General features: G+C 47.0%; 2 protein-coding genes and 1 long non-coding RNA gene across 7 annotated transcripts; 1 reads left to right on the top strand and 2 right to left on the bottom strand.

Moving 5' to 3' along the window:
- Positions 1 to 13,985: 13,985 nt before the first annotated feature.
- Tmprss13 (transmembrane serine protease 13) lies at positions 13,986 to 50,753 on the bottom strand. Of its 4 annotated transcripts, none has more exons than XM_074066645.1 (14): positions 50,609 to 50,753; positions 38,728 to 38,962; positions 37,723 to 37,827; positions 34,990 to 35,028; positions 34,772 to 34,894; positions 33,433 to 33,562; positions 31,560 to 31,652; positions 30,577 to 30,620; positions 29,173 to 29,335; positions 28,161 to 28,333; positions 23,975 to 24,073; positions 22,672 to 22,814; positions 22,405 to 22,557; positions 13,986 to 19,191 (listed from the first exon to the last, which is right to left on the bottom strand). In XM_074066645.1, exons 1-14 carry the CDS (start codon positions 50,627 to 50,629, stop codon positions 19,024 to 19,026), a joined length of 1,689 nt encoding a protein of 562 aa, XP_073922746.1. In that variant the 5' UTR covers positions 50,630 to 50,753; the 3' UTR covers positions 13,986 to 19,023. The 4 variants fall into 4 exon arrangements, with proteins under 4 accessions (XP_073922746.1, XP_073922747.1, XP_073922748.1 ...); XM_074066647.1 differs by lacking the exon at positions 13,986 to 19,191 and adding an exon at positions 20,224 to 21,799; XM_074066646.1 differs by lacking the exon at positions 34,990 to 35,028 and having other exon boundaries at positions 13,989 to 19,191.
- Positions 50,754 to 56,741: 5,988 nt separating this feature from the next.
- LOC141420893 (uncharacterized) lies at positions 56,742 to 93,145 on the bottom strand. 2 transcript variants are annotated; one of them, XR_012445607.1, is made up of 5 exons: positions 93,009 to 93,145; positions 74,656 to 74,825; positions 74,010 to 74,482; positions 58,008 to 58,105; positions 56,742 to 57,045 (listed from the first exon to the last, which is right to left on the bottom strand). It is a non-coding gene; the product is annotated as an uncharacterized lncRNA (long non-coding RNA). The 2 variants fall into 2 exon arrangements; XR_012445606.1 differs by lacking the exons at positions 56,742 to 57,045; positions 58,008 to 58,105 and having other exon boundaries at positions 70,124 to 74,482.
- A 9,205-nt stretch (positions 93,146 to 102,350) lies between these two features.
- Positions 102,351 to 119,499, top strand: Il10ra (interleukin 10 receptor subunit alpha). Its single transcript, XM_020176466.2, has 7 exons — positions 102,351 to 102,509; positions 104,370 to 104,490; positions 104,977 to 105,158; positions 106,004 to 106,173; positions 106,816 to 106,966; positions 108,724 to 108,845; positions 112,064 to 119,499. The coding sequence occupies exons 1-7, from the start codon at positions 102,443 to 102,445 to the stop codon at positions 112,988 to 112,990; spliced, it is 1,740 nt and encodes a 579-aa protein (XP_020032055.2). The 5' UTR covers positions 102,351 to 102,442; the 3' UTR covers positions 112,991 to 119,499.
- The last annotated feature ends 4,321 nt before the right edge of the window (positions 119,500 to 123,820 follow it).

Here is a 123,820-nt window from a genome sequence, read left to right as displayed (position 1 = left end):
GGTTTCAAAACCCCACGGCAGGAAATACACATGAATTTGAAAGGCTTTGGAGCCAAGAGAGAAACCATGAATGGCTAAGAAAGAACTGCTGTAGCCCCTCAGGGAGACTCTGGAAAAGACAAACTTGACCTCTGGAGCAAGGAACAGATGTTGCTATGGCCCTGTCCCAAAGTCCCTTGAGTTCCTGTGACAGCTAAAGATATTTTAGCAAAGCCTGGCTTCACTCCTGTTGCCCCATGGGACTTAAACAGCCCACCTCACCCTTCTGTTCCTAACTTTGCCTCTGTAAACTGAGGACTTTGTTACAACTGTCCTTTTCCCTTTTCATTTGCTCTAGATGGGAGAGGTAAAACCGTATTCATTTCTAGGCCATGCACTTGGGCAAGGAGATTCATCTCCCCTCCCCCAATGCCCTTGAAGCTTGTTGTTTGGCCACCTCTCTGCTACTTTTGGAGCAGCTACTGGTGAGGACACATCAAGCACGGGCTTTGCAAGTCTGTTTGTGAGAGGAAGGGACAGTGGGTCAGAACTCCAAAGCCCAGCTACCTATTGGTTCAGCTCCTTCTCTGCCAGAGGATTCCGTGGTATTAGGTCAAGTTACTTCCCAGACCCCTGGCTGACTGTGCTGGCAGCCCCAGCTGCACAGAGATGACAGAAGTAAATCTGTGTGAGGAATGATCACGTCTTGACTCTCAATAGTGCATCTGCATGTTCATCCAGGGGACTGCTGGAGGAATTTGGGGTGTTACAGTTGCAAAGCCACACACAGGCTTGCTGCAGGGGGCGTCACATCACCCTTCTAGGGGGAGAAGAAACACAACCTCCTTCTGTGATAACTTTGGCCAGGGTTACAAGTCACCAACTGCTCTACTCTTCTGACACATTTACGATATGAGAAACTATGGGGAAAGGAAAGGGATGGTCCCTTACAACTAATAGGTGACACATATTTATCAAACGGTCTCATGCATAAGATTGCAATTAAAACACACTTCAGAGCCCTGAGGATGTAGCATTTGAGAGGCAAGTTGAAGAATCAGAGGGTGTTAAGGAAATGAGGTGAAAGAGGGAGGAATTGAGGTGTCAGGCAGGGCTGGGAAATGATTCTAACACTGGAATAGAAGGAATGTGTGCAAAGGCCCTGAGGCAGGAGGAGCATAGTGTGAAAGTTCCCCCAATGTGATCAGCAAGCAAAAGAGAAGACAGAAGACTGTAACAGTTGCCAGACCAGGTAGCCAGGCAGCTCCTGAGTGATTCCAGCTTTCCTCCTTGGGATCTAGGGAGCCAGTTTTCATTAAGAAAACTGTTGCCAGCAAGAATTGAGCAGAGAGGGCTGGGGTGTGACTCAGTGGTAAAATACTTGTCTAGCATTCTTGAGGCCCTGGATATAGGGGGGGGGGGGTCCCTGTAGTCAGGGTTCAGGGAGCTGTGAAAAGAGGACTGAGGAGTGGATCTGGATCCCAGCAGAAGAATCTACTTCTCCCACCAGATGCCTGTGGCTCTCCCCTGTAATCCTAGCTACTCAGGAGGCAGAGATCAGGAGATCAGGAGGATCACAGTTCGAAGCCAGCCAGGGCACCTAGTTCGTGAGACCTTATCTCGAAAAGAAAATCATCACAAAACATAGCTGATGGAATAGCTCAAGGTGTAGGCCCTGAGTTCAAACCCCAGTAACGCAAAAAAAAAAAAAAAAGAATCTGCTTTTCCAGAAGCCCACAGAGCAGAGTGTGGAGCAAGACTGATGTGGAAGTAAGATAAGAAAGAACGGAGACCATTCCTAAATCACTCTATAGCTGCCCCCGCCACACACCATTGGAGCCTCGGGAAGACAGAGCTAAGCTCCGCAAGACAAGCACGATTATTGAGTGTATAAGAAGTGCTTCATGCCGGAAAGCTTGCCAAGAGCTGGGCTGGTGGCTCACACCTGTAATCCTAGCTACTCAGGAGACAGAGATCAGGAGGATCACTATTGGAAGCCAGCCTGGACAAACAGTTCCACGAGACTCTTATCTCGAAAAGCCCTTTACAAAAATAGGGCTAGTGAGGTGGTTCAAGGTGAAGGCCCTGAGTTCAAGCCCCAGTACCACAAAATAAAAGCTCACGCAGAGCTATTCAACTTACAGCCAAGCAGTCAAACCCCTGTCTGAATAGCAGCTGCCTGGTGCCTGTGCAGTCAGGGCCCTATCACTCAGCCTCAGGAACAAGAGGGCCTGGAGGGGGAACTTAAAGAAAACTACCAGGAGCCTCAGGAGAGACTCTTGTCATTCTTAGCTATCTTAGCAGGTAGCTCTCCAAGGTAGACACGGGAAGCTGTAGGGCACAGACTGCAGAAGGGGAACAGACCCTGTCCGTGTATCCATTCGCCCTGGCTTGACTGTGCAGACACAATCCCAGCACAGAACAGTTCCCTGATTCCCTGGCTCCCAGAGCTCTGCTCACTTCCAAACCACTCCTTAATCCTTCCTGCCCTTCTCCAATCTCTTTCTCAGACTCTTCCAGCTTCCCCTTCAAGGAGCTGTGTTGGGCCCTTTGTCCCTTTCTGTAGTTAACTGGATAATCTAGTCCACAACCACAGTTTTGCACTCAGTTAGGCTTGATGTCCCCCAATATCTAGCTTGGTCCTCCCCTCAGTCCTCCAGCCACCCAGACAAGTAATCCCAGCAAATCAGCACTGCTCATTCCATGTGTTACAGAGTTTTCTGTGACTATGACACATGCCAAGAAAGATCAACTTAAAGAGAGCAAAAGGTTATTCTGGTTCACGGTTTTAGAGGTTTCAGTATATGATAGATTGGCCCCATTGCTTTAGGGCCTGTGGTGAGGCAACATAACAGAGTAGGAAGCACATGTTGGAACAAAGTGCTTAGCTCTGGGCAACTAGGAAGCAAAAGAGGAAAAGGCTGGGTTCCCACTATCCCCTTAAAGGACCCACTCACTAATGACCGTCTCTTACAAGTTCTACCACGTGCCATGGGTAGGGGACTGAGCCTTTAACACATGGGCCTTTGGGGAACATTTCAGATCCAGGTCATACACCATGCCTCCAAGTGCTCCTGTCCCATGACTTCCTCGACTTTGTAAATAGCTCTGCCCCAACCCAGTTCCTCATCCAGGAAATTTCAGGGCATCCCTCCCTTTCCTCTTCACTGTTTGCTCTTCCCCTCTCCTCCACTGCTCCTATTCTAGGTCAAGCCTCCATAGTACCAACTCCCCACTGGTGGATCTGCCTCAGTCTTCCCAACTATCAACTCCTGTTTGATAGACCTTTTTCCCACAACACAAATATGGCTCAACTCTTCCATGATTCCCTATTTCATGCAAGTTTAAAGTCCAAATTCTTAACATGAACTTTAGTTGTTATAACCCAATATCCACCTGTCTTTTCTGCTTCATCTTCTGATCTGTTTTATGCCCTACTTCCCCCTCCATTACCCTTGTCACCCAATCCTTATAAATGCTGTGCCCAGCACAAGAGGGCCTCACATAATTATCCAAATACATGCCTACTTTCTTCCCCTCGAATATTTGCTCATATAGTTTTTTTTGCTTGCAATATTCTCTCCCTCCTTCTCTACTTACAAGAATCCCACCTGCCTTGCAAAACTAAATTCAAATATTACCTTAGTGAAATTGAAATTATTGTATCCTTGCTGTCATGAGCAGCACTGTGTCTCTGCAAATGTAGTTGTATATATAATGGACTGAATTCTACCATGTTCAGTGGCATGTCTGCTGCCCTAATAAAATGGGAATGTCTTGGTCAGACCTGGCATTTTAGTCCACTTATAGGCCCCACTGTCTTGCAGGGTGACCCATTTACTACTCTTTGAATGTAAGTGAATTGTATCTGCCGTTGGCATTTTCCCGAACCAAGTGCTCCACATTCGATGTGAACACCTTCTTCCTTGTTGTTTTTCCAGCCAGTAACCACCCAGCTTAGCCAAAGGACTTTGCCAAAGGTTAACAAGGGTCTTTGTGAGGCAGGATAGATTAGGAAAAATGGCACATGGGAGTTAAAAGCCAAGAACTAAATATTGATGAATAACTTGATCAGAAGCACAGGTGCCTTTCTCTTTGGTCTCACCGTCTCTCCCCGAGCTGTAGCATACAATAGAAAAACAGCATCTCCTCTGACCTTACCCAGGTGCTTACTGTCCCCTGAGAACCAGAGAAGGGTATCTTAAAGAACAACACTTATCTTGAGAGAAAAATTTGGTAAAATGACTCCTTTGGTTATAGAAATGTTTACAAAAACACAAACACAAAACAGACATTTCTACCATGATGACCCAGATTTTTAAAAATAAAACTGGCTAAGACTGAATGTCTTTGGGCCAAGCTGATAATGTTAGAACATTGTAACAGCAAGAATGAGGAATGTAACAGGTGCCTGAAACAAAGGGGACTGTTATCTAAAAGAATGATAGGCTAAACCCCTGGCCCTATTTTACTTGAATACATAAATCCCTGATGTTAAAAGCCTCATTGTGTCTCTTTAATATGCCCACACTTTGCCTATGAGGTGTGTGTTCTGTTCTTTTGATTTGCTGAATGATCTCTTCTAGTCTCTTACCCTGACTGTGTCTCAGCCTGAAATTCTTTTCCGTGTCAGAGAACCAGCAGTGCTAAGAGTTGAGATTCCCTCCCTCCTGAGGACCTTCTCAGACCCCCATCAGCCCCTGGTGACATTTGGAGCTGGCTCTCTGAGCACTGATGTCTTGAGCAATGTGCTGTGCAATGTGCTAGCCTTGTTTTCTCTTCCCAAGATGAAGGAGTGAGATGGTGGATTCTATTGAGGCCACAAGCCAAGGAAAGGTGGGTAGTGAGCCTCCCAAAGCTCTGATCATCCCCAAAAGAAGGCCTTCTCCTAGCTGGTGAGTCCTGGGGACCGCCTAGGCCTGAAGCCTACGGAGGAAAACATGCAACTGTGACACCAACACTAGGGGAGAATCAGAATTCTCTAACTACATGTGGAGTTATAAGGACTTGGGGTCACTCAGTGCTGGTTCTCTGGCCAGGTCCTTTCTCTTCTTTTCCCTTCCTATCAGAACTTTTTCTAACTGAGCAGCAAGATCCTCAGTTTAAACTACTCCCTTAAACAGACTCCTTTGCAGTTAGGGAAATATGTCTCAGTTCTGGACAAGAAGATGGGAGAAGAAATGTACTGGATAAGAATCCCAAAAAAGACGCAGTGGTATATGACTTTTGCCCATGCTCTTCATTTTCTGTTCCTCCCACTTCTTCCTCTCCTCTTCCTACTTTTTTTTTTTTTCATCAGAATCATGCCGCTATTTTGCAAATATGAAAAAAAGAAGCCACTCGCTAAGGTTAGCAGGCCAGGACACTAGAATGAACCAAACCATAGAGAACATGTGAATGGCTTTTTCTAGACTTCCTGTTATGTGAGCAAATTCAGCTCCTGTTTCGTAAAGCTACTGACACTGGTTTTCTGTTCCATGCAGCCAATGCAATCCTAACGTATCAGTGGGGTGGAACAGCTGGAGAGGACAGCATTTCATCATAAGAAATCAGAAAGCCAGCATCAGTCATGCTCCCCAGAGGACCTGTGCCTATTACTGAAAAGCCCATTAGCACACACTGATGCATGCTAATACCCAGGGAGCATAAACAAACACTAGTACCTGCCTTCTTGGGATGGGTCCTGTATAGTTCCTTTCTTTAGCTACCTTTATACCAGGATCTAAGTTATGGGAAAAGGAGAAAGCCAAAGTATAACAGGTACTTAACAAAATGCTTTGCTCAAAAGCACTGCTGACTCCTTACTCAAAACCATGAATTAACTAAAAACAGGAGAAAAAACTTGGTATCTCTGTCTCCATTTTTATACCTGTCTTTGCACTGAGCCACTCACCTTACAACGACCTTGGAATCCAGGAAGGACAGGACTGACGGATACCATCTTTACAACAAGGGACAAAGGAACAGACAACCCTCCCAAGGACAGATTACCTGACAGGTGACAGTGACTTGCTTATCTTGACCAGACCAGTGATGACAGTGATAACAACTTCTCCAAAATCCGCTTGAGAACAATCACCCACGCCACACTTTCACTGAACTGGTTAATAACTATAACTATATATGCCTCTTGTCCCCATGTCCAAATTCTTTCTCCATTTAAACCAAAATTCATGTCTGTACCCAGAAGACGGCCGAATGCTTACTTTACCTCTACCCATGGTGAGTTCATGCCCTGTACTAAATCTTTCTCTGCCATTCATCGTTACTCATCTCTTTATTTGGCACATGGGATGAGTGTCCAGACCAGACGTGAGAAACCTGGGCCTGGGGTCTAAAACTCTCGTTTCAAAAAGCAGCCAGAGTGAGAGAAGTATCAAATAAAGTCTTGCCTTTCTCACGGGAAAACTAAGCACGTAAGAAAACAGCATTATTCAAGACATCCCAAAGCACAGATTAGATTTGTTGCTAAGTGAAAAACCCATCCTGATGCCATTGTCTAAAGAACCAGTTGCTGCCTGACTAACTTGAACTTCCTTCTAAGTGTGAAGTGTCACCTGGAGGTGATACTTCTAATCATGAGTGGCTCCAGCTGGTTATCCAGGTGAAAGCACATGACTGCTCCCCCCACCGCCCCAGGCAAATAGGCACCCATTCGTCTTTTCCTAGTGAAGGGAAATGGGAGGAACTTGGAGAAATGTTGCCCTTTGGAGCTAATAATTTTGGGGATTCAAGACATAATGGCTCCCTAGGCAAGGCCAGAATAGCTTCCTGTTTTTGCTCTCTCTGTGCACAGAGAAGCTGACGGCCTTTTAGCACACACAGGCGCCTGAATTCCCCACCTTGCCCTGAGTGTCTGAAGCCAGCATTTGTGAGGAGAGACACCTGTTTATCATCAGACATTCTTCCAACCCACTAGGCTCAGAGGAGAAGCTGAGGCTGAGTTCTTGAGCCAGGAGGAACAGTAGGAACCCAACAGACACCTCCATTCAGTCTGCAGAAGTGCTTTGGAGCAAGACCATAGCCACCTGCCCAGTCAGGTTTGCTGGGCAAGGAAGACTGATTTAAATCCACCTGTTCTCTCTTGCATCTCCCGCTCCCACCCCCACACCAAAGTCTGAGCTGCAGTTTAGGAAAACAAATAAAAATGATTTGGGGCTGGCAGGTGGTTGAAATTCTTTATAAGCAAGTCTCATGAGATTAACTGCCGGGAAAGCAGAGAGGACCTATTCTCTAGGGTGGTCCCAGGGCCTGTAGGCAAACCTGCATTTCTCCCCAGGATGGTACAGCAGTGGCCAGAGGCCTCTATCCTGGTGGTGTGCCTGGCCTGTCAGGGGAAAGGAGGTCACCTCTGATGACACCGGACATGCAAGAGGGATGCTAGGTGGGTCAGCAGAATACTGTGGCTGTAGGGGCACCCTGTCTTGTGCCTTGAGTAAGGACTCAGGGCTCAGAGACATCTCCACCCTCCCAGTCCTCCTGGAATTCAGTTATCTCTTTCATGATGCTCTTGCATAATTGCTTCTCAGAGGTCTGTCTTGATGTCTACCATTTAAAGCTTTATCTCTACTGATTTTCATTTTTTAGGCTTTGTAAGGACCTTAGATATGGCTTGGGGGAGGTGATGAGCGTACAACACTCACATCCTGGCCGTTCACCCCATTAAACATTCACACAGCCCTTGGAACACTTCTTCCCTGCACACTGTCAAAAAGAGGGTCCATGGTTACCTTCCTAGGTTTAACTTGGAATGGGGGACGGCAGTGGGGGAAGGGACGCAATGACTCAGCCCAGCTCGGAAGTTGACAAAATTGTTTGCTCCTGGATGTGGAGCAACTTGACAGGAAGGGCATCTTGCTTATGTTTTCATTAGCATATATTAATCGTACAAAGGGACTTCATTGTGAGATGTTTGCACATGTGTATAATGTGTTTGGATCAAATCCACCCCTCTATTACTTTCTTATCCCCCTTCCTTTCTTTTTCTTCTTTTTTTAAATACAATTTTAATGTGTTTCATTATTCTGTTTTCTTTTACTGGGACTGGGGTTTGAACTCAGGGCTTCACGCTTGCAAAGCAGGCGCTCTACCACTTGAACCATACCTCCAGTCCATTGCGCTCTTGTTATTTTGGAGATGAGGTCTCTACAACTATTTGGCCGGGCTGGCCTTAAAATGAAATCCTCCCAATCTCAGCCTCCTACATAGCTAGAATTGCAGGTGTGAGCCACAGGCACCTGGCTCATTATTTTATTTTCTATATGCAAATAATGTACTTTGATCACATTTACTCCCTGTCACCCTCTCTTTTCAATACCTCCCCAACACTCCTACCCCCATCTCATTGGTTCCACCTTCTTCCCCAGCCCCAAATAAGCCCCTTTTACATTCGTGTCACTTTTTTTTTTTTTTAGGTCTAGATTCTCCATATGAGAGAAAGCATGTCTTTCTGAGTCTGGCTTATTTCACTTAACATGCTGATCTCCAGTTCCATCCATTTTCCTTCAAATGACATAATTTCAGTCTTTATAGCTGAATAGTATTCCATTGTGTTTATGTTTTTAACCATTTCTCTCCTCTCCCCCTTTGCCAATACCATTGGTGTACAATGATTACTTGCTGAATGCAAATACTCAAATGATATTGACAGAGGAACATGATACATGGGTCACTAGCCCCTCCACGACCATGGTGAGGCAGTCAGTCCCATGCTACACCCTGATTTGCAGGAAGGAGAAAGGGAGAGATGGAAAGCAGGGCTCTGGGATGTGGCTTACAGACCTTGAGCACATCAGGCATGTTGGGAGCATGTTTTTAAAATTGCAATAAACTGGATGTCCAAAGCTGTTCCCAGCAGCACCTCCAGTCCCACCTGCCCATCTGCAATGATGCTTTGCCACTCCTCCCTCTGACAGGTGGTGTCTGCCTCTCCCTTTGGGCTGGCTCTGTGACTTATTTTGAGCAATAAAAAGAGGTCGACCTGTTGCTGTGTAACTTTCTAGCATAGGCCTTGGGGAATGTGACTTCTGAAGAAATGACTTCCACCGTCCATGTTTGAAATGCTGCCTCGGGTAAACCAGTTGCCTCATAAGAAGTCAGATGAAGATAATCCTGCTGGAGAGAGAGGCCTGAAGTCATGTCAGATGTTCCCATGCCAGCCTGGCTCCCATCAGGTCTGTGAATGACCTTGACCAGGAATCACTCAGGGGGCCTTGCTCAAATTCCTAATGCACAGATCATGAACAAATAAAACAACTACTGCTCTCAATGTAACATTTGGGTCATTTTGTTTTGGGGCAGCAGATAACTGACAGGTGATAGGGCGCAGCCCCAGCCTGTGAATGCAATTCTCCAGGGAAAGGAACTTTACAGTCCTTCCTGGGCCTGAACATGAGGCTCTCACTCACTTCTCCTTTGGGTTGTCCCGTGCATGACTGGCAGGTGACATGGTGAGTCTAAAGTCTTGGAACTCACAGTGACCAGAGCTGCAGTAGCTGGCCAGGGACATGTGTGGTAAGAGAGATCACACAGCCCCAGAAAGCTTGCCTTAGAAGTAATAGGGCATGAGACAGGACGTGGAGAATCAAAGGAAACAGGACCATGGAATATCTGATCTGGATCTGACCTTAAAACACATTTTATAATTGGGAGTTCAAGGCCCAGAGTGGGCAAGCAACTTGCTTTGAGCCATACTGTTGCAGGAGGTTGCTAGCCGAGCTAGGGGACTCTTGGGGCAATTAGCAGGAAGCAACATTTTATTGTGCTGGCACAGACTCAGCGGACTCATGTCCAAAGGCTGAGCCCCGAGAACAAAGGGGTCTCACCTTATACATCTTTGCAAGCAGATTACCGAAGCAAAAAGCAAGGCCTAATCCATATATGGTTATGTTTAATTTTTTTGGCTACTTTACCCTAGTGCTACATGACTTTCCCCTCCCTGGTCCTACATGACCTTCCTCATGTTCAGATTTCTCAGGTTTTATCTCTCTGCTATGCCATCCCTACCCCCCTGCTACTTTCTCAGGACTCAGGCCTAGACTATTTTCTTCTGATCATCCTCCCTGCTACAATACAGCTTGTTAGTGGCTGAGTTGGGACCCGAGTGAAGTCTCCTAAGTACGGATCCAGTTCTCTTTCTTTTCCCCAGCCACCTTTTGGGATTTCTGTAGAGTGAGGAAATACATAGTTTTCCTAAATGCATGAAATATATTTGAAAATTTCAAGAAGCTATGCACTTGAAAGTACTATTATTATTACGATCCCAATTAAGGTGAATCTACCCAAAAAATCAAGGTAACAGAAGTACTAGAATAGGGTGTGGAACTAATCAGGGCCATTTTCCTCGAAGAGTCGACACTGGAAGGAGGAGAAGGGTTTTGGGGTAAGGGTGGAGCAAGCTAAGGCATAGAGGCAGGAACAAACTGCTAGGACCAGCAGGTTGATTGTTTGGCACTTCCTGTTGGGAATAAACGGGGCTTTGTAAGTCTCTATCTGAGTCCCTTTGTCCTACCTGCTTCCTCCACTAGGGGAGGGGAAGGGACAGGCTGCCACCCAAGTGGGAGGGCCTTGGGCAGACTTCCCAAGCCCACCCCAGCCTACTGTTTTGTTAAGAATGCTGCCCAGAGCCTGGAAAAGGACCAGCCCTGGGAACAAAATCAACAGCCAAGGGCTACTGAGCCTGGTGTCAGGATGCTGAGCTTTACTTCTCCCTTCAAAGTCCAGTCCTCCCTTTATTATCAGAGGAGGCCTCAGAGACACCACCCGTTGTCCACGGTCCTATGACCCAAGGACACCTTCTCCCAGCAACCAGCCCTCCAAGCCCCTGGCCCCTATGGAGCTGAGGTTCTGGCACCCACCCTCTCCTTTTTGTGTCTCTCCACACACCCAGAGCCACTAGCTGAGGATAAACAAAACTGTGTCCTTTGTCCCTGCCATCTGTTAGGGAGTGGTGGGGAGGTGTTTTCCTCTTGGTATAGGCCATTTTTCTTGCTCTCCTGGAGCAGGGTAAAGCTGTTGCTTCCTGCACTGTTAGATTAGATTTCTGTGATAAAAGGAGGCACCTTTTATCTCTAGGGACTGGTAGAGAAGAGCGGCTTGACTGGCTAGAGATATATCTGCCACCATCACAGCATCATCATTTCCTATTTGCCAAGTGCTCCAAGCTGCCCTAGATTAGGAGTCAAGTGAGATGGAGTGGGCTTCCTGACACACAGAAACCTACATGCAAATCTCCACCTGCGAGTCAAATACCTCCAAGCCTTGCCCACACAGGTGCACTGGACAAACATCCTCCTATTACAGGTGGGTGGTCTTGGAAGACCTTGGTGGAGAAGATCTCAGACCCTTGGCATCCCAAAGAATTGGATGAAGACACACAGATTGCAAAGCAGCAGCAGAGTTTTATTGAGAGTAGAGAGAATGAGTGAAAGCAGGAAAGTACACTCTCCAAGGAAGGGGGAAATGGACTCTGAGCAAGGTGGCTTAAAGTCAGTGCCTGTAACTCAAGAGCACCAGTGCCTTGGGGGGTTGGGGAGGGCATTTGGGCGGTGCTTAGGAGTGGTTTTTGGTGATTGACAGATTAATTGACTCTGCATATGAATTAAATGAGAAGCAGTCCTCATTCATAATTAGGGGCCCTTGTGCACATGCCCCTGTTTGACTCTATTTCAAAAGGGACGTTTTGGGGACGTTCTGGGTGGAGCTTGATCACCTGTTCCTCTGATCTGCGAAGAGGACACTTGTTCCTCTTGACCCAATTTGGGTACTTTCCCTGAATTTCCTGCCTCACTCCAGGCCAGGGTTCTCACACTTGAGTGTGCACCACCATCACCAAGAGGGCTTGTTAAAGCCCAGATTGCTGGGTCTGCCTTGAGGAACACTGATGTTTGGTCAGAGGACCACATTTTGAGAGCCAGTGCACTGAGACACCTGCCAACAGTACTTAGATATTCAAACTCAAGTCTATGAGGTCTCTGCCCACGTCTGCCCACAAGCTTTCCCTGGCTCTTTGGGCTCCAACCTCTCCAGCACTCTTTGCAACTTAGAGCATAGCTGCCTGTCTCTGAAGAAAAAAGATGGGAGACCAACAGACAGCAGAAAGCCAGCACCACAATGGGTGGGGATGGCAGTTGAGTTCCTGAGTTGAGTTCGCTGAAGGTGGGGCAGGAGATGAGCCTGTCTCTCTGTTCAGACCAGGACTCTCCTACTTGTTGTCTAATAAATACTCCTGCAAGTTCAGCTTTTAGCTCTACTGTCCCCTTTTCAAGGAAGCCTTATCTGACCTCTGCCACCCCAACCATCACCAGACCAGGGCAGGTCCTTGTTATGAGTTGATCTGAACTTCGTCTAATTTTTCTTGAAATACTAATGGCATTTTGGGTTTTTTGAAATGTACGTTTGTTTGATTCCATGAGAGCTGGGATCATATTGAGTTTCTCACACACAGTTGCCTCCTTAGCTGATTGCCTCATGACAGATGCTCAAATATATTTGTTAAATATTTGCTAAAAATTGGAACCTGCCCTACTCAGGTGTTGACATATAAATTAAGTAAGCTGATACATCCATGGAATAGGGTATTCTGAAACCATTAAAAAATGACAATACCTAATCCTTTGGGGAGGCTGTGCATATCAGATTAAGAAGAAGAAATCAAGATACAAAATCACCTGTATAACATGATGCTTGCTCCTGATATGAAATTGTGGACCTCTATTTATAGATGTGTAGAAAGTTCCAGAAAGATTTTGCCAAAATGCTAACAGTATTTACCTCTGGATGGTAGAGTTTTAAATCATCTCTATTTTCTTCCTAAATAGTACCTGCTTCATAATGTTAAGAGGTTAAACGAGATAAAGCATGTGACAGGATTGGAGCACTCACCTGGGATGCACGAAGCCCAGGAAGCAAGGAGACAGTCATTATTAAACCAGGTTCAATCAACAGCCCCCTTCAGCAAGACCTGGCTTCACAGTGCCAAGTGGCCCAGGCTTTGACCTCTTCAGGTTGTAGATTGTTCACTTTTCCCCAAGAGTGGGAAGTGAGGGTGAGGTACAGAGATGCCCTCGAATTTCCAGATGTTCCTATGTAAACCAGTGTCTGCAGAATCCCTTCTGTGTGGTTTAATACTGCAGTCTGCAAAGCATGGTCTGAGAACACCAGAGACATTTTCAGAGGGTCATTAGGATCAAAACTCCTCTATTGATGTTTGCACGAATGACTCCAAAGCAATGATGAGAAAACTGAAGCCAGGCAGTGGCACCAAACTGCCCTTGCGTCTTCACCGCACATGCTGACCAGTCTCATGGAAGAACGTCCTTCACGAACCAGTCAAATCACTAACGTCGTCAAATCTCAACACCGGGCCTGTGACATGGGGGAGAACGCAGTCACACCAAGGTTATAGGTCATCTCCAGGATAAGCGCCAGCACTACCTTGAGCTGCCTGCTAGACTGGCCGATTTTTTCTTGAAACATTGTTTTTTGCTTAAATGAAAAACTTGGTAATTGGGAATCATTTTTTCAGCAATGAACAAAATAAGCTTTTCACCTCAAGGAAAGCAGCTGATAATATTTGTTCCTAATAATAAAAGCTAATCTTTTAATTGAAAATTAGAATTTTAGAGAAAACACAACCTTCACCATGAGCTCGACAGTTTTCTGATTTTTAAATTTTTCTTTCTTTATTTCTTGGTGGTACTGGTGTTTGAACTCAGGGCCTCCCACTTGGTAGGCAAGTGCTCAACCACTGGAGCCACTCCCCAGCTTCTTTTGCTGTTTAGTTTTTCCTCTTCCTCTTCCTCTACCTTCTCTTCCTCTCCTTCCTCTTCCCCTTCTTCTCTTCCTTCCTTCCTTCTCCTTCTCCTTCCTGCTCCTTTTATCCAGCTATGGTGTCAAGCTCTTTGCCTGATCCAGAACCAGACCTTGCTCTTCCTACCTACACTTCCCAAGTAGCAGGGATTGCAGAAGTGAACCATCATGCTCAACTTGTTTTGTTTTTGCTGTACTGGAGTTTGAACTCAGGGCTTACACCGTCAGCCACTCCACCAGCCCTATTTTTTTGTGAAGAGTTTTTTGAGATAGGGTCTCATGAACTATTTGTCCGGGCTGGCTTCAAGCCACAATCCTCCTGATCTCTGCCTCCTGAGTAGCTGGGATTGCAGGCGTGAGCCACCAGTGCAGCTCCAACTTGTTTGTTGAGACAAGATCTCCTCCACTTTTGTCTGGGACTGGCCTGGAACCACAGTCTTGACAGTAGGTGAGATTATAAGTGTGGACCACCATGCCCAACCCTAATTTTCCAATTTTTAAAGACTTTTCTGATAAGATCAGTGGTGATAGTAATACAGGTGAAGTTTGATATTGTATCATAAATGGGTCAACATTGAAAGACATTCAGAACTCAAATAACTTATTTTTCAAATGGCCAAATAATGATATAAAATTAGGCATAGGTAAAAAAAAAACATTCAGAATGTAGCATAGATTAGAGAATTTAATTGAACTCACTAGAAAAGTTCATTGACAGAGCTTCAGACTCTACATTGTCAAATCTGAGTATAGCACCAAAGAAAAGTTCCCATAACTGAAAAAGCTGTTACATATTCCTCCACTTTCAAATTCTTTATCTTTGTGAGATCAGATTTTCTTTGTATATTTCAACCATACAACATATCACAACAGATTGAATATAAAAACAAGTGTTATAATCAGTTACCTTTTATTCAGTCATGCATTAAAGAGATTTATAAAAATGTTGAATAATGCTCTTACTACTTTTTGAAAAATTTAGTTATTTTAGTAAAAATGTCATGCTGACACATAAATACTTAACTATAAGTCTAACAAGGTAGATACAGGATTTGTGTGCTTAAAAGTACAGAATCTGTAGTGATTTATTTGACCATTTTTATGGATTAGAAAATTCAATATCACTAACAGTTTAAATTCTCTTCAAATTCATTTACAGATTTAACAAAATCCCAATAAAAATTTGAACAGTATTCTTTATAAATATAAACAAGCTGGTTCTAAAACTTACTAGAACCAAATCAGGCAAAACAATTTTGAAAAAGAATAAATATTCAGGATTCACTCCATCCAATTTTAAGTCATATAATAATGAACACAGATGGCATTGGGTATAGACGTGAAGAATTTAGGGGTGTAGCTCAGTGGTGCAGTGTTTTCCTAGCATGTTTGAGGCTGTAGGTTGGATTCCCAGTGCTGAAAAGAAAATGTGCATCAATGAAGCTAAACAGAGAGCCTAGAAATACACTCCCACTAACATGTTCAATTGATTTTTGACAAAATGTAAAGGCAATTGGAAGTAAAAAAGTCTCAACTTGTTAATGAATAGTGATGGAACACTGCACACCCATTTGCAAACAAACAAAAATGTATATCTCAACACCATCAAAAAATCTACTCAAAATGGATTCTTGTCTATACAAAATAAAACAATAAAATTCGTAACAGAAAATCTTCATGAACATGAATTTGGCAAAGAGCTCTAACACCAAAATCACACTTTCAGAAAGATTAATAAATTGTCACTCCAAAATTTAAACATTTTGTTCTGCTAAGGATACAATGTGAAAGAACGAAAACGCTAGCCACAGAAGGAGAAAGTATTAGCAAAGCACATTTCCAACAAAGACTGGTATCACAAATATTTTAAAAGCTCTCAAAACTCAAAATCAGAAGCAAACACTCCAACAAAGAATGGCAAAAATATTTAACCAGACATTTCACCAAAGAAAGTATATAGATGGCAAATAAACACATGAAAAGATTTTCGTTATCACTAGTCACCAGGGAAATGCAAATTAAAAACACAACGACATACCACTTGATACCTATTAGAAGAGCTACAATAAAAAATACTGTCAATACCAAGAGCTGACTAGGATACAGAGCAAGTGGAACTCTTACATGACAGCAAGGAATGAGAAGTGGTACAGCTAGGGATCCCATGACAGTGATTTATCTAGAGGAATGAAAATTCATGTTCTCAATTAATGAAACTCATTTTCATCTTGATTTCTGTTAGTATCTTATCAGGAAGGAATGGTTTTGACACCAGGAGAATTTTTTTTTTTTTTGGTAGGACTGGAGTTTGAATTCAGGGCTTTGAGCTTGCAAAGCAGATATTCTACTACTTGTACCACACCTTCAGCCCATTTTATTATGGTTATTTTAGAGACAGTGGTCACTCAAACTATTTGCCCTGGCTGGCCTCAAGCCTTCATCCTCCCTATTGCAGCTTCCCAAGTAGCTAGGATTATAGACATGAGCCTCCAATGCCTGATTTATGCAAGGTTCTTAAGAGAGACAGGCCTGAACTGCCTGCTAGGAGAAGGAGGCTTGGAAGTTGAAGAGAGGGGAGATGCCTGAGTCTCACCCTGGGAAAGTGGGATTTCTGAGAGTGGGGTGCAGAGAGCTACAGGTTTGGAGGCTTCTCCCTGTACCTGAGCATTCTTCTGAGTGGTGCCCATGAAAGCACCAGGCCTGGAGAGTTCTCAGGGGATGAATATTGAAAAGGGATATTGTTTGGCCAGGCTGTAGCAGTTCAAAGTCAGATTAATGTGATTTTATAAAAATGACATTTATTGCACCTTAGTGATAAGAAGCAAATTCCTGCTGGCTCCACAGAGATTAGTTGGAAATCCAGGAAATTCATGTGATAGCCCAAGTTTACCATGTGCCACGGAAGAGCAGAGAGCCTAGGGTGGTCTCCTGGCAACACTGTCACACAGAGGGCCACAAGGGGGCCTGGAAGAGGTCATGGAAGTCAGGGGAATTTCATGAAAGGGAAGAGAGACGCAATAGTAATGGCTGTGGAAAGTTCCAGAATGGAGATTCCCAAGTGTTTATCAGATATGGCCATATGGGTGTTCACCGGTGCGATGATGCAGGGGCCAGATGGCTGTGGGTTGAGGTGGGGAAGGATGTGTGCCCCTCACAGCTCTGGCTGCCCAACTCCATTGGCTGAGCAGGGCAGGACATTAACTTCCCCTAGAGGAGCATTCTTTCAGGGACAGGCTACCCTGGCCCCATGGGTGAAAAGAGAGAGCAGAAGAGTGAGCTTAACTCAGTGGAGTCACCCCCTCAAAGATCAACCCATTGCTGAGAAACTAAGAGGAAAGTTTGTGCAGGGGAGAACTTGAAGATTTATCTGTATTTTCCTTTCTTAGATCATTTGTTTGATGAAGGGATGTGGTGGCGAGGAACTGGTCTGTTTGCTGCAAACTCAACAGTGTTTTCAGAGGGCACAATGTGCCAATTATTTTTCTCTCTGTGTTTATATTCATCATCCCATTTGATTTTGCAAATGTAGGATAGATACACCCAACTGACAAATGAGGAAACAGATAGGTTGACTTGCCCAAGATCACATTCTAAATAAATGGTAGCCCAAGATGCATAACTAAGTAAGTGCCAGGGCTGGAATTTGGACCTCCAGGCACTTCGATTCCAACTCCAGCACCTTCTCCACTACAGTGGTGTAATTGGGAGGAATTATTCAAAGCAGAGTAGTGAAGACCTCTTCCGAGATTCATGGTTTGGACAGAGAAGCATCCTGTGGTGTCTACAGTCTCATGTCCTGCTGGAAGGAGCTGAGCTGGGGAGGACCAAGGCCAGGTCATGCCCTCATCTTTCTCCTGCTTGGGTAGTCCAGAGATGGGCCTTCCCGTTCTCTGGCAAACCCATTGTGAGACCCCATCGTGCTTACTTCCTGGGATGGCAACAGATTCCACAAGGGACAGGAAGCCTGGACCAGTGCAGAAGAGGTAGGGAATGAATAGCTTGTGCCTGTCAGAGCCACCCACCTCACATGGAGGAGACAGTGAGGTGTTCTGGGTGTCAGGGCTCAGAAGGACCTCCCAGAAAGTGGGGGTGAAGGAGAGGCCTCTTCCCACTAATGACACCCTTCTCCAAGGTTCTGGAAACTGCCTAGTCTTAGCCTCTAGTCATGTGACACTCAGAAGGGTGTGCACAGACTTCTCTGGGGAGTTGTTCCTCTTCCTGTTTTGGAAAGATACACAGAGCCAGATGGCAGGGCCCTGTGAGGTCACAGCTAGGAGGACTTCACCTGGCTTTAGAAAGCAGCATTGTGCAGAGTGCAGGAAGACAGTTTTTAAAATCACAGAGTGCATTCAAAGTCCAACTCTGCCGCTGGGTGGTTGTGCGGTTTTGGAAGGCTTTTTGCACTTGGCCTTTGTCTTCTCATTGGTGAAACAGGGCTTAATAGCAATGCCTACTTCAAGCATCACTGTGCCCACAGGAGATAATACACGTCAGGTGTTCCGTGCAGCACCTGGCGCAGAGCAAGCGCTCAGTGAGTGTCGGCTGTTATCATTACACTCACCATTGTCATTGCAAGCTCCCCACCCCTCCCCAAGTCCTCCCAGTTGCATCAGGACAATGGCCAAAGCAATTATGGGAAACAATGCCCTTGGGAATCTAACCAAATCCCACAGGCAGCCAGATCACCAGCTAGGCTATAAGTGACTGCTTCTCCAAAGAGCCATCGCCTGCCTTTCCTCCTGCAAGCTCACTTGGCTGTCTTCTCCTACCCCATAGAAACTCCGTGGCAATTCAGCAGTCGATAGAATTGGCAAAGTCAGAGTTTGGTCCGTGGAGATACCTGGGGTTTGGAAACATAGGACAATTTCCCCATATCCCACCCTCCCATAACTCACTAGACATTGTGGACTGGTTTTAGAAGCTCCATCATCTCCCTCCTCTTCCTTGAATTGTATAACCTTTATAGATGTTCTGGACTAAGAGAATTTTGCTCTCGCAGTACTGGGAATTGAACCTAGGGCCTCACACTTGCTAAGCAAGTGCTCTACCACTTATATCATGTCCCCAACCCCCTTTTTCTATCTAGAGCCTGTTTTTTATCTCTCTGTCTCTCTCTTGTGTCTCTGTCTCTGTCTCTGTCTCTCTCTCACACACACACACACCTGTCAATCATCCTAGCAAGCCTAACAAATATGGGGAAAACCAAGTTTCTAAGGAGAAAGGAACAGAAATGGCCTAAGCCCTAACTCTCTGTCCCAGACCTGGCATTTGGAGTGATAGCCAGCTTTCTCCGGTGGGCTTGTTGTCCTCCAAAATGAGTGTTTGTCCTCCCATGGGAATTAGCCAATGTCTGCATCTTCCAATCGTATCGCATCTAAGTGATGTTGTGTCACACGCCTGGACCTATAAAATGTGAGTGGAAAGGTCATGTGTCACTTCTGGGCCAGAATATTTAAGAAGTGGTTGTGCCTTCTTCGTGTTTTCCTTCTAGTCATAAGTAGACAACAGTGGACATGGCAAAGTCACAAGATGGACAGACACCAGCCTTCCACCGATCAGAACACCCTCACTGGACTGTTAATGGAGGACTTAGTTGGGCTAAGCCATGAATATTGTGCAAATTATTGGAGTGGGTGTTTCCCCACCCAGGAATAGCGTAGGCATGGCCCTTGCACCTTCCCTATGCCTTCTTGTACAGATGGAGCAAGAATAGAGATGAAGGACTTGCCCTGGCATTAATATGAGAGATTAAAACAAATTGAGATGTCCAAGGGCGAGACACGTGGGGTACAGATCTGGAGAATCCTGTGCCATGGTTAGAAGCATGCATGTGTGGGGTTCTGGGTGCTGAGAACTCACCAGTGAGATCATAACTGTTGAGGTCAACATAGAAAATGCTGGAAAAGTAAGAGTCCAGCATCAAGGGGTAGATATTTCAGAAGAGGCCAATGGGACCACCCAACCAATTCTCTTAAACATAGCTGAGTAAGCATTGGGGCTTCCTTGGGAACACGCCTCTTGCTGAGTTAGCCCCTCAGGCCCCCTCCTACTTTGGGAAGGTTCACCTGTTCTTTAAGGCACATTTCAAACTTCACCTTCTCTGCAAAGCCTTCCCTGATCTCTCTAGGTGTGGCTGGTGGCTCCTTTGTCCATGTGCCAAGCATGGTGTTCACACTCAATCACAGCTTCTGTCACACTGGGTTATGACCCAGGTCCTTAAGAGTACTGCCATGCTCTGTGTACCTCCTGGGCCTAGCACAAGTACCTGGCACAGAGGAGACACTGACAATGTTGATGAATGGATCAATGAATGGATGTGTGACTAGGTGAAGAGAACCCAAACACAGAAGAACCACAGCTGAGGATGTCTGGGCACCGGGTCGGGCAGTCTCAATTTTCTATCTAGGTCACCAGGGACACATTCAACACCAAATCTTCGAGTCACACAACTTTTATTGCTGAAGATCATTGCTGAGGGCTTCTGCAGTCACAAATATTGTCCTCCTTCCCAGCTTTGACGACATTCCCCAACGTATCCAGGCCCATTAGACACTGCCCAGCCATCTGACCACCTCCAGCCTGCTCTTCAGAGACAGTCTTTTCCCTGGATGACTGCAGGAGCGGAGCTAGGCCAGGCTGGGCTTGGACCCGCCTTTGAGAATCCTGAATAGCCCAAAGAAAGTGAGGAGAATGGGGCTGAGGAAGAGCAGGTGGTCCAGAGACCAGCCTGGGGGAGGCCCAGGCCTTTGGCTGGCAAGACTGGCCACACTGCAGACTTATAGGAGCAGGGCCAATTCAGACCTTCCAGAAGAGCTATTTGGATGGCCTGGGGACAGTGTTTGCTTTCTTTCCATGGCCCTTTCCTTGTCACTGCTATGTTTCTAGAACAACTGAGAAACTGAAAGATGGAGAAAGATGAGAACAAACCCCACGGTCTCAGCACAGGTCCTGGGTATGAGTGATGCCATTGCCTGGACCTCCCGGGGGCTCCTGAGAGCCCAAGCAGGGGCAGTGTCCGTGTCTTCATTTCTTCATGCATCGGTAGCCCTCGGAGGCAGGAGCAGTTTGTGGTTCTCTGTATTGGATTTGTCTGCAGCCCGAATGAGGATTCACTTCCCTGAGTACTCATAGGGGCCCCAGTCACTGCACTGACTTGGGGATGTCCATCCTGGGGGCTTCATCACTGCCCTTCATCTGGTCACTTGAAGCCAGGGACATTTTGCAGGACACAAGAGTAGTTCCAGAGTCTTCTGGAATTCTTGGTGTGATTAATGCTAATTCTCAAAGTCCCTACAAGTTTTGAAGACTCTTTAAAAGTACATCTATTTCTATTTCTTAAATATAAAAAATAAAATAAGATAAAATCCATTCCAACAACTTATGACCAAACAAATAGAACCATAGTTATAGTCCTCAGCCTGGATGGCCCCAGCCGTCTTACTCTGGACATCCATGGCCACTGCAGGAGGTCTGAGCAAGAGTGCGATGCACATAACACCAATAGGAATGGTCCAGACACTGGGAAGCTGGCACCCCATGAAAACCCGTTGTCCATTGCCAGGGCAGCGATGGCGTCACCTGGGCTGCTGGGTGTCTGCCCACTCTGGGCCAGTGTCCAACTGAAAAGATCAGGAACTCCTGTGGTCACCTTCTAGGCCCTTCTCTAAGAATTATTTTGATTCCTCCACCTCCTCCATTCATTCATGGACTCCCAGGAACATCCATGGTGCTCAAACTCTTGTCTCCAGAGGAATTCCAGCCTGGGATTTCCAGAAGAGTTGACAGTTCTGGTTTCAAGAACTTGGAAGAACAACACACACACACACACACACACACACACACACACACACATATTCTCACAGAGGCAGCAAACAATGGAGGTGGACATAATGAAGGTGCCTTGTAGCCATTGGTTCAGACATTGCAAATGGCTGTCCCTTCAGCCTGAGTCATCATAGCAGCCAGTGCCGTGAGGTGGAGCTGGTTAGGATTTCTGGAAGTGCACCTCACTCTGAGGAAGAGACAGGTAGAGCAGGGTGAAAGTGGGCAGGGAACACAAAGTCCGCAGCAGGGAGGGGAAGAGTAGCATGGTGTCCAAGGCCTACCCTTCAGCCCAACCATCCTTGGTATGGCCTCTGAGAAAAGAGTGAGCACAGGGAAGGAGCAGAAGTATTTTGAGCTCCTGTCCTTCCACCACACTACTTCTGGAGTGGCCTTCCCACGTTTGCTGAATGCTGCACTGAGCGCAAGCAGCGAAGGCCTGGACTTCACAGCTACAGATAGGAGGCCCAGATTCCTGTTTCTTGATGCTCAATTTCCTGCCATGGAGAATGGCCTCCACTCTATGGCCACTTTGGTTGCTCACACCTCAGCCATCACTGGACAGAAGAGTGGTATTGGGGCTGACCCTGAGCCTAAGGTCACCCTTTTACCTCTGGGCTATGTTCTGAAGGAAGGAAAGGAGGCAAAGAAATGCAGACACTTGGGTTGATCCCAAGCCTGACATTTGACCCTGACTAGAACATCCCCCAATGCAAAGGGCTGAGGGGACCTCTTTCCATACCCCAAGAACCCCTTGGCTTTCCTCCAGGCTCTGTCCCTGTGCAGTGCTCTCACCTCCATCTTGCTGTAAATCCAGGGAAGGACTTCTGTCACTTTGGTGTACACACCCGGTTTGTTTTTCTGTCCACAGCCTGTGCCCCAGCTGGTGACACCTGCTAGGTACCAGCGGTTGTTCTGCTCACAGACAAGAGGCCCCCCACTGTCTCCCTGCAAGGGAGACACAACTGTCAGCTAGGTGGGGGAGGGCCCTGAGTCCCATGCCAATCCCAACTCCCCATCCCTGGTGTCTTGGGCCTGAGCCTCACCCACAAGCAGCCTCACCTGGCAGGAGTCTCTGCCTCCTCGAAGGTCCCCAGCACACATCATCCTCGGGGTAAGGTAGCTGTCATAGACTGAGTAGTCATTGCACTTCTTGAAGTCGATGAGGTTGACCTGCACCTCACGAAGGACAGGGGATGTCTTCTCTTCAGTGAGGTGAGGGTAAAGAAGAGAGGATGGGAACTAGTGAGGCGCTGGACAGCCTTACAACCTTCCAGCTGCACCACTAAGACCAGACTCCCAGCTTCCTGGGAATTCAAGGCATCACCTGGACCTAGCCCAAGGGAGGCCCCTCTGTGGTAGGACACCCAGGACTTATGGGCACATACATCTTCACACCAGAAACAACTCACTGCACACAAAACAAAGACATATATGTACATAAACTCAAACCTATCAGGCTACCTGACAGGCACATTTGTCTACATTCAAAGCACCATCAGATAGCTACCACTTTGATTTTGGAAACTGTGTCCTCAAGGGGATAGGTCTTGCTGATCTCTTTATAGGTGGGGACACCTAGGGCTGAAGGAGAGACTTGCCCATAGTCACACAGCTAGTAAATGGAAAGGAGGCTGTGTCTAGGCCGGTCATCACTCCATCACACCAAGCCAGGGAAAAGTGGCCCTGATTCATGGAGCTGGCCTGAGTCTCACAGCCAGGCTGGCCAGGCTGAGGTGTCCTTCTTGACATAGACAATCTTAGAGAACTGACACCAGACAAGGCACTCTGTGTCTGGAATCAGCTGAGGCAAAACAAGACCTTTCATCATCCTGTTTAAGATAGACAAAAACAAAGTTCCGATACAAACCACAAAATTATCAAACATCTCCTCCCTCAGACAATATGAGGGACTGTGCTTCTCTGCCATGGTAACTTTAGATTCTGGGTAAGATTACTAAGCTTCACAGTCACACAGTTACCCCTACTTTCCAAAAGCATTTAATCTAGAGAAAAGTCCTTGTTCTTTGAACTCTTCCCAAGTGGAGTGCATCCTATGAAAAGCCCTCTCTAATATCCTCTTATGGAGACACCCACAGTTATCCATGGTATGTGTTCTTCCTGGTTGCCATGAGCAGTGAATCCAACCTCTTCAGTTATAGAACTTTTCTGGTGGTCTTGCCTGGAGGACACTGTCACAGCAATTGTGTTGACATACTACAGGTTTCTATGTACACACATGAACATTCAAGCCCATGCCATGAATCTCTATACCCAGCTCTCATCTAGACAGGCCCTCGTCCATACACCCAGACACATGGCTTACACACAGCCACACACACAGCCTAGTGTCTCTGCCCCTCACCATCAGTCTCCTTGGTTTTGCCGAAGCCTGTGATCCAGCAGGTCTCGTTGAGGTTGAAGGTCTGTCCGTGCATGGGAAGGCAGGCAGGATGGATGTGAGCTGCAATAAGGCCTCAAGGTATCAACAAAGGAAGAAGGTTGGAAGGTTTTGATGGGGTGGGGGTGGGGGCTGGAGCACCAATGTTCTAGGAGCCCTATCCTTGCTCCCAGAGTAGCTCTGAATCCTCTAGGGCCTCAACTGACCAGGAAAGAAACTCAAATCACTTCATCTGACCCCTCCAGCCCTTGGGGTGCTGCCAGAGTCCTCAGCGCCATTATGATTCCAGTGGTTGCCATCCTAGGCAGATGCACAGCCTTGGAAGCTTCCTTTTTGCCAGGCTGAAGTTGGGCAGCTGAAGGTCTCTACCCACCAAGAGTGGCTGTCCTGGCTGAGACTCTTCCATGCCTTTTCCTCAGAGCACAACCATTGCTCACTTGCTGCCACAGTCAGCAGTGTTTGAAGGTGTTGCTGAGTACCACTTCGTAAGCTCACCCTGCAGACTGGGGTCCCTTGATGCTCTATAGTGTGAATGGTCACACTCCACCTCGCAGGAGGGATTTATTAGTTGATAAGATTTCTCAGTGTTCTCAATCATTTGTTATGTTCTCTGTTGCATTTAGCACCTAGACTAATGCCTGACACAGACTAAGTGCTCAGTGAACATTAAGGTTGGGGAGGAAAGAAGGAAGAAAGGGATGACTGTGAAATTCTTTTTTTACAATTTGGGTTTTAAATGTTGGTGTCTATACATTTTGTCTGCTAGAGACACACACAAGTAAATAAATGGATAATTGTGGCTTTTTTTTTTTTTTTTGTGGTACTGGGGCTTGAACTCAGGGCCTACACATTGAGCCACACCACCAGTCCTTTTTTTGTGAAGGGTTTTTTTACTAGCTAGGATCTCTCAAACTATTTGCCCCAGCTGGTTTTGAACTTCAATCCTCCTGATCTCTGCCTCCTGAATAGCTAGGATTATAGGGGAGAGCCACTGGCACCCAGCCATGGTTTTGTTGTTTTTGAGACAGGGTTTCACTGTTTGGCCCAGACTGGCCTTGAAGTTGTGATCTTTCTGCCTCAACCTTCTGAGTGCTGGGATTACAGGTATGTACCACCATATGCATGGCAGCATCAGTTATTAACAAAAACCACAAACCATGACTTCTTATCTGTGCAGATCAGACTGTGCCCTGCTTTAAGTTACTCTGTACTTTACAGAACAGTGGCTTTCAGGCTGCGCCTTGCCCTGAGTGACTCCATTTTATAATATGGCAGTATGTGCCATATTGAGAGCAAATGTTGAGGCACAATGACTCTGCATCTTGTTTGTGCAAATAAACAACAACCATCATCTGTCCAGCACAAACCATGAAACAGACTAATAAATAACTTATTTACACGAATAAAAGATCACTACCTATGAACTTATCAAACTAAACCAGGAATGAACACAAGAGTGTATCAAACCCATATCAGAAAAATCAGGCCCAAGAGCTTGTCCTACGCATGCACCAGACCAACACAAGATGAACCCCCACACCTGGGTCGTATGAGGTACTGCAGCACCTACCAACCCATTACGAGACCATCATGAATCATCATCAAACCATGACAAGCTATAAACTCCTGACCTAGTCCCCCAGAGCTTCTGCTCAGCCTGATCTTCCTGCTTGATGTGACCTACTTGAATGGCAAAATTGCCTTTATCCAGACCCAGAAATCTTGGAAGCAGCTCTGAGCCTTGAACTAGCTCTGTATTTTTACATAACAGCTCTGCAACAGGGATCATTATGTGAATATTTTATCTAACCACCTGCAATACCTCTCTTTACCTTGGCAGGGTCTCTTTCAACCTAACAGTGGCGTTAGCCCTTTCTCAGTCATTCTTAAGCAAGAAGCCATTCTGTTTGTCAATGGCTCATGGCTCTCAAGTAACACCAGTATTACTTGGTAAATTAACATCAATGAAATTGACATAACTTTTGAATTTATTGCTATTCAATAAATTCTGATGTTGTGGAAAGACACAAGTGTGTCTTTTTATGTTTTTGACATAGCTCAATTCATGACATTGTCTATGGCCATTTTTGAAATGCAAAGTCTTAAAAACATGTAACACTATTATAAGCTCCATTGTTATAGATTCCAGATGTTTTTATAGGGGGATTAAATTTATCAGTAAGTTTTTTCAGAAAGTACTGTGACTTCAAGTTGTTTAGAACTTGAACCAAACCAGTTTAAGAAAAATCTGCCCTAATTTGTAAGCCAAAAATGAGGGCACACGGTCTGATCACAAGGTACATATATCTCAGTTGCCATTTTCAGGCTAAGGATCAGTTTCTGGCCCAGGAACCTCTCAGTGCTTACAGGTGGACCTCCATAGTCAGAAAAGCAGTATTTTAATAGCTTTCATTTGACTCAGTGCTTACAGGTGGACCTCCATAGTCAGAAAAGCAATATTTTAATAGCTTTCATTTGACTTTTGAAATTACTTAGTTTGTTTTGGAATTTCAAACAAGGGGATGGGGGTGGGTGAGAGGTAAGAGCTGGATGTTTAGCCAAATGAACTTGAGAAAGCCTGTTCTGGCCCTGCAGACTGATTATCAGCTTGAATTCAAGTCCACAGTGGCGTAAGTGGCAGGGTGAGAAGCCATTGGCACCCCTCACCTTAGCCCAAGGCTCCATGGACAGGGATAGAGGTACAGACAGGGCGCTGGTGGGTGGGTCTGGTGGGCAGGTCAGGGCCAGCCCTGCCCATCCAAGCTGTGCCCAGGGATCCTCCTCCTCATCCCACTCTGATGAGCTAACTGCTCTGACTCATAACAGACATTGCCTCCATAATGAATACACCAGGAAACACCAGCTCAGACTCACAACACTAGAATGGCTGGACTAACCAGCAGGCCCTCCAAAGCTTCTGGAAATCCTGGCCTTCCACAGGAGGTACTTTGCTCTTCCTACCCATGTGACTTTGTTTATGCTAGACAACCTTGACCCCATTCTTCAGGGTTCCTCCTGAGCCCCTTTTTCCTGTTCCCACCAATCTTTTCAGAACCTACCTTGCTATCCCCTCTCAGGCAAGCCCCTCCTAGCCTGCCAAGTCTGATTGGCTATCCCCATCTGTGCCATCATAGCTCCCCTTCCCCCCAACACTGCATCATAGGTTTCTTCTAGTTGTCTTGGCATGCATCACCTATTTTGTTCTATTTGCTATTACAAGAGCAGAGCTGGCTGTATAAGCCAAACAAAACAAGTATTTGATAAGTAAGCAAATGAATGAACAAATTCTTCTTTTTTTTTTGGCAATACTGGGGTTTTGAACTCAAATCCTCATGCTTGCTAAGCAGGCGCTCTACCACTTAAGCCACTCCACCAGCCTTTTTAGTTGGGTATTTTTCAAGATTGGGTCTAAAGAACTATTTGCTTGGGCTGGCTTCAAACTGTGAGTCTGCCTCCTGATCAGCTAGGATTATAGGTACGAGCCACTGGCACCCTTTGACCACAGTGATCTGAGAACTTCTGCAGCATTCATATTGTGTAGCCTCATTTGCCCTTTGCTCCAGCTTCGCAACAGTTCATTGATCAAGTGTGTGCTTAGCTCACATTTTCCACTCTACAACTTGTCCTCCCAGGAGTGGGAAGAACATTGCTTGGGAGTCAAATGGACCTGGATCCCGTCCTGAAGCTGCCACCTATCACTCTCAGCCTCAGATAATTATCTCTCTCTAAAGCACCACTTCCTCATACGTCAAATGAAACTAATAATAGGACCTGCTCCACAGGGTTGTCTGGAAAGAGCAAGTGCAATCACACACATCAAATGCCTACCACTGTGTCTGGCCTCTGTTAAGTGCTCAGTTACTACCAGTGAAACAATTCAATCTAGTTATATTGAGATCAGTCTCCAAGTCCTGGAGATGTGAAGTATGGAAACCTGAGAAGCAATGCCCAAAGTGAGAGGGGCAAACTTAGTTCTAATCCCTGGGCCTCAGTGTTCCCCCAAATAAAAGTGTCCAACTTAATGATCTTACAAGTCTTTGATACCTACTGTGCTGTTATCGAATCATATCTTGGGGTCCCCAGATAGGTCAATAGGAGCTGCCAAGTCCAAGGGTGCTGGCGAAGGAGGACGGGGCACAGAGTCACTCACCGGACAAGGTCAGGGGCTTGGAGAGCCTCAGGAGGGCGATGTCATAGTCGTCCTGCTCATCAGTGTAATTGCCATTGATGATGATCTGGGAGATAGAGGCAGCCTCAGGCAGCTGGCGCAGGTTGCTGGTGCCAGCATACACCTTCCAGCCCTCCAGGATCTTCTCCCGGGTCCTTCATGAGCCACAAGAGAGCACAGTCCAGTCATGAGCCTGGCAGAGTTCACTGGCAGTGTCTGCTACACACAGAGAGCCTCAGCAGGAGCACCAGCTCAAGGACAGGAGGACGGATGAAATCACCTCTGGAGAGAGCCCTCCATCTTAAGAAGTACACAGTAAAATACCCCTTTTTCCCCAAGAATGTTCTGAACTGCCCACTCTACACTTTGCAGTGATAAAGGGAAAGAGATGAACAAGACCTCTGTGTGGTGTTCACTCTCCTGTACACACCACCAAGGATAGAACATATGGCAGGTGTGTAGCACCCCCATCAGTCACAGAAATTTAGACAGGACAAAGTGATCTGCTGAAGATTCAGGACTGGGATCCAGTGCCCCTAAGGTCTGGACTGTGGGCCCCCAGAAGGGAATAACTGACTTCACTGTCCTCCTTCAATCTCCCTCTCTCAATTCTGTGGACAGCATTCATGATTTTCAGGCTCCTCGCTGCTCCTTCTGGCTGCAGAAGGCAACAACAAACCTGATGCCTCTTTCTTTCACTTGCTCTCCAGCGGGAAGGGTCCTAAGGCTCTCTTCCTGCCTTCCTCACTCTTCCTAGGGGCAACCAGTGGCATTTTTTTCATGCTTGGGCTGTGCTCAGAATAAGCACCTCCAACCCATACTTCAGTGACCACCCAAGCAGCAGCAAAGTGGCCTGGCTTATGGAGACTAAACTCATATCAAAATCCTCCTCCACACAAAGGTGGGTCTGCCACCAGCCTTTCCTGGCTATCTCCCATCCCCGGTGATCTCTGGTCCCCGATGCCATTGATTCACAAGGCCCTCAGACACTTACACAAAGAAGCAGTGGGCAGCAGTAAGCACCCACTGGGCATCGATGAGTGTGCCCCCACAGATGTGGGTGGTGCCGAAGTGCAGACTGATTTGCCAAGGCCACTTGCTCTCTGGGGCCAATGCCCCTCCCACAATCCGCCCGGTCATGGCTCTCAGGCCACAGTCTGAGGAAAGTGAAGAGACAAATCATGACCCTACTTTTTCTTAGCGCCCTTGCCACATTCCCTGGGGCCAGGGAGGACCTGGCAGGCACCTACTCACCCACTCATGAGCTACCTCTTTGTCACTTAATATAACGTAGCATGGCTCTTTCCTGCCCAAACAGAAATTCCACTGGGAGGGCTAGGTTACTGGGAACAGCCAGTAGGAAGTTTGATAGCAGGTTCCTCTTCCCTTCTCTTCCTTCCTCCCTTCCTTCCTCCCTCCCTTCTTCTTTTCTTCCTTCCTTCCTTCCTCCCTCCCTCCCATTGATTTAACAAATGCCTACCCAGTGCCTGATGCCTTGGCATTGAGCCGGCTATTAGAGTATTGAGGGTGAAGCCAGGGCTGCCATCAGGAGCTCAGGAAGGCAAACAAATTCTAAATCACCCTGAGTTGACTGTGATGGGGACCTTTCATTTCAAAACAAAGGAGAAACAGACTTTCTGTGACACATAGGTGGGTTTGTACCCAGTGGTGCCTGGACAGGTCATTTAGTGCTGTTGAAACCCTTCATCTCAAGGGAACATCTCCAGGCATGTTCTAGAACAAGGCAATCCAGACAAATCTTGTCTTTTCTTCTTGAATGGGCACAGGAGCCAGCAGAGTGGTGGTGGAGGGTGTAGAGAGAGCGAGCACTCCATCCACAGCACTGTGACCACCCTGCCCTCAGTCATCACTGAAAATGCAGACCCTGGGCTTTGGGGTCAGACCTGAGGTCAGAGTTCAGCTCCTCACCTAACAGGGGAAGGGAAGGGAACATTTTGTCCTTCTTTCAGTGAATGAACAGCAACGACATCTGTTTTGTAAGGCTATTGCAGGGCACAGTGCCTTCCACATACACCATGCTCGGTGAGGGTTGGTTTTAATGACACATTTCTGTCCTGTTCCCTGTCTGTTGATGCAGAGCTCATGGCTGACCCCACACTGCTCTCCTCTCCCAGTCCTCAGCCTGCCCAGAGTCCATGAGATTCAAATGGCTTCCTTGGAATAAGAGAGGTTGCTGAACTGAGCTTCCACCAGAGTCAGGAGAAGGGAAGTCTTACCCTAGGCTGCCCAAGTGTCTTCCAGGGCCCTGGCCCTGAGGAGGCCTGCTGGCTATACCCTTCTTCCTGGCTTGGATCCCTAGGGGCAATTATCTCCCTCAGAAGGGCCCCACCCCTGACTCCCATTCTGCACAGGCCACTATCCAAGAAGAGCATCTTACGGGAGCACTGGAGAGAGACATAACGCTGGGAAGGGCATTCAGACCTGCAGGAGGAGACACAGAAGGTAGGAAAAGGTCACAGTGGCCACCTCCTCCAGAAAGCCTCAGATCCTATCCCATTTCAAGGAAACTGCCCTTGGCATGAGGAATGGAGATTCTGACCTTCTCTCTCCCAATGGGACATTCTTCCTCCTGGTGCTTTCTCCAGGAATAGGAATGGCTCGGAAGAAATGATCTCTACACTCATCCCCTCCCTCCCCCAGTTTTTTATGGTGGACTGCACACATTGGCCAGATCCATGTTCCTGGAACCCAGGACTTTATTGTCCTGGTGTGTCTCTACAACTAACAGGTGGCCTAGTGAGCCTCTGTTATAGCTCTTCAAGGTAGCATACAGAACCACCCAACCCAGAACAGGCATCCAGGTGCACCAGCCCTTCTCTTGGAGCCTAGCTTCTTCTCTTCCTTCACAAGGTAATAACACCAGCTCAGGAATGCCCCCCAATCTCCCCTCTGTGAGGCCAGGACAAGGAGGGGCTGCAGTACAAAAACGACAGAATGGGAAGGCTCGAGGGAAAGCCAATAATGCTTCTAGATGGGCCTGATCACTTGTACCTAAGTCTCCTGCTCCTGTCCCCTCTGCCCTTCACCAGCCCCAGGATCCTCTTCCTTCCCCACCCCAAGTTCACTCTCTGCAGAAGCTCTCAGTCTAAACTGTGGGGACCCCAAGGTTTATTAACTGTCTCTGACAGCCAGGCAAACTCTTGGGGCACCTCTGTGCTCACCGTACCCTCTGTACCAAGCCTTAATAAAATTCTTTAAGCCAGGAAGTGAGGAGGACTGTGTTGGAGGTGCTCTGATCATTGGTGATGCCCTCCTGGAACCTGGGTCACAGGAAGACAGGGAGAGGGTCCCCTGGCTCAAAGCCCCTCCCATCCCCTCTATCCCTAGCTCACACACAAGAACCTGGCTGCCCCACTGTACCTGTGCAGGCTTTCCAGGATGGTGGAGTTGTAGTCAGAGACTGAGAAACTGCTGGCAAAGTCCCTGAGGGCCACCTCGGTTGTTCGGTAAGCACTGCAAGAAGGAAGGGAATAAGGATGAACCCAAAGAGCCCAAGTCTCCCACTGGCCTTAGAGCACTCACCTCCTCCTTCCTGGCTCTGCAGACAGAGGCCAACTGTCATGGTCTGCCAGGCAACCTCTCTTTTACATAGCAGACAAGGCCCCCATCGCCTGATCCCACCTACACACTCTGCTCCTGCCCCACCAGTCCTATGTGCCAGCCCAGTACTTTTAAAGTATGGTCCTGGACTGGACGCATCAGTATCCCCTAGTTAGACATGCATGTTTTGGCCCTGATCCAAAGCTATTGAATCAGAAGTTCTGGGGGTGTGCCCACCAGCCTGTCTTTTAACAGGTTCCCAGGTGATTCTGGTGCATGCTCTCCTGGGAGAAACAACCATGCAGCCCCTTTTTATCCAAACTGATCCATGAATCATGTGGCATCAGCAGGACCCCAGACCCAATCTAATGTCAAAAACCCCAGGTGACTGATTCCACAGGCACACTGGTGCCTTGCAGAGCAGTGTGCCTGGGGTGTTTGCTAAGCAAACCTCTAGGTCCTAACCCTACAGCCTTGGATTCTGGGGGGGCATTTTTATAAGCACCCCAAGTGATTCTGGTACATTCCTCTCTCTCTGCATGGAATTAGTACGTATTTCTAGAACATGCTACCCCCTTGGATGAGACCAGACCTTTGCACATGCTGTTCCTCTACCCAGAGGACCCATTCCTCCATTCTCTGCTTTCTCTTCCAAGCAGTTAGGCACCCTCTCCATACACAGCTTTGTGCGGGACTGTTGCTATAAGCCTTCCTCTCACATACCATACTAGAGGCTCTGGAAGGGTGTGATCCCATCTTACCTCTTTATGACTGGGTGTCACACTGTTTCTGACATCTCATTAAAGCTCAGAGAAGGCTATTTGCACAAGTGACACTCAAAGAACTGAACGCCTAAGGAAGGTTCAGACTTGCACAAGGTCATACAACTCATGGATAACAGATATCCATGGTCTTCCATCTGAATCGATCCGACCTTTCATTCATGGACCAGGACTCTGAGGCTCAGGTGGGGACAGACAAACTGTTCTAGGTCCTAGTCCTTAACCCTGGTTTTCTAAATGTTTCTTCTACAGAGAACTCACTGGGAAATCCTAAACCTTTCTCCCCAGAACTTCACACATATTGGTGAATCCTCAAAATCATCTTTGCCTCCTTGTAAAACCTTTAGAGCCATGGTTTTTTAGGACTTGGCAGGGCCACACCAACCCCATCTCATTCCAATTTGATGCATTCTAGTCCAAGCCACAACTGCTACCGTTCATGGTCTACAAAGGGCTTTGCACAGCCCGAGCTTCCAGTGCCCGGGTGTAAGAAGACAGGATCTGCCCAACACCCACCTGCCTCCCAGGCCCACCGTAACCATGCAGTGTGCGGTGATGGATGTGAGGGTGCTTTGATGCAAAGCCCTTGAGGAGAATGACGCTATTACAGACCCACTGATCATTGCCTGGGCCTCAGGGAAACAGCTTGCCCTATAACCACAGGATCCCTGGGTCACTGTCTTTTTGAATGACTCAAGGGTGTCCTGAGCTGGTGAGATCAGCCCTGGTTCCCCAGGATCTTTTTCCTCTTGCCTTTTTTTTTTTTTTTTGAGACAGGGTCTCCCTATGTAGCCCAGACTGGCCTTGAACTCCCTATCCTCCTGCCTCAACCTCCTGAGCCTCAGTCTTTTTAACCTGAGGTTCCAGTGATATGCCTGCAACACCCCTGAGGCCAGGACCTCAAGGCTTACCTCTCAAACCCTAGCTGCTGGCAGGTCTTCTTGGAGTCAGAATTGTTCCAGTTGCTGCTGCAGACAGGGAGCCACTCATGGGAGGTCCCGGAGTAGACTTTAAGCAGAGACTTGTCCCAATCAAACCGCACTGCAGGGCAGAAAAGGGCAGAGCAGGCCCTCAGTGCCAGGAAGCTTCAGGCTCTTGGAGGATGAGCTGAGGGGGGCTCTGAGAAGCTCTTGTCCTGGGATTCCTCACTGAGGTCTTGGAGAAGTCCCCGAGAGTGACCCAAGGAGTGATGGCCACAGGCCCAAATCATTCAGTAATGGCAGAGCCAAAGCAAGGGGCTGGGACAGGGAAGCTGTCCTTCTAGCAGGATACAGGAGGCCATTGCTGGAAGAGGGGCAAACACCACCAAGGAGCTGTCACCCTGAGAGGGCTGTGACATGCCCAAAGGAAAAGATGACAAGGGAAATAAAAACCCATGATCTGATGGAGTGCTCAGAAGACAGTCTCAGTCACAGATGGTTATCATTGTGGGTAAATGCAGAAGTGAAATGAGTGGGAAGAACACACACACACATACACACACACACATACACACACCACAGCAAGACTCTACACACATAACACATGCACAAACCTCCCAGGACCATAGCTTAAATAGATCTCATGCTTGTATAGGACTTCAAGAAACCATAAGGGGGGTAGGTTAAAGGTCACCTGCTGGATAAGGAGGAAGAGCATAAGGAGGAGGCTCCTGACAGACCCCTCCCTGCCCCCAGCTAGAGCTATTCTGCTTTTCTATTTGATACTTGAGAGTCATCAGATTTTATTTGAGAGTCACTAATCTTGTCCAATCCACTCACTTCAAGAATTAGCAAGTCAGGCGCCAGTGGCTCACACCTATAATCCTAGCTACTCAGAAGGCAGAGATCAGGAGGATCACAGTTCGAAGCCAGCCCCCAGCAAATTGTCTGTGAGTCCCTATCTTGAAAAAGCCCTTCACCAAAAAGGGCAGGTGGTATGATTCAAGATATAGACGTTGAGTTTAAACCCCTGTACCACAAAATAAATAATTGAATTAATAAAATAAATAAATAGGAATTAGCAAACTGAAGCCCAGAGAAGGTAAGTCACTTATCCAACTCACACAATGCTCAAAGACAGGTTTCAAACCCACATCTATTGCAATTATAACCCAGATATTCTGATTCTCTGTCTAGTGCCTTCTGTTTGCACTGTTACACAATTTGTAATACAGCTTGCACATGCCAGAGTACACACATACACATGCATGCACACACTGGCGTACACGTGCACACATGGGCACATACTCCCCATGCCTGGCCTCCTTACCACAGCCCAGCTCATCGCTCTTCAGCTTGCAGTCCACCACCCCATCACAGCGAACGGCTTGCATGGGGCAGCTCTCTACTGGCTCCTTGTACTTGATCCCTGTGTGACCCCGCCAGAAGTAGACTAGAGAAAAACAAGACAGATGGCAGAGTCACCACCAGCTCCAAATAGACTGCTCACTAAGCAGCCCAAGGCCCTGGGGGTTCTGAGGCACCGACCTGCAATCCCTCTCGAACTCTGGGGCTCTCGTCCCCCATCTGTATGGAGAGAAAGACTGCTCAGGAATGCTCCAGAATGCTCCAGAAAGTCCCTGGAAGCAGGGTAGCCACAGGCAGACTCAAGCAGCCAGCCACCCAGAGAGACAGAAAGAGAGGTGGACACTACTTTGGGAGCTCCTCCACCCTACATGCTGGCCGAGGTAGTGGTCAGAGAAACTTCCTTTTCCAGTATCCCACCTTCTCCCTTCAGAGCCTCTTTGGCATCTTCTCTTCTCTGTGTTTTACACGGTCACAGCAGAGAAATTTCTATCCTGTACAACACAACTATCCTGTCTTCTCAAGGGTTTCTGTACTTCCTACCTCAGTGGCTTCTGGATTTGCTTCCTCCTCCCTCTTCCCTAAACAAGGAGTGTCCTCTGTCCCCAGTCCCTGTCTTTAAATGTCTTCTCACTTGATGAACAACTCTAGGTAACTGGTTCCCAAATGTACAAGAAAACAACTTCACAAATCTTATGTGAATATCAGCTTCATTACTTCCTCTGTCTCTAACACCAATCTCTTCCAAACTCAGAACTTTGACCCCTACTACCTAGAAACAGCTCTCCTTGGAAGCCCCAGAAACCTGCATTCTGGCCCCTCACCCAGCCTACTTTTAACCTCCACATTCTCCCCTGGCCCAGTATGCTGTCTGTCAGTCACCAAGGTGAAGACTGCCCTAGTGGGCCAGCTCCTTCCGAGTCCCTCCTGATCTTTTGGTCTAGCCCCTCCTCTTCCTGTCCTGCTCCCAAGCCCTGGTGTTTCAGGCAACCCCCTCTCAGATGTTCAGGAAGCTGCAGTCATGAACCCCTCCTTGTGTTATGGAGAGAGCTCTGCTGGGGAGCCAGGAGGCCAGGCTCTAGTCCTGACCCCACTGGGTAGCAAGTTGGTGGCCTACACAAGTCACACTAACTCCTGGCCTGAAGGAGTCATGGGGACTCCAGGAAATGCTGCAAAACTAGGCTTCAACCTTTAATTCTATTTGGTGAGCCAGCCCTTGGGTGCTACGTGTCCATTCTGGGTCATTCCCAGTGCTCTCATGGAAGGGAGTGCCTGTGCTAGGAAAGGGAGAGGGAGCAGTGCAGGAACCCTGATAGGAGTTACCCTGTGGTTGGCATCACCCAGAGGCCTGGAGGCCTTTACATGCATCGTGACAGCGATTGCACTGCCTGGTCAGCAGATGGAGAAACTGAGGCTCAGAATGTTAATTAGCCTGCTGAAGCCACACAGCTGCAGGAGCAGAGGCAGGAATGTGTGATGCTGAAGCCAGGCTTTACCATCACGCCGCCTCCTCCCACATGGCCCTCTTCCTCCAACAACCCTGCCAGATACCAGGTGTTTCCTGGTCCTCGTCCACCCCGCCATCGCCAGCCTGTGCTACCTCTTCTGCAGAATCCTTACTCCTCAGCTCTCTGCCACACAGCCTGGCCTTGCCAAGCCAAACAGATGGCCCTCAGGTCCCCAAATGTGCACTCTCCCCTCTGACTAGGAGGGTCCCTCCCTTTCTCCCATGCCAGCCTTACCCACACGACACCCCCCCTTCAATGTCCAGTAGCTGCCCATCTGCTCAGGTGCCCAATTCAGGTCACAACTGCTCTCTCGTCTTTCAGGTCCTCATCTCGCTCCGCACTCTGGCCTGTACAGCTGTCACCTCTTCTTTGCAATCACTCTCCAAAGTATTTGGCTTGAGTTATTTCCAGCTCTGTTCCCCTAAGAGTCTATGATTTCCCAAGCACAGGACAGTGTGATGGGTGTGCATCTTGACTCACTTCCTAGATTCTCCACCATGCTGGGCTCCTAGTCTGCTGCTGAGCAGAGCCCAGGGCGTGTCTTGAGTATCTTTTCCAAAGAGAAAGTGAGAGGCCTGAACTCCTAGCACTGAATACCATATCCTGCAGACCAAATAACCATTGGAGGCTTTTCTAACCAATGCTTCATGATTTTTTTTTTTTTTTTTGGTACTGGGGTTTGAACTCAGGGCTTTATGCTTACTTGAGCCACACCCCCAGCCCTTTTTTGCTTTAGTTATCTTTCAGATAATGTCTCACATTTTTGCTTGGGGCGACTAGCCTCAGATTACAATCCTCCTACCTATGCCTCCTGCTTGGCTGGAATCACAGGTACATACCACAAGGCCCGGCTTATTAGATGAAATGGGGTCTCACTAACTGTTTGCCTGAGCTTGCCTCAAACCTTGATTCTCCTAATCTCTACTTCCCCAATAGCTGGGATTATAGACATGAGCTACCATGCCTGATCTGTTTGCTTGTTTGTTCTAGTAGCTGGAATTCTTAGAATGAAATTTTGTCCCAGGCATTGTGCCATCTTCTCACTTAGTCCTCATACTCCAAAGAAGCTGGGATGAGATCTTATAGCACTTGTAAGTTAAAATGAATGGATGAACATCCTTCTGTCTGAAGATGCAGAAATGGAGCTCAGCATGGTTAACCCATTCACTCCAGTGAGTTGCACAGTAAGTAGCAGTACAGATGGACCTGAGCCCAGGCTCCCCAGTGTCCTACAGTCTTCACCCAGCCACCTCAAAGGGACCTGGCTGTACCGTGTTTCAAGGCCATTTGTAGGGGTGTCCCTGTGTAGACATAATAGCCAGGAGTGTCTAAAGTCTCTGTCGCTGCAGAGTACCCGACTCCACTCAGCGATGACTAGAACCCACCCTGCTCCCTCCATTCAACTCACAGAGAAGGATGAGTGAGACCACGAGGGCGATGAGGAGGAGCACACACGCGATGAATGGCAGCTGCTTCTGGGCCTCCTGCCAGGAGAACTTGGGCAGGCTGAGACCTAGGGGCAGGTGGTAGAGAGGGGAAGCTATTGGGGAGGAGTCCGGTGTGGAGGAGGAGAGAAAAGGAAGCAAGGCTGGCCTAGGAGGGCCCTGCTAGGACCTCTGCACTTCAGGCCTGCCTGATAACCTTTTATGTCACCTCTCTTCTGGGCCAGTCAGGCACTGTGCTCATGTTCTACTTCATTCTCACTACATCCTTGTGAGCTGGAGAAACTGAGGCTCATGGAAATGAAATAATCTGCCCAAGGTTACTTGGCTAGTGAGCAGCCCAGCAGGGATTCAAATGCAGTATGTCTGGTTCCAAAGCCCAGCTCACCAAAAGAGCCTCACCTACCCTTGAGAGGATAAGACTGGGATGCGTCACCTACTAGCCAGGTCTTTGTGGTAGGGGGACAGGCTGACGTCTGCGATGTGTGGAAACAGGTCCACAGGCCTCTCTGACTTCCTGTAGCTGAACCATATAACCCACGGTCTAGAAGGCTGGAAGTAGGGGTGTCTGCCTGGTCAGAATCCCTCCCTTCCTGCTCTTCCCAGACACTGGTCCATTGATCATGACCTTATTCTCCACTGTAGTCTCCAGCTTTCCCAGCAGACACACAACACGGCCCAAGGAGTAGCCCAATCTCTAGCTACCCCTTGAAATCGGTGCTCTGTCCCCAGCTGAGCAGTCTCCAAGGTTACAAATTGCTTTGTTGGTCCAGGTTTCTTCCTCCATTCCTCCATGCCCCTCGTTTCCCACTATTCTGTGTTTTTATGTGATGGTTCCTTTCTGCTCACCCAGCTGTTCTCCTACATCATTGTCTCGGGGGCACAAGGAGCAGAAAGTGCCACCTGAGATCTCCCCATTGCCCACAGCTGGCTTCCCTCATCCTCTGCCCTCCCTGCAGCATCCCCCTTACCTGGGCTCTCCCTGGTGACCCTGGTGGCTGGCGCTGACCTGGCAGGAGATGCCCGGGTGGGAACGGCCCCTAGTGGTGTTGCTCTAACCAGGTACACTCTTGTCGGAGAGGATGTCGTGGAGGCTGACCTGACAGATGATGACGTGACAGATGATGACCTGCCCGATGATGACCTGGAAGGGGGTGCTCGGGCTGGAGAAGTCCGGGCTGGAGATGCCTTTGCCGGGAAAGCATTCTACAAACAGAGTGAAGGGCATCCCTCAGGCCAGCCACCCTGGCTGTGGGCCTTGCTGAATGGAGAATAATATGTTGGGGGCAAATGGCTGGACAAAGGAAGGACCAAGAAGAAAAGTGTGGCCAAGGATACAAGGAAGGTTCAGAGTCTGCTGCCTCTCTGCTCCACTCCAGTGTCCCCCTTCCAGGACCTGCAGAGCTGCAGGGCAATGGGCTGATTACCTGGGGCTCAGGGGCACCTGCTGAGGCTACATGTGTTAGGGAGGGTCAGAAGAAGGGGTTTCTGGGCTCTCCTCACCCTGAGACCTCATATGGAAGAAATGCAGGCCCCCATAGGCAAGGAACCACCCTTTCTGCCCTCTTCACTTCCACCCCTACATCACCATCCTTTTCTTTCATGTATGTGTATTAGACTATAAAACACCAGCCAAGCACGGGTTGAGCATACCTATAATCTCAGAACTCAGGAGGGTAGCAAATTCAAGGCCAGCCTGAGCTCAAAACAACAACAAAACTTAACCATTATACAACACTGCTGTTACTATAATCTGTTGTCTAAGTGTCTGAAGAATACCAATTAAGAAAAACCTTGGACTGGAGGTGTGACTCAAGTGGTAGAGCACCTGCCTGGCAAGTGTGAGACTCTGAGTTCAAACCCCAGTACCTCAATTTAAAAAAAAAGAAAGAAGAAAAGAAGAGCTCCTTTGTACCCTAGAACTCAGTATCACTAGAATTCCTGCACACACACATTTGCAGCTCTCTCTCTCTCTCTCTTTCTCTCTGACACCTCCCCCCCACCCCGCCACTCCCAGAGGAACTGGAGAAGCAAGAACAAGGTACGTCTGTGGTGTGATTTCATCATGCTTGGACAGGATCCTTAAGCTTGCTCAGCTGTAGGTTGAGTGATTTATTAATTCATATTTCCTGTGTTAATTTATCATTGGAAGACTGAACATGCTGTAAGTGCTTTACACATAGTTACTCATTTAACCATCCTAACCCTACAAGGTAGGTTAGGAACCATTATCATTCCTATTTTTGCACAGGGAGAACAGAGGCAGCGAGATTAAGAAACTTGATCTACTTCTCAGAGCTAGAAAGTAGCAGTAAGATTTGAGCCCCCAAAGTCAGGCTCCAGGCCTCCTTGAGAAGGGTTGAACGAAAGAATATAGCTCCTTGTTGCCAAGGAGCAACAGTACTGCTTCTGTCTGGGGAGCCCCCACCTTTGGGTGCACTAAGCCTAGGACAGGGTGCTGGGGGGGGTCAGGGCTCATGGGAAATGCTTGAATGTCCTTGGCTTATTGTCCATCAGATTGGGCCCCTTCTCTCCTCCCTCTCGCCCTCTATACCACTCTGGAAAAAAATTTGGAGGCTTCTTAAAAATCTAAACATAGATCTACCTTATGATCCAGCAATACCACTCTTGGGGATATACCCAAAAAACTGTGACACAGGTTACTCCAGAGCCATCTGCACACCCTTGTTTATTGCAGCACTATTTACAATAGCCAAGTTATGGAAACAGCCAAGATGCCCCACTACTGACGACAGGATCAAGAAAATGTGGTATCTATACACAATGGAATTTTATGCAGTCATGAAGAAGAGCAAAATGTTATCATTTGCTGGTAAATGGATAGAATTGGAGAACATCATTCTGAGGGAGGTTAGCCTGGCCCAAAAGACCAAAAATTCTATGTTCTCCCTCATATACAGACATTAGATCAAGGGTAAACACAACAAGGGGACTGAACTTCGATCTTACGTTAAAGCAAGAGCACACCTGGGAGGTATGAGGATAGGTAAGACACCCAAAAAACTAGATAGCAATTGTTGCCCTCAATGCAGAGAAACTAATGCAGATACTTTAAAGCAACAGAGGCCAATAGGAGAAGGGGACCAGGAACTAGAGAAAAGATTAGATCAAGAAGAATTAACCTAGAAGGTAACACACATACACAGGAAAGCAATGCAAGTCATCTCCCTGTATAGCTATCCTTATCTCAACTAGCAAAAACTCTTGGTCCTTCCTATTATTGCTTATACTCTCTCTTCAACAAAATTAGAGATAAGGGCAAAAATAGCTTCTGCCTGGTAGCAAGGGGGTGGGGGGGAAAGGGAAGGAGGGGGTGTAAGGGAGGGGGTGGGGGGAAGGGGGGAGAAATGACCCAAACATTGTACACACATATAAATAAAAGAAAAAAAAAAGATATCTCTCTGATCTCCCTCGGGCCATCTCTGCCTCTTCAGCCCCCTTCTGAGTCCCCAGAGCAGGAACTGACCTGGCCCAAGGGCCATGACTGACTCTTATAATGTCTGCCAATGACTAATTGGCTGCTCAGGAGGGTGGCTGTCCTGGGAGCAGCAGGAATGGTGGAAACCATGGAAAAAGCCCACCTGTGCCTGGGGACCCAGTGCTGGGCTGCGGTCCTTCTGTACAAAGAAGACAGAAGACTCTGAACCTTTTGGAGCTCTGTTTCCATCTGTCACCAGCCACTGTACATGAATGCATTTGCCATCATCCTCACTAAGCAGACCAGCTGCAAGTCCTCCTCACAAGACCATCTGGTCCAAGTTAACACCACCAGCCTTATCTTATCATCTATGATGTTTCAGTTTCACTTTTTAAAGTCACTGTTCTGGGTGTCAGAGGCAATTTGGTTTGGTTCTATCCTCATTTTCTGGGGTCTAAGGGAAAGAATTCAAGGAGGACTCTCAAGTTGACTTACCAGAGGCAGAGTGGCTCCCCAGGGAACTGCTGGGGTCCATTAATGCATGGGGGTAGATACACAAGAGTACTGATGCCCTGGCAGGCTGCACAAAGCATGACACAGCTGGTCCGGAGCTAAGGTCACCCTCTCCTGGCCAAAGAAACTAGCTTTCCATAAAACATGGACTAACTGGCCTTTGGCACCTCCAGATGGAACAGGGCTAAGGTTGGGAGCAAGGAGACGCTAAAGAGCTATAGAATGTATCTTTACTTTAGGGTTGGGGAAATGGGTTTTATGCATGCTAGGCAAGTGAGCTACACTCACAGCCCAATTGGTTTTTTTTTAAGATGTTGGGAATAGAACCCAGAGCCTTGTACCTGCTAGGCAAGCACTCTACTCATGACCACATTCCCATTTGAGAGGGCATATGATGACAGCTCTGGCTTTGGGGTCAGGCAGACCTGAATATCAATTCTGGATCTATCATTTAGTAGCAATGTGACCTTGGGCCAGACATTTACTGCCTAAGCCTTTTCTCCATCTGTAAAATTAGACTGGTACTGCCCTGGCCAGCCCCTGACACACAGGAGATACCTAGGAAGTGACTGTTCCTCTCCCGCTTGCCCTGAAACCACAGCACCTGGGCTGAGATTAATAGTCACAGGCAGCTGAAGGGGCTGAACAGGGGGGTGAGAAAAGAGGGTGTGAATAACAGCCAGATTAAGGTCCTTTAATCAGAGGGACCACCATGTAAGGCCCCAAGTGGCCTTCCCACCAGTGGTGGCCTAATCTTTACTCCTGCCAGGGACCTGGCATTACAGCATCTTCTTGGTGTCCCTCCTTGTAAGTTTCACACTATGACTCTTTCCTAACTTCAGGGGATTTCTGTCATTCAATATAAGAAAATACACATCACTCACAGGGATGGGGCACTTTTGAATTTACATGTTTTGAGGTCATGTCTATGACCTCATGAGAGCTTCATCTCACACTGAGACATTGAAAGTTCTAGAAGCCCGTTTTACAGTCAGGGAAGCCAAGGTTCAGAGCTGGATTACCAGCTCCACAGGGTCAGGACTCCACCTCCACCCACTTGTACCCGGGTTCGCTGCCCTCCTGAGGCAGGAGAGCCTCTTGGTGCAGTATGCACTTGTCTCACATTTGGGACACAGAAAAGCACTGGGGCCTGTGGCCCTACAGGACTAGGAAATCTATTGGGAGCTGAGGTCAAGCCTGGAGGTTCCTTCAGGGATCTTAGTCTTGTGCTACTTTCTGGTGTGAACCATGTTGGAGTCCATGGCCTGCCAGATCAGGACAGAGCCTAGTGACCTGGAGCAGTCAGGGTTAGAGCCACTATGCTGGAATCTAGCTGTGTGACATTGGGCAAGTGACTTAACCTCCTTACATCTCAACTTCCTTATCTGTAAGGTCCAGTGCACACCCTACTCATGGCATGGTAGTCACAGATTGTATATGCAAAATGCCCAGCACACAGTGAAGGCTTGAGTGACATTGACTATGATGGTGGGTTTTGTTTGTTTGCTTAAGAATGTTTGGCTTGAAATAGAAAGACCTGCTTCTAATTGGATTTTCCTGGGCAAACAACGTGGAGCCTATCAGAACTTGTTTCCTTAAGAGTAAGGTGGAGCCAATCACCTTCATCCCCCCAGATAAATGGGAATATACAAGAAAAATCCTGGTATGTAAATTGTCCAACAAGCCACTGGATACTGTACTCCATCCCATTTCAACCTCCTCACAGCTCTTTGCAGTTGGTACCCATTTTATAAATATTGAAACTGAGGTCTAGGGAAGTTAAAAACAGGCCCAAATCCCACAGCAAGTAAGTGACAGGGTTCTGGTTCAATTCCAACCAGGTCTGCTAGGAGCAAGTAGGACTAACAGTATTGCAATTGTCCTGTGGGATTTCCTTTGTCTCTTCAAAGACCACCATTTGCAGAGTTTCACCCCATTATTTCATTCCTAGTGAGGAAACCTGCACCACTGATCACCCATAGTTTATACACGAGGAACTGGGGCTCAGAGGGACTAAACAGCAGGTCCAGCTCCCACCTCAAACAAGGAACCCTGCAATGTTCTAAGCCCTAGCTGAGTGTCTCCACCTGTACTTGACCCTGTCATTCTGTCCCTGTCTCCTCATTATGAAGGGGCCAGGGATGGAGGGGGTGGGGGTGAGGTGCAGAGGGAAATGGGCGGGAAGATGGTGGGGGAGAGGGTGTTTTGTAAAGTTGGAGGAGGGGAATTAGACTATGGGCAGACATAGCGGGAAGCCAGGAGCAGTCAGAATGGGTAATGCCGGGAAAACGCTGGCAGCCCTGAGCCAGAAGTGTTCTCGGTAGAGTGAGTCCTCTGCTATCAGAGCTAGGGGGAGGCAAGTGGAGAGCAGTAGGTCCCTCAGAGTAGGACAAAAGGAGAGTCCTAGGACCCCAAGATCTGAATAAGAAGTGCCATGTGGGGGTCTGGGAGCCCTATAGGGACGTCAGGATGGAATGCAGCTCCAAGGCCAGAGGCAAGCAGCAGCCATCCTCTGACTCTTAACCTTGACCCAAACATTGCAGGGTGTTAGGAAGCATTCTCGTCTGCAAGGACCATCAGAATGGGACATCCCACAGCCATTCCTCTTTAGGCATTTCATGACCTGCCACCCCACCCTGCTAGAAGTTCTTCCTGATGTCTAACCTGCTATGGTACTAACTCATTTCCTTCCCTCAATCCTTGGAAAGCAACTGCTGAGATTACACCCTCCCACCTGGAGGCTCGACCTCACCCTGACATGGGATGCTTTGAGCAGGCGGGGAGCAAGGAAGGGAGGAGACTTCTTGTCTAAGGTCCTTAGTACAAGGAGCAGAGCCCAGGCCTCCTGCCCAATCCTGACCTTTGCCAGTGAGCACAAGACCCAAGAAGGGAACTCAGATGCCTGAGTCCCTGCAGGGCCCTGACCTCTTCACAGGCCTCCTGCACACCAGAAGCTCTTCAACCCATGCAGAACAGGTGGCCAGGACAGAGTAGGGCACCTAGGTGGAACCTCTGGCCGTTTCCTGTCAATCATTCTTTCCTGACCCCACCTTTGCTCCCCACCTTCCCCATGGTGGTCTCTGGGGTTATCACTTGAGGTAACACAGTTGTGAGCCCTTTCCACGTCAGGAAACAGGCCAGCATGGCACACCAGCTGCCACTCCTGCCACCTGGCTGTGCCTTGTCAGTGGCCAGGGTTCCCGTTCCAAGCACATGTGGGTCCTCCAGAGGGCAGCACAGAAGGCTAGTGGGGCAGTGGTCCATGGAAGGCAGTGAGGGGTAGACCAGGAACGGAGCAGAGAAGAGCAAGCCTTGGCTTTGAGGCTCCTCCCAAGCCTTTCCCTAGATAAGAGTCTACCTGAGTTATCATTCCATTTTACAGACTGGGAAGTAGAGGCCAGGAATACTAATGTGCTTTGTCCAAAGTTGCTCAGGCCCATCTAATAGCACAACAGGGACTTAAAAAATCCAAGGCCCCTTGCTACCAGTCCAGTATTCTCTATATGTCCACTTCCTGGGGTGGATTCTGCACCCCCAGGTTAACAGGGAATTTTTGTGACTTCCTGCTGGAATTCTGCCCCTTGGACCCTTGCTGGGTGGGGGATGGGACTTAGTTAACAAGTACTTGAGTGTGTCCTGCCTTTGGCCTCCCCTGTAGACTAAGTCAGTGGTGCCAGAGGGCAGTGGCTTCTTATTTGTGTTGAAGGATATCACAGTTGGCTCATGGGTGACTTTGTTTCTATGTGGCCACTGCTGTGGCCTGAGCCCCAAGCTTGGCATAGAGGCTGCTCTCCAGCCCAGGCAGTGAACTCAGATGCAGATGCAGAGCTGTCACTCAGAGCTCCAGGAAGACTGCAATGGGAACCCTGTACAAAGCTTTTCTGCTAGGCCTGAACACCATCCAGAGGCAGCCAAAGTACATCTTCCTAGCCTGAGGCAGCCCCGAGGGGTACCTTCAGATGCAGTCAGAGCTCCCTCTGGAGTCATCCCTTCATAAAGCCACCACTGTGGGGACAGGCCGGGCATGTCACAGGCTGAGATGGAAGTATTTTGAAACCCCTCTAGTCTAATAACTCAATGAAGGCCCAGAAAGGCTCTGTGACTTGCCCAGGTCACATGGCCAGTTGGGGCAGAGGCAGGGGCAGGGCTAGAAGCCTGACCCTGTGGTCTCCATCTTTGGGCTGTTGCATAACACCTAGCTGCCCCTTACCACCTTTCAGTGCGGAAGGCCCCTTCCCCAGACTTAGGCCCTGGGGCAACCCCTCCCCTTCCCAGTGACCTGAGTATGGAGGACTGTCAAAGAGTGGCACAGGCAGGACCACAGGCTGGAATCCCGGTACTCTGAGCTAGGCAGGAGGAGGTTCTCTCTGGAAGCACTAGGGGCACTGAGAGATAGGAACCATCTTTGTCAGGGCCTAGAAAGCTTCCTTGCCTGGGAAGCCAGGGGCTGGGGCTAGGGCCCTGAATGCATCCCAGCATACATCAGACTGGATCGGGCTGGAGTGGATTACGGCTTCTTTCCTTTCTCACTGCCTGACCCAGGCTTCACTGTGGCTCCATGGATGCAGGAGTCTCCTTACTCTCCCTCTTCTTGAACCTGGAGAAAACCCACAAATACAGCTCCCCCTCCAAATGTCAGCAAGTTTCCCTACTGCTTCTTGCATACAGTACCAGCTTCCATGTGCGCGTATGCTAAGCTCAGGGACCCCCATCGGCCTGAGTGTGACCAGGCTTCAGACTAAGGATCAGAGCCATAAGGCCTCCGGGGCTTCAGGTGTGGAAACATAGGGGGTCTTGCTTCTGCTTCTAGCCAGCTGTGTGACCTTAGAGACAGTTACACTCTGCTCTGGTTTTCAGCTCCTTCATGGAAAAAAGGAAAAGGTTGGACCATCAGCTATTTTCCAGTGGGTTCCACTGAGCATTATGATCCTATGAGGTGTTGTGAAGCCCAGTGCTGGGGGCTGTGATGGGGCTCTGGAGCCCTTTACCTTCCTCAGACTAAGAAGATCCAGTTTTCAGTTTTATACAGTGGCCTTTTCATAAAATTTCATTTGAATAAAAGCAGCAGCTATTACATGCACTTGAAAATGACCTAGAGAGAGCACTCAAGTTCCTTCTAGTTTAGGATGCTTCCTACACCTGTGAAAGAGCCTGGGCGAGAGACCCTTGTTAGATCAGAGTCAAAACAGTTCTGTGTTCATTTAAAGGTTCATTCATTCATTCTTTTATTCCTTCATCAAAGATTTTAAAGAATCTTGAGTATCAGCTATTGCCAAGCCAATGATACGTCCTGCCTCAGTTGCTTCCTTTGTCTATGCCTTCCCTGTCTGCCAACGCTAGGGTGGTGACACAGTTCAGGGCCATCTTGGGTATTTCTTTCCTAGCTGAGGAACCTCCACCAGGTGCTGCCAGGCTCTCTGCTTGGTTGACAAGCTGGGTTCCCTGTGGTGTCTTTCCTCCTGCCCCCCTTCCCTCCCCACACACAACACCAGTACCCTGTGCACTTGGCCAAGCACCATCCACCCCCATTGTTTGCTATACTAGGAGGAAGCTGTTTTGTCAAAACAAGACACTTAGGTTAAGTGGCCACTGTTACATGTCAGGCAGCCTTCCCGCCCAGCACCCAGCCTGAGCTCCCCCCACACTCCTACATACTTCAGGCCAACACGGACAGCATGGCAGGCGTGCTAGGTAGAGGACTGCTCAGAAAACAACAACATGGAGCAGAGGTCCCAGGTGTGGGTGCATACCTACAGGGCAAAGGGCAAGGGCATGAAGGCTGTGGGATGGCAGGGGGACCTGAGTCTACTGGTCTGCCATCTTGGAAACCTGTCTAGGTCCCTGGGGTAGTCTCATCCTGGATGGCCCTGGGTCTCACTAATCTAGAGCATTTGTGTCTTGGGCTGATGTAGAACCAGCTCCATTCCAGGAATCTGCAGAATAAGAAAAATCTGTCCTACAAAGGATTATTGTTTTATCAATGGGCCTACTTCAGTCTTTGTTTAATAAGCATTGTACTTCTCTAAGCATTGAAAAATGTGAACCATTTTGAAAAAGCACAAAATATTCACTATTTGCAAGAACAGTGCACATAGCCAGTGTGGCACACCTGTAGTTCCATTCTATAGACATTCACAACTGTCATGGAGCCAGAAAGGGAGGGCAATGCATTTAACACTCTTCTTTGTAGGTGGGGAAACTGAGGCATAAAGAGAAGATATTTGTCCAAATTTAGAGGAGCCAAGACTAGACTCTAGATGGTGATGATAAATTTTTACACTCTATGACTATCTGCATTATCTATCTCTCTGTTTCTCTCTACCTACCCATCCATCCATCCATGCCAGATGCTATTCTAGAGACTCTTTACTATGTGAAAGACTCTCCTGAGACTTCTTGAAGTAGGTACTGTTGTTATTCCTTTTTTTGTTGTTGTTTTATTGTGGGGGTTTTTTTGGCATTACTGGGGCTTGAACTCAGGGCCTCACACTTGCTAAGCTTGCTAGGCAGGTGCTCTACCACTTGAGCCACTCCACCAGTTTTGTTATGGGTATTTTCTAGATAAGGTCTCACAAACTATTTGCTCAGGCTGGCTTCGAACCTCAATCCTCCTGATCTGTGCCTCCTGAGTAGCTAGGATTACAGGCCCAAGCCACTGGTGCCTGGTTGTTATTCCATTGGAATTGGGGGATTTATTTAACATCTTTGTGCACTGGTCTCTTTCTTTCTTCATGTGTGTGTGTTTTGTTGGGGATCAAACGCAGGGCCTTGCACATGCTAGGCAAGCCCTCTACCACTGAGCTACATCCCCTTATTGATCCACTTTACAGTTGAAGAAACTAAGATGTACACAGCTTAAGTGATTACCCAGAGCCAATCTAGAACATGGTCAGTTTTCTGTCTCAGCATGCAACTTTCCTCTTGTTAGTTTATCCTTGAGGCAGGATCTTGCTATGTTGCCCAGGCTGGCCTCCAACTCTCCATCCACCTGCCTCAGCCTCCTGAGCAGCTGAGATTATAGACCTGCACCTCCACACCAGGGTCAGCTTTTCTTCTGAATACAGAGAAACAGAGTGCCTTCTCCACTCCTTTTCCAAGACCCTTCTAAAGACCCAACAACTCCCACATCAGGCTTAAACCCACTGACCACCATCTCCTGCCCTACTTTTTTGGAAGTTAAAGACAAAATGCACAATGAAGCTCTCAGCAATCAAGGCTCAGGGAGAAGCACAGCCTATGTCATTGGCCTCTCCCAGCCCAGTCCTATTTAACCAATCTTAATAAACTTGCCACAGTTATGATTAGGGTCTTCAACTATAGCCCTCCCTGCCCCACCCCAGGCTCACCATCTTGGGGATTTCACCTGAAACAAAGGAGCAAACTTAAGAACCTTAAATACTAGAATGGTTCAGTTCTTTCATTCCAAGATTAATTCAGATAACCCCCCTTCCAGAATAATCTGGGACCTACCATACCTTTGACACTTAATTCATTAATTAATTGATTGATTGGAAGTCCTCATTTTCCCACCAGAAGTGAAGGTCTCTGCCCCTCCCTGTGCCCTTCTCCTCCCATGTTGGTCCCTGACTCTGGAGAGATGAGCTTCCTAGGTATACATCACCTTGTCACCATGTCACCCTGTCACCCTGTCACCCCAGGAACAGGCTCTGCTGTCCAGTTCCACTGTGAACATGCTGCGTTTTAGACAGCTCAGTCCTTCTCTTTGGGTCTGGGACATCACCTTTAGTCTTCCAGCAAGATACCGAGTATGCCCATGGCTGCGACTGTGGTTTCATTGTTCCTGTGCCCCTGACAACTCCACTTTGCCATACAAACCACCCTTCCCCCCACCCAGAAAAAAACCTTCAATGAAGCCCAGAAACCTAAGACCAAATGACCTTGGTGAGGTGAAGACATGAGCCAAGGAGGCCAGCGCAGAGCACAAGGAAGCAGCCTAAGAAAAAAAGTCAGGAGGGAATAGTGGAATAGTGGTGGGATGAATGGTGGTAAAGGCTGCAGAAACCTATCTGGGGTTCAGAATGGACCACAAGCTATCTATAAGCTAGAATCTGGGTTGGTCTTCCTCCAGCCCAGATTCTACCATATCAGTAAAGCACAAAAACCATGGGCGAGGAGTAGAGAACAATACCTAAGGATAAGTCAGACTGCAGAGGGAATGTCCTGAAGAAAAGGAAGTGCAGGCACATTTGAACAGAATTTTAGGAAGCCTTCACGTGTGTATATGATTGGCTTTTCCACAGAGGATAATTGCTGTACTCTGTCTCCCTAAGAGCAGAAGAAAAAGGGAATCTGAGTTATAACAGAAGGATTTGTGGTTAGACACGAGGAAGCATTTCCCGAGCACAAGGTTATAAGCCCCAAAAATAAGTGATCGAGGGTGGTTGAAAAAAACTCCTTGAAAATCTTGAATGGAAAGTCACATTTTTCTGGGAAGGTTTAGGAGTCCAGCTACAAAGTTAGATTCAGTGACCTTGGAGATCAGTTAAAATACTCTTGACTTCCAAAACCAATGAAAATTAGGTTAGATTAAAATAGATTAGGTTAGATTCTTAACCAGTAAAATTGGCCACCTAACAACACAGATGTCCTGACCAGAGTGCCCACAGGCCACAAAGTGAGATTCAGGAGTCAGCCACATGGCCCTGAGGTGCTTAGAGTACAGACCCCAAATCCCATCAGCTTATCCCACCAGGGACTCCTCCTAGGGACCATGACAAAAAAGGAAGCCAAAAGATTGGAACCCTAAGCAACTTCCAACCAGAAAAGGTATTTGGTTTCCCCAAGCCCCAGGCACACAGGTGGCAGAGCCCCACCTGTCTCTCAGCCAGTCCTTGCTCCCCGGTTCTGGCCAAATCACAGAGGGCCATAAATTCACTCACCTGGTGGCTGTCCCTTTCCATGGTCTCAGAGGGATGAGTCTCCAGGCTCAGCTAATGTCGAGAGGAAGATCCATGTTGGTTCCCTGCTCCCCAGGCATGTGGGGAAAAGGAGGCTGAGGGCTGAAGGCTGGCCCCACCAAATGGGGCGGGGAAGATGGTAGGGATGTGTGAGGTAATCCAAGTATAAACAACCAGAACTGGCCAGACCTGTCCCTCCGCCCCATCCCAGGCCACCCCAGTTACTCAGCGAATACCGGAATACTGGAGTGCAAGCTACCTCTTCTCCAGAAACTGCCCCCCCACCACACACACCCAGCAGCCACCAGGGCTGCAGGCTGCTCCTACCTGCAGGGGACCCAGGAGGCCCTGTGCAGATGGTTTAGTCCCCATTGGCCTGAACCCTCTAAGGGATGACCCTGTCCCCACAGGAGATGTCCAAGGCCGGGCAGAGTCCTACTCAGTGTCCAAATGAGGGCATGTGGCCTGGCAATTTTCGTTTTCTGAGCTCTTGTTTATTTCTATGAAAACTCAGCCAAAAAATTGAGATCAAATGACCTTTAATTATGTGCATAGTGAATTGCCTCCATTGAGAATAATAAAATATTATGAAACCACATGTCAAGGTTAATTAAAATAAGACATATAACTATCTGAATGGAAACCGGTCTGAGAAATATTGGGGTGACTCATGATCCTATGCTGTGCTCCATTCCGATGCTTCAAAGAAGTAGAGGAAAAGCCACACGCCCCAAAGCTGGCAGGGCTGCTGAGAAGGGGCTTTAGGTGGACTCTGGAATGAGCATTCCAAATTCTGAGCATTTGGGAACACTAAGATTTTTAGAGTGTGAAGGAAGTTCAAAGATCCTGTGGCAGTACCTTCCATCTTGTTTTTCAGATGAAGTGACCGAGGCCAGAGAGGCTAGGGAACCCACACAAATCACAGGCAATACAGAATTAGCACTAATAATCAGGTGCAGGCTAGCCTGTGAACTGCTTTACACAAATTCTTCGTGCAGTCATTCAAGAAGAATTTATCAAGGGCCTCTTACATACCCTGCTCCAGTGATAGCATAAAAACCAACATGGCCACAGGATGGTCAGGAAGGGAGACAACATCCTTTGCTAAACCTTAGGGATTTTTCGGGCACACAGGGATCATATCAGGAACTGAATCCGACAGAGAGAACAGTTTTCCAAAATCCAAATACTTCCCAAGTTTGAGAAATATGAGATTCACCAGCTGGCCCCCTGACCTGGACACTTAAATGGATTTTAAAAATGGGTGACTACCTTAGTTTGTGCCAGTTTCTTTTTTCTCTGCTTTTTTTTTGGCAATGCTGGGGCTTGAACTCAGGGTCTACACCTTGAGCCACTCCACCAGCCCTTTTTTGTGAAGGTTTTTTTCGAGACAGGGTCTCTTGAACTATTTGCCCAGGCTGAAGGATCGAACTTCGATCCTCCTGATGCCTTCTAAGTAGCTAGGATTATAGGCGTGAGCCACCGGCACCCAGCTAGTGCCAGTTTCCAACTACTGAACTTCCTCAGTTCTGCCTGTCTTCTCTAAAGGATGCTCCTTTTGTTACAAAAGCTCCAGTTTTGCTAAACCTCAGTGGAATACCCTGGGTTTCTAGACAGAGCCTCTGTTCGCTATGTACGATTCTATTCTGCATGTGAATAAAACAGTTGGCTTTTATTTTAGCCTCCTTTATGGTTTCTTAGTTTACACTAGGGACACAGTAGCCCAGGCTCCTTAGAGCCACTAGCACTGAAGGAACAAATTAATAAGCCCATAAGCAGTACACCAGAAAATGCAATAGGGAAGAATAAGGCAGGAAGGGACCAAGACAGCTGAGTCACAGTATGAAACACAGTGGCCAGGGATGGGCTTCGGGTGAGATTTGAGCAAAGACGTAAAGGAAGAAACTAATACTCGGCCCCATTTACATCTGAGAAGCATGGAGTGAAAACTGTCTGCTCCAGCTTAGGGTATTTGAGGGAAATTGAATTCAGAGGCAGAGGCAGGAGGAGAGAATTTCTGGAAGACCCAGACAATGGCCATAATGAGGCAGGATAGATAGATGAGACAGGAAAATTATATTATTTTAATAAATATTTAAATGGCCAGACTTAGACATTGGAACAAGGAAGCAAAAACTGAAAACTAGCCCCCTCCCATTTCCTTTCAGAGGTTAAGTTATAAGCACAGGGAGCTTAAAGTGGTTTCCTGCATCTGCCTTCTTTTTTGAGATGCTAACAAGCTGCATAGATTCTAAAATGGGTTGAGAAAAAGGCTTCTTAGGCAAAGTCCTAAAACCCCATGTTTTGGGTAGACCTAGATGGCATCTCTATATTTTATAATAATAAACAGCACCCATCTTGGGCACCCAGAACCATCATCTAACAGTTAGGGTTGCTAGACTTCTGGTGAGGTGGATTCTCCCATTCCCAGAAAGTGTAAGACCACAGATGCTGAAGCACCATTTTGAGTCTTCGACCCCATTTCCTGCGTGGGGAGCAGGAAATGTTTCTCTGTCTTTCTCCCCCTCCCCGTTTCTACTTTATCCTGTTATACTAAAATGAATCCTTGCTAAAACTTCTGCTTGTGAGACTCCTTGTTGTAAGACACCTTGAGATGTCTTTCGTGTTTGTAGATTTTGTGATTTTTGTGTAGAAACTGGGAAGCTGTGGGAGCCCCTTCACCCTCCTTCAGTAATATAAAAGTAGGAGCCCCTAATTTTGGGGTGCTATCTCCCTGCCTGTCCAAGAGAGCAGAACTCAGGCCCAGCCCACACCCTCTTTCTGTCCTCCCACCACAGGTCATTCGGTCCAGAGGACAATCTGGCATTGTGTCCTGGCTCCTCCCCTTCCCCCTCTCTATTGAGCACACAGTCCCCTCTCTGGCCACCCGGGAACAAGGCTACCATTGAATCTTGGTATCCATAGGACAGGCATGAGGTCCCCACTGTGTCGCCCAGGCAGGCCACTCACCTCTGAGGGTCACCTTCAACCTCTTTTCCTGCAGGTCCTATAACCTCTAGCAAGAACTCAGGCTTGGGATTCTGGGTGAGCCAGAGGCAATGAGTAGAGGTAAAGGCAACTGTGTGAACTTGGAGGTCTGTAGACCTACCTCCTGGAAAATGGTGGCGGAGTCCTCATCAGAATCCACCAGTGAGCAGTGACTGCTTAGCCTCAGGCCCCACAGGAACTGCTGGGGCAGGACAGGGGACAAGGTGGTTCCAAAGAGCAGGATGGCAGGGCCCCTGCCTGAGAGGACACACAGGATGTGTTTTGGGGATGGGGACACACTGAAGCCTGAAATTCTTTGCTAGTAGTTTTCTCATTTCCAGAGCACAAGGTGCTTGGGCAGCTAAGCCCTGGACTCTCCCCCCCAGTGAAACCAGTCTTGGAGCCACTCCTGCCCTTGACTTCCACACCTTACCCTGGCTCTAAGCCCTCCTGCTTTCTGCATGATGCTGGTTTCCCTCTGGTTTATCCTTTCCTTTGCCTCCACCCATGCTGTCTCCCTGTCTGCCTCCTCTCTCTAACTCCCTGACTGGACACCTGGCAGCTCCTGACCCTTGACTACTCCCCACCCAGGGACCATCTGGGGACTGGAGGCCAGCTACCACACCCTTTCAGACCCTGGTCTGTCTGGGTGGTCTTGAGGCAAGCTATAAGTAGGGAAAGTTCGGGACTCATATATAGGTTGCCCGGGGAAAACCCAGACCACCCTCACCTGGCTGGAACTGCCTATGCTCCTCCCCACTTATTAATTATTGGGTGAAAATCACCTGGTTCCTCCCTTCCCATAGATAAGCTAAAGTTTTAAAAGTACTTGAAAAATAAAATCTTGCTCTCTCTGCTGGCAGACTCCACCTGCACTCCATCATGCTCCCTTTGTATTTCCCTTCCCTAACATTTAATAAACTCCCCTCACACCCACGTGTCCTATGATGGATTCTTCCCTGCGAGACACAAAGAATTTGGAAGTCTTCTGATGACAGACTGCACCAGCACCATCAACAGTCTCCCTGGGTTAGAGGGAGTTTTACATAAAAAACGTCAGCCAGACAAGTGAGCACATGGCTCGTGGCATAAGGCGGGAAGGAAATCTCTCTACTGTTTTGAGACTAAACTCCCAGGTCTCTGCTTTCACATCTGCCCCAGCTGCCTCTACCTGGCAGCACTGGGATTCCTTCCTGGGACACAGAGGTCTTGGCCAACCTTGTCACCTTCTTGATTCCCATGAAGGATGAAGCTCCTTTTTCCCAATGCTTCATCAGCCTCACTCCTGAGTCACCTCCCCCACTCCTTCCATGGGACTCTAGGGTTCCCTCCCCTTCCATGCCCCATCACTCAGAGCACAGCAGTGGGCTTTCCTCCAGGCCTGAGGGTGACCAGGACTCAGAGCTACCTACAGGGTAGAGAGGAGACACTGAGTCACCCAGAAGGAGTTGGTCACCAGGAGTCACCATCTTGACGCCAGGTACCTCTCCCTGCCTCTGCCAAGCCCAGCCTTCTTCCTGGCTCCTGGACAAGGCAGTTCTGGAAGTCTCTAGGCTGTGGCTCCAGTCACCCCTCTCCCCACCCCACGCCTGTACTGTAGTAGGTTGATAATCTACTGTCTGAGTCTTGGCTGGGAAGGAAGATTGGTTCTTTCTTCTTGCTTTTCCCTCAGGGCTGGGTGAACGTGAGCAAGTGAGGTGCTTGCTTGAGCCAAACAATTTAAGAGGGTGTCCAATGAAGATATATTTTAATGCAACACTTAAAAAGGCAACATTAATACAAAGAGTCCATGATTAAGAAAATATAAAAATTTTAGGTGAAGACAGGATGAACTTTCTACCCAGATTTTGTCTTCCCTTTTTTTTTCTAACGGGTTGGCAGGGGTTCCCTCTCCCTCATGACTGCTCTTCCGTTCTCTGCAGGCTGCCATCTTGCAAGCTTGGGAGAAAAAGAAATGTCTAGGCCAACCAAAGGCACGGGAGGCCTCTTTCCTCTCTCTGCACAGTGCACACTCCAGCCCTGGAAAGCTGCTGGCTTCTCTGAACATTTACCTAAGTCTTCATTTTTCATGAAGGGTTACTTCACTCAGAATCTTCACGAGCCTGCCCAGCCTGCAGATTCCTTGCTGTGACTGGACAAGAGTCCTCAGAATTAAGCACAAAGTGCTGCCTGACCATTGCCTGGGCATGGACATTTGCCATCAATATGATCTAAGATTTGGTTTTTTAAATTAATAATACACCAAAAATAAGTGCACAATTAAATAACTTCTGACCCCCCAAAAGTATGTACCCGTGTAACCAATCAAGATCCAGAATATTCCCATCAGCGCAAAAAGTGCCCTCTAGTGTTTTGTGGTCAATCCCCACCTCCGGCTTCCCCAAGCCCCAGGCCATCACCTACCTTCCATCCCTAGAAGTTAATTTTTGTTTACCCAGAATCTCATATAAATGTATTCTAAGATTTACTGGTGTACCTAAACACAGACGAGCAAGGCCACTGCCTGGGACTCGTGGCAGATGCTCAATTGGAAGGTATTGCAAGGGGAGGCCAGAGATGGATTTTTTTCAAGCCTGCAGCTTACACAGAGTCTTGGTCCCCAGCTGGCCTCATAGACCTCCCTATGGAAGGCTTGTGGGGACTCTGTGGGGAGAGGCAGCTGTGAGGTTCTCATTTCCAGCAGACACTGGGCCTCTCCCCTGGGCAATGAGACAGGGGAGAGAGAAAGGACACTCCCAGGAGGGAAGCCAGAAAATGAAGGTGGCCAAAGGACCACCCAATGGTCCCCAGCAGGTCTGTGAGAAAGTAGAATCTAACCCAAGAGCCATGTCCTCTCTTTTGCCATGAGATTTGCTGCCCTTCTGTCTTGTGGGGCCAGGGGAAAGCCCTGCTCTTCCCTCATGATCGGTGCTGTTCTCATTGTGAAACAGGAGTTTTGGACCCAAGGCCCAAACTCCTGAGATTCCATCTGCCAGGTCTGGCCACCTGCCCCTAAACACCAAATAAAGAAGCATTGTGAAGGCAGAGAAAGGAGGTTTATTACACAGCTCAGAACATGCCATGGGAAGAGGCAGAGTTAAGCATTCAGCTCATCTTCAGCCATCTTTGAGATACAGACATGAGCTATAGGTTTAAGTAGACAAAAGAACTGGGAGCAGGGGACAAAGGTATGCATAGTTAAACAGTCCCAGTCACAGATATGTCCCAGTTGACCACTATCTCAGTCCACAGGTTCCCAGAGGGTTTTCAGAGAAGATGTTATCTCTGTCATCACTTGAGGGGAGGCAATCTGGTTCCCATGAAATGATTACTCCTGCTCCAGGGTGTAGCCTCATCTTCACAGAGAATTGTCCTTATGGAATATTTAGTCCCTTGTCATAAAGATGGTATCAGTTCTATCCTTTCTGGAATCCAAGGTGATCACGAAGTGACTGCAAAGAGAATGGCTTAGAGCAAAAATAGCTACAAAATGGAGGCAGGGATGCCAAGCTTCTGTTTTTAGTCAATTTGTGGGCCCAGGTAAGGAGTCAGTGCTTTTCAGCAAATGCAATTTGAGTGCCGCTTACAATTACATCATCAGAACCCCACAGTTAGAAGGAGAGAAGCACCTTTGAAGGGTGAGCAGTGGGCAGCAGCAGTGAAGCAGGCTGGCTCTGCCCTCTAGGACCTCTCAGGCCAGAATAGCTGAGCCCTCTCTGTGTACCCTGCCTGGTAGCTTCAGGGCCTGTGCTCCAGGGGACAGGAAATACCATCTTTCTTTGCCTCTGGGCAGAGTCCTGGCTCTGTGGGTTCCACCTCTTTCCAAAGAAGGGTTTGACCCTTCTTTGTGATTCACCCAGTTGGGCTTGGTTCTTAGTTCCCCTCTGTGGAAATACAGGGCAAAAGTCAAATCCCATTTCCTCATAACAGCCCTTCTTATGCTTGAGGGACAGTTTGGTGACCTTCTGAGGAAGTTGCTTTTTCTAGAGGATCACACAAAGTTCTTTCACTTGCTGGGTGAACCTGCCTGAGGTGAGGCAGTTTCGGGTCCTCTCACCTCTGTGAATTTCTCCACAGAGATGGAGACCCAGAGCCCCATGACAAACAAGAGCTAGAATTTTTCTAGGACACATTTAAAAGAGTGTCATCAAGTTCTAAATAAATGGGCCCCAAAGCAAGAAAAATCCATAGCCATATTTACACAGGCTCCTCTGACTCTAGATAAAACCCACCAGTTGTTCCCATCAGGCTGCTGCTAATCTGTCCACAGAAATGAAACAGGTGCATGCAGACAACAGACTGGAGATACTGATGGACAGGCAGGGCTTAAGCCCAGCAAGGCAAACTGAGTCTGTATTTAAATGTTCCCTGAGTGGAATATTCATAAAATAAAGAAGGGTGAATGAGAACTTACTTCTGTGACTACAAGAGTTTCACACTCAGATGGAAACATCTTAAACTCCTGGCTGATCCATCCAAGGGGGCTTTCTGGAGGAGGTGAGAGTCCAAAAGCTGTGGGAAAGACAGACAGTGAGACAGGCCAAACCCCAGGGCCATCAGAGGGAGCTGGATAAGGCCAAGAGGAGTGTTCAGAGCAGTAAGCCTGGCGTGCTTTGTGGAATGGGCTCTGAGGTGAGAGGGTACAGAACTACACCCTCATCAGGAATGCTTGGGACCTCTGGACCATCCCTCCTGGGCTTTGGGTTTTGGAGTCTTTTGGATCTTGGAATATTTGTATACACATAGTGAGATATACTGGGGATAGGGCCCAAGTACAAAACTCCCTTATGTTTCACACACACGTTGTACCCACGGCCTGAAGGTAATTTGATCTATTCCTAGTGTATGTGCATTTTAACGGTGACCATCGTGTGAGGCCAGGCATGGAACTGCAGGTGTGCTATCGCGTCAGCCTTCAAAAAGTCATATTTTAGAGCATTTTGAATTTCCAGTTTTTGGATTAGAGATGACTGGCCATACCTCTGTGTTTTGAGGCAAGTTACCATTTCAGAACCTCAGTTTCCCTGTCCATAAAATGAAGAAAATAGTCCCTGTCAAACAGGATTTATGGCCATTCAACAAAATCATCTGCGTGGCACATTTGGAACAGGACCTGCACATAGTGCTCAACAATGAATAGTAGATATGATGATATGATGACGATGACAATGATGTGTGTGTGTGTTGTGGTTTGAACAACAAATAGCACTTTGAGAGCAGAGGCTTAAGTTGTGTGCTTTGAATCTAAAGCCCAAGAAGGGTCCTTTGCTGAAGAGTTGATGGAAAAAAGCCCCAGGCCAGCAGTTGGGAGGGTGCTTTTGTGTGGCTCTGTTACCATAAGCAGGTGGCACCTGGACATCAGCTTCCTCACCCCTCCACCTCTGGAGAGATTAGAGGTCTCTAAGTAGAGCAATCATAAGAGAAGAGAGCCAACAAAAGTAATCAGGTGTTCTGGAGCTCTTTGCAAAAGAGCTGTGAAGCAGAGACTCTGAGAGGGGGAAACAGTTAACAAATAAAGATTAGGAGGAGAAAAAAAAATATATATATATATAATAAGTAAAAATAAAAAGAACACCAGGAAATAATCACATTCCTAAAGCACTGGCATGTGTATTATTTAATTGTGCCCTCAGAAGCTGATTGCATGAATATTATTACTCTCCTCATTTTGCAACAAGGAAGCAAATTCTCAAAATAAATATGCTCCCCAATATCAGAGCTTGTACATGACAGAGCTAAATCTCACACACGCACGTCTGCTGCTTCACAGGCATTCTTGCCATGACAGTGTCAGTGATAGCGGGTCATTGTATTTTTAAATTTCCTTCAATGTCAATCTACTATTTGGATATTTTTGGTGGGTCTGGAGTTTGAACTCAGCCTTCACACTTGCAAAGCAGGTGCTCTATCACTTGACCCATACCTCTAGTCCATTTCGCTCTGGTTATTTTGGAGATGTGGGTCTCAGGAACTATTTGCCCAGGCTGTCCTCAGCACCCAGCTGGGTAATAAATTTTTCAGATGTTAAGTGGGTACATTCCTGTTAGAAGCTCTATCTACACTCTGCGACACGGAGTGCTTGAAATGGAACACTTTATTTTGATGCAATTCTATTCCTCAGCTGCTTCAGATGTGTTTATCACAGAGCAGGTGACAAGGGTTATGTCACTGAAGGTGAACTCCTGCAGGTCCCCAGATTAATCACGTCGTGTTTTGCCAGCTGTCGCGCATTTATATTGCTTTCTCAGATAAAGGGAAATGTCATGGAGTTTTCTTCTTTGCTTTTTGAATGTGAATCATTTAAAGAGACACAAAGTTACCCAGATGTCAAACCTGGCTAACATGAGAAAGTGTGGCTATCTAAGCTTGCAGCTTTGCTACTCCATTTCTCTTACAGAATATGCAGAGCTTGAAGAGAAAGCATGGCTGTCCTGCTTTTTCTACCTTCAGAACACTTCTCCATTTGGAGAACAAAAGTGATTTTTTTTTCTGTGCACATAGACAAGTTGAACGAACTCTGAGGTGGCGTCTTAACCCAAGTGTTTATAGTCCTGGCTGGATCTCTGGAAAAAGCCTGTGCAAGCAACATTCTTTGACCCAACTTAATCCAAGTCAGAACGGGTAAAGACGTTTGTATGGGCTGAGTCAGGCCCGCGGGCAAGCAGGGCCAGAAGTCTGCCTCAGGCAAAGGAACAAGGGTCCTTCAGTGATAGCTGTGATGTTAAGGCTTGGAATGTCACATTTGCAAGGCACTTTCTCTTCTTTTATCTCATCTTGCTCTTAAGATGACCCTCTGAGGTGGACAGGACAGGCAGCATTCTCTCTACTGCCCAGAGAAGCTGGACAATTTGCTACCAGAAAAATAATACCTGATGCTTTTTGGACAAGTCCCAGGGCCACTGGCTGAATTGAACCTGGCCACAGCCAAAGCTGCTCACTTCACAGTATTGGTGGCACTTTCCAAGCAGCCAGAGTCCCTTAATAACTATGATCAATAGAAATTTCATGAAGATATGGACACTTCCCTTGAACCTGGCTGTTTCTAGCCTGTGCCACTTCACTGGGTCAGTGCTTTATGACTTCCATCCATCCCTGGTGTGTTGCTTCCAAAAAGTGGGACCTGGGCCCATCTCTTCATTTATACCTCTCCACTGTCATGGGCAGAGGTAAGTAGCTCTGCCTGTCTCTTACAATAATTTACAAATAGTCCTTCCTACAATTTGTCTTCATTCAATGCTTTTGCTCTCTAGGATGTTCCCTTGCTGCCAGGGAAATTCATGTCACTTCTTCCTCTGCCTTAGTTTCCCACACCGAGGTCAGGACATTCCTAGTATCTTCTGATGGAGTTCCTTGATCACAGAAGTGTCGATGAAGGGCATTACACAAAGGGAGACAAGACTCCCAGCTCAAATCCAAAATCCTCCCTGAAAACATCCTGATTCCATTGATCTTTTGGGCTTGGGGACCTTTTGATAGCCACAAGTAGGTTTCATGCACAACTGTCTGTCCTAACTCTGACATCCCTTCCTTGAGGCTCAGGGCGCATGGCCCTATTGGTAGAGCAGGGATTATTCTGCTAAGATGTGCTCCCCTGTATTTTACCAAATCAAACAAAGCCTGCTCGCTCAGCCCCTGAATCTTGCTTAATTTTTTGTGCATGTGGTGAGTTTGAACTCAGGGTCTCACATTTGGTAGGCAAGTGCTCTATCACAGGAGCCACTCCACAAGCCCTGTGTGTGTGTGTGTGTGTGTGTGTGTGTGTGTGTGTGTAGTATTTTTGAGACAGGGTCTTGTGAACTATTTGCCCAGGCTGGCTTCAAACCACAATCCTCCTAATCTCTGCCTTCTGAGTAGCTAGGCTTTGTTTAATTTTGTATTCGGCCTTCAAACAACTGCTTACCGTGTGCCTTCGTGTTACAGGCACTACTTGGGCCACTGAAACTAAGCAGGGGCAGCCTGGCTTTGTGCCTGTCCTCAGGGGCTTACTTTTGAGTGAGGAACCGTGTCACCTCCTTCTTTTTATCTTTGCCCTCCTCACTTTAGGATCTAGCTACCAGAAAATTAATAGTTAAGGCTTATTGGACCCTCTGTATGTACGGTGTCTCTAGTGTTAGTCCCACCCTGTGTATAGATGTTATTTTTAATTCCCATTTTACAGATGAAGAGGTAATGGAGGCTCAAAAAAAAAAAAGGTAATTAATTTGCCCAGGACCATATAACTAGTAAATAGTGGAAAGGGACTTTGTACCAAATGTTGGATTTCTGAAATTGCTTATTTATTTATTTGTTTATTTTCAGTAAAAGAAACAATACCAAAAAAAAACAACCTTTACAAAGAGATCCATGGATGTAGAGATTTAAAATTAAATCTAAATACAGATACAAGTGTGAACATAAAATATTGATGTGCAGATGTTAAAGAATAAAAAAATTTTTAAAAAATTAGTTCAGTGATGATGAGACATGCAGGATGGGGGAGGGAGGTTAAGGGGTGAACTCAGTTGTCACATATTGTAAGAACTTTGGTAACACTCACAATGCACCCCCAGTGCAGTAACAATATGATAACAAAAATAAATTTTGAAATGATGCTAAACAAATTAGCATCTTCTGTGAGCAGTTACATGTATTCAAACAACCTAAAAGTTCCAAACGACAAGAAGTGAAATTGCTTCTTTAAAAGAGTTGTTTTGTTTTGTTTTGTTTTGAGACAGTGTCTCCTTATGTAGCCCAGACTGACTTGGAACTCATTATGTGGCCCAGGCCGGTCTTTTTTTTTTTTTTTTCTTTTATTATTCATATGTGCATACAAGGCTTGGGTCATTTCTCCCCCCTGCCCCTACCCCCTCCCTTACCACCCACTCCCCCTCTCCCTTTCCCTCCCACCCCCTCGATACCCAGCAGAAACTATTTTGCCCTTATCTCTAATTTTGTTGAAGAGAGAGTATAAGCAATAATAGGAAGGAACAAGGGTTTTTGCTGGTTGAGGTAAGGATAGCTATACAGGGAGTTGACTCACATTGATTTCCTGTGCATGTGTGTTAACTTGTAGGTTAATTCTTCTTGATCTAACCTTTTCTCTAGTACCTGTTCCCCTTTTCCTATTGGCCTCAGTTGCTTTTAAGGTATCTGCTTTAGTTTCTCTGCATTGAGGGCAACAAATGCTAGCTAATTTTTTAGGTGTTTCCATAACTTGGCTATTGTGAATAGTGCCACAATAAACATGGGTGTGCAGGTGCCTCTGGAGTAACCTGTGTCACAGTCTTTTGGGTATATCCCCAAGAGTAGTATTGCTGGATCAAATGGTGGTCTTGACTGCGTAATCTTCCTGCCTCAGCCTCCGGAGTGCTGGGATCACAGGGGTGCACAACCACCCCTGACTCTAAAAGCTGCTTTGAATGTTATTCTGTGCCTCTGTATACACTCTCCCACCCAGCATCAACCTCATATGAGGAAAGTTACTGTCATTCTGCTTTCCAGAGGGTTCATGAAGCTTTCATAAGGCCTGTCCAAACAGAGACTCTTGGGCAATGACCTGACACTTCTCTGTATAGAGAAGCGTCTAATTTTATCCATGATTGGTTTTCTGTTCTAAACTAACTTCTCATCAATAAAACAGTGCAACACAGTGGCTAAGAGGGCAGACTAGATTATGGTTAAAGAAAACCAAATAGCCGGGGGCTGGTGGCTCACACCTGTAATCCTACCTACTCAGGAGGCAAAGATCAGGAGGATCACAGTTCAAAGCCAGCCAGGGCAAATAGTTCTCAAGACCCTATCTTGGAAAAAAAAAAAAAAATCACAAAACATGGCTGATGGAGTGGCTCAAGGTGTAGGCCCTGAGTTCAAACCCCAGTACCACAGGAAAAAAAAAGCCCTAACTTGAAATTCCACTTACATTACTTAAGCTTACTATATGAATCTCAGTTTCTTCATTCATAAAACAAGGAGACTAATACCTATCCTACAGGACTGTAAGGATTAAGTGATAGAATACGCAATTACTCAATAAAATGGTAGAATATGTTATTAGATCACTTAAAAAATTTTTTTTTGGAGACAGGGTTTCAGTGTGCAGCCTGAACTGACCCCTAACTTGCAATGTTCTTTCCAAGTGCTGAAATTACAGATGTGAAGCACCACCCTCAGTTTTAGATAACTTTTTCCTTGATAACAATTTTTTTTCAACGGTGGTGGGTTTGGGGCCTTTTAAACACATTTAGAAAATATTGTAAACTGGCTGCTATTGAGCTGAATTGACAGCGTATTTCATTCAATTTGGACAGTATTAATTTATTTGAATTAACTGCCAACACCTAAAGCATGGACAACCAAAACTCCAAGGAAGTCTGCTGTGTCTATCAACATTGATACACTTTGCCCATATCATGCACTCAGTAAGTATCCACTGATTGATTGATACAACTTGTTTTTGCATCCCCTCATGATGTCTAGCACAAATCTAAGCGACCAGTTAGTCAATCAACAAGTCTTTATTGAATGTCTACTATGTGCAAAACAAGAGTTGCTTCATAACTAAATTGCTTCCACTGATCTTCTGTCACAAAGAAAAATTGCTATGCCCTCCTACAAAAAGACTTTGATTGAATGAGTCAGGGCTCTACCCTCTCCAGATAGTTCTTATGTCACATGACATTCTCTAAAGTAACCAGAAAGAACCTGGATATCTAGGACTAAGAATTGGAGTATGGCCAGTGGATGGTTGAGACTTTGTCTCTGAGTCAGGCAGACCAGGATTTGAATGCAGACTCCACCACGTGGAAGTTTTATGACACGTTGCAAATAATGACTCAACTCCTCTGAACCTCAGTGTCCTCTTGCGTGACCCAGGCAGGGTAGGTACCTCGCAGGGTTATGTGAGTATGAAACCAGATGACGTGGGTAGAACTGTTGCAGACTAAGTGTTCAGTCAACGTTAACCAATGAAGATGCAGAATGTGGGGACCGGAAGGAACTTCAGAGATCCTCTTTTCTGAATAGTCTCATTCCCTCGAACTTCCAATTCCAGATCAACCCTCTGACGCCTGGTGGCAGAGCATTTGAGAGGCCAGGGTTCTAAGACTGGCTTCCTGCACTTAATGAGCATACCAGAGTTCAAAGCCTCCAAGTTGATGACAAGGTTAACCAACCAGCTGTCTTCAATCCTGCCTGCAACCCCCTGACCCCACCTGCCCTGGGTTCCAGTTTTGGGTGAAGGGCAAGGAAGACCAGAGAGCCTTCTGTGTCACCACCCACTGTCCTGCTCTTTGTGCTGGGTACCCTGGCTTTCCACTCCCCAGGCACCTAGAAGAACCAGTTCTCCCAGTGTGCACCAGGGCTGCTGTGATTCATATAGTAGGAGTTAGCAACCCAAGTTCAGTTTAATTACCCCCATGTGCAGATGACACAGACTGAGGGGCTAGCAGGGTAATTACCCAAGGTGGGGTGACTGCACAGCTGACCTAAGAAATGCTTAGCCCTAGCCCTGGAGAGCCAGGGGCAAAATTGTCTGGGGCCCCTTCTACACCTGGACCTCCAGGAGCCCCTTCCATGAGATCTCCCCCTGCCCTCATAGGCCACGGGCTAGAGCTGCAGAGGGGAGGCTGCATGTGCACAGACAGTATGGGCTGCCCACTATCATTTGTGCCCACCCAGACCCCCTGACCAGTTCATGGGACATATCCTGCCCGATTTGACTCCCATTAAGAGCCAAAAGGTAAATTTATTCATTCATTCCACAAAAAGGTTTTCAACAACTTCAATGAATGAATGTACTAAAATTCACTCATTTAAAGTATAGGATGAGCCAGACTTGGTGGCCCATCCCTGTAATCTCAGTACTGGGTGAGGAGGGGGGCTGAGATAGGAGGGTGGGGAGTTCAAGGCCAGTCTGAGCTACATAGTGAGTTTCAGGCTAGCTTGGGCTACATAGTGAGACCCTATCTCAAACTAACTAACTAACTAAAGATAACATGTAGAATTCAATGGTTTTTACTTCATTCACAGAGTTGTGCAACCATCACCACAATCAATTTTAGAACATTTTCATCACCCCCAAAAGAAGCACCTCCTGCTCATTAGCAGTCACTCCTCATGTCTCCCCAACATCTCTCCCCCAGTCCCTGGCGAGTGCGAATTCACTTTCTGTTTCAATAGGCTTGGGTATTGTCGACATTTTTTGTAACTAGAACACATGGTATGTGGTCTGGCTTCTTTCAAGGTTCACCCATGTTGTAGCATGTGTCATAATTCCTTTTTATTATGGAATAATGTTCCATTTTGCGGATTGCCACATTTGATTTATCCATCCGTAAGTCGATGGGCATTTGGGTTGTTTTTACTTTGGGGCTATTATAAATAAAGCCGTTGTGAATGTTTCTGTGTAAGTCTTTGTGTGTGCATATATTTTCAATTCTTTATATATATATATATATACATATATAAATGGATCATGCAGCAACTCTGTATAACTTTGACAAAATTTTCCACGAATAATTTAGAAGGCCTCCTATGTGCCACACCTGGGCTTGGTGCTGGGGATTCTGGATAAAAATGGTGAAAAAATCTGAATAAATTCTGGTGATCTAAACACATGGAACTTCCTATCCTTGTGGATAAGGAAGAAGAGGCTCTTAACAAGGAATCTGCATTCTTGTAAACGATCCACATCTTCCACTTTCTCAGAAGGAGGATGGGTGAGAAACAAGTTAAAGTAAGTGCAATCGTTTCACTCTGGAAGGGAAAGAAGACTGATGAACCCAGCAGAAGGCAACAGCTCTGGATGGTGTAGTGGGGAAGGCCCTGGGTAGAGAGAGGAAGCCAGGCTGCAAAGCATCAGAGGCGCAGGGTTTCAGGCAGAAGGAAGGCCCAGAAAGTTTGAGGAAGAAAAGGAGCTGAGCATCGAGGAGTGCAACAAGGATGAGGGGCTGGAGCTCTGAGGACCAGTCTGAGGTTGAGTCTTATAGATGCCGAGCAAGGGTACTGGCATGACTTAATTCTTTTCTCTTTTATTAAAATCAGATCTGTTCTACCGGAGAGGCTGAAATGACTCGATTCTTCCTTCCCTTCCTCCCTCTCTCCCTCCCCTCCCCTTCCTCCCTTTCTTTCTTTCTTTGTCTTTTCTGACAGTACTCTACTTTGCACTTGTTAGGCAGTTGCCTCCAGTCCTTTTTGCTCTGCTTATTTTGGAGATAAGGTCTTGCTTTTTTGCCTAGGCTAGCCTGTACCATGACCCTCTTATTTTAGGTTTCCTGCTGTAGCTGGGATGATAGACATGCACCACTATGCCCCAATTTTTTCCATCGAGATGGGGTCTCCTGAACCTTCTTCCCTGGGCTGGCCTGGAACCTAGATCCTCCTGATCTCAGCCTCCCAAGTAGTTAGGGTTATACTGTACCATGAGCCACCAGGACAGGGGTTGATTTTTTTTTTTAAATCAGTTTTATTCTAATGGGGAGGTAGAGATCAGGAGGATTGTGGTTTAAGGCCAGCCTGGGGACTGGGGGGGTAATGCCTGGGAGTTAGCAAGATCTTATCTCAACAAACGGGCTGGGCAATGGTGATGCACTCTGTAATCCAGCTCTTTGAGAGGCATAAGTAGGTGGATTATGGTCCAACGCAGGCCCTGGGCAAAAAGCATGAGATCCTGTATGAAAAATAATAAAAGCAAAAAGGACTGGGTTTATAGCTCAAGTAGTAGCGTGCCTGCCTAGCAAGCCCAAGGCTCTGAGTTCAAACCCCAGTACCACAAAAAAGAAAAATGATCAGATTTGTTGAAGTGAATTTATATACAACAAAATTCAACTTTCCAAAGTATGCATTTTGATGATGTTTGACAAATACTTACACTGCCATCAAATTATACAGTATTTTCATATCCCCAAAAACCTCTCTTGTGGCTGCTTTGCCCGTCCCTGTTCACACTCCTAGTCTCTGACCCAGATTCATTTCTCTGTCCCATTGGTAAAAAGCCATATACTATTTATAACCACTGCTGTGTGACTTCTCTCACTCAGTGCTTTGGAGATTAATCCATGTTGCCATACGGCAACAGTTTATTGTTGCTAGTGGTAGTCCAGTCTATGACTCTGTCATAATTCATCCCTTTACCCATTGATTGACATTTGGGCTATTAGGAATAAAGCTTCTATGAATAGTCACATTCATCTTCGCATGGACATGTGTGTCCATATCTCTTAGGTAAATACCCAGGATGAATTGCTGGGTCATATGCTAAGTGTGTGTTGATCTTTTGAAGAAATACTGTGTTCCCAACAAGGTAAAAGCAAGAGTACACAAGGGAGATATGGGGATAGGTAAGACACCTAAAAAATTAGCTAGCATGTGTTGCCCTCAACACAGGGAAACTAAAGCAGATACCTTAAAAGCAACTGAGGCCAATAGGAAAAGGGGAACAGGTACTAGAGAAAAGGTTAGATCAAGAAGAATTAACCTACAAGTTAACACACATGCACAGGAAATCAATGTGAGTCAACTCCCTGTATAGCTATCCTTACCTCAACCAGCAAAAACCCTTGTTCCTTCCTATTATGGCTTATACTCTCTCTTCAACAAAATTAGAGATAAGGGTAAAATAGTTTCTGCTGGGTATCGAGGGGGTGGGAGGGAAAGGGAGGGGGCGGAGTGGGTGGAAAGGGAGGGGGTGGGGGCAGGGGGGAGAAATGACCCAAGCCTTGTATGCACATATGAATAATAAATAAATAAATAAATAAATAAAAAGAAATACTGTGTTCCAAAGTGCTTGCATTATTTGCATTCCCACCAGCAATACAGTGGTGTTCCAGTTGCTCTACATCCTTGCTATTGTCATTCTTGTTTTAATTTTAATTGTTCTACTAGGCGTGTGATGGTATTTCAATGTGGCTTCAGTTTGCACTTTTCTGTTTGAGCACCTCTTCCTGTGTTTTTTGGCCATTTCCATAACTTTTGAAGTGTTAGTTCAAATTTTGTCCTCTTCCCCTTTTTATTAAGCTTGCTGTCTACTATTGAGCTGTAGCAGTTTTTACATATTCTTAATATCTTTTGCACATTCTTGATATGTGGAAATATGCTTTGCAAAAATTTTCTCCCAATCTGAGAATTTTCTTCTCATTTTCTTAACATGGCCTTTTTTAAAGAAAAGCATTTATATTTGATAAAATCCAATATATTAAATTTTCTTTGTGTGTGTGTGTGTGTGTGTGTGTGTGTGTGTGTGGTATTGGAAATTGAATTTAGGGCCTTCACTTTGAGACACTCCACCAGCCCTATTTTTGTAGTGGGTTTTTTCAAGATAGGCCTCTCTCAAACTATTTGCCTGGGCTGGCTTCGAACAATAATCCTCCTGCTCTCTGTCTTTTGAGTAGCTGGGATTACAGATGTGAGCCGCCAGTGCCTGGCTCAATAGTTTTCTTTTTAAAAAATTCTTAAAAATTTATTGTTGTGTTGGGGGTATATTGTGACAAAATTCTTATATCATAGTTGAATTCACCCCTAAATTTTTCCTTTATGACTTGAGTTCTTCATGATTTATCTAAAAATCTTTGCCTAACTAAAAGGATTTCATGCTATTATCCCCTAGAATTTTTGGGTTTATCTTTTACATTTAGTTCTATGATTGGCTCCAAATTAATGTCTATATATGGAGTGAGGTAAGGGTCAACGTTTACTGCTTTTCATGTGGTGGTCCAGTTGTTCTAGTATCATTTGTTGGAAACAGCACCTTTGTCCCCACTGAATTACCTCAGCACCTTTGTCAAACACCAGTGGCTCCATGTACATAGGTCTACATCTGTACTCTATTCTGTTCCACAGCTCCACGTCCGTCTGTGTGCTAACATCACACTATCACAATTATTGTAGTTTAATTTTAATCTTGAAACAGGTGAGTGGGTAATTATTTTTCAAAATTAGTTTTGCTATTCTTGAACCTTTGTGTTTTCATATAAATTTTAGAATCAACTTTCAATATCCACCAAAAACCTTGCTAGGACTTTGACTAGGATTGCATTGAATCTCTAGGTCCATTTCGGGAAAGATGACATCTTACTGTATTAAGGCTATTTTGTTTTGAGACAGGGTCTCCCTATGTAGCCCAGGCTGGTCTCAAATTCAAGATCCTCTTGCCTCAGCTGGGATTACAGACACGAACCACCAGGACTGGCTCATATTAAGTCTTTTGCTGCACGGGCACAGTACATCTCTCCATCTCTTACGTCTTCTTTCATTTCTTTCTGCAATGTTTCATAGTTTTTTAGCTTTAAGATATCACATATATTTTATTAAATTTATTCCCAAGAATTTGGTTTTGTTGGTGCTATTGCAAATAGTATTTTTATTTGTATTTTTGTACATTAGCTTTGGATACTGTGGCCTTGCTAAAATCACATATAAGACTTCATTTTCTTTGTCAGTTCCTTACGGTTTTTGGTAATTGGTTGTGTTGTTTGTTAATAGGAAGTCTTATGTTTACTTTGCAATATGTATGCTTTTTCTTTTGCTTCATTGTTCTAGTACATTGAATAAAAATAATGACAGTAGACATCATTGCCTTGTTCCTGATCTTTACGAGAAAGACAAACATGAGCCACTGGCACCAAGCTCGCTTTTAGAATTTTAATCATAAATGAAAGTTAAACTATGCCAACTGTTTTTTTCTGCTCCCACACCCACCATGATGATCATATAAGATATTTCTTTTTTTTTTTTTAAGTAAAAGTAATAGTAAAGTTTATTAGGAACAGTGGGGGAAAAAGAGAGAGAGAAGCATTTCCTGTTCCCCACACCAGAAATGGAAGCAAAGACTCAAAATGGTGGCCCCCAACTCCTGGTTTTATGCTGGAGAGCTGGAGAAATACACGTGGTCAAAGATAGTGGGTCTGGGTGGCTGAGATGGTTGACAAAACAGGGAGGTCACCCTCTCAAATCACACCCACAACCCCCCCATGTCACAGAGTCAATAGCTTTAGAACTTCCCTTTCCTAGACTTGACAATTTCACCCATCCAATATCCTTGCAGCTCCTTAACATCTCAAAGAGGAAAGCAGAAGTAGGTAGCTCCTCTTTGTGTCCCTGTTCCTGTAACTTTAGCATCTAAAAGATGGAAGGGGGCTAGTTGTTTTGGCTGTCCTTGTTCCAATGTCACAGTCTGGCCCTTTAAATACTTATTCAAATATATAATTTCCTTGTCTTCTCTTATGGCCTCCACTTATACCTACCTGCTACCATTGTTCCCCACTCAAGGACTAGAGATCCTGACATCTTTCAGGGAAAAGGGGAGTCATAATCTGTCATTAGTGGCTTCCTGCTGGCATGGGACATAGGCCTAAGTCAGAAGCCTCTGGTCCTTGCTCTCTATCTGTAGTGAGGGAGGAAGACAAGTCACCTTTCAGTATTCAGGTCTGTCCAGCGGTCCGTGATAGTGGGAGCTGCAGTCGCAGGCACCAGAGAGATTGCCCATCAGGATGCTGTCATAGATAGAGACGTTTTTAAGAGCTTGACTGTAAATGCCTCAGAGAAGGATCCAAACTGTAGGTGACAAAACACATCTCAACGAAACAGACATGAGATCTGGTATCTGAGTCACGATGTGATACACCTGGTATCCGAATCATGGTGCCAAGTGTGTTACCAGAAAAATGACCCTGAAAATAACCTTGGTTCTTGTGTCTGGCAGGAGAAGAATTCAAGCAAGATGCAAAGATTTAGTAAAAGTAACAGTAAAGTTTATTAGGTGAGGAACAGGGGGGAGAAAAGAGAGAGAGAAGCATTTCCTGTTCCCCACACAAGAAATGGGAGCAAAGACTCCAAGATCTTTGTTTTTTTAGTATGTTGATATGGCAAATTAAACTTGATAACATAATTTATGTTTTTAAAAATATCACCCTCAAAGTACATTGTTAGGATGAATAAAAGAAAGCAATGTTGGAAAACTCTACCCAATCCTAAAGAAAATAGACATCCATTTGAAGCCATTTACTAGAAACTCCCCACCTGGCCCGGATGGAATGACCGCCTGTAAGCCATTATCTCTGAAGGGTCAGAGGGTCACTGAAGATTATCCCATCCAGTGACCTTCCTGGGGCTTCTCCACCCGCCTCCTTTATCTACTCCAAGTCTGTAAGCAGCTGTGGGCTCCAGCTCTCTTGCTGGGGTCCCCCTCCTCAGGGCTCCTTCCCAAACAATAGACCCTGTGCTAGCGTTTGAGCCTTCTCTCTGCTCTTCCATGCCTCTTTCATTCTAACAGATGGTGCCAAGACCCAGGATGCTCATGTAGAAAATATCATAATAACACCCCTTTGTATAATTAATATATGCTAATAAAAAAGATAAATAAAATAAACTATCACTTTTAGGAATGAGTCAGAAGAGCAGGGGGGCCAATTTGGAGGTTCCTGTCATTATCTAGATGAGGGATGATGGGGTTTAGTCCAAGCTGGTGGCAGTGGGGATGCTTTAGAAGCAGCACTAGCTTGCTGGAAGTGTCCTGTGGGAAAGGAAGTTAAGATCCCTTTATGATGTTTTACCTGGATAGTTAGTTGAGTGGATGAAAGCGCCATCTTCAGCCTCGTGTAAAGGAGGCTGTCGGCTGGGGCTGGAGGCCTAGAAGAAGGGAACCATGAAGCATGTGGAACATTCTTCCACATACTGAGTCCTTCATCATCAGCACTGAGGTGATTTAGATCCTATTCTAGAATATCAGGTAGAGGAGGGGCCTGGCCTGGACCGTGCCAGCCCCCAACATTAGTGTATGAAGCAGACTGCTGTTTACCAGCCTCTGGACACTAACAAAGGAAGGAAAGTAGCATCTCCTGGCAGCCACATGGCCCTTGTGTTGTGTTGTACCGAGGACTGACCTGGGAAGAGTGCACACTGGAGAAGGAGAAAAAGGACTTCTGGGCACAGCACATGGAGAGATCTCTTTCAGTTTCTCTAGTGAGGAGTCACAGGGCTGGGAAAGGAGAGGCAGGATAGAGGTGGGACAGAGGGAGAAATAGCATTGATTTGTTGGGTCTGGGAACTTAAGGGACAGATGAGTGATTTAGTATCCCATTCCCCATGGAGAGCACTATGAGCCCTGCAGCTTGAGGAGGAGATACATGGTCTCATAAATCTGCCATGGGGCTGATAGATAGGATGCTCTTAAGTTTGTTTCCAACCAATAAGAGGCAAATACACCAGCTCATTGAAGAGAGCCCAGGCACGCGAATCCATGACCAATGGAAAGAACCCACCTAACCCTTACCCTAACCCAGAGTTAAAGCATCCATAAAAAGCCCCAGCCTTCATCTCAGCAGGGAGCCACCAGTTTCCAGGCTCCGCTGCACTGCTCTAGCTGCAGCCTGTTCTTTTTCTAATAAATCTACCTGTGTGTGCCTTATATATGTCTTGTGAGCTTATTCCTAAGTCCAACGAAGACAGAACCCCTGGAGCCTGGAGCGATTCCCAACCCCCACCTCCTTGCCCCATACCACACAACAGATTGATCCAAGACTAGGGAACACAGCTGGATGGAATCAGCGTTACCTACTCTGACAGCTGGAGGTGAAAGGACAGAGGGGAGCAAGGAGAGAGGAAGAGACAAGGAGAGATTTTTCTAGAGCAATGATTCTCAGTCCTGGCCTCATGGAACCTCATCTGGGAATCTTTTAAAAGTCATTGACAAGCCAGGCATTGGTGGCTCATGCTTGTAATCCTAACTAATTGGGAGGCAGAGATCAGGAGGATCATAGTTCAAAGCCAGCCCAGGCAAATGATTGGTGAGACCCATCTTGAAAATACTCAACACAAAAAAGGGCTGGCGAAGTAGCTCAAGAGGTAGAGCACCTGTTTAGCAAACTTGAGATCCTGAATTCAAACTCCAGTACTGCCACAAAAAAAAAGTCACTGACACCCAGGCCTCACCCTACCCAACTCTCTGGAGGGGGAGCCTGGGTTCTGTATTCTTGAAGAGCCTCCTGGATCATTCTAGTCAGCAGACAGGTCTGAGAACCCCATCTCTAGAACCCCAACTCTAGAACCCCGACTCTAGCCAAACTTCATCTTACAGAGGAAGAAGCTGAGAAGCAGATTCTGTTAAACAGAGACTAGGTCACTGACTGCACTGGTTTGCCCAGGACTGAGGGGGTTCCCAGGATGTGGGACTTCCAGTTTTAAAACCAGGACAGTCCCAGAAGATGGGACTTTCAAGTGCTGAAACTTGGAAAGTCCTGGGAAAACAGGAACAGGTTGGTCATCCTAAATACAACTCCATCTCCCTATTTTTAGTGGCCCCTCCCACTTAAAATGACGGGAGTGGTGACCATCTGAACATCTTGCTATTTGATCAAACCCATAATGGGGTAGAGTTCTTCTGTACAGCTGTCTGTGGGGGCACTCCATCCCCCAAATTCAAATACAAAGCATTCAGTCAATTCACCTCTCGGGACAGGCGACATCGGAGTGGAAGCAGGTGATCTTGGCGGAGATCACATCTGGCTTTGCTTGGACATCAGCTTCCATACTAGTTCCCTGCCGAGTCAGTATGGAGGAGGGGCTTTCTTTTTGTGCTCAGTTCTCCCACAACTTGCTTTCGTGTCACCATGTACAGCATTCACAGCAGCAGTCATTTTGCATTTGTGCAATAATTTGATTGCCGTTGACAAGATTTTAAACTCAAAAAGGACAGAGGCCTTGTCTGTTTCAGATGCTTATTGCATCTCATTACCCAGCACAGTAGGTGACATGTCGTAGTTGCTCAACAAATGAACGAATGCTTAGATGGATGAATAATGAATATCATTACTTCATTATGATATTGCCTTGTGTTCCTCTATCACCAGATTTCAATCCAGTAGCTGATAAGTGGAGAGCCCTTGTCCACGCTGTTGCAATCAAGTAATCCACATTCATCTGAAATACAGAGCCAAGGGAGTGATAATGAATCTGGCCGTGGTCTTGAGGTGAACTTTCTATGCCACCCACTGCCTAGACATGGCTGCTTCTGGAAGCAAAGCCGCTGACCACCCTAAGTCCAGCCCAGGCACCGCCCTGCCCCCAGTGATCTCTGGCATCACTATTAATACCTGGGACATTCAGGGCTTGCCGGGCAGGGCTCTCAAGCTCCTTGCAGATGGCACACAGATTCTTACTGAACACGTCAATGGTCCAGATATGGAGCTGAGTGCTGGGGAAGGCAGCTGGTCAGATAATAGCAGTGAAGAAGATACGACCAGAATGTATTTCCCTTCCACAGCTGTGAAGATAAGAAACGGACTTAGTTAAAGCTTGGCAGACTACAGGGCAGTTTGTAATAAATGCCAGAGCCATGGCATTTATTACAGACGATAAGCGGTGACCAGTTTCCAAGGAGAAAGAGAATTGGATGGAACCGTAGGCTGGGCTGGTATGGACTGCGGCATCATTTTCCATGGCCGTCATGCCCATCATCCCTCCCGCCATACTGCCCAGACACAAATGGGACCAGCCAGGAGTCTCTAAAGAAATGCCCACAGCGTCCCCTGGGCCAGACGCAGTGTTTTGCCCCTTGCAGTTACTCCTTAGAATGCTGGTGAATGAAGACTGACCGAAGAGACCCACCCCCCACCCCAACTGTGTCCTGCACCCCAGATCAGCTCAGCTGTAATGAGATGATGCCCATGCCCCTGGCTGTCTGCACCACCGTCCTGAAGAACACCCAGGGATGAAGTCATCCCTGCTGAGTCACTTCCTGGGAAGTGGCTTGGAGAACACGTTGTCTGGGTGACTGCATAACCGGTCAGTACTTGGCTTAGGGCGCCACCTGGTGGCCACCCCTAGGAAAAGGCTCTCCTACTGCCACCACCTCTCTCATCATGGGCCACAGATTACTCCGTGCTGGGAACCACCAGAAGTCAAAACCCCAGGGTCCCAGATGCTCAGTACAGTGGACACAACCCTCTTCTAAGTCCCCTTCCCCATAGCTAAATTCCCACCATACAGCCCTTATTTGAGCATCCTTACAAAGAAAAATATCACCCTATACCAGTGTCTTGGATGTCCCCAAGGCACCAGCTATCTGGGTTTACCCTAGGCTTCACAGACCCAGGGGAAAGTCATGGTCCCTCTCCAAGTCTCCAAGCACTCTAGAGGGGGACTTACGTGTCTCTAGATCTGCATCGAGTTCATGCTACTCCTTTTCTGCCCCATGATTCCCATTAGACCACACTCCAGCCCCGTTTGCTCCCCAAAGGGCTGCCAGTCAAAGGCTGTGCATGTAGCATGTGTTCCTGTAGGTCTAGAGTCAGAAAGACTGGATCAAACCCAGTGGGACGGGCTTCACTGGCAAATAACCTCAAGCTAGACATCCTGTCCAACACAGTCAGGAGATGGGGGAGGGCTTAGGTGAACCCCACACCATCTGCAGAGCTACCTTTATGGTGGAAGGTCTGGTGTTGTCCAGGCAGCTCAGGTGGTCACAAGGCACAAGCACTGGGGCACATGTGGAAAAGAGTCTTGCCCTCAAAGAGCTGGTGTTCTGGTGGGGGGAGGCAGGCAACCAAAAACAAATGGGTGCTTTCCATAGCCATGATCTTATAAAGATAATAAAAGAATGTTATAAAAGATAAAGAAATACGGGGAGAGGGAGTAGCCTGTGGGAAAGGACGGAGGCACGTCTAAAACATGAGGTCCAGGATCCAAGATGGCAGTCTGATCAACCTGACTTTAAAACAGCGGTATCTTGGTGCATGTCTAATTAGTGTCAGCGAGGGGCACCCTGTGGCCTAGTGTCTGAGCCCTTCATTCTCAGTGACTCGATTATCATACACATGGATGTTTTATGCAACAGAATTTTTGCTGTGGTTTTTTTTTTTTTTTGCTGGTACTGGGGTTTGAACTCAGGGCTTTGCTCTTGCTAGGCAAGGACTCTACCACTTGAGTCACACTTTTTACTTTTTAATTTAATTTCTATCATGGTTTTGGTAGAAATCAGACCTGAGATTGCCTCCCATGAGCAGAGCAGAAAACACGTGTTGGGAACAGAAGCCTGGATGGAGGGAAAAGCAGAGTGAGCTTACACTCTCCAGCAGAGCTCAGATGGCACAAAGGCTGAGGCTCAAGGCTTGAGCTCACTTTTTTTTTTTTTCTGTTCTAGAGTTAACTCAGGGCCTCACCCTTGCTATGAGCCATGCCACCAGGTCTCCCCACCCCTTTGAGATAGGGTCTCATTTTATGTCCAGGCTGGCCTCCTATTTGTGCTTCTCCACATAGCTGGGCTAACAGGTGTGTGCCATTGCATCCAGCCATTGGTTGAGATGAGGGTATTATGAACTTTTTGCCCATGCTGGTCTAGAACCATGAACCTCCAATCCCCACTAAGATCCTCTCATGTAGCTAGGATTACAGGTTTGAGCTACTGCACCCAGCCCTTGAGCTCATCTTATTGGGATCTCAAGGAGCAGAGAACATGCCTGACTTCTAGCTATAACCCTCAATGTATACTAAGCTGCTACAAGCACTGACCTTCCGATATCTCCTGTCGTCCTTGCACCTAGGACTAATACTTATTCCCACTTGATAGATGAGAAAACTAGGCCAAGAGAGGTAAAGCAACTTGCTGAAGATCAGATAAGTAGTAAGTGAGAGAGGTAGGATTTGAATTCAGGCCTGACTTTGTCCTTCTGCCCTGAACCACATTCTACATGAAATACATGGATGGGTTTAAAAATGGATGCTTCTCTCGCCCCCTCACTGTAATACCTCAGGTATGCACAGAAAGAAACACTTGTTCTCTTCTTTGTATTCCCATTGTAATTGCTGTGTGCTGAAATTTGAAAGAAACTTTGACTGTGTTAAGTGGCGGTTCTCAACCAGGACATATTTGGCAGGGTCAGGAGACATTTTTGGCTGTCCTATCTGGTGGTGGGGCATGCTCCAGACATCAACTTGTACAGAAAAGACACCAGAGCTGCTAAACACCCCACAGTGCACTAGACAGCTACCCACAACAAAGACCTACCCAGACCAAAATGTCACGAGCACTGAGGTTGGGAAGTCTCGGTGTAGAGGATGTACAGACCAGCACAACTCTATCTTGATGACTTAACCTCAGTCTAGGGTCTGTTTCACAGCTTGCCAAACCCCGAACCTTGATTTTGTGAATTCTGTGAGATGATAAGATCCTGAAGAAATGATTTCCATCAAGCAGAGAAAAAGCATGACTGAATCTTAATTTTTTTTTTTTTGACAGTACTGGGGATTGAACTCAGGGCCTCCTGCTTGCTAGGTAGGTGCTCTACCACTTGAGCCACTCCACCATTCCTGACTTAATTTTTTTTTAAACAATATTTTCCAAAACAAAGCAAGCCAGAGTTCTCCCTATTATCTATAGATTCCATGGCATGCTACCCTAGAAAAACCCTTCCCTGGCAGTGTGGACCTTGCACCACTCTTAGCACTACCTACCCAGGGCTGCTGCAGTAGTTCCTGGCACTAGGTTCCAAAAACAGGCAGAAAGAAAGATCCAGAACTGGAGATAGTCCAAGATCCACAGAGACAAAGCCAAAGAGAAAGATCCCAGAAGGGCAAAGCATTTTCTGAAGGTACGCTCATTCATTTGCCACAGAAACCTCTTGGTGTCACATAGTCTGCAATTTTCTTGTCACCAGAGCAGTGAATTCTATCCCCAGAATCATTCCACCCAATTTGGCACGAGTCTGCCTCGTGCGAAGGTGAATGACTTCCCTAGGCTCTTCATCTTTCCAGGATGTCTTCCTCACCCTGGGACCGACCAAGTCAGACCCTTCTAGAAGACGTTAATGTTGAATACACACACCCTTCAAGATTTTAGTCCAAGAAGACCCGGATTGTACCTGCCCAGGACACATTCTTCTTCCTGTTAGCATATTGACCAGGTTATGCAGGAGTTTCTCTGCAGCCTGAAGTCAACTGGATTCTTGATGTGACCTGAAAATGCTATTTTCTCACTGTAGCTCATGAGTCCCAGTACAACTGGCTCTTGAAGTCCCCTGTCCACATCACTCTGGCCCTATGTAGGTCACCTGTCACTTCTATGCTGTGAACATGAGTATTGCCCTCCCCACCAAGTCTAGGTTGGTCAGGCAGGTTTAATGGTACAAACTGCATGCTCAGATAAAGTCAGGACTGAGTCCTGGCTGGACCACAGACTGCCCTTGTAACCCTGGCAACAGGCTCCAAACCAGGACCACCGACTACGGTCTCTAGGAGTTGGCACAAGGATGAAGTGATGCATCGCCTATAAAGTGGCCAGAACAGTGTTTGGCACACAGGGAGGCTTCAGCATGTGACCATTGCTGCTGTCACAGTGCACAGAGCCTCAGAGCCTAGTAATGGAAGCTGGTCCCTTCCACCACATGTGACAGTGTGTGTTGTGACCCAGGGAACCAGGAATGCTCCTTGTTCACTATTTGCTTGTCTGACCAGTGTGGATTAGACTTGAGAAAGACAAAAAGGACAGAGGTGTGGTGGGTGGGGGTCAGAGGCCTGCGTGACCATGCTTCCTCCACCCTTTCCAAGCTGTCTGATCATACAAGTGACTTTATCCCTTTATTCCTCTGTTTCCTCATCTGAAAAGTGAGACAGACAGCAACACCTACCTTCCAGGCCAGCACTGCCCCCACAGGAATGTAACATGAGGCTACATGTGATTTTTTTTTGGTGATACTGAGGTTTGAACTCAGGGCCTCACGCTTGCTAGGCAGGTGCTTTGCTGCTTGAGCCATTCCGGCAGCCCGTCACACATGTGATTTTTAAAGCTTTAGTACCCACACCACAAAGAATAAAAATGAAAACAAAAGCAAATGAAATTAATCATTCTAACACCTTTTCTTTAATCCAAATATTATCATTTTGACATGAAATCAAATTTGAAAGGTGAAGGGAGTATTTTATATTCTTTTTAAAATACCAAAGTCCTTGAAATACAGGATGTTTTATATGTACTGTGCATTTCAGTTCAAACTAGCTACCTGTCAGGTTCTCAAAGCCCACATGGAAAGAGTCACCACAGTACAGGACATCACAGCACCAGCATGTTGTAAAAATGAAATACACTCATGGAGGTAAACTGGTTGTCCATGTAGGTAGGTGGCAAATGTTGATGTTAATAATTACTTCACCATTTAAAACAGACAGTACACAGGGTGATCCTCTGTTATATGACAAAGTATTCTTTTAATATTCGTGCCTTCACATCAAGAAGCTTATATGTAGTTTGGTACAGAGGCTAAGCATGCAGACTCTGAAGTCAAACTACCTGGGATGGCTTCTACCTGTGCTGCTTCTAGCCATGTATCCTGGACAAATGACAGCATCTCTGTGCCTCAGTTTACTAGTCTGTAAAAGGGGGTTAAATAGTGTCTGCATCACAGGTCAGCTATGAGGATGAAATGTGCTAACTTATGTGCAGTGCTTGGGACAGTGCCTGGAGTACAATAAGTGCACAATGAATGTTAAGTATTGCTGGGCGCCAGTGGCTCATGCCTGTAACCCTAGCTACTCAGGAGGCAGAGATCAGGAGGATCGTGGTTCAAAGCCAGCCTGGGCAAATAGTGCACAAGACCCTATCTCAAAAAAACCCTTCACACAAAAAAATAAGGCCTGGTGGAGTAGCTCAAGGTGAAAGCCCTGAGTTCAAGACCCAGTACCATGAAAAATAAAAAAGTTAAGCATTATCATTCTGATTGTTTTTTAAAATACAGAAGTTAGAGGAAACATTGATCAATTAACCCTAGAGTTTTTTTCCAACCCCAAAAACCCCCACAGTTGACATTTTTCTTTGGTGGTTTCTTGATAAAAGATGGGGCCCCGCCTATTTCCTCTCTTGATAAGTTATAAGGTGCCTCTGTTAACTCAAGTCATTAAGAACATTTTGCAAGTCCCTCCCCCCCTTTCTCCTCCCCCCAACTCCCTTTTCTGCCCTGACAATCTCTAGCCCCAGAGCAAGACCCAGGAGCCAGATGAGTGTCAAAGAACGTTCCTGTGAATAAGAAGAACAAGCAAACCAATGGAATTGAACTTCAACCTCAGCAGCACTTGTGTGATCTGTTGTCCAGTGGTAACTGACATATGACATCCTGCTTCTCACGAATGTCAACTCAGATGGGACTGTCGATTCGGCCATATCACAGCACAGAGAAGCTCTGTATGTACGGATGTGACAGCATCACACGTGACAGGCACAGGGCCCTCTCCCACTCATCCCGGACAGTTCTAGTATGGCTTGGTGTATATGATGCATTTTCTTCCCACTTTATTTTATATATAGATTAAGCTATTTTCTAAAAATATATGTTTTTAATCATACCACTTTATATTGACTGTTTACATCTCATATTAAAATATATGTATTTTTCCATATTATCAAATGATGTCAAACATTTACTGAAAACTAAATGTTGTGCATTGTGTTGAGGTAGCTTTCATTAATCATCTTAATTAATCCTCACAACAGTCCTATGAGGCAGATACTATCATTACCTTCACTTTATGGATGAAAATGTGAGTCTTAAGAAAGGTTACATAATTTGCCAGGGAATAGATGGGGCTGGTATTTCCAATACAGATTCATTTGAGTTCAGAATACAGACTTTTTACCACTACTCTGTACCATGGTAGTTTTAAAAATTGGGATATAATTGCATACAGTAAACCCTACAGATCCTAAATCTGTGGTTTGGTGAGTCTTGACAAATGCATAGACATTTGCACCACAATCTTTTTAATATCTGCATAATCCTGCTCTGAGTCCTAGTTGACTTTTCAGCTTAGCAACGAAGAGCATGGCCATTGGTGTGGTACCCAGTCTGTTCTCCAGGCCAGGCTACCCAACTTTTCCACAGAGGTTGACATCTGGCAAGAGAGGGGCTCTCAGATCCCTTATTTGTACTAGTTGTTCAATGTGTTGAATGTTTTCTGGAAATACCACAGTCTACCTAGCCAATTCCTCTTATTGACATTAGACTAAAAGTTCTCACTTAAAACACTGTAATAAACATCCTTAAACCCTACAATTTTGGGGTGGCTGTACTATTATTTCCTTTAGACAGACTTTTAGAAGTAAAATTATGGGGTTACAGGGTATACATTTTGTTTAAACAGATTTTGACATATCATTTTGCATGTGAAGTTGTCCTGTTTTAAAGATCTCCTCCTTAGAGGAAGTTTCCAGAACCCAATTTATAGGGTTAGTGGTCACAGGTATATTAAAAGTCTTTGATGTACATTAAGGTATGGGATCTATGCCCTGACTAAGACCTTACTCCATAGTTCACTTCACTGAAGGCCGGATTTACTTGGGAGAGCCAGCTGAAGTATGTGACCCTGTCTTTTCCATGACCAAGCCAAGGAGAGGACAACTGGGTATCAGTGCGACTCATCCCCACTCCTAGATCGGTAGCAATTACCATCTGGAAAAGATGAATAATAGCCACATTCCTGGGAGCCATCCCTGCCTCCTGGTTTTCCTCCTACCAAATAGCAGAGACTCATCTGCCTCCTCTAGCACCTAGACAGGCACCCCCAGTTCATCTTTGCACCCCCAAAGCCAGCACAGAGACTGGTACCCAATACATAGTTGTTGAATAAATAAAATGAGTATCTATTTTCTACTGTGCAGGAAGTAGTACTCTGAGTTTGTATCATTCATTACCATATTTAATAACCATAGCAATTATGAGAGACTAGCTTCATTAACTCTATTGTCACAGACGAGTAAATTAAGGCTCAAAGAGGGAAGAAACTTGCCTGAAGTCACACAACTAACATGCTACAAAGTCAACACTGGACTCCAGAGACAATATTGCTTTCCATTATCATTGGAACACTCAGTTCACCATAGTATAGTGTGACATGGAAGTCACACCATTTTCAAAAACAGTTATTTCATGGGTCTATGGGTGAGTGATTTTTCCCTTCTTTGCAAACTTTCTGCACCTCCAAATTGCTTCATAATGAAGAGAAACATTTTTATTTTAAATATAAGAAGTCATTGCACAATCTCATTGCTTGAGAGAGAGTAGTGTTTCCAAATGCTAGGGTTTGTGAGTTCTGCCTGTCCCCAGGATACCTAGAAGGGGATTGGTATGGCTCGAGTTTGTCCCCCAAGGGTTTGTGTGTTGGAAGCTTGGTCATCAGTGTGGCAATGTTGACTTCTTTGTTCTTTGATTTGCTGTCTTTCAATGTGACACCTCCATCCCCCCCTACCATGATGCCATCTGCCATGACATGCTGCAGCCTGGAGGCCCACACCAGAGCCACTGCTGTGCTGTTTAGACTTGTTATGTGCACACAAGAGATTAAAATGAAGATGACAGCAGATTTCTCAGCAGAAGGAAGAAGACTGTGGAATGCCATCTTCAAAGCACTAACAGAAAAACCCAGACAATATAGAATTATATGCTGAGCAAAAGAAGCTGTCTCAAATAAAAATAAAACAGATATCTTCAGACACGTAAAAGCTTAAAGAACTTTCACCAGCAGAAGTACAGTGCAAGTACAGTTCAGGGAAATTCTGCAAGCAGAAGGTTAGTGATTCCAGATGGAAATCTGAATCTGCATGAAGGAATAAAGCGTGCTTAGAAAGGAGGACTATGCTAATAAATACACGTGTTCCTAAGAAGCATTTAAGTCTCTTTAGAAGATAACGACTGTCGAATCAAAAATAATTACAGTATATTGTGGGATTCAGAATAATGTAAAATGCAAGACAAAAGTAGCACAAAGACTGGGAGGGGAGAAATGCAAGTATACTGTTGTAAAATTCTTTTTTTCGTGGGGGGGGTGGAGCAGTACTAGGATTTGAATTCAGGGCTTCATGCTTGCTATGCAGACACTATCCCACTTGAGTTACTCCACCAGCCCTTTTTTGTGTTGGGTATTTTTGAGATAGAGTCTCACCAACAATTTGCCCAGCTGATCCTGAAACTCAATCCCCCTGATCTCTGCCTCCTGAGTAGCTAGGATTATAGGTGTGTACCACGGGTGCCCAGTGTATAGTTCTTGTACTATGTATAAAGTGGTGGTATCGCCACTTGAAGGTGCCCTGTGATAAGTTAAAAATGCATACCATAAACCCCAAAGCAACCACTAAAATACACCCAACAACAAAGGGTTATAGGTAATAAGCCAACAAAGGATAATTTAAAAATACTCATCTCATCCTAAGAAGGCAGAAAAAAAAAAAAGAAAAAGAAAAAGGAGCACAGAAGGGACAAAGAGAAAAGAAATAGCAAGATGATAGACTAGAGCCTACCCACATCAGTAACCATTTTAAATAAAATGGATCTAAATACCCAAATTAAAAGGCAGAGATTTAAGATTGGATAAAAAAAAAACACCAAGATCCAACCATATGCTGTCAAAAAGAATGCACTGTAAATATACAGATTCACATAGGTTAAAACTAAAAGACGGGAAAAGATAGACTGCTTCCACTAGTCAAGGGAAAGCCAGAATGGCTACATTAACATCAGACAGGGTAGATTTCAGAGCAAAGACTATTATGTGAGATGGAGGAAGTCATTACACAATGATGAAGGGGTCAATTAATCAGTTAACCAGTTCTTTATATTTATGTGCTTTCGAAATACAGAAAGTAAAAGCTGATGAAACTGCAAGGAGAAGTAGAGAAATCTACCACTACAGTTAGAGATTTTAACTTTCTCTCAGTAAGTGATGGACTAAGTAGATGGAAAATGAGTAAGAATATTGTACATTCCTACTAGCAATTGTTCTAGCAATCCACTTGATCCAATTGACATTTATAGAACATTCCACCTAACAGCAAAATATACTTTCATTTCAAGGTACACAGAGACTTTACCAAGATATACTATATTCTGAGCCAAAGAGTAAGTCTATAGAAATTCCAAAGGATCCAAGTTGTGCAAAGTGTGTTCTGTAATCATAATGAAATAAATTGGAAATTAATATCAGATACCTGGAAAATCCCCAAATGTTTGGAAATTAAATCCTATACTTCTGCAAAACCCATGGTGAAATAAGAAATAGGAAAGGAAATTGCAAAGTCTTTTGAACTGAATGAAAATGAAAACACAACAGTTGAAACTGTGTGGGATGTGTTCAGCAGTTCTTCAGGGGAATTTCAGGGGACTCGGTGCCTGTGCTAGGAAAGCAACGCCAAGTAAGTAGTTTTCCTCCTTTGGTGGCTAGAAAGAAAAAAGGAAAGGAGGGGGAGAGGGAGAGAAAGAGAGAGAAAGGGAGGGAAGGAGGGAGGGAGAGAGGGAGGAAGGAAGAAAGGAAAGAAGGAAATTAACTCCAAATAATACAAACAAACTCCAAAGAATACAATAAAGATCAAGGTAGAAATTAATGAAACTGAAAAGAAAATCAAACAAAAAATAGAGAAAAATCAGTAACACCAAAAATTGGGTCTGTGAGATCTCAGTAAAGTTGATAAATCTCCAGCTAGACTGATTAGACTAGAGAGAAGCCACAAATTGCCAGCACAAAGTGAGGTGACATTACTCAACAGGTTCTACAGATGATAAAAGGATAATAAAGCAATATTATGAATTTCACATCAAAAAATCTGAAAACTTAGGTGAAATGGACTAATTCTTGGTTATCTTTTTTTTCTTCTGTGGCACTGGGGATCAAATCCAGGGCCTTGCACATGTTAGGCAGACACTCTACCACTGAGCTGTATACCCAGATCAAACTAATTCTTGAAAAACAGAAATTACCGTAGCTCACTCGAAAAGAAGTAGATACCCTCAACAGCCCCATAGCTACTCAATAGTTTGAAACTGTACTTAAAAACTTCCCCCAGTGAAAACTTCAGCTCGGATGGCTTCACAGGTGAATTTTATGAAAACTTTAAGGAAGAAATAATGCCGAATCTACATAAATTCGTCCCAAAAATTGAAGAGAAGGGAAAAGGATACTTTCCAATTCATCTGATGAGTCGGGCATTACCCTGATAAAATAAGACCGACATTTATTAGGAGAAAACCAAAAACAAATTAAAGACATCTCTTATGATCACAGATTCAAAAATTTAAAAAAAATTTTAACAAACAGAACAAGGTATTGAAATGATAACATATCATGATTGAGTAAAGTTTATCCCAGGACTTTGGGCTGAATTAGTTCGTGAAAATTCCTCAATGTAAGAGTAAAATGGGAAAACCATGTGAAATCTCAACAGATGCAGAAAATACACCTGGCCAATTTTCTTTTTTTCTTTCTTTCTTTCTTTCTTCCTTCCTTCCTTCCTTCCTTCCTTTCCTTCCTTCCTTTCTTTCTTTCCTTCCAATGCTGGGGTTTGAACTCAAGGACACCTTGAGTCACTCCACTAGCCCTTTTTTGTAATGGGTCTTTTCATGATAGGTGAAAGGAAAATGAAGAAGCAAGAGAGAGAACAAGAAAGAATCTGCGACCTCTACGAGCAGCAGGTCTTTATTAGGGAGAGGAGACCTGAGAGGGACCCTCGGCCATCAGAGTAACACTCTGGGAGGGACGAGAGCATGCCTCTCTTACAGGCTGGGGATTTTAAGCATCCCATAGTGGGAAAAGAGAGGTTGGAGGGGGATGGGCATTAGAAAAAATGACTGTGAAGGGGGAATGGGGGAAGGTGCTGGACACTATTGAGAAGGTCATTGAGGTGGGCAGCCAGCCATGTGTGTTGTTTTCCTCTGGCTCTTTTATTGAAGATAGCCATGTTTGCATTGTTTTTAGTATTTCTCAATATTCCAGCAATAGGGTCTCATAAACTATTTGCCTGGCTGATTTCAAACCATGATCCTCCTGATCTCTGCCTCCTGAGTAGCTGGGATTACAGACGTGAGCCATCAGCATTCAGCAGCTTAGAACTCTTGATCCTCCCGCCTCAACCTCCAGAGTGCTGAGATTACAAGCATGCCCCACCACATCTGGCTTGTACATATGCTTTTTATGTTCAGTAAGTCTTATCTACCCAACAGCAGTAAGTCCCACTACTATAACTGTAGTGGACATTACCTGGTAATCAACAGATACTCTCTCAGGAGATCTTATATGTCCCACGCTCAAATTCTCACCTCTTGTCTTTATCCTACTGCATTGTATATCATTCATATCCAAAATACATATTCTGTCTACACTTGGACCTCTGGTTCTTCTAACCCTGTATTCTTCCAGTCCACAAGTTCTACTATGTATTTTGTACTAGTCACTGAGCATTTTTCTCCTTACGTATCCTAGATCAGCCTCCCCCCCACCCCGCACAGTCATGATCAATGACTTCTGTCATTCTCCCTATTATTCTAGACTCTTCTCCAATTCCTCTTTTATACCTCCATGCAATTTTTTTTTGTGGCACTGGGATTTGAACTTAGGGCCTCATGCTTGCCAGGCCAGCATCTACCACTTGAGCCACTCTGTCAGCCCTAGAACTATTAAGTGTTAACAGGAAAGGAAACAAGTTGTGAGATCCATATACAAAAATCCATTGTGTTTTTATATACTAGCAACAAATAATCAGAAACTGGAATGTATACAACAATACCATTTTCAATGGCATCAGAAATGTCAAATATCGAAATTAACCACGTGCTAGACCATAAATCAGGCCTCAATGACTTTTAAGTTTAAATAATTCAGAGGACATTCTTCATATCAATAAAAATGAGTTAATTAGAAAATCTTCAACTGCCTAGGAAGCAAATAACTTCTAAATAATTCAAGAAATCAGAATGTACAATTAAAATATTTTTAACTGAGTGATAGACATAACAACACTTGTGAAATGAAACTAAAACCATAGCCAACGGGAAATTTATGGCCTTAGACATATAAATTAAAAACAAATAAAAGCTGATAATCAATGGTCTAAGTTGCCATCTCAAGAGGATTAAAAAAGGAAGGAAGGAAGAGAGCAAGGGAAGGAGGCAAGTAAATCAAACCCAAAGAAAGAAGGAAGGAGTCAGGTACAGTGGTTCAAGACTGTCATCCTAGCTAATCAGGAGGCAGAAGGATCACAGTTTGCAGCCAGTCCCAGCAAAAAGTTCACAGGACCCCATCTCAACCAATGGCTGGTGTGGTGGCATATATCTGTCATCCCAGCTCTGTGAAATGTAGTCCAGGCTGGGCTGGGCATAAAGTGAGACCTTATTTTAAAAATAATCAAAATAAAAAGGACTGGAGGTGTGGCTCAAGTGGTAGAGTACCTGCCTGGCAAGAGCAAGGCTTTGAGTTCAACCATCAGTATGGCCATTAAAAAAGAAAGACAGGGAAGGATGTAACAAAGGTAAGAGCAGAAATTTATGGACAGATGCACAGGATTAAAAATTACCAATGCTGATTGTCTTAAAATTAATGGATTTGATAAAAATCTCACAAAATTAATTTTAAAAGGAAAGAAAGCAATGGATTACTAAATCAGGAATGAATGAAGACAACAATTCTACAAATTCCACAGAAAATACAAAAATAAGTAAGTTATATTTTGAATGATTTTATTCCAACAACTTTGATAATTCAGATGAAATGGGTGAATTCCCCAAAAGAAGCAATTTAACAAAAATATGAGAAGTTGGAATTCTGACCCTGGAGAAAAAAGTTGAGCCTCTGCCTTGCCGCTCCGTGCTGATTCCTTGGAGGCTCACCTTGCTCACGCAGAGTGTAGGAGTTAGTTAGAGACTTAAGAGCAATCTGTGGGCAGATTTGGGGCTCCCTTCTTCCTGAGATCTTTCCTTCTCAGCTTGGAGCTGCTCTGGCAGCTCTTAACCTGACCTCTAAGTTCTCCACCCTTCCCTGGAGTTTTAGGCCCCCATTACCATGTGGACTGGGATGAGCCCTGGGGACCTCAGCAGACTTGTTTTCCTCCTTCCAATAGCAAGACCCCCTGCATTCTGTACCTTCCAAATTGTGGGGTTTGTTGTTTGTTTTTGTTTTTGCAGATAACACAACTCTTTTGAAAATGATTTCAAACTTTCAGAAGGGTTGCATAACACAAAGAACTGTCCGGACTTTACACCAATTGAATTGTTAACATATTTAACAATCTAGCTTTCCTAGACAGATAGATAGATAAGATGGATGGACAGACAGACAGATGGACAGATGGGACAGATGAATGGATGGATGGTTGGATGGATGGATAGATAGATAGAGATATGTGTGTATGTGCATATATCTTAAAATAAATTTTAATTTTTAGAACATTTTCAGATTTACCAAAAAAATTGAGAACATAGCACAGAGAGTCTCCCTATACCATACAGCCAATTGCCCGTTACTAACACTTACATTAGTGGGGTGCATTTGTTGTAATTAGAGAACTGATATTGATGTGTTATAATTAGCCAAGGCTCATGCCTTATTTGTATTTCTTTGGTTTTAACCTGATGTCCTTCCTTTCTGTTCTGGGATCCCAGCCAGGGCACCTTATTATGTAAGCTGTCACATCTCCTCAGGCTCCTTTGGTGGTGACAGTTTCTGAGACATCCTTTGTTTTGAAGACCTTTAACGGTTTTTGAGGCTTGCGGACAGGTAATGTCAGGTGTTTGGCACGATGCTCCTCTATTGGAATCTGGGTGATGACTTCCTCGTGGCTGTACTGGGGTTATGTGCTTTGGGGAGGACATAACAGAGGTACTGCCTTCCTCATCACCTTGTGCAAGACCACACACTACCAGTGTGACTTATCACTACTGTGTCTCGTCTTTGTGACCTGGCTGAGGTAGCGTTAATCAGTCTTCTCTTCCATGTTCTCCTCTTTGGAAGGAAATCACCATGTGCAGCCCACACTTAAGGAGGAGGAGTTTTGCTTCCCACGTCCCAGCCACGGATGGCAGATTATCTACATAAATTATATGGCATTCTGTACATGAGAGATTTGGCTCTTCTATTGGGGTTTTTAATATTTTATTCAGAATTCACAACTGTGAACAGCCAAAGAGTTGTCCAGAGCTTGTATAGGAACAACCATTTGGCTGATAATGGTTGTGAACTCTGAGCCAGCTCATCCCACATCTAACATTTTGTGAAAACCTTTTGGGTACCAAAAACCTTCTGCAGTGAGTACTATGATGCCCATTTAATGAATAAAGAAACTGAGACTCAAAGAGTCATTGTACTTGTGAGCCCTATCGTATCTTCATGTGTGCCTTGCACACATACTCTAAAAATTGGAGTGAATTTCCTGACCCTTTGTCCACCCAGATTTTGTACTGTAAGGTGAGCCCTTTCCTGACCCCTCTCCTTCACACATTTTTCCATCACTCTCCTCAGTTACCATCCTCCCTTCCCTGCTGGACTGGTGGTATAGTAACTAGGCACTGGGGTTGCTCCACACCCTACCCCAAAATCCAAACCTGGGATTTCCCATGGGTACCAAATGCTCACAGACTGTAAAACCCAGGCCACCGTAACCTGCAAAACACAGGGCATGAAGGTTGACAGCCCAACGCCTCCACTGTCACAAAGTGTCCTTGTCAACCAAGAGCAAATACAACACTCACACCTATGAGGCTCTGGGAGATCCAGAAGCCTGTTTCACACTCTGAGCAAAATCCCCCGCCCAAATGTTAAAAGGTGAGAGAGCGGGGACAGAGCTGAAGGTTCAAAAGTCGCTCTGGTTGGAAAAGAAAACCAAACCTGACTACCTCTGGACGGTTAACCTAGCTGCCCCCACAACAGCTGCAAAGGGAGGGATCACAGTATAGCAAAGCTCTGCCAATGCTAGATGTTAACCAATCAATGCTCAAAGTTTTGCCCCTCCTTCCCACCCCCCCTGGGCTGCATGCTGGGCACAATGACAGGGTAAAAACAGGGCCTGGGTGCAGAGTCACTGAACTTTTCCAAAAACCTTATAAGGACATGGGGATTTATAGCCTTACTTTATATTGAGACTTAGTGGGGTAGTGATTTGCTAAACACAGGCTAGGGTGTCTGACTCTACCATTCTATTTTTACACGGAATGGTTCTATGAACAGACCACAGCCATTCCCATTAGAAAAAAAACAGTAAAGGTGTCTACATAGAAGCCAAACAACAAAGATGTGGGTAAAAATTGTTGCTCAAAAGAGCACTCCCAAATGTGGAGCATCCTGGAAGATTAGAATAGCTTCTGTTAATCAAGGAAGGTCCTCTGTAAACAGTGTTGAATATTTTGCAAAGGAGGGAAAGAAGGCTAGATGGGTCCACACTCCCAGGACATGTGTCTCATCTGCCTGCCTGCCATCTCCTACAGAGCTGTGCTAGCATGGGGTCTCCACTTGGGAAACACATGGTAGCATATGGCCCTGAAACTCACCTAGACCAAGCCCTGTGGGCTTCTGCCCAGGAGAGGGAACAAGCCACCTCATTTATTCCACTCCCAGTCAGACATGCATGCCGCTGAGGGCTGCTGGCACTTGACCTACTATACGGCATACAGTGTAGTAGCTGGAGTTGGTGCTTCCGGCACAGAGCGATCTCCCAATGTCACATCAACAGTGAGCAGCAGAAGTGAGAGTCAACCCAGGTTGAAGACAATTCAGCCTTCAGCCTTGGTGTTTCCCCCTCCACGGTACAGCCCTTGCCTCAAGAGTCAGGGGAAGAGAAGTAGCAGGGAGGAGGGCCAAAAAAAGAAAAAAGAAATAAGTGTGTGTTCTGATAATGTAGCAGAGGGGAGGGGATGACATAGCAGGGAGATAAAACTTAAAAATCTAAATGTAAAGAAGGTCATGTAGCACTGGGGGTGAAGTAGCCAACAGAGTCACAAGCAACCATATGTGGGTTAAACCTTGCTTTTTGCTTCTGTAACCTGCTTGCAAGGGTATATAAAGGTGAGACCCGCTTTGTTCTCGGGGTTCAGCCTTTGGATGTGAATCCACTGAAGAGCTGCCAGCATGCTAATAAATATTGCTTCCTGAAAAGCCCTGATGTCCCGTGTCTCTGTTTGAGATTCCCATAACAAGATCACTGTCTTTTTCTTGTCCTCTTCCTTGTAACTCCCAACACCATGCCTGCTATACCCTGGGCTCTTAAAACTTTGTAGACTGAAGTTTAGAGGTTTGGTCCCAACCTTGAGCTATGGGAGTTTCCTTGTTAAGCCACACACCACACTGGGCAGGCAGTGGAGGGAGCCTGAGTCGGGAGTTGGGAGGTAGAAGCCCTGGACTGAGCAGTGGCCTGAAGGAAAGTGTGTGTGAGGGGGGTTACTCCAGACTCATCCCAAGTCCTGAAACCTTGGTCCCTACCACTAGTCCACCCTATGCACAGTGTCCATCTTACCCCAGTTCTGCCACCTGCCCCTTCTGCCTACAGCTCGATTCCTTCCCTCTGGTTATTCTAACTCTTAGACTTTGACTCAAAACACCTCATGGAAGCACCTTCAGTTTCTTCACCTGGGAAAGCCCCAATTACAGGCTCCCACAGCACTTAGCATGGTGACAAAGTGGCACGTTACTGAGGTTTATTTGATTATCTGCCGTCTCCAAGCATTGCTTACAGCAATTCCTCAGTGTCCTGCACTTTGTATAGTATTAAGTCAGTGTGTGCAGAAGAGGATGACAATGGAAAATTGACTGGACTTGATGGTGGGACATTTTGGCTGCCCTAAAATGACCACAACCAAATCCCTTGAGCTCGTGGATGTGACTTCCTGTGGAAACAGGGTCTTTGTGGAAGTGATTAAATTCAGGATCTTAAGGTGGGAGATTATTTTGGATCATCAGGGCGAGCCCTGAATGCAAGCACATTTAAGGTCTTAAGAATTTTTTGTTATAAGAGGGAGGCAGAGAGAGATTTCATACACACACACACGCACACTCGTACACATGCACGCACACATGCACACACACTCATACACAGGAGAAGGCAAGCTAAGGAATCCAACAACCACAGAAGCTGGAGAGGTAAAGAATGAACTCCCCACCTAGAGCCTCCAGAGGAAAGGTGGCTTCCAGTATGTTGTTTCCGGCCTAGTGAAACAGATTTCAGACTTCCAGCCTCCAGAACGGTAAGTGAGTGCCCTTCTGTTGTCTTACACCGCCCAGCTTATGTCTCTTTGTTACAGCAGCCACAGGAATCTAATACTTGACCTTCCTCCTCATCCTGAGTCCCAACCCTTCTCCCATCAAACTTCTCTACCACCAGACACTTCAGATTTAAGGAAGGAGGAAAAAAATCTAAAATGAAAAAAAAAAAAAAAAACCCGAAACCAGGGGTTGGGAGAAAGAGAAGAGAGGATAAATCTAAAAGGGGTAAAGTATGAGAGCAGGGTGGAGCAGATTTACTCTGATGCTGGTGGCTGGGTCCAAGCTGGGACCCATCTGGGAAGGGGCCATGTCCCCTTCCCAGGAAATATTCCTGAGAAGTGAGAGAAACTGAGAGTTCTCAAATCCTCTGTCTGTCTGCCTGTCTTGCCATGGCTAGACACTAGCCATGACCCACACGGAAGAGCCAACCTATAGTCAGGTGAGTCTTACTCACTGGACTCCTGCTCCACACTGGCTTTGCAGTTCCCAAACACGCTGGGTGTGCTCCCACCCCGGAGCCTTTGCACTTGCTGATCTCTCTTCCTAAAATGCTCTCCATCCAGATATCCACATGGCTCATTCCTCACCTCCTTCAGGTCTTTGCCTAGCCACCCTATTTAATTACAACACCTCCCTCTCAGTCCATATACCCCCTCCTTCCTTTATTCTCTATAAACTTACCCCTGTGTGACACAATGCATGTTTACCTAATTACTGTTGATGTCCTGCCTCTTCTGACTAGAATCAATACTCCACGTGGCTTGCTGTGTCTGCCTAGAATGAAGCCTGGAGTGTGGCCGGGCCTTTCTTTGGGGAAATGGAGGTGCTGCATGAGCTAGCCTTTGGGTGATAAGCTGGGAGTAGAATGACAGATAAAGTGTTTGCTTCCAAAACCACCAGACTAGCTACATCGTCCACAGCTCCTCATGCCACATGCAAACCCATTTTTATATCCAGGGCCCCACCTCTGGCAGCCTTGGGCTCTGGGCCTCTCTTAGAGGGAAAGCAGCCTTCAAACACCTGCTCACAGGTCACATAGCTGGTTATTTTTTGCCTGACAGCCTCCCAGTGGCCTGGTCACTAGTCAACATGTTTTGTCTATGACTGAGAGGACACAAGAGCGTGGTGTAGTGGAGTCACACAGACCTGGCCTTAGAAACTACTGCACTGGGCTTAGAAACCTGAAGGCAGCACCGTGGTAGCTCACATCTGTAATCCCAGATAGGACCTGGGCAAAAAGTCAACAAGATCCCATCTCAATATGTGAGCCAGACGTGATGACAAATGCTAATTCTCGCTATGAAGAAGTATGGGAAGAAGAACTCAGTTTGAGGCTGGCTCAGGCAAAAGTGAGATGCTACCTAAAAAATAAACTAAAGCAAAAAGGGCTGGGATGTGTCTCAAGTGGTAGAGTGCCTGCCCAGCAAGCATAAGGTCTTGAGTTCAAACTTCAGTACCACCACAAGAGGAGGAAGAAGGAGAATGAGGAAGAGGAGGAGAAACCGAACTCTGAGGTCAGGATGGTGGTGTAATAGAAAGACACTGGGACCAGGAACTGGAAGAAGTGTCTCATGGCTGGGTGAGTTGGCACACATCTGTAATCCCAGCTACTCAGGAGTCAGAGGTAAGAGGATCATAGTGCAAGGCCAGACCAGTTATGGAGACCTTATCTCAAAAACAAGCTGGGTGTGGTGGCACACATCTAAAATTCCAGTTACTCAACCTTATCTCACAAACAAATGGGGTATGGTGGTGCATATCTATAATCCCAGCTACTTGGGAGGTAGAGGTAGGAAGATACCAGTTCAAAAACGTGAGACCTAAACTGAAAAATAACTAGAGCAAAAAGGGCTAGAGGTGTGAGTAAAGAGGTAGAGGGCTTGTCTAGCAAGCATGAGGCCCTGAGTTCAAACCCCAGTACTGCCAATATATATACAAACAAGAAAAGAAGTATCTTATTTTGTGGGTGGCCAGGGAACATGTCTGAGGACCAATGGATGGGCAAGTACCCAGTAGTCACACAGTGACCCATCTGTAATTTATAAATGTGGCTCAAGTAGAGACTGCTCATAAGAAATTCCTGAGTCTCAGAGCAGTCAAAGGAGTTCAGTTTTCTAGAGTGAGGCTTAGAATTTCTGCAACTTATACCATTAAACAAGAGCCAGCTAGTTGAAACTTCATACCGTGCATCAAAGTCTTGATTAAAATTCTATATATTCCTGAACACTTATTTCCTTGATCAGAGACTTTTTATCAATTTTGAATACTTACTGACCAATCAAAGTTTAAAAAGTTTTAAGAGGTGTAAAAGTGACCTAAACATACATGAGCACTCCTGGGTCCTGGTAATTTTCCACTTGTCCCCCTTGGTGACCTGAAAAGAGGGTCTGAGTTGGAGCAGAACGCAAGTAAGTACAAACAGAGCAGTGTTGGCTACTGAAGGCTGGAAATATCAGCCAAAGTCACCCAGATGGCACCTTGTTTAAAAGAGTTGGGAAAAGAAGGTGAGAAGAGCAGGGGGTGACTAGTTTTCTGTCCCCAAAGGTCAGATCTCCACAGAATGAATCTGGGGGTGAGGTGTGAACCATTTATTGTCTTGAGACAGCTCTTCCTTTCTGACTTTCATTTTCTTATAAATGATAAGAACTCAAGTCCACCCTGGGACTGTAGCTTCCCTCTTCCATGTCTCCCACATACCCAAGTGCTGAGCAAGTGTGATATTCTCTATCTGCCATCACTGGCTGACCTCCAGTTACCATTTCTTGTATTTGGCATTGGTTCCATGAAAAAGGAAAAATGGTACTTTCATAATGGCCTGGTTGGAGTTCTGGATTGGGCAGGATGGTAAATGAGTTGACCTAGTGAAGATCCCAGAATTCCATGGGGGCAGCGAGGCCTCCTGGAGCCTGACTTACAGGGAGAAGAGGTTTCCAGCTGTGAACTGTTCAAGATATGCTTGGTGCAGCTGTGACCTGAAAGGTGACCCAACCTACAGGGAAAGTGACAACTTTCCCTGTAGCATTAATGCCTTGCATGGATGCAACACTTTCTATCTAAGCTGACCTTCTCATACCATGTGAGATTATTTATTGTAGGTCCAAATGCTCCCAAATGCCAGCCTGACATGGGCAGTGTCTGGCTCATTTTCAGATCCCACTGTGATTAAGCAAGGGTACTTGACAAATGTCTGTTCACGTCAATCCCTTCAACAACCTAATAGCTTGGAAGAAGCAGAACCACACTCATTTCACAGCCAAGAAATCTTAGACCTTGGAGATCTGTGACTTGCCCAAAGTTACAGATGACAACTGAGACTTGGGGTTGAACTCCAGTCTTGGGTCTTTCCATCAAGTGCTCTCACTGCTACCAGAGGTATAGGGGAGTCACAGACTTTTAAATTCTTGAAGTGAAGAAGCTGTAATTCAAATGGTTACAAGTCAACCTGGCAAATGCACAGTAGTGACAGCATCTATCTTCAGGTGGGACAGGTGTCCAGGTGAGCCTTCTTGCTCATGTTCAGATAAAGCAAGGACATGCCATTGTTTTGGAAGAAGCCCTAGCCATCCATCATGGATGTCTGCAGACCGAGGAGCCGCAGGCTCAGTTCAACTATGCCAGCTGAGTGGATTCTTGGCAGACCATGCACAACAGAAGTTAGGGAAATGTTTTCCTAAGTTCCGGTTGTCCCATGTCTAAAAAATTGCTGTGCTTAATGTGCTGTGTTCGCAGAAGTCCAGAGAGCCCAGGCCTGGCCTAGAGGAGCAAGCAGACCTTCTTTCTTTCCCTCTGTGGAGGAACAGCTGAGGAAAGGCCCTGGATTGGGCCTGTCATGTCACCGTCCAGGCCACACAACTCCCGTCCCACCCATGCTGTTACTAAGGTAAAGTTTCACGTAGTTTACCCTGTGTGGACCACTGGAGCCAGACCATATCTTCAAAGTGCAGCTGGGAATTTCTCTTGGAGGATTGTGATTGTTTCTACCAAGAATCAGGCAAGGGAGAGAGGCTCCTCCTCTCTCTGTGTGCAAAAGGGGGTTCAGAGAACCCTGGCAATGTCCAAAAACAGGGGTCAGCCTTACCAGAACTGGTGAGGCTCCAGAGAGGTCTCCAAAAGGAGGAGGCCTCTACCTGGCCCTTGGGTACTGCCTTAGGGATGTTGTCACAAAAAAATTTTAGGACACATCAAGGGCGAGACCAAGAAAATTTATTAGTGAAGCAAAGCAAGGATCGTACACACCTAGAAATGGATGTAGCACACTGAGCAGAGACTCACTGGGTGCTCAGGGGTATCAGTCGTTCTTATTGTCTCACTGTTTTGACGTTAAGATATCAAGCCTGTTCTGGGTGCTGGTGGCTCATGCCTGTAATCCTAGCTACTCAGGAGGCAGAAATCAGGAGGATCTGCCTGTGGGTCAAGGCCAGTCTAGCAAAAATTGAGACCCTATCTCAAAAATACTGGACAAAAGAAAGGGCTTTGGTTCAAGTTAGCAAGTCTAGTATTTTACCAAATTTGGGTCATTGTGACATAGATGGCTGGGTTTTTGTTTTGTTTTGAGTGTTCCTTTTAAAAAAGATGGGTTTCATCAGATTCTCCTTTTAAGCCAGGTGTCCTTCCTTAAGATAGTTTTTTTCCTTCTTTACATATACCTCTGTGATCAAAGGAGTTTTTTTTTTTTTTTGGTACTTGGGTTTGATTTGAACTCAGGGCCTATACTTTGAGCCAATCCCCCAGCCTTTTTTTGTGAAGGGGGTGCTTTTCGAGATAGGATCTTATGGAACCATTTGCCCAGGCTAACTTCGAACCACGATCCTCCTGATATGTGCCTCCTAAGTAACCAGGATTACAGATGTGAGCCACCAGTGCCCGGTTCAAAAGAACAGTTTTACCAAATGTTTTGTTCCCAGAATAAGTGTCTTTCTTTAAAATATCCTTGCTCTGTTCCTGGAGCATAGTAATCACTTGGGCAAGGGAGCAAGGTCAGAGGAAGAGAGCTGCCTTTTGTTTTGTTTTGTTATTTTTCCTAGTTGTATGCAGCAGCTCAGTGAGTATGAAGCTAAAAGCAAAGCAAGAAGCGTCTGTGAGCTTTTAATCACGCTATTCATTAATATCATGCTTGTCTCTGTGTCCATGGCTTCTGATTCCTGTGCCTCGCTTTCCCTGATCCACCCTGCCTCAGTACCATAGAGACTGCCAGGCACTCAAGGGTGGACAGGAAAGGGGTGTTGCAGAATGGGTTGAACAGATAGGCACTCCAAGAGGCTGTCTCGAAGCAGTTATAAACAAGTCCCTTGGATACTTTTTAATTTGCAAATGTCCAACAGCATTTTAAAGTGATGGCTATGAGTCCACATTAGAAACAAGTCACCACAGTCCAGAGGCCTGCCATGAGACACCCAGGGATGAGCTGCAGCCTGCTCATCATTTCATTCCCAGGGCAGCTCTGGGAATGGAAACCCAAGAACAGATGGGCTTCCTGTGTTCATAGGATGGGGGTTCAGACTGCTGTTATTTTAGAAGGAAGAGGAAATGACACCCTTAAAAACTGGAGCAATCAAGGCCATCTGGGCTACAGAAGGAAGACACAATTGTTTGTTGAAATGACCTGCGATACTTCTGTCTGTTGCATCCTTAACCTCTTGAATCTCAAGTTCACGAAGCAATGATAGTGGACTAGGTGCACACCCTTTCTGCCAAGATGATTTTCTTAAGAATCACTCTGGTGGAGGGAGATGTCCCAAGGACAGTCAGAGGTCCCTGTCATCCCGGGCTGGTGTGGTAGAGCACAGCACATGGCATAGCTGAGAGAGGCCAAACAAATCCAGGAGTGGAGGAAGGGAGCCAGCCCTCTCTGGTCAGCACAAGACCTTCCTGCTAGATAGTTCTACCAACTACACCTCCTCTCATTGGAGGAGACTTTATCAGTTTTGCATCTGGCCTTCCAACAGCCCAGCAAGGTTACAATGATTCCAATCTTGCCAATGGCTAGTAGAGGTCAAGGGCCTGGTCTGAGAGCACAAACCTGGTAGTGGACAAGCAGGAGCTAGAACCAGGTTTCCTGCTTTCCAAGGTCCATGAGCTCTTCCACCTTGGTCACTGGCCAAGAGCAGTGAACTACAGGAGTGTGAGAAGGCTCTTAGCTCCCCCCCGCCCCCCACACCCTGCTGCTTCAAGGGAATTTGCTAGGGAGGGCCCTCAGCTGAGAAGATCAGCATTTCTTTCCCTTTCTTTCAAGTTTAGCTGCTGTGGCTTCACAGGCCAAACTGAGCTTTAATCTGGAGACCAGGGTTTTAATTCTGCCGCTTAGTGAGTCATCCTGACTACTGACCTCCATGATCTTGGTTTCCTCTTCTGTCTAAAATGCAAATCTGCCTGGTCCTTCTGCCCCAAACCCTTTCAAGGATGCCTGTCACCCTTGTAAGCAACCTCATTCAAGCCCCAGCCACTGTTAAACAGAGAAGGGAGGAGAGTTTAAAATGGGGTCCCTCCTTCTGAGCTCTTTTATACTGAGCCAGAAGTGAGTCAGGCAGATGGCATAGCAAAGTGGGTATGAATTAAGTTCTACAGACAACAGACAGGAGGCTCCTCTTGGGGCTGGGGCTGGTCAGGCCCCTCACCTTGCACTTGAAATCCTGCTTACCAGAGGACTGCCAAGTTTCCCCAGGCAGCTTCCTTCTTTCTGTCTCCTTCTAGGGTTTAGTTCCTTCTGGGTCCCTCTCTGTTATGGGCAGCTGTGACACAGTGATCACAAGACCTGGAACTTCCCTAATCTCTAGTCCAGGGACAGAAAACTGCAAGTTGAGCCTGTGACATACTGGAGAACAATTTCCTACCCTCGTAGATGCCCATCTGGGTGAAGACCCAGATGAAGAAAAGTGAAAGTGAAACAGTAGAGGCATCCCAAGCTTCAAATCTGCCCTAAGAATTTCCCAGTGTGACATGGAGCAAGGTATCCACCTAGCTCTGCCCATAGGTTCCCTGCACCAGTCTCTTAGCCCAAAGCTGTCCTTCTTCCCTCCTACCCCAATGCTCTCTCTCATTCTCTCTCAATTCTCTTGACATTAGTCTCTTGCAACCCTTTGAGGGTTGGGAAGGGCACTGTTACCAAGGTGGGAGAAGCATGAGCTCTGGAGTGAAACTTGGTCTTTCCCCTCACGTCCTCATCTGCAAACACTGACAATGATAACCACTGGGTGGTTGTAAGAATTAAATGAGAACATATTTGCAGATGAGTCAGGGTAGGTAACAGTAGCTGCTATAAGAAAAATCACCAAACCTCTGTGGTTTGATACAACAAGGGTTAATTCCCCATTATTTAATAGCGTGATGAGGATTGGGTATCTTTCTTCACAGCTCTCCTCCAAGAAGTAATTTGGGGACCCAAGTCATTCTGTTTCCTGGGAGTCCTCCACTGGAACCCTCCAGGTGACTGACAGAGTTAGAGGACAGGTGTGGGTGTGGCACCTGTCAATTCCAACTTCACATTGGTTAAAACTCAGTCATGTACTCCACAGACCTGCAAGGGAGACTGGGAAAGAGAGTTGCCCAGTCTCTACTGCAACATATAAAGCACACTATAATAAGTCAATAAATCAAAGCTACCTGTTATTGTTACTGTCTATTGTCTGTCCCAACACTGGTGTGAATGCCAGAAATCTCAGAACTTTGGGTGGACTTGTCAGAATGTAGAGAATTATAACAACACGAAACACATCCAACAAGTGAATTTCTTTTGATTTTGATTTTTTAAAGTATGGCAATTGTGTTCCTGACACAGCTCCTATTCTGGGAGCTCTCTAAGAGGCACATTGGAATAGTCCACAGTCAGAGCTGCCTCTGCCCTGAGCAAGGCGTAAAACCATGTCAGCCATTGTGGGTTCCTCATTTTAAAACAGGGTTCTCCAAAAATGCTATATTCCCTCATTTCACCCTTCCTATTCTTAATTCACTCAGTGTACCTCCTGCTCATCCCTCAAGCCTCAGCTCAGATGTTACCTCTTCCAGGAAGCCTTCCCTATCTTCTAGCCCACTTGTAGTCAAAGTGTCTGTTCCTTGTGTCCCCGTGTCAGCTTGTACTTCCCTTCCTGGAACACGTAGCACAGATCATTACAATCTCTGCTCACTTTGTCTCTAGCTAGATGGCTTCTTGAGGAAGGGACCTGGCTTAGGTCATCACTTTATTCCAGCAATAGATCTGGCTCCCACTGAGTGTGCAAATGTTGGTGGTATGAATGAACAATCCCGAGCCTCCTTCAAGGCAGTGATGGCGTAAACTTTCGAATTCTTATAACTCAACAAAAAGCTAAAAGTAAAAACAGATGAGGAAGAACCATCACAGTGTCCTCCTCTTTAAAAGGTTAGCAGGAACTAAGAAGTCATCTCGGAAGGCAGCCACTCCTCTTGCGTCATGCCTGGGTACTCCCAAGCTCTTTGCCATCTTTAAGTCTCAGTTGAGCAACAGAGAGCACACACACACACACACACACACACACACACAAAATCCTCACACGTTTAAAAAACCTAGAGCTCTCCAATCCAGCTGACTGGAGGGTTTAGTAACAAGGCTGTCCCCTGAGGGACAGCCCTGATCATGTGTCCTGGTCGCTGGCAGATACCACTTTCCACTATTCATGTAGTTGGACCAACCTGGCCTTCACTGACTGTCACCAAAAGTGAGGTCTTTTTAGTCTCAATGCACACACCCAGGCATACGATGGGACCTAAATCCTACTTCCAAACTACTTGGCACACTCTCAGTCCAGGCCTCTGGGCAGAGAGACTTCTACCCCACTTCCACAGCATTTAAACAAGGCTCCCATCTCCACAAGCTGTGGACATAGTACCTCACTAACTCCCACACCATGCACAGTGTGCATGTCACACATCTCCAAGTTAGGATCCCTTTCTTAAAAGCTACAGGGGATAAGGTCTTCATTGTGGCACTGGTACTGGCAAAGAAACATCCCAGGATCAGGGTAAGCCTGGTGACCCAGTCCTGGCCTGGAAATACCCAGTCCCCTTTCCTTGGTCCCTGTGCCCTCTGCAGCGCATATACACACCCAGAAGGTAAACCCACAGGTGCATACTCAACACCACAACTGAACCCAAATCCAGACTCGTCTCTGTCAATTACATGCGAATGCAAGCACACGTATGCATCTGTGTGTGCCCACGCACGCACTCACACAGGAGCAGGTGTCACCCTCTAATAAAAAGCGAGGTCGAGCTGGCCGAGTGGTTCAGGTGGTAGAGCACCTGCCTAGCAAGCGTGAGGCCCTGAGTTCAAACAGCAGTACAGCCCCCCACCCCCACTCCCAAAAAAGGAAGAATAGTAAAAAGCGAGGTGGTCAAAGTTTGCATCTTTAGTGCATCTGGAGGGAAGTCTGAGCTAAGCCAAGTGACCCAGAAGTGTTGGTGACTGAGGATGTACTGTGAAGTACATTATGAAATTACTGTCACCAGCTCTTAAGGTCCTTGAGCAACACCGGGATTCACACACGTGTCGTCGCATATCTATGTTCCCGAGCCTGCTGGCTGCGTACCATCTGTGTCCCTCGCCACACACACACACGCACACACACCAGGCAAGGGTGTCCACATCACTTTGGCCCGATGGCGCTGGAAGCCAAGCGGGGAGACCAGTGGCAGAGTTGACCGCAGCCGCGCTTCCGCCGGGTGACAGTCGTGGGTTTCCAGCTCAGCAGCGCTTGCTGATGCTCGCACAGGCATCTGAGGCAGGGGGCGGGGCGTCGGAGGCTCCGCCCCTCGACGTCAGTCCCGGGGGCGGGGACGAGCTGGCAGCGGGGCTGGAGGTGTCAGTCTCAAGCCCCGCAGAGTTGCGGCTGGAGGCGCTCGGGCCGGCTCCGCTCCGGACCATGCGGGGCGCCCAGGATGCTGCAGCTCCTGCTTGTGCTTCTGGCGACGCTCCTCGGCCTGCGCCTGGGCTTGGGCGCGCACGGTAAGGCTCCGGGACCCGGCCCTGCTCTCTCCGCGGCGCCCCGCGGGGCTGTGTGGGTGGCAGTCCCGACCCCGACCCGAGCGGCCGCACCTCTCCTTCATTCTGCATCCCACGGAGAGCCCGGTTTGGCTGGCTCTCTCAGGAGAGAGGTACCCATGGCCCCCCCTTGTCCCCTGCCCGGGCTCCTTCGCGCTGGCAAGATTGCGTCTCAGGCGCACCTGTTGTGGAAGTGGAACAGGCTGAGATTGAGGGAGGGGGTGGCTAGAGAAACCATAAAAATAGTCCCGTTTTCTGCCGCTCTGGTTCGGTAATGGGACTGCTTGGGCCTCTGGGATTGATTCTGATCCCTTCTTACTCTCTCCCTTAGCCCTCCCATCTCACCTCCATCCCTGCCCTTTCCCCCGCGGTCTCTAATTACCCCCTTCTTATCATCTCAGTCAATAGTCCCCAACAAACTCCCATTGCCACCTGCCCCCTCCTCCTTTTTCCCCTACCCCTTGCAGGCTTTAAGTTCCCAGCAGCTGAGAATCCTTAGAATAAAAGGACCAAGAGTTTGGGGGGGAACAGGAGGAGAGACAGGGAGAACAAGGACCAAAACCAAATCTACGTCATGTCAAAATACAAAGCAAAACTCTCAGTCACTCATGTGACAGAAAGCTGGGACAGGGATGTGCAGCCGAAACACCGCAAAGACTGGCTGCATTTTTTCACTTTCCATCTAATGTTTTGCAATCGAAAGGCAGGCTTGAGGCTCAAAAGACAGTATATGAAAGACGTCAAGAGCCAGGGACAGATGTACTTTCTAAGTAAGATTGACAAAGTCACTAAAAAAAGAAGTATGACTTGAGAGTTGATGAGAAGCTAGAGAACAGAAGACGTGGGATCAGAGTTGCTGTCAGATGGAGACACCTTAAAGTTTCAAGAAGGAGGAAGGGGGTCTGGGAGTGTGGCTCAAGTGGCCCTGAGTTCAATTCCCGGTAGGGGCTGTGGTGGTGGTGGTGGTGGGGACACTTAAAGTAGGAGTGTATTGCATCGTTACAGAAGAGGGAATGGGTTCTGTGAGTTTCAATGATCTGCCCAGTGCTACACTGGCAAGCTAGTGGATGTTTCCATGCGGAACGGCATGTGTCAGGCCGAGGGGATGGGAGGGTGGACATAGTTTGCATTTGTTAGAGCCCAGGTGGTGGCTCTTTGTGCGACATCCTCAGGAAATCTAGAACCAGGGCTAGCCTGATCATTATCTGTTCTCACCCAGCCTCCGGTGGGCCTCTGGCTCTAGGGAAAGTCTTTCTGAAATCTAAGATTGGGGCAAGCCTTCAGTTTGGGGAGCCCAAGAGAGATGGCCTTGGGCTGCAGCTGGGGCTGGGACTGGGACTGGGATGGGACCAAATATGGGGTGGGTCAGGGTGAGATGGTGTTGGAGCAAGGACAAGGACATGCCTTAGCCTTGGGCCCCTTCCTTTTCCTCAGGATGCAACTTGCTCTTCTTGGCCACCTCTGTTGTGTCAGGTCCCTAACAGCAAAGGACAGTGATATAAGGACACAACACTAATTCTGGAATCAGACACATCTGGATGCAAGTCCCCAATCCCTAGACCCTTACCAGCTCCATCGTCCTTGACCACAATTTCTCTGAGCTTCCTTTTCTTTTTCAGTATGGTCAGGGTAAATCCGGGTGATAAATGCCCTACTGTGCAGGGCTGCTGTGGTCACTAAATGGAGCGTATGTAAAGCACTTGGCACAGTGCTTAGTTCATTGTGAAGAACCCAGTAAATGATTTATAGCCCTTGCCCCCTTCGCACCCTGCTCATCTCTGGGGAGGACACGAGTAGTTCTGATATAAACACTCTTCTTCCCAGGGGCTGAACTGCCCAGCCCTCCTTCCGTGTGGTTTGAAGCACAATTTTTCCACCACATCCTCCACTGGACACCCATTCCAAATCAGTCCCAAAGTACCTACTATGAAGTGATGCTCCAGAGGTAAGGAAAGGGGAGGATCCAGAGAGGGAGGGAAGGGAGTGGGTACTCCCATCTCTGTGGACTCTCCTTTTGTGAGAAGATCTCTGCCTTGAGGGGAGACCAGAGGGGACCCAGTTGACAAGTACTGGTTGAGTCTCATGTGTGCTGGTGCTCTGGGACCTTTGCCCTTTTCCATCTTACTGGAAAAACAGTCACAATATGTGGAAGAACAGGGAACCCTCCTGACTGCACAGGCAGCTCGGGGAAGGGAGGAAGGAGGCTGCAGTAGGAGAGGTCTTTCCAGAGGTATGGGACTTGAGCTACTCAAATTCCCATCGAGGAGTCTTCCAGCCCACAGAGAAATATAGGATCCTGGAACCGATTATGACCCCTTGCACACAATTAGATACCCTGAGAGGTGCTCTAGGTTCTCCCAGTAACTGGGAGCTCTCTGCCTCGGCCTCCCACACAAGCTCCTCCCCTAGTGCCTCCCCTGGTCTTTTCCAGGTATGGAATCGAGCACTGGAACATCCTCCCCAACTGTAGTGCCCTGGTGCTATCCTGTGATCTCACCATGGTCACCCTGGACTTGTACCACAGCAATGGTTACCGGGCCAAAGTTCGAGCAGTGGATGGCAGCCAGCACTCCAATTGGACCATTAGCAACACCCGCTTCACCGTGGATGAAGGTGATTTCCTCTCCTGGACCTAGGACGTGGCTTTTTGGAGTCCCTTCCAGCCAGAAGCTCTAGCCTAGGGCTTTCCTCTCTGTTCCCTAGCTCATAGCCAGCAGGCAACCAGGAACATGTTGCCCAAACTGGACTGGGTCAGGATTTTGGAGAAGGTTAGATGAAAATAGTCAAAGTTGTCTGAGATTAAAAGGGAACTGGACTTGTTTGCCCTACAGAAGAGAGGTCCTGGGTGGGTCAGGGCAGCTGAGTCACGAGTTGCCAGGCCTGTGAACTTGTAGGACTTGGGGAGAGGAAGCAAACCCGTAAGTACTCAGGCCTACAAGCCAACTTTGGGACCTTCCCCTCTCCAGGGGTGCACTTACTTGGACCAGGGCTATCCCTTTGAAGGGGGCAGGTGCTGCTGACAAAAAGGTGGGCCTCCCCCTGGAGAGGTAACAGAAAAGGATCATCCCCCAACTCAGCAGGATTCTTCCAGTCCACAAATTAGGGCTGAGCGTGGGCTGTGTTCAAGGTGAGCTTGCTCTGCTGATTCAGAGTTAGAGCCAATGGTCTCGCTCACATGCCAGGACTCAGCTGGCCATAGAAACATTTCTAGGGAATGTTTTATGTATACACTCCCAGGGCCCAGCCTGAGAAATTCAAATTCCCCAAGTCCTAACTGGGCCCAGGGCATCTATACTTTTAACACACTCCCCAAGAAGTCTTTACTGTCAGGCGGGGTTGAGAAACCTATGGCCTGGGTTTTGAGGTAGGAAAAGCTTGACCCTGGAGTTGGATGGTGGGTGGGCTCCCCATGATCTCCCCAGCCCTCAGCCTCATGGCCTTGCCCCTCCCCCACTCAGTGACTCTGACGGTTGGTAGTGTGAAGCTGGAGACACACAATGGTTTCATCTTCGGGACAATCCAGCCCCCTCGGCCCCGGATGGCCCCCGCAGGTGACACGTATGAAAGCATCTTTGAATTATACCGCGAGTATGAGATTGCCATCCGCAAGGTGCCAGGAAACTACACGGTATGGGGCTCCCTGTCCCCTGGGCTGAGCCACCTTTGTGCACACAAGAGAGAGAGGTCCTGGGGCAGGGGGTGGAAGAAGGCACCAAAATAACCTTAAACCTGTGCCCCTGTGAGACAGTGGGGAAGACACAGACTACCAGGTGTTGGCAGCACACGAAGAATGTGAAAGCTACTCTTTCTCACCTCTGAAGGATCAGGGGATTTTATTCATATTATAGATGAGGAAATAAATAAGGCTGTGTGACTCACACTCGAGCCCCTGCTGCAGTTTGGAATCTGTAAACTACCTTCTCCTTTTCCCCTCGGTTGGTTCCAGCCCTTTCTGTAAAGATTTTCAGCTTCTGTGAGAACAACTCCCTTTTCTCTGCTAAACCAGTTAAGGCTGCATTGATAACCACAGGGTTTGTTATCTTAGGAAAAGAAGAGTGAAGGAGTTGGCCACAGTTTTCTCTAAAGGCTCCTCCAGGACTGGGGGATGTGACTTTGGTAGAAAGGGCACTCGCCCAGCATGCACAAGGCCCTGGGTTCATCCCCAGCCCACCAAAAAAAATCCCCCAAAACAAAAAGGCCCCTCCAGATCTCAGATTCTGTGTGCTATGCATAGAAGGATTGTTTATTGCTGTTTTTGTTTTCATTTCAGTCCATAAGTAAGAAGGTAAATCAAGAAAATTTCAGCCTCCCAGCCTCAGGGGAGATGGGAAAGTTTTGTGTCAAGGTGAAGCCATCTGTCCTCTCCCGACTTAACAAAGGGGTCTGGTCACAGGAGGAGTGCATCGTCCTCACCAAGCAGTGTGAGTGGGCCTGGGCTGCCATCTGGGTGGAAGGGCTAGCACAATCCAGAAAGCATCTCTCAGGACTGCCAGTGTCAAGCACTGTGCCACATAGCTGTCCATCCTCACGCAACCCATGCCAGAGGTGCTGGGTACCCATTTTAGAGATGAGGAATGGGGCTCAGTAAGCAATTTCCTAGGGTGGCAGCAGAACCAAGTCCCTTGATCCTGGGGGCCCCTTCCACCTGAGCACAGCTGGGCTTCACAGGGACTTCTCCAGGTCCCCTCAGTCAGCTGTGTAAGTTCCTCTTTGTTCCAGTCCTGGCTGCTCCCAGGGAAAGGGGGATTCTTCCTGCTCCCCCTCCCCGCTGAAGAAGCAGAACTGAGCTAGCTCCTCAGAAGAGCTGCTGAGATCAGCACACCCCCACCAGGCAGTGGAGGAAGAGGGTATTGAGTGTGCAACCCTCATGGGTCTTGCAGTCTGGGGACACCCAGTGTCCTCACTAGCAACCCAAAGCAGCAATGTCAAGTGCGCACATCATGACATCAGTGAGTGGTCTGAGAGTGCCCTGCCCAGGGTTGGAGGGTCCAGCAAGGACGAGTGTTTCCTTACAGAGCTGCAATAATTTCAGTGCATGAAAGACACTTAGAATTCTTTATCACATAAGTCCCATGGCAGAGGAAGGCTCCGTAAGTGTGTGTCAGGTGCCTTAAGAGGGTCTGTACCTTCACTTATTGATACAAGAAATAGTTCTGATATCAGCTTTACCACTGATGAGGTGTGTGACCTTGGGAAGTGACTTAGCTCCTCTGAACCTCAAGATCCTAAACTGTCACCAGGATCATGTGGCACAAAGTATTTGGAATATGATTAAGAGCTGCGGACTTCCGTCTTCTAAAGTAGAAGCAGTCACTCCCCCCCCTCACCCACCCCGCCTCTTTTGCTTTTTGTTTTTGGTTTTACTGGGGTTTGAACTCAAGGTTTTGTGCATGCGAAGCAGGCACTCCATCACTTGAGCCACACCTCCAGCCCTTTTTGCTCTGGTTATTCCAGAGATAAGGTCTCACTTTTTGCTCAGGCCAGCCTGGATGGTGATCCTCCTGTTTTATGCTTCCTACAATAGCTGGGATGATAGGCATATACCACCATGCCCAGTTTTTATCTGCTGATATGGGGTCTCATAAACTCTTTTATTTCCCCTGGACTGGCCTACAACCTAGATCTTCTCAGTCTAGCTTGGAATGACAGACATGCACCACTATGCCCAACTATTGGTTGAGATGGGGGTCTCACAAATTATTTGCCAGGGCTGGCCTTAAACAGCCATCCTCTGGATCCCAGCCTCTCCTGTTCTAGGATTACTGGTGTGCACCACCAGCACCTGGCTGCTTTTTCCATTTTACAGATGAACAGTTTGAGGCTCAGAGAAGTTAAAGTCCCACAGCTAATAAGTGGTAAACCTGGGATTGAACCCACACCTCGCTGCATTCAAGCCTCTTGTGCCTGCTGTGTCATCCTCTGTGGTGATTTGTTTGCTGCATGCTCAGAGAGCTGGGAGCAGCATCGTGTGTGTAACGAGGGGACCCTTCAGGGCAGGGCTGGGGGGCAGGGATTGGCAAGAATCAGGACACCTTTCAAGCTATGGTCTTGAAGTTGCCTGTGGCAGTAGTCCAGGGCCACTCTGAGAGGTTCCTAAGAGTGGCCAGGGGATCTCTGGAGAACGTCCCTCTGTGTGCCAATGGTGCCAGGCTACAAACGCACCTCTCTGGGCCTACAGATTTCACCGTGACCAACCTGAGCCTCTTCTTCACCTTCGTCCTGCTGCTCTGTGGAGCCCTGGTCTGCTGCCTGGCCCTCCAGCTCTATGTACGGCGCCGGGGGAAGGTGCCTACTGTCCTGGTGAGTCTCTGCCCATCCTATCCAGGCACCTCAGAGCTCCTGCCTACCTGGCAGTCTTTCCCTTAGTTCACCTCCATTGCCAGCACTGACGTTATCAGGACTCCCTCATCCAGCTCAAAGCCCAAGCCTGAGAATTGTTGCCTCTGTACCTAGTAGCCAAGATAGAACACACGTGAGCTAAGTAATCACAAACCCCAAAGACCACAAGCTATGTTGTCACCTAGTGATGGTTAGTCATTGACCAGCCCCTGTGCATCGATACCTTGTTTTACAAGTGAGGAACTAAGGCACAGAGCGATTGGTCACACAGTAAGGAAGTCAGGAATGGAGGCCTTAGAGGTCATGAAGGTGAGTACACCTCAAGAGAAGAAAGAAGGGTTGGAGCTGTCCAAGAGGGAGGGAACAGAGAGGAGGGGTGGTGTTGGACAGGAGGGGTTCGTGGAGGAGGCCAGGACTCCTACCCTTCCAGGAAGAGGCGCACATGGCAAGCCAGCTTCCAGAGCCCAATTTGCAAGTCTCTGCCCATCCCTGGCCTGGATTCAGGCTGCATACCAGTCACCAGCCATGTCCTCCAGAGCTGGCATTGCTGTATGACTACCACAGGCTCAGTTGTGAAGGACCCAGCTCAGCTCAGCCAGAGAGGCAAGGACCCAGGAATGCACACAAGGGGAAGGAGACCTCCAGAGGAATTCCCAGGTCTCCTGGAAAGACAGGAGAGAGACAAAGGCTCTCTGAAATTATTTTGAGTAAGAACTGCAGGAAGTGTGTGTGGTGGTGCTAGGGAGGTGGGGGGGGATGATGAGACAGTCTAGCCTAAGGAGAGCCTTCTCCCCGGCATGAAAGAACTGTGTTGCCAGTCAGCTCCAGGCGTAGACAAGAGTGAGGAAGAGATGGGGCAGGCCACCCCCAGGGGTGTGACAATTCCTCCTTGTGTCTAGCTGAAGTGTCTGTTCATCATTCTTTCTCTTTGCCCTTGGGAGATTGGGTTCTCCATTGGCCTTTTCATAGCACTTTGAACTTGTGCCATATGTAGAGTTGGAGCCCAGATGAGGGTAACTTAGAGACAAATGTGTTTTGGAGGGTCAAGCACAATAGCTAGAAAGCAGGGGTGGGGGAGGGTGGCCCTGGTGTCAGGGTCAGGAGAGGCCTCGTGAATGAGTGGAGCGGCCACTGAGCCAGTTACTGACTTACTGGAGCAGAATGGTGTCAGGGTGGAGCTGGCTCTTGTGGGCCCTGATTACAGTCAGTGTGCAAACCAGTGGCTTTAATGCAGTGCAGTGGGTAGACACAGATGCAAAACGCCCAGAGAGGCACCCAGCAACTGCTGGAGTTTTGCTCCTCCTGAATCTGTGGGTCACAGCTCCCTGAGAGGTTTTCTCCTTGGGAGAATTTAGAGCCCAACTCCCTTCATCCACTGATCACAGTCATCACTGGCTTTAGGCGTAGCTGAGGATGCACAGAGCGAGTTCACATTCTGTTGTATGTTCTCACTCATTTGCTGGTTGGTTCTGATCTTTCAGCCAGCCACTGAAGTTAGTTTGATTGACTAGCTGATAGGACAGCTGAGGATGTAATATCTGGGTGTGCTTGTGGCTGCTGTGCGACTTTGGGCAAGTCATTTAACTTCTCTGCACTTCAGGTTTCTCCTCTAAGAAATAGTGGTAACGATACTTTCCTGACAGAATTATTGGAGGGTTCAGTTTCAACTCTGCATGTATTTATTGAGTGCCTTTTGTGTTCCACATGTGGTTCTAAGTGCTTTGCATGTTAACCACGACACAAGGAGACCTGAGTCACCATCAATTCCAGTTTACAGATAGGAAACTAAAGCACACAGAAAATAAGTAATTTTACCTAAGTGACAAAGCTGGTAAGAGGCAGAGCTGGACTTGAACCCATGAACCTAGCACTAGAGTATATGCCCTTAATCACCAAGCCATGGAAAAATAATCAGCACTCAACCAAGAACTGCTGCATGTGAGTTGTGGAGTACCAAAGAAATGAGGGCAGGTATGCAACAGTGGTTCAGTAAATCAGTCAACAAACCTCCTGAGTACCTACCATGCTCGGGGACAGAGTGGCGAACAAGATGAGACATTTACTGCCCACCAGAGTTTACTTTCTTTTGATAGTGGAGTTGGAATGAGTGTATGTATTGCAAGGTGTGGGGAGCGGGAAGAAAACAAAGCAAATCCCGGAACTAAGTACTAGGAAGAAGCAAACAAAGTTAACACGAAGAGAGAAGCTGGTGCACCCTTTGCAAGGGTGGGCAGGAGGTCTCTCTGAAGAGGAGGCGAAACCTTAGCGGAGACCTGAATAACGAGGGGGACACAGCCCTCCAGAGTGAGGAGAGAAGAGCATGGCAAGCAGAGGCATTTGTACGTGCAAAGGCCCTGAGACAACACTGCAATTTGTACGTGCAAAGGCCCTGAGACAACACTGCAATTTGTGTGTTTTGGACAGGACCGTTATGGCTGGGGTGGAGGAGTAAAAGGGAGAGGGGTTAAGTGACTCCCCTGGAACCCAGAGCAGTTAATACAGAGCAGGTCCTTGGGGACTAGTTCTGTCTTCGTCCCCCTGCCTCACACTGCAGCCACCCTCTTTGTGCTGGTCACAAAGCAGGGAGTGGAGAAATTAACTTGGTGTCTCACATCCAAAATTTAAAAAAACACAACGGGTAGGATGGGATAGAATAGATGGATTAGAATGAATATATCACGGCAGGCAGGTAGTCAGTATTATTTCATGAAACTGGTTTTAGTTACTTATAAGTGAGTTACATACCCAGATTATTATGTGTATTTGGAGTCATTGTTTTTAAAAAGTTTGAAACACATTTCTAGAAGGATCCAGCCTGCTCTTAAGTTTGAAACACCCTATGAGAGAACCACCTGAGAGCTCCCAGCATTGCTTGTCACCCCACCTGGCTCCGGGAACACTGGTTTCTTATGTAACTGCCAGGGTCAAGCCGAGAGCATCTAGGCTGGCAGAATGGCTCAAGTGGTAGGGCACCTGCCTAGCAAGCATGAGGCCCTGAGTTCAAACCCCGGTACTGCCAAAAAATAAACAAGCTGAGAGCCTCATCAGGAGAGAGCAACCCAGAGAAGCCCAGGGCTGCAGCCCAGGCTCTGCTGGACTCGGGGCCCCTCCCCCCACATCACACTGGGGAGGCTCATGCAGGTGACCCTGCCTCTCTCACTCTGCCCTCTCCTCCCCAGGTCTTCAAGCAGCCCAGCCCCTTTGTCCTCGTCAGCCAGCTTCCTGGTCCTGAGTTGCAGGACACCATCCACCCACTGGATGAGGAGCCCTTCCTGAAGGTGTCATCAGAGTTGAGGAACTCGGACCTGCATGGTAGCACAGACAGTGGCTTTGACAGTGCCAAGCCATCCCTGCAGGGTGAAGAGCCCCAGTTCCTCCTCCCTGGCTCCCATTCACAGGCCCGTGGGATTCTGGGTAAGGAGGAGCCCCCAGGGCTGCAGGACGGATGCAATGACAGCAGTGGTGGCAGCACGGACAGTGGGATCTGTCTGCAGGAGCCCCGCCTGCACCCAGGCCCCAGGCCCAGCTGGAAGCTGCAGGCGGGGAGTGCCAGCCACAGGCAGGATGACAGTGGCATTGGCCTCGCTCAGAACTCTGAGCGGCAGCCCAGGGATGCACAGCCTGGTTCTACCTTGGACCACATCAGTCTCCTGGGGCCTGAGGTGCCAGAGGAAGAAGACTCAGCCACAGTGCCATTTCAGGGCTACCTGAAACAGACCAGAGGCACAGGAGAGCCTGCAACCATGGCAGGCTGCCTGGAGGAAGAGACTCCCTTGGCAGATGGCCTTGGCCCCAAATTCAGGACATGCCTGGAGTCTGAGGCAAGTTGGCTTCCACCAGCTGTAGCCAAGGGTTATTTGAAACAGGATTCCCCAGGAATGACTGTGGCTCCTTCAGGGGTCCCAACAGAACAGTGGAACCAGCTGACTAAGGAATGGCCACTCTTGGCCTTGACCAACTGTGAGGACCTGAGAATATGTGACTTGAGTTTCACCCATGATCTTGCCACTCTGGGCTGTATGGCAACCCCGGATGGCCTCCTGAGCAGCTTCGACTCAGACCTGGTGGCCCTGCCACTGATCTCCAGCTTACACTTGAAGGAGTGACTCAAACTAAGGGTGGCTTGGATGCTAGCTGAGCCCGCTCCCTTGCCTGGACCAGGAGGGGCCCAGGAGGCATAAGGGAAACACAAGGCCTGGCTGCACGCTTTTCTGCAAGCCACTGAGGCCAGCCTGAGGTGGGCCCGTCATGGCAGGAAGAGGCCATCTCACTGGATGTGTACTGAGTGAGAGGGTGACTATGGCCTGTGCTGCAGTCCCTCCTCAGGCCCTTTCTTGTACTGTGATGGATTCAACAGTCTACTCTGGCCCACAGGGCATTCTGGAGTCAGTGAAGCCAAAGTCAGCTCAGCATCAGGTCCCTGGATGGATGGATGGAGTGCAAAGGTGGCGCTCAGGACCTCACCGCAAGGTCATTTCTAGCGGGACAGGAGGACACAGAGACCAAGTTTGAGCTCCGGGATGGTGACATGGAGACAATGTCACTGGCAGCTCTCGGGCCACATGCTGGTCACTGGATGACCTTAAAGCTAAATCTGCCCTGGATAGCCATTCAGCCAGTCAACACTCCACTATGGAGCCACAGGGGGACAAAGGGGCTGAGCTTGCCAGGCAGAGCTTCTGGCTCAGAACCTGTTCCTTTTGGTGTGTTTCTGGTGTCCATCTGCAGACATCCCCCTCTTTCCAACAAGTAGAGTAACGACCCCCTGGGACATCTGCAGAGGCCAAGCCACTCTCTGTTCACCTCTGCCCCCCCCCCACCATCTTGCTGAGAGCACCAGAGAATTTCAGCTGTATCCATTGAAGTTCAGCCTTTCAGGCAGCCTCTGGGCTTGGGCACCAGCTTGGGTGGGCACCGGGGAGACAGGGCCGGGACGTGTATCAGTGTTAGTTACTAGTGTCCAGCTACAGACCTAGAGGACAGGACCCTGGGCTGGCGTCCTGCTCTCCCAGTGTGCAGCTGTGTGATTGTGGGCCAGCTACTTCTCAGAGGGCTTCATTTCCCCTTCTGTGAAATAAGCACTTAACTTTTAGGGGTGTCCCATGCTGGAGGTTAGCCAAGCTGGCCTACAGGTGATACTTCAGACCCTGCCAGACTCTGACCAGGGAGGAAGTGGGCTTCAGAACCCATCCACCCAGAGCCAGCTTTCTCCTTGTACCAAGGGCTGATAGATGTAGCAGGAGTCTGTGGCACCATGCCAGAAGAGTGACCGGTCACTGGGACCCAGGGGCACAGATGAGGGCCATGCTTCCATAAGGTTCATTTGGGATCTGTCTTCAAAATGACAATTTTCAGTCCCCAGACAAGGATGTTAGGAGAGGTGATGCCCTCCTGAGCCATCCCTTGACCCTGATTTTCTCTAGCATTCTGAACACAGACCTTCCAGCCCAGGGAACCTGGCCAAGATCCCTGCCACTCTGCCGGGAAGCTCATAGGTGCCTGTTGATAACTGAACTCTGTCTGGAAGCAGGCTTGGGGGAGGGTTTATTTATTTATTTTGTTCAGTTATTTATTGAAGAGGCAGCATAGTACAGGCAAAGCCTCCTGGGTCTCTCTGGAGTCTTGGGAGTCCTGGTTCTACTGCACTGTTTCTAGCTGTGTGACCTTAGGTAAGTCACTTTTCCTCTTTGAATCTAAATTTCTTAGTCTATAAAGCTAGAAGAGACTGTACAATTTGCCTAATTCCTAGTGACATGAGGCTCCCCAGAGAAAATGGACCCAGGGAGGCTTTGAAGGCATCTCTGTGAATGAGTGATTTATGTTCTTCATTCCAATAAATTGTCTGAAATCGTGTGAAAACAATTGGACTTCTTGTGACACTGTGGCTGGTGCTAATTGGGAATGACAACGAATAGTGTGTGGTGTTGCTTTAAGGAAACAGGACCGAGGACTCAATCTCAAATCAGAAAGACCCAGTGTCAGGATCTGTGCTAGCATGGACCATCTGTGACCTTGGGAAAATTACTCACCCTCCTTCTCTAAGTTTCTGATTACCCACGGATAACGTGGGGCTAAAACTCCTTGCAGGGAGGGCGTGACATTTAAATGAGATCGAGGATAAAAAAGAGTTTAATGCTGTGCCAGGCATCTGTTGTTCACTGTGAAAGAAGCCGTCATTGGCTGTTGAGAATGTGAAGAGAAATAGACAGTTTTTCTTGGAAGCAGGTGACAATGACAGAGATAAGGAGCATACAGAGATTCTTTCAGAAGACTGAAAAGGAAACAGTAGAAAGTACACCTCAGTGCTTTGGATGTGAATTCTGACAGCTTGGAACTGAGACTGTGTAAGGCGCTCCCTTCCAGGAAAACCAGACCTCGCTGGAGTCTGCACCTGCTTGCCCTGCCCTACCCTGCCCTGCCAGGGAGGTGTGTCACGGGTGCTTCTCATAAGGGCGGAAGCCATCTGCATTCTCTTCTAAAACAGCTTCCACGAAAAGCCACACGTGGGCTTGAATCTTTCTCTGAGCTCAGCCCAGTGGGTGGAGCAAACCCAAGGCCTGGGGCCTGGGCCTCTGGTGTGCAATTTTTGTCCCAGCCTGTATCCCTGAGGAGGTGTCTGGGACTCCTCTTCTCGTTTGCCATGCATCATTCCTAACATGCCTCTTCCCTTGTACACCGAGAGGTAAACAGTTCTAGAAAGTTGCCCATGCTATCCACTGCACTCAGAATTGACCAATGTGGCGCCATTTTGGACTTGCTTGTACTTCCATCCTGGAGGCCTCTTTGTTGGAAACTAGAGAATTGGAATTGGAGTTGGTCACTTTCTCCTGGATATAGGGTGTTGGAGATAGTTTCTTCCCCATGGGAAAGGTCTCTGAGGCAGGTGCAATGAAACCTGACCATGGATAAAAAGGTTCAGAGATTAAGAGGAATTAGCTATCCTCTTAGAAGAAACTGGAGCCAGTCTGGTTAGAAGAGGCAAGGCAAAGAGTAGCCTGCAGGACAGAACAGAGGCAGAAGATGTGAGTCCCTGGTGGACAGTGACCTGTACCCTTGTGTGGAATGAGGACAAGTCTGTGCTGCTTCCTCAGCCTCCATGCTGCTCTCTGAGTGCCCAACCCAGGCAGAGCTGTGGGAGAAGTCAAGAGAGTTCTTCCAGGCAGCTGGACTGATGAGGCACTTCCACACATCTCTGGAATTTGAGTTAAACTCCCCCACAGAAGGCCCCAGTTGTTCAGCTGAGCAACCTCCTGTGAGGGCTTTTCCAGGCTGAGGAATGTGTGATTCTGTGAGTTAACGGAACTTCCTCTTAGTAAGGAGAGAGGGGAAATGGACCCACACTGACAGAAGAGGAAATTCTGTTGAACTGTATTTTCCCAAATTTGTAAACAGCTCTTGTCAAGGGACTGCCTTATCCTCACAAAATACCTCACAGAACACACACACTCCCACTTAAAGAGAGTGGGAGTGGGCTCCACCCCAGAGCCAACACTGTACTGTGTGAAACTTGTCTGAGCCCCACCTGTGGACAGGAGAGAAAAAGAACTGTAGGCTGTGCCCACCTGAGACAGCAGAGCATAACTGCAAGAAACACATCCAGGCAGTGAGTTGGGGCTTGATATTACCAGACCCCAACCTAGAGGATACTAGGTACTGGGAAGCTTGACTCACTCATTTCCTGTAGTACTCATGGGTTTGAGGGTTTCTTTTGAAGAAAACCCACAATTTAAAACTCATTGCATTGTTATTAATGACCCCCAGCACCTTTCCTCACTATCAGATTGATCTTAACTTCATATAATTCCCCATAAACCCACAAAAAGGGCAATGGGACTCAGCTGACAGTCTGATGAGTTGGACAAGATGAAATTAGTGTCTTTAGAAGATGACTCTAGCCAAAGCAGAAGGCAGGAGGCAGGGGGACCTGGCTGGAAGCTTTTATTGTAGTCAGCATTTCATTTCCTCAGCAAACAGCTACTATGTGATAGACCTGTTGTTCCATCCTTTGTACAAAAGAGCCTCAGCTTCACAGAGCAGGCCATTTGGAAATAAAAGTAAACAACCAAACAATCAAACACACTAAGAGATGTCACCACCAATAGTAAGTGCCAGGAAAGAGACCAATATTCCATATGAAGGATGAGGCAGGGAGCAGAGAAACAGGCTAGGATGCTGCTTGGGTCTGGGAACTTTAACAACAGCCATTTGTTTCTTACAGTTCTAGAGGCTGGGGAGTCCAGGATCAAGATGTCAGCAGATTCAGTCCCAGGTTAGGGTCCTCTTCCTGCCTTCAAGTTGTGTTGTCAGTGGTGGAGAGAGAGAGAGATTGTCTCTCTTCTTGAGAGGACATTAATTCCATCGTGGGACCCCACCCTCATGACCTCATCTAAACTGAATTGCCTCCCAAAGACCTCACCCCCCAAGGCCATTACACTGGGGGCTAGGGCTTCAGTAGATGAGCTGCGTGGGGGACACCAACACTCCATCCATTATAGATGTTTATACAGTAGTCCAATCAAGTGACTATTGAGCAGGGTAGTGTGAATGGAGGGGAAGGGCAGGTTCAAAGGACATTTTAAAGAGTTGACAAGACAGAGTGACAGGCTAGCATGAAAGGAGTCAGGTGCTAACCACACATAAACCTGGTGATGAGAAACATGGAAGGGAGACATGGGCGTGGAGCAATGGGAAGATGAGCTCTGGCTTAACAATGGTGTCACTCAAAAGTCTTTTAGCAGTAGGCGAGGCAGGTCTGGCACTCGGGGCTGGGCATCTCAATGAGCATTCCAGAGCTCCGTGCCCTCTGAGACCCCCTTCATGGATGACCTCATCAGTGTGGAGATAAGGAGACAGACCTGGAGAAAATACCACCTCTTGAAACCAATATGCAATTATAATATTCAACTGATGACTTCCTGCCTCAGAAGAAATGCAGGTTTTGGCTTGTGGAATGACCTGGAGCCATGCTTTGGTTGGCATATGCCTTGCAGACCCAGCCAGGAGCCTTGGGGTTCCTTGGACAGTCACAGCCCATCACTGAGGGCATAGCACCCGAGGGCTCCCTTAGGTAAATTACCCCATCTGCAGAGCTGATAGGCTCTGGAGTGGGCATGAGCAAGGGGAAGGGGACAGACAGGTATCTGGTGGGCAAAAGCCTGGGTAGAAGGTGCCACACCTGGACACTTCTACCTGCACAGGCATGAGGGGTTGATGGAGGCTAAGGCCTCATGATGGCTCTGGAGAAAATACAACATCCTTCAGGATGCTCCTACCTGGTCATCCCAGCCCTGGCAGTGTCCCTTGTTTTCCACTCCCAATGTGACCCCTGCATCCTCAATGGGGCAGAGTTTCTCACTTACCACCTCACCAGAAGCACCTGGGGTTCTTGTCTTCCCAGGCTTCTCCCTGAGGCCCAGAATGTCCAAATGCTTGTTCCTAAGGACCTACTTAGGAAGCAAGGTACAGGTGATCATGGCAGGTGATTCTGATGCACAATGAAGTTTGAGAGTGTGTCAGTCTTCAGGGAATAACTTGCTGTCTGCTGATTATTCTATTAAAAAACAACCTTTCTCTCCCCACTGCCCATAAACAGCGTCACCTGGTCCATACCTTTAAATGCCAGCTGGATGCTGATCACTTCTAGTGTCCAACAGGACTTTGCCCTGGACTCGGCTGCCTCCTCATCTGCTCCATGTGGATGTCTAGATGAATTATGTCTCCAAAAAAGTGTCTCTGACCCCACTCTTGATTCTACATGCTTCTTCCTCCCCATCTTCCTCACCTGAGTAAAATAGCACCATCCCTCCACCTTCTGGTTCAAGCCAAAAGCCCAGAGTCATCCTTCCTGCCCACCTCTAATCCATCAGGTCCTATCACTTCCAGACAGATGGTGACACCAGCCACTCATCACCATCCAAGTCACTGTCATCCCGCTCAAATCTATTATGGCTTCTGCCCTGATCCAGCTGAGCCAGATCTTTTCGTCTGCTTCCACTCCTGCTCCCCTAGCCTTCTCTGCATCTCTGCCAACTAGTCTGGGACATGGGACTACCTTGGCTGCCCCAGACCTGGAGTGGCCAAAACAGGAAGCAGATGATGTGCAGTGGGCATGGAGATGAGGCTGTCCAGGCAGAGGAAGTTGGAACCCACTCAGAACCAGATATGACAGGGGATGAGTCAGGCCGGGCGTGAGAGGCCCCTGTGCCATGGACTGTGATGCAGATGTGCAGGAGGGGCATTTGGCCCAGATGGAGTGGTCCAGGAGGGCTCCTTGGAGAAAACAACCAAGCATTCTGCAAACTTCCTGGCCAGCACCGCCTTCTCCTTTCCTTTCACAATCAGCTCTGTGAAAGAGTAGTCCCCACTTACTGCTTCCAAATGCTTCTGCTAGATCGGCAAGCCCAACCCGCACGTCGGATGTGAACAGCACCCCCTGCAGTTGTGCAGCCTAAAGGCTATGCACTTCCCACTCCTCAACACCCTGGAACCAAGCTTAGTCCCCATTGCTCCCCCGAAATTGCTCCCAAAGAGGTTTCCTGCCAGAACCTACATGCTGGTGACTTCCAGCTCAGACTCATTCCTCCAGTGCCTAGATATCCATCACCTCCACACTCCTTGAACGTGACCACAATTTTCCTTCTTAGCATAGATTTTTCTCAGTGTTTCTTTCTTGACTAGTGCCACTTCCATCCACATGGTCAAGGGGATCTTGTCAACCCTGCCTCACTTTCACCATCAGGTGCCTATCAGCCCCACCTCTTCAACATCCCTCCAGCCATCCCCCACTCCTGGGTCCTCCATCCCCACCCAGTTTGAGTCCTCATCCATTACGGGGACCATTTGCCACAGCCCCCTGGTCATTTTCTTTGCCTTTGGCATCCCTCCCCTCCAAATAACCTTCCTTCCTGCTGCCTGTGTTGAGGAGTCTAAAATGAAACCCCAGTTTTAATTCTGCTGCCCAGTGCTTCCCCACTGTCTGTAAGACAACACTGAAAGCCTTAATTTAAACCAGAAGGTGCTTTAAGATCTTGCCCCGTGTCCTGTCTTGTCCCATTTCTTCCCTTTCACGCCCTCACTGCCCCTCCCCTACAGCCCTCACATCTGTCTACCGTCCTCACAACGCCAACTGTGCCATTGCCTCTGGGCTCCTTGTCCCTAAATGCCCTTCTTCCACTTCTCAAGGAAGCCCAAGTGTCCTCCTCTGACATGCCTCTCTGGGCCACTCAGACCCTGCACTTGCTTCTAATATGTAACCTGTCACTGTACACCATTCTAGTGACTGTCACTTCTGTGAGAATGAAAGGTTAGTGTGATTAATTCCTCTTGATGCTCTCTGCCTAGAACCATGCCCAGTACCTAGTAGGTGCTGGATTGAGTTAAAAGGAGTAAAATATGTGATTTATTCTGCTATGCCAACTAAAAGGGGGTTGGAGACTTAGACATTGAGGTCAATGGCAGAGAGTAGAAGGTCAGAGACCACGATTCAAGGCTGGGGTAAAGAGACAGCACAAGTAATAGAACCAGGACTGTGCCATCTGATGCCATGGGGTGAAGAAAGCAGAGCAGTCACACGTCACACAGAGATGTGTCTGTCTGTGCATCCAGGCGAATGGATTGCCACACAAAGTTGTTGGGCTAGAGATAACTCAAGGACAAAAAGGAAGAGAGAAGCAACAGCCCCAGGGAATGGAAAGATGGCTGCACTGGACTGTCCCTCCGGATGTCTGGGTTCTAGGCACTTTGTTTTCTGGATGTGAGTCTTCTGGGTCAGCTCTGGGCCTCAGTCTTCTCATCCATCAAATGGAGATGGTACTCTCCAAGCCTACTGCTTTCAGTAGGCTTGGCAATACTGCATATTGCCAAGGACATCTCATCAAACGTCATTTCACATGAACTCTTTGAGTGCAAGAACTTCCCTGGATTTATCTGCACCCACAAAATGCCTAACCCATGATAATGGGTGCTCAATAAATTTTTGGTGAATACATGCACAAACGAATAGACTTTTTTCCATTCATGTAAAAGAATCTGCATTTGAAAGCAGGTGCAAGCAGTTGAAGAAGCTATATACCCACTGTGCAATGGCAATGGTGGCGATGGCAGTCGTCACAGGCCAAGCAGAAGTTTGGGAGATGTTAGACTGAGCATAAAAGAATGCAGGCTGCACAATGCATGATTTGAAATTTTGTTTTCAGCCTTTCCACCTTCTTAGTTTAATCATGTGATACTATGATTGCTCCCTTCCCTGCTATCTTTGCTCCACCACTCCTGGGTATTATAGAGACTCAGCATTACAGACAAAACAGGAAGCCTAAGGCAAGGGGGTGTGGCCAGGGGACGAGGCAAAGGACCAGCAAAACATCCAGCATGCAACTGAGCACTCTGTGGGCATTTATTGCCCCTGCCATGGGTGAGACCCCTGGGAATACAACAGGCAGCCAGACAGACATGATCCTTCTCCTGCTTGGCTCAACTCTGCACCACACACACACAGATGTCTCCACTCATCTCTCCTCCTCTCCCCACCACAGCACAGTGGAACTGAAGTTTCCCACACTCTGATTTAGCCTCATAGCTGGAAGTCCTCAAGGTCAATGGCAGCCTCATACAAACAAGGCACCTGAGACCTAGCGAACATGAGTCCCCCATCTACAAAGGGAAGAACTGGGACTACAATAAAAGATGAGGCTTCTTTCATTTTCCACCCATCTTTCTCCCAGTGGCTCTCTGCTTGAATATGAGATGTCTCATCCAAGGTTTTGGGGAGGGGAAACAGCCCCATGACCCTGCAGTCTTGGCCTTGGCCTCCAGTGCAGCCCCACCTGTTGTTTTGTTGGTCTGCTGCTCCTCTGGGCAGGCAGAACATTTTCACTTCTGGTCCCCAAGTGTGAAAATTCGCCCCACCACTGGCTTCCTGTTTTGTACCAGATCTGATCAAATATCACCACTTCTAGATGGTTTTTGATCACTAAGCAGTTTTTAAAAATATAATAACAATACTCCCATCTGCTCCACCTTGAGTTTCTCAGACCCCTGAAGCGTAGAAAGGGACATCATAGATTCTGGGCTCCAAGCTCCTGTCACCTGCCCCCTCCACTGCCTCTGGCATGAGACAGGGCCATGAGGACTTGAGGGAGAACCCTAATCATGGTTTTGATCACCCTTACACCATCCCTTAGGTAAAAAACCTCACTATCGATGTGCGCCCTGTCTTCAGAAACATCTGATGGTGAACACAGGGTCGGATGTGGTGGAGGATTGGGAGGGGAGATCGGAAGTGTTGGTTTTCAGAGCACCAGGATGGGAGTAGGCATAAATATCCAAGATGCCCTGAGTACCCTGCCACCTAAGCTCCTGAGAAGTTCCTGCCTATAGCCTGAAGCAAACAAGGCATCACAGAGAACTCAGAAGAGGCGCAACACCTGACTCTGCTGGCAGAACACTCATCAAATAGGAAAAAGAAGGCTAGTCCCCAGAGAGACTGGGTTCTTCACGGCCCCAGCGCAGTTCCTGGCACAGTGTAGAAGGTGAATAAGTGAATGAGTGCAGGGATGGATAGATGGATGGATGGATAGATAGATGAAAATAATAATTGAGTAACGGAAGCCAGAAAGTATTTGTAATTAAAATCAGAAGAGAACTAGAAGGCTCCCTGGAGAAGTGAAAGTTGAGCTGGCATGAAGACTGGGCAGTGTGTGATGATTTGGAGGTCAAAGGAGGAAATACAAAGTAAAAGGAAGAATGAGGAGTAGGTGAGTGAGAAGCTCAGAGCTGAGGATAGAGCCTGGGGAGGCCTGGGCTCCTGAGAGCCCTGCTCTCCATGCCAAGAGATCTCAAAAAAAGGTTAAAGACCAACTGGAGAAAGGAGCTGGCTCTTTGGGGGCCAAGGATCTTAGGGTAGCTGCAACTTGGACAGAGCCTAGAAGTGGGTGCCAGAGGATTATAAAGAAAGTAAATTCTTGTCTGGCCTTAAGCAAATCATTTCACTGCACTCTGAGCTTGTTTTCTCACCTGTGAGGCAGTGAAGCTGAAAGGCTTTGCACATGGAGCCCCTGCCCTGCACCAGTGTGTGCCTAGCAAACATTAGTGTTAGCCTTCCATGTAAAGGGTGGCTTGGTTGGAAATGGTCCAGGCTTGGATCCTGGCCAGATGTCTGTAGGGTCCAGGAAAGGCTGAGTAGTAGTTAGAATCCTAGACCCCTGGGGTTACCTTCCAATTCCCATCTCCTAAATCAAAGATTTAGGACTACACTTTGTGCTTGCATTTTATAACTGTTTATTGGACATCTACAATGAGCCAGGGCATGTGATAAATGGTAAGAATGCAGAGATAAGTCGTTGTTTTTTTTAACAGATAAGAGTCAGGAGGAACCTTAGAGAAATAATCCAATCTTTAGGTTTCCTGGTGCTGGAATAAATGCCCAGAGAGGTACAGTGACTAGCCCAGGGCCACACAGCATGGCAGGACAGAACCAGATCCTCTTCTACAATATTAAACTAAGCCCTGGAGGTATGGCTGTATCTTGAGGCTCCAGTACAGCCAGTGGGCAGCTGTGGGACCCTGAGCAAAGCATGCCACCTCTCGATCTCCCCATATGTAAAGTGAGCCAATAATAATCCTTGCATGACAGGGTGGCCACAAAGCTCAAACCCAACAACATGCATGAAAGTGCTCTGTGCTCCGTGGACTGAGCTGGGCATGCAGCCTCTCTTCCTCAGGTCGCCGAACATCCTCTTGAGGACAGGGCCACCCTCCACAGCCACATTGGCTGTGTCTTTTACTCAGCTGGCATTTATTGAGCGCTTCCTGTGTGCTTTAGTTCGAGGGGTTACTAGAGACGTGTAGGACCTAACCTTGTCTAACAGGGCTCAGCCTGGCTGGGACAGGACACGTGGCCCTCTACAACTGAGATCAAAATGGGTAGCCCAGAGTCCTGA

Source organism: Castor canadensis, chromosome 2 (genome assembly GCF_047511655.1).
Source record: "Castor canadensis chromosome 2, mCasCan1.hap1v2, whole genome shotgun sequence".
Classification (NCBI taxonomy): domain Eukaryota; kingdom Metazoa; phylum Chordata; class Mammalia; order Rodentia; family Castoridae; genus Castor; species Castor canadensis.
The sequence above is the reverse complement of the archived record's forward strand: the minus strand, read 5'-3'. Positions and strand labels throughout refer to the sequence as shown.

Coding starts and splice junctions, on each gene's coding strand:
- Tmprss13 (XM_074066645.1), bottom strand. CDS start 50,629: ATGGAAAGGGACAGCCACCAG. Junction 38,963..50,608: donor TGGAAAGGGACAGCCACCAG/GTGAGTGAATTT, acceptor CTCTGTTTGTAG/AATGCTTTCCCGGCAAAGGC. Junction 19,192..22,404: donor GGATTTACAGCAAGATGGAG/GTGAGAGCACTG, acceptor CACATTTTATAG/GTCCAGGCGTGTGACACAAC.
- Il10ra (XM_020176466.2), top strand. CDS start 102,443: ATGCTGCAGCTCCTGCTTGTGCTTCTGGCGACGCTCCTCGGCCTGCGC. Junction 102,510..104,369: donor CCTGGGCTTGGGCGCGCACG/GTAAGGCTCCGG, acceptor TCTTCTTCCCAG/GGGCTGAACTGCCCAGCCCT. Junction 104,491..104,976: donor TATGAAGTGATGCTCCAGAG/GTAAGGAAAGGG, acceptor GGTCTTTTCCAG/GTATGGAATCGAGCACTGGA.